The sequence below is a fragment of the Ochotona princeps genome, chromosome 28 (genome assembly GCF_030435755.1).
Source record: "Ochotona princeps isolate mOchPri1 chromosome 28, mOchPri1.hap1, whole genome shotgun sequence".
Classification (NCBI taxonomy): domain Eukaryota; kingdom Metazoa; phylum Chordata; class Mammalia; order Lagomorpha; family Ochotonidae; genus Ochotona; species Ochotona princeps.
Genome location: NC_080859.1, coordinates 2,326,610 through 2,428,259, shown reverse-complemented (window position 1 = coordinate 2,428,259; position 101,650 = coordinate 2,326,610). Strand labels below are relative to the sequence as shown.

The 101,650-nt window shown below is 47.6% G+C and overlaps 4 protein-coding genes across 7 annotated transcripts; 1 reads left to right on the top strand and 3 right to left on the bottom strand.

Annotated features, from left to right (window-relative positions):
* The first annotated feature begins 22,442 nt into the window (after nt 1–22,442).
* ANKRD34B (ankyrin repeat domain 34B) lies at nt 22,443–24,530 on the top strand. Its single transcript, XM_004586234.2, has one exon. It carries the CDS (start codon nt 22,491–22,493, stop codon nt 24,054–24,056), a length of 1,566 nt encoding a protein of 521 aa, XP_004586291.2. The 5' UTR covers nt 22,443–22,490; the 3' UTR covers nt 24,057–24,530.
* Nucleotides 24,531–31,520: 6,990 nt separating this feature from the next.
* FAM151B (family with sequence similarity 151 member B) lies at nt 31,521–74,166 on the bottom strand. The gene is made up of 7 exons (XM_012927276.3): nt 73,857–74,166; nt 42,599–42,688; nt 40,509–40,634; nt 39,060–39,225; nt 35,291–35,508; nt 33,202–33,337; nt 31,521–31,828 (listed from the first exon to the last, which is right to left on the bottom strand). Exons 1-7 carry the CDS (start codon nt 73,885–73,887, stop codon nt 31,672–31,674), a joined length of 924 nt encoding a protein of 307 aa, XP_012782730.2. The 5' UTR covers nt 73,888–74,166; the 3' UTR covers nt 31,521–31,671.
* Nucleotides 48,288–85,070, bottom strand: ZFYVE16 (zinc finger FYVE-type containing 16). 4 transcript variants are annotated; one of them, XM_058656242.1, is made up of 19 exons: nt 84,931–85,070; nt 82,346–82,411; nt 81,602–81,710; nt 78,392–80,637; nt 77,149–77,245; nt 74,276–74,437; nt 71,835–71,977; nt 68,377–68,755; nt 67,424–67,546; nt 65,859–66,014; nt 63,431–63,655; nt 61,923–62,005; nt 60,965–61,069; nt 60,507–60,654; nt 57,642–57,722; nt 52,630–52,792; nt 51,811–51,916; nt 49,868–50,035; nt 48,288–48,664 (listed from the first exon to the last, which is right to left on the bottom strand). In XM_058656242.1, exons 3-19 carry the CDS (start codon nt 81,669–81,671, stop codon nt 48,506–48,508), a joined length of 4,614 nt encoding a protein of 1,537 aa, XP_058512225.1. In that variant the 5' UTR covers nt 81,672–81,710; nt 82,346–82,411; nt 84,931–85,070; the 3' UTR covers nt 48,288–48,505. The 4 variants fall into 4 exon arrangements, with proteins under 4 accessions (XP_058512225.1, XP_058512223.1, XP_058512226.1 ...); XM_058656240.1 differs by lacking the exon at nt 82,346–82,411 and having other exon boundaries at nt 84,931–85,067; XM_058656243.1 differs by lacking the exon at nt 82,346–82,411 and having other exon boundaries at nt 74,285–74,437; nt 84,931–85,067.
* Nucleotides 85,071–96,289: 11,219 nt separating this feature from the next.
* Nucleotides 96,290–97,465, bottom strand: SPZ1 (spermatogenic leucine zipper 1). The gene has a single exon (XM_004586308.2). The coding sequence runs from the start codon at nt 97,460–97,462 to the stop codon at nt 96,347–96,349; it is 1,116 nt and encodes a 371-aa protein (XP_004586365.2). The 5' UTR covers nt 97,463–97,465; the 3' UTR covers nt 96,290–96,346.
* Between the last annotated feature and the right edge of the window lie 4,185 nt (nt 97,466–101,650).

Here is a 101,650-nt window from a genome sequence, read left to right as displayed (position 1 = left end):
GGGTGCTCACGGGGATGAATGCTCAGTTCTTCTCTGACAAGGGGAGAAGGTCAGGGGTGTCCAGGCCGGCTGAGGAGCACACGCAGTATTTTAAGAACGTGCCTTCCTTGTGGGCAGACACGAGGCATGGCCCCTCTCATGTAGACTGTGCTTGGTGCACGGATATAATCTCCTGACCCAGGGCCGTCTTTGCCACATCACGCTTCCGCATCGGCCTTGGGCTTTTTGTCGTTCTGTGCTCACATCGCTTGCTGTCTGCTGAGCAGTGTTCTGCTGTGGCCTGTACCACAGGTCCCAGAAAGCTCACGGCAAGTGCACAGTCCCTTTGTGGTCCACTTGCCCTTGAACTTGTGGAAGTCTCCCTGTGTTCCTGTTTGGCCTTTTCCTTCAAGATTACTGTTGCAAGAGGATGATGATCTCAGCTCTTGTCTCACATGGAAGAATTTTGACATGGGCAGGAGGAATCAATGAGCAAAGCACGAGGCATTAAAAGGAGCAACCTCCTGCCAAGGCAGTCAGGACAGGGGTGGGGGTGGGGCCCCAAGGGAGGAGTTTCCCTTTACATACATGAAGGGACCCTGCATGACCGGCCCCATTCCGGAAATGCAGACCCAGATTTAACCATTCGCATGCAGAACACCAGCCAATCAGAAGCAGAGTTACAATCATGCTAGTTTTAAGAAAGTCTAATGCAGTTTGCTGACCTAACTGACCCTTACGCCATCCCAAACCCTCATCCTTCCACTAGCAAGCAGGTTCTCACCCACCAGACCATGAATGGTGTAGATGTCTCCACAGCCTGCCCTCCAAGCTGAGCTGGAGAAGGTCTTTGTTTCAGCAGGTTGGGGAGAGGGACATGGGCCCCTCGTGGTCCCAGCTGGTCTTCTCGCCACAGGCTCATCCCTGGGCATGGCCCCAGATAGCCTCATGACGCAGTCACCTCCCTCCCGTGCCGGGCCTGCAGCTGATGTGGCCCGTGAGTTGAACCTGGGAAGATGCTGACAGAAAGTTCCCAGAGCAGCCAAGGACCATCCCACCCAGACAGAGGGACCTTGGCTTCCCAGCTCAGCCACCCTGCCGCAAGAAGGTGTTACACCAACCAGTTTCCATGGAAACGGAACAGCAGGATGCGCGCAGTCAGGGATGTATTCGGAACAGGCGGGTAAGATCTGAGGGCTGGCAGGTCTGTAAACTGCCACCTGAAAATTCAGGCTGAAGCTCATATGGCCACGTTCAGAATTCCTTCTGCAGAAAAACCTCAGGTTGTGCCTGAAAGACCTTAGATGGCAGGAGGAAGCCCAGCCACCCTGTGGGGCGTGCCAACTGCTGGCAGATGCCAGCCGAGGTGCCTGTACAGCAGCTCCTGGAGTCGTTGAGGACCGCAGCCTGGCTGAACTGACCAAGTGACCACCAGCATGGTCCCCAGCAGAACTGAACACAGGCTCGTGTGGAGCGTCCCCTGGACTTGCCCAGATGCCATGTCACAGTGCTGCTTGGGAACGTGGCGGTGTGCTGGTGACCCTGAAGTCATACTGACTGACACATCAGGACAGACTGGAAGACAGGAAGAGGTTGGGATGGACAGGACCGACAGGACGTCAGGCAATGGTGGCCACACTGTGGGGTGAGGGGGTTGATTCATGGCTGTGTCCTGCTTGTCCCCCTCCTTCTCTGCAGTTCAGTGATTTCTCAAGCGTAGGTCAAAACTGCAAAGTGACCTCCAAGATCAGGACCCCATACTCCTCAAAGTCCAGCTCAAATCGGGCAATTCTTAGCTGCAGATGTTTGCCATGGGCTGGCGCTGTTGTGTAGTGGGTTAAACCACCACCGGCATCCATCCTATGGACACCAAATCAAACCCAAGTGCTCCACCTCCAATCTCAAATAAAGTGTTTCTCGGGGTCATCGCATCAGGTCCCACTTGAGACTCCCTTTGGGGTCGAGTCCCACATTGGTTGTTATTGCTATTTATTTATTTTTAAGATTTATTCATTTGAAAGGCAGAGTTAGGAAGAAAGAGAGCAAGAGAGAGCGAGAGAGAGCTCTCAAACTGGTCTCTGGCTCTGCAACAGTGGGCTACAATGCTCCCTGAGTGAGTCTGTCACCCTGCAGGTCTCCCTGCTGCGGCCAGGGCTCGCCGGCCACTTCTAGGATGAGCTGGTCTTGTCTTCTCAGAAGACCCCAGCAGGTAACTCTGCAGGGCAGGGAGGGGCCTGCAGGAGTGGCAGTGCTGGGGTCACCCCTACAGGCCAGAGCCTGTGTGAGTCTGTCCGTGGCAAGGGCAGGGCCACTGATGGGCCTGCAGTGGGTCAGCCACATGCTGATGGCACCAGGTCATTGCCTCACTGAGTTCCACACAGCCACTCAGGGGACAGAATGCCCCGTGCCAGGATCTTGAGACCATTGTCCTAGCCACCAGGGAGGACAGGGGGACCAGCAAGACACAGGTGTGAGTATGTCAGAAAGCAGGCCTGCACTAGCACTCCTCCAGGCCCCATCTCTTGGTCTACCTTAAACCGAGAGGAGGCGGGCCTGCTGGGCTGTGCTCACCTGCAGCTTTGCACAGTTCTGAGTTCCACCCACAGCCATGTTGCTGGGCCTGAAAAAGGGAAAAGAGGAGGGAAGATCATCTATGTCTAGGCTTCACCTTAAATTAATTTTGTGTATAGTGTGAGATGCGGATCCAGTCTTTCTCTCCCATGTAAATATGCCATTGCTTGAGGGCCATCTATGGACGAGGTTGCCCCCTCTGGCGTGCCTTACGTCAGCAGCTGTGCATGCCTGCAGCTGTCTGGATGCTGCTCCGTCCCATCGCTCCAGATCACATTGTCTGGATTACGCTGATTCATGCTGGACCTTGACCTTGCCAGTTGGAGTCCTCCAGCACGGCTCTGCTCAGCTCCTCCTGCCTTTCCTCGCCAGGAGTCTTTCAGATCACTTCTGCAGTGTCCACAAAAACACCTGCTGAGATTCTGATGGGAACTGCATTGATGAGCTTTCAGGAGTTCATCTAGCTCCATTAATGTAGTCTCCGTTATTCTCTCTCATCAACGCTCCATAACTTCCAGTGTAGAGAGGTCTTCCACATTTTTGTTAGATGTAGTTGTGTGAATGTGAGCCTCTCACACGACATCATAATTTATAATTTAAATGCTATTTTTTTAAAGATTTATTTATTTTTATTACAAAATCAGATATACAGAGAGGAGGAGAGACAGAGAGGAAGATCTTCCCGTTTACTGATTCACTCCCCAAGCGGCTGCAATGGCCAGAGCTGAGCCAATCCAAAGCCAGGAGCCAGGAGCTTCTTCTGGGTCTCCCACATGGGTGCAGGGTCCCAAGGCTTTGGGCCGTCCTCTACTGCTTTCCCAGGCCACAAGCAGGGAGCTGGATGGGAAGTGGAGCTGCCGGGACTAGAACCGGTGGCCATATGGGATACTGGCGCGTTCAAGGCGAGGACTTTAGCTGCTAGGCCTCACCACTGGGCCCAAATTCTATTTTTCTTTTTGTTGCTAGCATATAGAAATGATTTTGTGTTATTGTCTAATATCAAGAGATCCTGCTAAATGCATTTATTCTGTTAGTTCTAATTTTTTTTTTAAAGGATGTATTTATTTATTTGAAAGGCAGAGTGACAGAGAAGGAGAAATAGAGAGAACTTCCGCTTGCTGGTTCAATCCCCAGATGAGGACAGTGGCTGGGTTGGGAGCCCAGAACTCCACCCAGATCTCCTGCATAGCTGGTGCAGGGACAGGAGCTTGGAACCGCCTTCCGCTGCCTTCCCAGGAACAGGGAGCTGCAGCAGAAGCAGAGCAGCTGGAATTAAGCATACCCTGATACAGGATGCCACATCCCAAATAGAAGTTTAACCCACTGAGCCACAATACTGCCCTATTCCAGTCCATAGGTACTGCCAAACTTTCTTTGTGCACAAACATATCGTCTGTTAACATAGATATGTCTCTCTTGTCCATCGTATGAAGCTAGCTACAACTTCCAATGATGTATGTGGTATGATACACTTCAATTGTTTTTAAACTTAGTGCAAAGCTGAGCTACACGGGGGAAGACTAAAATGACATTTCCAAAAGTAACATACAACACTTGATTGGATTTGGTTTTTGAAAGTTTTTACAAAATGTTTGATTTTATACCTGGCAAAAATCTCAACAAGACTTGAATATTAAATGAAAACAATGACTACGAATTTTCAGAAATATGTTGTTCCTGGGGATGAATGTCTAACTACAGAGAGCCATGACATGTATTTTTTTTTTTTTAAGATTTATTTATTTTATTACAAAGTCAGATATACAGAGAAGAGGAGAGACAGAGAGGAAGATCTTCCGTCCGATGATTCACTCCCCAAGTGAGCATAACGGCCGGTGCTGTGCCAGTCCGAAGCCGGGAACCTGGAACCTCTTCTGCGTCTCCTACGCGGGTGCAGGGTCCCAAGGATTTGGGCCGTCCTCAAATGCTTTCCCAGGCCACAAGCAGGGAGCTGGATGGGAAGTGGAGCTGCCGGGATTAGAACTGGTGCCCATATGGGATACTGGTGCGTTCACGGCGAGGACTTTAGCCGCTAGGCCACGCCGCCGGGCCCCATGACATGTATTTTTAAACAGTTCAGCCAAAACATATGTGTGAGTATGTGTGTATAAAGAGAAAGAGACATTGATAGAGGAAGCAGGGCCCAATGCGGTAGCCTAGTGGCTAGAGTTCTTGCCTTGCATGCACCAAGATACCATATAGACACCAGTTCATGTCCCAGCTGCTCCACTTCCCATCCAGCTCCCTGCCTGTGGCCTGGGAAAGCAGCCGAGGACAGCCCAAAGCTTTGGGACCCTGCACCCACGTGGGAAGTCCGAAAGCTCCTGGCTCCTGGTTTCAGTTTAGCTGAGCTCTGACTACTGCAGCCACTGGGGGAGTAAATCAACAGACAGATGATCTTCCTCTCTGTCTCTCCTTGTCTCTGTAAAGCTGGCTTTCCAATAGAAAAATAAATTGAAAGAAAGAGAGAGATAAGAAGGAAGGAAGGAAAAAAGAAAAGAGAAAGGAAGGAAGGAAGGAAGAAAGCAAGCAAGCAAGCAAGCAAGAAAGATGTTAACTGCTCTTAATGTTAACTGGCGAACTGTGATGCAGGCTGGAGAGGCTCCCGTGATCCTGGCAGGGGTGAAGGGGGCAGGCGCTGGCCTCTTGTGGGTACAGGACCTGGAAGAGGGGCAGGCCAAGGGGCTGCCTTCTAGACCAAGTAATGACGGCAGGACCCACAGGCTCCGTGGGGCTCCATGCTTCCCATTGAGGAAGCAACAGACCACGTGGGGAACCCCACAAGACAGGGCAGGGCAGTTCTTTGACTTGTAGGAGCCCATGTTCTCAGGACAGGAAGCAGTGGGAGAGCTTAGCCGAGGAGCCCTCCCTGGTCCAGAGCAGGTGAGAGCACGTGGCACCTCATGCTGCCTTGTGAGGCCCTAAGAACCAGGCCCAGGAGCCCGGTCCAAGGACATTGGCCATCGTAACTACACGTTTCTTAAGTAGCTGAGTTACAGCAGCAGAAGCCAAGGCAAGACTGGGCTGTTGGACCTCAGGCGACTTGAATCTGTAATGGCGGCCTGGGTGCTGGAGTTTCTGGAAAGAGGTGTGTAGACAGAGTTAAAAGCCAGGATCCAGATGCAGACCAGAGCAGAAGGAAAAGACGGGGCTTCCCCCAAGGGCAGGGCTGCCTTTCTGCTGGTTGCCTTCAGAAGGGAGCCAAATGACAGTCCACTCATCAAATCCACCCATGGGCCCCTGGAGCCCAGCAGTTCTGCCTTTCCGGGGAGCCTGACCTACACGACACCCTGGCCACTGTCCTGCAGCACTCCGTGTGGTTAGAAATACCCAAGGTCAGCACCAGGGGGGTCTCTGGGGAGCCTGCAACGAGAGGCTTGGAGAAAACCCACGGGCGGCCAGCCTTCCTCCTTTTCTCCTCCTCCCTCCCTCCCTTCCCAGAGCCCTCCTGCTTCTCCACTTTGCTGGAAGGCAGCTATCAGAACACCTGGGAACACACAACACCCTGCAGTTAATCAGTTAATCGGCCTCCTTTTGTGCAAACTCTACTCTTTCTCAGCAGCGCTTAGAAGTTCAGCCTTAACCTTTGTTTTGTAAATGTTGCAAAGCTCGTGTAGAGCAGCTAGGTAAAGATAAATGTCAGTCCAAATGAGGGCTCATCCTTAAAGCTCAGCAGCGCCACACAAGGCCCTAATCAGAGACACAAAAGACCGGGGCGTCTGCTTGGTTGAAAACCTCCTCAGGAAGCTCTTGGTGAGTCCCACCACATGACGCAAGCTCTTGACCTTGAGCGAGGTCAGTTAAACAAACTCAGGCGCTGTCCTTTGGGACTTATCAGTCCATCTGATGAAATTATGTAAGAACAGGTTATACACAGTATTAATAGAAGCACTTCTTCACCCTCGAAACCTTGATAATGATTTATGGCCAAATAGCTTCCAGCCCCCGTTGCTGTCTCTGCTGTGACGTGACGGATTATCCCACACGGAAGGTGCAAGGACAGCAGGAGGCAAGCGAGGGAGGAAGGCTGCAGATCCTCCACTGCCTCGGGCTCTTCAGGCATCAGCAGAGTACAAGGGGGTCCTCCACTCAGGCTGCACTGTGGCACTACCCCCTGACTCTCAGCTCCCTTGTTTCCATTCTGACGGCTATGAAGGGTGGCCTGGGCACCAGGGCTGTCAGCTCCCTGGCCATTCCAAAATACAACAAAGGGTTAAGAACTGTGAAATAGAGCTTGGTATCCGGGTATAGCCAGTTAGAAACCTGGCTGCTTGGCTTTGGATCCAACTTCCCACTGATGCACCTGGGAAAGCAGCAGATGGTCCAGCGCTTGCGCCCCTGACCCCATGTTGGAGACCCAGGTGGAAATCCTGGCTCCTGATTTAGGTTGGGGCCATCTTAGAGTGAACCAGCAGATGGAAGATCTTTCCCTCTGCCTTTCAAATAAACCATTTAAAAAGGTGGGAATGATCCCTGGGGCTGGCATTTAGACAGTGGAGTAAGCTGAACCCTAAGACACCAACATCCTAGATGAGCACCAGTTCGAGACCCAGCTGCTCTTCCAATTCAGCCCCCGTTAATGCACCTGGGAAGCAGTGGAGGATAGCCCGAGTGCTTGGCCCCCCACACCCACATGGGAGAACTGCATGAAGTTCCAGGCTGGTCCAGCACCAGTCATTGCAACCATTCTCAGTGAACCAGAGGATGGGGTATCAGTATCTGTCTGTCTCTAACTCTGCCTTTCAAATAAATATCTTTAAAGAAAGAATAACAGTAGTAGAGGCTTTAATGCAAGCAGCAAACATGTTACCTCAACGAATAAGCACAGCATTTACACCTGGAGACCACTTTGAACAGCGTTGGGCGACTCAATGTTCAAAGTACAAAATGACGGCTCATGCGGAGCCAAAGCGTGCAAGCCTGGCAGGGAGAAAGAGAAGGTCCTAGATGGAGAAGGGCGCCGGACAGGTGCAGAGTAGAACAAGCTCTAGCAGGAAGCATGGAGTCTGAGAAGACAGGGCCCCCTCTGTGTCCTGGGGCCACCCGAGCAGAGCCCAGGGCATGGATGGCGGCTGAAGGAAGCTCACCTGCACATGGAGGTAGATTGTGTGGGCCTGCAGAATGAGAAGAGTGGAGGCCACAGGCATTCAGACCTGTGCACTAGGTTGGCACACAGGAAACACCAGGTCAGGTGCTGTGGGCATCATCTACACCCTTTGCTCTTTTCCCCAGAACAGCCTTTTCCCATCACTTCTTGGTCCAGGTCCCCATCTGGCTCTAAAGGGAGGTCCCCTGATCCACTCGCAGTCACCAGAAAACCACAGGCTCCTGACTCAGTGCCTGGCTGCGGGATGAGCAGGTGACTGCATCTGAGCCAATCAGAGCCCCATACAGAACCTGAACCAACATGGGAGTCCCAGAAGAAGCTCCTGGCTCCTGGCTCCTGGCTTCGGATCAGCTCAGCTATGGCTGTTGCGCCCATTTGCGGAGTTAACTAGCAGATGGAAGCTCTTTCTCTGTCTCTCCTTCTCTCTGTGAAATCTGCCTTTGCAAATAATACAAAGACAGGGTCAGTGCTGTGAATCAGGTTAAGCTGCTGTCTGCAGCACCAGCATCCTATATGGGTGCTTCAATTCCAATCCAGCCTCCTGCTGAAAAAGCTGAAGCCAGGAACCAGGAGCCAAGAGCCAAGAGCCATTAGTGCTTGGGTCCAAGCACGCGAGCCATCATCAGCTGCCTTCCCAGACCATTACCAGGCAGCTGGATTGAAAATGGAGCAGCCAGGACCTAAACTTGTGCCCATATGGGACACTGGTACCACTGATGCTGCGTTACCTGCTACGCTACAATGCTGGCTCCTCACATGACATTTTTAAGGGATTTATTTATTTATTTAAAACACGGAGCAATAGAACAAGTGACAGAGGGAAAGAGGCAGGTAGGGACTCTTCCACCTGCTGGTTCACATCCCTGGCTCGACCAGCATGAAGCCAGGAGCCAGGTTCCCTCCTGGTCTCCCCCGGGCTGCCAGAGGCACTCGGCCCATCTCTCACTACCTTCCCAGGCACCTTAGCTGGTCAGCCCGTTAGATGAGGAGTAGCTGACACTCAAAAGGGCACTTCGCTGGGCCCGGCGGCGTGGCCTAGCGGCTAAAGTCCTCGCCTTGAAAGCCCCGGGATCCCATATGGGCGCCGGTTCTAATCCCGGCAGCTCCACTTCCCATCCAGCTCCCTGCTTGTGGCCTGGGAAAGCAGCCGAGGACGGCCCAAAGCTTTGGGACACTGCACCCGCGTGGGAGACCCGGAAGAGGTTCCTGGTTCCCGGCTTCGGATCGGCGCGCGCCCATTGCGGCTCACTTGGGGAGTGAAACATTGGATGGAAGATCTTCCTCTCTGTCTCTCCTCCTCTCTGTATATCTGGCTGTAATAAAATGAATAAATCTTAAAAAAAAAAAAAAGAAGAATCCACAGCAAATTTAAAAAAAAAAAAAAAAGGGCACTTCGCTATGGGACGCAGGTGGCACAAGTGACGGTTTCATCTACTGTGTCATAATGTCAACCTACAAATGATTTTTTAAAAATTAATCTGTAAAATGGCCAACCATAAATCAATCGCAAAATTAAAGTTTTGACGGTGGGTCTGTTTTGATGATTCTTTATTCTCTCGGAATTTTTCTTAATACCATTTCAGTACTTCCACAGTTAAAAATTGAATTCTTTTCTTCTATAACCATTGGCCAGCCCCAAGTACAAAATGACGACTTTAATTCATCTCATCTCCCTGACGTGTTCCAAGATAATATCCCGAAGTCCAAAGTGTTCCTTTCGCTGTGAGGAAGGGGTGAGCTGCTCCAGACTGCCTGTGAGCAGAATGGCGCTTGGATGACAAGCTGTAATTACTGAGCACCCGGGACATGGAACAGAATGTGCCCAGTGCCACCTCTTCATATTTACCTGAGAACACAGCACTTTAGAGATGGGAGATCAATGAAGTACTGAAGGAAATGATAATTCTGGCAGAACCAAATTTCCCCCAGTTTGAGCTCTTAGATCAAAAGGAACTGCTAACTAAAATTAAATCTGCACCAATCACAATGGGCTGGAATCTGTACGACGCGTGTGTCAGTTAGCTGAAATCTGCTTTTTCATTTTCACTTTTGTCGACTTCCCAGAAACCTTTGTCTGAACGTATGCCTTACCCAGCATCTCTCTGTTTTAGTTTGGTTTCCCTTGGAGCACATTCTAGACAAGATCTGGCAACAGACAGCTCATTTGCAATGGGCTCCTGGGAGACAGGCAGTGGTGACAGCAGCCAGAAACACGGCCACTGAGGGGGATAAGGCCACTCTCACAGGAGGGCCAATGAGGGAGACATTCCAAGGACCCTGTCACAGGTGGCCCTCACAACACCAAAACCACCTGGCCTTCTGGTGCTTGGCTCTCCTGAGCCGCTGTGTCCATCTCTGGGTCCCCAAGGCTTCTGCTGCACCCCTGCTGAGTTCTCCCAAGGCCACCAGAAGGAGCGAGGGGCCTGTGCCTTGGACAACCAAGTGTCAGCACCTGTCCCAGGTCATTGGGGCTCCGCTCTGGCGACGGCAGCCACGAGGGACGGAGTCTGTGCTGTCCCTGAGTGAGCCCAGGGCTGAGCCCTGGCTGGGAAGCTGAAGGCCTACCCCTTCTCTGCCTGCTACTTTCTCCTCCAGCAGGATCTGCAGTGGGGGAGCAGCGGGGAAGGGGAGGCCACAGGCAAGGAGTCTGTTGAGCACGCCAGGGGATCTGCTGCCACATCCTGTCCTTCCACCTTCTTTATGCTCGCCCTCTGCTTTGAACTGCATTCCGCTGCAGCGTCCCAGATCACCTTGTGAACACACTCCAAGGCCACACACACAGAACAATCCTGAAGGATACAGCTCGCGCTAACCACCAGGAGAAGGGGAGAGGAGCACAGAAGAGGAACCTGTCCCCAGAAAAGTCCACCTGCACACCAATGACAGCCATATGTAAGGGTGCTGCATGACCGTGCAGCTGGCCGGGCGCCCCAGCCGCTGCTTATAGCCGGACGACGCGAGGTGTGGGTCACGGGACACGGCCCGGCAGTTACCCAAACTGCCCCTCTGCAGCTCGGCCCAATCATAGACACTGGTCCATCCCAGGGGTTCAGAAGCTTGGCCTTCTCTTTGCAAAGCTACAGCCCAGCCGCTATTGTCCCTGGTGTAAGACCATAAGCCGTCTACACCTGGTACACTTTGCCCTGGAGTGGGCAGCTGTCTTCATCAGGGTCAGAGAAGACTGACAGTGGGCAGAACTGGCGCTAATTTAAATTCAGAGGGGCCTTGTTCTCCCACCCTGCCTCCCCTTCAACTGGCCTATCCTCCACCTGCAGGTGCTGGCATCCCATAGGAGTATAATTGAGGTCCCAATTGCTCCAGTTCGGATCCAGCTTCCAGCTAATGGCCTGGGAAACCAGAGAAAGATAAACCAAAGCTTGGGCCCCAGTACCCTCATAGGAGACCCAGAAGAAGCTCCTGGCTTTAGCCTAGCATGGTCCTAGCTATTGCAGACATCTGAAGTAAACTAGCAGATGGAATTCTCTCTCTCTCCTTTCTGCCATTCAAATACATTATATATGCATAAACCTCAAGGACTTCTGAATCGGTAATAACTACCTTTCACTTCTGAACATGAATGTGGCATCGCTGCTTGCCTATCGTTCCCACTTCTACACACTCTGGACTAGCAGTTGCAGCCTCAGCCCGGGAGAGACACAAAAAATCTATTGGCTCTTGTGCAAGACTCGGTCGCAAGTCCCAGACTCTCAGACAACAGCGACTTGTACAAGTTTTTCTCCCCAGGTAAAGTCCCAGTGCTCTCCAAGGACCCTGTGTGTTCTTGTGCACTAGATCTCCCTGGAAACAGCACTTCCTCCAGGAAGCTTTCCCTGTTGCTACCTGGACAAGCTGAGGTGTTCTGCGCTCAGGTATTCTGAGCACCTCGCACCTGCCCTACGGGGGGGGCAACACTCACAGCTGGTGTCTCGGGTCAGAATCAACAACACTGCGAAGCTGTGAGGGTGTCGTCCTTCCCCCATCAGGGGACAGCCCTCCCACTGGGAGTCCAGGGACAGCACTGCAGCAAGTCCTGAAGGGCAGTGGCAATGGGTGCCTGTGCAAACGGCTGCTGCTCAGAAGGCTACCAGACACCCCAGAATGATGAGGGGGACAGCAACCACTGATGCAACTGACCCCGTGGAGGACACCAGAGCAGCTACCCAAAGATGCCAGCTCTTGGGTGAGAGCTCAGCAAAGTTTTTCAAGGGATGAACAGCATACATCCGGGGCCATCGCTCCCTGAGCTGGATGGTTCAGCTCTGCCGCGCAGGTGCCAAGGAGTGGCGGACCACATGAAAACTGAAAAACTTTGTTCATGGACACTGAGATGGAAATATTATATTGTTTGTCAAAATATTACTCTTCTTTTGGTTTTCTTTCAACCATGTAAAACTTACCTTTTACTTCCTGGCCTTGAACAAATAGACGGCTATGGGTGGGCGTTCGGCCCAGCAGTCAAGCTGTCATTTGGGACACCCCCTACCATATTAGCTCTGAGTCCTGCAGTCACTCCCCATCCCCGTTCCAGCTTCCCACTCACACCTGCCTGTGGAAGGCAGCAGGCGCAGGGTCAAGCGGCTGCATTCCTGTCGCTCACATGGAAGACCTGTCTTGAGCTGTCAGACCTGGCCTGACCCTGGCTGTGATAGACATTTGAGCCAGGGTTGGAGAGGGAGGGGGTGGTAGTGGTGGTGGTGGTGGTGGGGTATGTGTGTGTGTGTGTGTGTGTGTGTTTATGTTTCAGGTCAAAGGGCAGCTTGGGGCCAGGCCCTGTGTGAGGGCTCCAGACTTCCTGCAGCTCTGTCATACTCACAAAGCAGCCCGGGTCATGGCTGCCCCTCTCAGGGGAGGTGGCAGAAGGCAAGACGTCAGGGGTCTCACCCCACGCACACTTCATGTCTACTCACCGCAGTGGAATGATGTCACGGCAACCGCAAGGGGAGTCAGGAGACCCAGCCACACTCAACTGTGACCCTGGAACCGCACCCGCTGGTGACCACCCAGGGCTTCTCCAGGATGTGACCACAGGCTCATGCCAGCAGACATCGAGGCAGGCTCCTGAAGGAGAGAGGTTGGCTCAGGCCTCAGCTTGTGGGAGGCTGCCTGTCCACAAGAGCTAGCACAGGTTGCAGCAGAGGCACCAGGGCAGCCTGCCGACCTCACGGAGAAAGGACCTTGCCATGAGCTGAGACTGGGGCCTATAGAACAGCTCCCTGCCTTGGGCCGAGCCTACAGCAACCCAAAGTTCTACTGTCAGGCCTCGCCTTGTAAAGGTTGCACTGGGGTAGGGAATGGGGTGTGGGGGTGAGAGACAGCTCCACCCTGGGATCCAAGCCTTCAGTACACAGCATAGTTGACAGGCATTCAACATTGGAGCTCCAGCCCCTCTCCATAACACCTGCCAGGTGCAGCTGACCGCAGCTTGTGGTGACTGGCAGGCCGCTGGATCAGAAGCAGAGCAGCGGACAGAACCAGGCAGTGGCACATGGACTGCAGACAGGGCAACCAGAGGGTCTTAGGGCAACTCTATCACACAGCTGGTACACCAAGCAGCTTTCCCAGAAGGGAGGAAAAGCGGAGAGGGAGCAGTTCCTTTCCGAGGAGCCTCCAGACAAACGTGGGGAGGTGGGTGGCAAGGCCAAGGCTGCAGATGGGAGCCCAGGGCTCAGTCCTAGGGGTGGCCACCTGTGATCTGTGCAAGGGCTTTATTTACCTGTAGGCACAGAAGGCAGTGCCTTACAGGCGGGGCACTTTCCTAAATAAATGAAGCCTGGGTCCGGGACCCTCCTGTGCCTAGCCGAGGACTCCAAACCACAGGTTAGTTCTGACTGGCGACCTGGAAGAAGCAGACACTTGCCACGGTAGAATTCGGCAAGATGAACGCAGCCGCCTCTACTGCTTCGTCCAGTGCTGCAGGAGTCCTCCAGAGCCACTCGAAGCGTGTGCCAGCGGCTCAACAGCCTGGAGGGAGGCTCTGGGTCTCCCTCAAAGCCGGGACAGGAGCCGGACAGGGCTTAGAGACTCCAGGTCTGACCCTGCACTGGCAGGGTGGGCTGACAGTGGCAGCCATCTGGGTGACCCCTGCCTCTCACTCCTCAGCCGTGGGGAGGCCCTGCAGCCTGGACTCTTGGCTGAGCCCTGAGGAAGGGGGTACCTGTGGGGACAGAAGGCGGGGCCTCAGAGGACAGGCGCCGACCGGTCAGGCAGCCCCACCTGCCGCGCAACTCAGAGCCGGCGTCACGCCTGGCTGGAGCGCCACGCGCCTGGCGTCTAGCGAGGTGCGTGCCTGGCGCGTCCCGACCCCGCGCCTTGCAGTCGCCGCCCTCCGGAGGCCCCGGGACGGCCTCCATCTGGATCCACGCTTCAAAAGTCACTCAGGAGCCTAGGATCACAGCGCAGCCGGGACGGCGCACTAGGGTCCCCGGCACGGAGGGAGGGAGGCAGCCGGGGAGAAGGACGGCACGGCGACCATTCCACAGCGCGTCCCAGGTCGGGGGGCGGCGCGGGTTGTGCGTGCTGCACTTGGGGAAACTTTGGCCGGGGCGGCTGCGGGAGAACCTCATCCAGGGTGTAGGGGTCCGCAGCCGCCCAGGCCTCCGTGCGCCCGCCGGGTTTGCTCGGGCCCTGGGAACCCTCACCACCTGCATCCCCGACACCGCGGCGTCGCGAGCTGGGAGCGAGATCCTGCTGCTCGAGGGGCCTCTTGCAGGGGTCTCTTTGGGGACCTTGCCCGGCCATCCCAGGGCGCGCTCCTGGCGAGCTCGCCCTCGCGCCTCCAGCATTACGCGCCGGCTTTGCCGCAGCTCGGCTGGGTCCCTGCCGGGATGCGGGTTCCGCCTCCTTCAAAGCCTATCAGCGTCGGGCGCAGACAGGGGCCACCTGGGCGCGGGGCACCCCATAGTGGGAGAGGCGTGCGCTGGGCCTCAGGAGAGCATGGTGAGGGTCCGCGGGGCGCGGCTGCGGGTAGTGGCAGGTGAGGACTAGGCGCTGACTGGGGTTGGGCTGCGGGCTGCGTTTGCAGCCGCTGGCTGGAGAAGCAAGAGCCACAGGGGGCGGGCAGCCGGGTCCCCGCGGCTTCCGGTGCGCACAGTCTCGGCGCCGGGTCTCCTACCCTGAGCAGGAGAGCTGGGTTGCGGAGGTGTGCACCTGCCTCGCACGGCGCCGCGGCTACTGCCCTTGGACGCGCCATTTGCTGGGAGAGGGCCGCGTCTTGCAGGCTGCCGCCACCGGGACAGCTCTCCGCAGTAGCTCTGGGCAGCCCCCAGGCGTGGATGACAGCCGCCTCGTCCCGCCAGCTCTACTGCCCTGGCTCGGGGAGTAGGCGCTGAGACGCAGCTTGACCTCACTGGGGACCCCGGCGCGGTCACCCAGGTCACCTTCCTTTGCCCTTCTCCGACAGCGCCCGGGCTTCTCGCTGCCACCCTGGGAGCCGCTGAGGAGACGCGCGGGGGCGCAGCCGGCACCGTCAGCGCCGGGGGTCCCCAGGGCCCTCAACTGCAGGTTGGCCCTCCCTTATGTCCATGCTTGTGCGCGTTGGTTAGGGGGAGGGGAAGCTACTGAAAGGAGCAGGGGTGCAGAGGATCTGGGGGAGCAACCCTAGGGGGCTGGGGGTACATACCAGGTTTTGGTAGCCTGCCCTCCCCTGGGGCCCTTGGATTTCTGACCATCCCAAAGCATTTTTTTCTGGCTGCTGGTTGGGGATGGGGGGGGCGTGCCCTATGCCTTCATTGATAGGGAGGACCCCCTCTTTTGCCTTCTTAACGCAGCGAGGGCGGGGAAGAGGGCTCTGGGACTGCCCACGGGGCTGTGGAGTTCACTGAGGCCTCTCCTCTCCTTGGAGCCTGGGCGGGGTGGCCAACATCGTGTGTCCCTGCCGCTGGGAGCAACCTGGAGGTGCCCTTGGAGGGGCATCCCTGTCTACCCAACGCGAGGCTGAGGCAGGCGCAGGGATGAGGAGTGCACCGCAGTGTACATAGGTGCCTCTTATTGGGAATGGAATCTGGAATCTTTGCTATTTGACAAGTGCCTTGCTTGATCTGGTGAAGGCTGGGGTGGGGCCATTGCAGAGCCTGCTAGCCAGGAGGACTCACCAAAGCATGACCTGTGCTTGGTGACAGGGATGCAGGAACAGGCGTCTACTGAATTCGTAAGCGGCAGGTGGGTTAGGGTCTTTTCAAATCTTAGACCAGGGCTGTAGTGCAGTATGTCAAACCTCCACACAGTGGGCCAACATTCCCTATGAACATGGGTTGGAGTCCACCATGCCCCTCTTGCCCTCCAGCTCCCTGTTAATGCAGCTGGGAAGGTAGAGGGAGCCCTCCAAGTTGGAGACCCTGGTTTGGGGTGGTAGTTTTGGCTATTTGGGGAGTGAACCAGCAGACAGAAGATCTAAGTCTGCCTTATCAAATAAATAAATCTTTAAGTAATTAAACCTTTCACAGTCATCTACAGCAGATATCATCCCCCATTTGAGGAAAGAATAAACCAGGGGCCAGAGGAAGGACTTCTCAAGGGCTGGCAGTGGGAGGGACAGAAGCAGGTGCCTGCAAGCCAGCCCTTTCCTGGGCACACCCTGGCCCCTTGTGGGCAGCGTGAGGGCAGGAATGGGCATGAGGCAGAGTGGCTGCTTCTGAGCCTCAAGCCCTCTCTTCGTTCACCCACAATCCACTGGCCCCTGGCATGGCTGCGCCAGTGGCTGCTACGGGAAGCAACCAGGAAGAGGCACAAAGGAAGGCAACTCTTCTTGCCCTAAAGAAAACAAAAGTGGGGGTGGCAGGGGCAGGAAGTACCATGGGGGAGGCCTGGTCTGTCACTGCTAACCAGCTTTCAAGGCACCTCAGCCCACATGGCTCAGCACACGTGGGCAGGTGCTCTCACGGAACAGACTCTGTGGGGACGAGCCCACAGCGGCGGGTGCTTAGTGCAGCGAGTAAAAGAGATGACTTGGGGAAAGAGCTCTTTCCCCTCCTCCCTCGGCCTCCCCATCTGCACTGGGCATAGCACTGTCGTCCTAGATCTGTCCTGCACACACACACACACAGATACAGAGAGACACATTCACACCTACACATAGACACACACACATAAACACAGACACAGAGACACACACACATAAACACAGACACAGAGGCACACACACACACACACACACGGTCACTGGGAACCTGCGCTATCCTCTGACTGCCCAGCACTCGCTGGTGGGGACTTCTTAAGGCATTCACAAAGCCCAGCACCCTCCTCCGCCACCCCACCCCACCATGCGCAAGGTGCATGTTACCGAGCTACTGGTGTTGAGGGGGTCCTTAGTACTTCACACTTCCTTTTGGTAGGAACTGACAGCTGGTGCCGGGGAACCTGTCAGGGGAGAGGGAGATGGAGTGAGATCCGAGGCTGGGAGTAGGGACTTCTGGGGGGATAGCCTCCACGTGGCGTGGGCGTTTGCCAGGGCCAGCGTGGCTCTGTGTGGCACCACCTCCACTGTGGACAGGGGTTTCCTGGCAGGCTCACAGCTCTCAGGGGCACTGCCCTGGCTTCAGTCTCCTTGTGCTGGAGCAGAGGGCTGGGTGGTGGCATCCCATTCGGCCGGCAGACCACTCCGACAGCTGGACCCCCTTCTTAGTACAGTGTCCAGAAGAGGAGCCCCCTCTGATGTATTTCTAGAGGTGAGGGTTTGTGGCCCTGCCCAGGGCCCTGGGGGTCCTGCCTCTTGAGGGAGGTCCACAGAGCTCCAGCCAGCCTTACTCCTAGCCTGTAGCTTCCTGGGGTCTGCAGGGAAGGGGTTGCCAGGGGCCCCACCTGCGGTGCTCTCTCAGGCTGCTGTGACTCATGGGGGCTGCTCGCAGCTCCTAACTCCCCATTGCAAAGCTCGTGCAAAATTGCCTGGCTGATGGAAGTTCTCCAGTTTTATCTGCTCTGGAACAGATTGTTTTTGGTCTTTGTTTCTCTTCTTTTTTTTGTTAAATATCCACAGAACCCTCATTTTGATGGGGCCTTGAGAACAGAGAGGGGGCAGGAAAGGAGCATGGTGAACAGGCATGATGAACAGCAGGTGGCAGTAAAGACACTGCAATTTCAAAAATAAAAAGCAGCGTACATCCAGCTCTTAAATAATCCCTGTCGTTGAATAATAATGTTGAAAATAGAAGCACGATTCACTGAGAGTGTATGTTCTTGGCATGTTTCAACTAGATTATATTTGTTTATAAAGCATCAGTTACAAGTCATAAAAAATAAACTTCTGATGTTTTGTCTGTTATTTAGCCAGGACGTGTGTCAGAGGGGTGCGGTGAGTAGCAAGGCCCCAGGGACACCATTGGCTTGCACTGTCTGGTGCTGTGACCATGTCCCCTGGGGTGGATGCTGTGTGAAGAGGAGGACCCGCAACACTCCAGGAGGTGGAGCGACCTGACCCGGGAGTGTGGCGAGGTAAGCAGGGGAGTCTGGAGGGAAGGCGGGTGCCCGCGGACCCCGAGTGCTCGGCACACGTGGAAGGCATGACTCCGCATGGGCAATGCTGATGAGTCGGGTGTTAACAGAGCACTCCTTGTCGGCCCTGGATGCTCAGTCAGGAGGTTGGAAGGGGAGAAACAGCAGAGTAAAACAATCTAGAACATTCTAGTCATCCCTCTCTGAAAAACAAACAAATCCAACTCAAATATCAGCTTTTTGAAAAGCTGAAGACAGGTCCAGGGAGTGCTGCCATCTGCTGGTTCTGGCCTCAGATCTGTGTCCCCAGGGCCCAGGCAGGGGCCCAGAGGGCGCTCAGGGTTCTCACGCAGGGGGCAGAAACCCTGTGTTTGCACCAGAAGCTAGAGTCAGGCGCCAAAGCGAGGTGCCAAACTCAGCTACTCCCAAATGGGCAGTGTGTTTTTTAGCCAGCAGACCACATGCCTGCCCCAATATCGGCGTTCTGTATGTATGTGATAAGGCAAGAGAAGTAAGGGGCAAGACGGTGACAGCCTCCAGTTGGGGGACTGCTCCAGGGAGGACGCTGGTTACAAAACAAAACCCGGAAATTCAAATATTGAGAGTGTGAGGGGACGACATGTCTCCCTCTTAATTTTAGACAGTTTTATAACTGTGCTACTCAATGTTAACATGGAAATAAACCAAGTGGCTTTAAAAGGGGTGAAGGAGCCTGGCGCTGTGGCATAGCGGATTAAGCCTCGGCTGGGGAAGGCTGCATCCTGTATCCAAATGCTTGGGATCCACTGCAGTTTCTTGCTAATGTGCCTGGAGGGTAGCAGGTGATGGGCCAAGTTCTCAAGTTCCTGCCTCCCAACTAAAGCTCCTGGCTCCTGGCTCCTGGCCTCGGCCTGGCTTGGATACGATACAGATGATGCAAGATCTCTTTCTATCTCTGTCCCTGTCCCTCTGTTATTCTGCCTTTCAACTAAATAAATAAACAAGTCTTTTACATATGTGCATAATTGTCATTCCTAGTGAATGGCGTTGGGCTTAGAGGACAGGCTGCTGCTGGGGCTGCCGACCTCCTATGCAGAGCGTCAGGGCACAAGTCCTTGCCCATTCCCAACTCCAGCTTCCTGCTCAGGTGCCCACTACAAGCAGCTGGGGAGGGTTCAGGTCGCTGAGTAACCTGCTCCTGGCTTCCCCCTGGCCTGTTCCTGCTGCTGAAAGGAACGGAGGGAGCATACCAGTGGGCGGGGAAGATCTCTCGGTGTCTCTGCCTCTCAAATACAGTCAGTCTATAAAAGAAGATCTCTCTAATAAAGCCATTAGAATGAAGTCATTTAGTGGTTCTTCTAGAAGACCCTCAGCTCCTTGGGGAGGTAGTGGCAGGGGGATGCTCCTCCACAGGGCAGGGTTGTCAGACAGCTCACTGCTGCCTAGGCCAGGGGCCGTAGTACTTGCGCCAACACTTGCTGCCTCCCAAGGTGCATAGTAGCAGGACACCACATCAGAAGTGGAGCCTGGCATTGCAACCCAGGTGCTCTAATCATGGGCTGTGTCTTATTAAAAAAAAGAAGAAGAAGAAGAAGAAAAGAAAGATTGCTCCAATGTGATGATGAATCTAATTTTGGCCACTTGTCCTCACTGAATATTTATTTTTCAAAAGGTACTTTGGATCCTAGGGTATTTTCAAATAATGGATTCTTCTTGCTTCTGGAATCACAGTCACAAAATGGCTTCCACATGTGGCTCCAGGATAGCGCCCACCCCTCAGGTGTCTGGGCCATGTGAGACACCACCGTAGGGGGTTCTTTCGTGGTCCCTGTCTCAGGTGAACTCTTTTCAGGTGCTGTGCCTCCACAACACATCTCGGGTTGAGCCTGAGCTGCCAGAGCACCCAGCGTTCCCTGGTCACAGAGGTGCAGGTATGTGTAACACTGGCCCCGTGTGTGTGCATGCACTGTGACCAGTGGTGGTTCTCTGCCTCACATCCTGATTGATGGTGACTGGAGATGAATAGATGTGCTCTTTTGATCCCTAGCCCTTAAGAATCCCCTGCTAGGGATTCCAGCTCAAAGTCTGGCCACAGCTATGACCCATGACACCAGGATTCTCCTAGCGAATGGTAGTGATGGGGTGTGCATGCTCCGAGGGGTGTCACATGGAGAATGGCAGGCAGCAGTTTGGAGCCCAGGTGCATCCCAGGACCATACACGCCTGGCTTGAGTGTTGGCTGGCTTCAGAGGCTTCCTGGGCCTCTCCAGGGAAGGCAAGAGTGACAGAGAGCACAAGAAGGAGAAAGTTCCCATCCTTGGGTTTACTCCTCCATGTGCTGGCAAAAACTGTAGCTGGGCCTGTACAAAGCCAGGAGCCAGGAGCTCCTCCAGGGTGTCCCATCTGGGTGGGAAGGACCCAAGCATGTGGGCCATTACCCACTGCTTCTCCCCCATTGCCCGTGCCCCACCACCACCCTTGGAAGATAGATTCCACTTGACTTGGTGCTCATCAGTCATTTTTCTTCTCATATTTTCTGCCTCCCAATTGCTTGTGATTCCTAAACTTAATAATCATATATTAAAACCAATAAGAACTGGACTCTGAGCAGAGACTCACTGAAGGAAGGAAGATCAGGTGTGCAGTGTGGAAGGTGACTCTGGGGTCAGAGGAGAGCAAGGCTGACAGTGCAGGTGTGCGTTCAGTGAGGTGGAGCAGCTCGGGGAAGCATGCGGCGGAGGGTGCAGTGCTCAGGGCAGACCCAGGGCCTGTCTCCTGTGAGCTACACCAGTCCCAGCTCCACTTCCAATCCAGCTTGCTGCTAAGGTGCCAGAGAAGCAGTGGGTAATGGCCCACATGCTTGGGTCCTTCCCACCCAGATGGGACACCCTGGAGGAGCTCCTGGCTCCTGGCTTTGTACAGGCCCAGCTACAGTTTTTGCCAGCACATGGAGGAGTAAACCCAAGGATGGGAACTTTCTCCTTCTTGTGCTCTCTGTCACTCTTGCCTTCCAAATAAATAAGTAGAATTTATAAGTAAATAAAAGCCATTCCTGCTGATGGAGAGAGTTAAGTATTATGTCGTGGCCGATGATTAGCCCGGTGGTGAAGACACGCCAGCCAGGGGTCTGCGGCCCAGCTCCAGCTGCCGACTCCAGCTCCCTGCCCGCGTTTACTCTGGGAAGCAGCATTGAGGACTGTGGTGTTGGGGTCCCCACTGCCATATGTAGGAGGCCCAGATGGAGCCCCAACTTCTGGCCAGTACAGGCGGTTGGGGAAGAGAACCAGCAGCTGCAAGCTCTCTCAGCTTGTCTCAAATAAATAAATAAATATTTCAAAAATCAGTAAGTTATATATTGACATGTTTCATTTTTCTCTCCCAGACAGTTCCCTTGAAACACAATCTTTATCACATAATGGGACTTACTATTGAAGGTGTTTCCATCTAAAACTGTGAATAACTTAAACATAAATGCTTTGCATGTCAATAGTAAAAATCAGAATGTTTCCCAAGTCTGTTTGTCCCTTTCAAGTTTCAGGACTAGAAAGCTCACTTCTCCAAACAAATGTTCTGCTGTGAAAGTTGAACCCCATCACCCAGTCAGCCTGTGAGTTCAGTAACAGGCTCAGTGCGGACGCCCGGCCACGTGGTCAGCATTCTCACCTCGTGGTGTACTGCTGACACTGAGTGTCAGTCAGCTCACAGCCCAGTTGTTCACCCTGTGAAAGAAACACAAACATGTCCTCCAATGGAAAATCTAGCTGTCGCTCACTGTATTTAAGTAAAGAGTGTGTCTAGGTAATTTCACACTAAAGTTTCTACAGTAAACCACTAAAAATGTTCTGTATTTTAATTGATTCAGTGACATTACACAGAATTTTAGTTTTACATTTACTGAAGAATAGTTTTGAAAAGCAGAGTGGCAGGGAGAGGGGGAGAGGGAGAGAGAGAGAGAGAGAAAGAGAGAGAGAGAGAGAGAGAATCTTCCATCTGCTGGTTCAGTCCCCATTTGCTCAGCACAGCAGGGACTGGGCCAGGCTGAAGACCAGAGCCAGGAACTTCCTCCTGAGTTGTGGCTTAACCTGCTGCTCCACAATTTCCTGCCCCTTAAATCTACTTCTAACACTATTCATTTAGGATACATTTCACAGCGCATTATTGTTTAATGAGGGACTTAAGGAAGTGGCATGCCATTCAGTGAAAAGACTGAGATTTGTGATTCCCTTAAGGTCATCCCCAGCCCAAAGTTTCCCCAATCAGCAATTTTGTTCTGCCTTCCCTTGTAGTGTGATGCCAATCCATCCCCTTTGTGCTAACATTTCAGAAATGAACGGAGAGGAGTTGTGGGCTGAAAGAGGTGTGGGGCGCCTACTAACCTCCCTGTCCTCATCCTGTCTGACAGCCAGGTGCTGCTTCCAGACCTGGGACGATGGATGAGGACATGGACGTGGCCAGTGAGGGGAATTCCTTGATCAAAGCAGTGCACCAGTGCCGGCTGCGCCTCACCAGGCTTCTGCTGGAGGGCGGCGCCTACATTAACGAGAGCAACGAGCGGGGTGAGACACCCCTCATGGTGGCCTGCAAGAGCCGACGCGTAGATCCCCAGGGTGTCAGCAGGGCCAGGATGGTCAAGTACCTGCTGCAGAACCACGCCGACCCCGACATCCAGGACAAGTCTGGGAGGACGGCCCTCATGCACGCCTGCTTGGGAAGGGCTGGGCCCCAGGTGGTCTCCTTGCTGTTGGAGGGCGGGGCTGACCTCAGCCTGCAGGACCACTCGGGCTCCTCTGCCCTTGTGTACGCCATCAACGCCGACGATAGAGAGACTCTGCAGGTCCTCCTCAGCGCCTGCAAGGCCAAGGGCAAGGAGGTCATCATTATCACCACGGCCAAGTCACCCTGTGGGAGGCTCACTACCAAGCAGTACCTCAACACGCCTCCTGCAGGTGCAGAGCCTGCCCCGGCCACCTGCGCCACTCCTTCAGACATAGACCTCAGCACCGCCTGCTCCCCGCTGCCACACCCTGGTGACGTGGAGCTAGTGCCGCGACCTGGCCTCAAGGACCCGGTGGAGCCCAGTGCTGCCAGCGAGGACAACGACAACGACGACGACGAGGAGGAAGCATGGGATCCCGGATCCCCCGGGGGGAGGCCGGCCCTGCCCTCAGCAGCGCCCAAGCTGGCCCAGGCCAGGTCCTGGAGCAAGAGCCACCCGTCACTGATGCGTCAGCACAGGGTGGCTTCCCTGCAGGAGGAGCTACCGGACATCACCCCAGAGGAAGAACTGTGCCATCGGGCCGGTGGGCTGGCGCTTGGCAGGCGGTTCATCACCAGGCACCAGAGTATTGATGTCAAAGACACTGCCCAGCTGCTGAGAGCCTGGGAGCAGGCCAGCTCCAGGAAGACGTCCTACGAGGAGCCGCACCGCCCGTCCCTGGCTGCGGAGGGACACCCGCCCGGCCCTGAAGCTCTCTGGGACCAGGACCCAGACCCCGCCCAGCCAGGCTTCGTTTCCACCCTAAGGAGCATTGTGCAGAAAAGAAACTCCGGGGCCAACCACTACAGCTCTGATTCTCAGCTCTCGGCTGCCCCCAACCCGCCCCCGGCCTTGGAAGACGGAGGCGGGGGCAAGGCGGTGCCCGGCAAGAAGAAGGTCCTATCCCCCTCCCCTTCTCTGCTGTCCGAGAGCACCCCGCCGGGGGCCCTGGGCAGGAGACACCACCCAGGCTTGGAGAGGCGGGGTTCGGGGGCGGTCTTGTTGGAGCAAGGTGGTCCCCAGCCCAGGCCTGGGTTCCTGCCGCCCCTCCCCGTGACCCCTCACCTTCCCTTTTCAGAGGTCAGCGTCAGCAGCAAGATGTGTGGCCTCCTCTCTTGCGGTCAGAAAGTGCTTGTGCCAACTGCTCCTGGCTTCCCCAAGGAATTCAGAGGCAAAAAGATGTTGCTAAGGAGACAGTCACTGCAGACAGAGCAGATTAAGCAATTAGTAAATTTTTAAGGGATGCTACAACACACCCCTGTGGTGTCTCTATCAGAAAAACTATCTAGGACTGGAGGAGAAGTCTCAGTTGGCTGCCTTGTGAGGCTCCTAGCTGCTCAGCTTACATGGTGAGGTGGGTCCAAACCTGAGAGTGTCTTGTAGCAGGCAGGCACTGTGGACACACACTATGTCCAGCATTCACTAAGGGGATTCTCTGAGTGACAGCTGTTTCTTCAAAACCCAGACCCCCAAGTTTGTGGCCCAAGTTTTATTTAAACAAAGACAAAGGGCCACACATGTTGCCAATACTTTTTCTTTTTTAAATTTCAGCTCAGATACATATTTTACTAGGAAACAGTGTTTTCAAGTCAACAATTTATTTTCTTAGCTTCCCGCTAATAATTAAGATTGCAATTTTTCATGTTGCCAAAAGCATGAAAGAAAAACATGAAAGACCATGAGGTGTTCCAGGCTCAGTCAATCTGAAGTGCCAGGAGAGCCTGAAATCATTCTTTAAAAACCACTGACTGCAGGCAGTGTGTGAAGAGTGAATTCAGAGGCCAACCAGTGGCGTCAGCGTGGGCAGCAGGTGCCGAGGGTACCTGCTGGATAGTGGCTTCCCAGGATACCGGGACTCCACAACACCCAGCTGTGGCTCATGTGCTGCCTTTGGCTTTTGATTTGGTTTTAAACCAACTTACCTATGTTATCATCTTTTGTGATTATTCTTTCTCCCTGTCTTTTCTTTCTTGCTATTAGTTGTAGAAGCCTTTCCATAGGTTTCTAGTAACAGGATCATACAAAAGGCATTTCTCTTCACTTAAATTATTCTTGCCTTTCAACAAGAAACAAACTCTCCCCAACCCCACCAAAAGGAAAAAAAAAAGTTCAGGATTTACCACAAATAGAAATTATGTGCTTGCTTCATTTAAAAAGAATAAAATGCTTAATGTTAGTTGAGGTTAGTTAAATTTAAGGAAGCCAGTAGGAGCTTAATCACAAATTGCATTAAGTCTTCGGTCAATATTAGACTATGTCTTTTAATTTCTGGTCTGTAGTTACTAGACATTTATGTAGTAGGGACATAGAAGGACCATGTCCTTAGTGTGACATTCTAGCCATCTAGGGTCTTAGGACCTGTGTGTGACTTCTAACGAAATAAATGAACAACACGCTACTTTTAGGAAATTCTGTAAAACAGCAGTGTTAGCTACATGACTTCCAAGTACAATGTGGAAGCAAAGAATCTCTGTTTCAATCTAGCAGTTTCACAATAGAGAATAAACCCAGCTAATCAAAACCTGCGTGTATGCATCTGGTGACCGTGATTTGCCAATCGATTTCTTTGCTTTCTGTGAGTTAGAGGAATCTGAGCAATGGGCCTGAACCTTTTCTTGGTGACTTGATGTAATTAATTGTGATGTGCACAGCAACTATTTCATCACGTGCGGCTATTATTTAAGAAGTGAATGAAGGTTATTTGATGTTTTCAAGAACACTAATGTTAACCACAGTAGAGATATTTTTGGAATTCAGAACTTGTAGAATTGTATCTGATGCTTACAGGGAATGAAGCAAGTTTTCTAAGAAGGAGCATATGTAAATAGGTAAGTTCATACAGATCAATAAAGCTTTAGACTACCATCAAGATCACTGGTTGGTCTTCCTCTCTCAAAGACTACAAGGAACTCAACATCATTTCAAGGGAAATTGTGCCACACAAGTTTTCTGCCCTTGGAGATAGGAAATCTTTAATGAAGCTTTCTTACAGTTAGGAGGTGGAGGCGAGAGACCACCAGGACTCTAGAACCCAGGCTCATGTAGCCAAAGAGCAGGAGTACCCCAGCTTCCTCCCAGCCTGGGTCATCAGCTCTACTTGCCTTCATCTGTTCATTCCACCCCAACTCCCTATGCAAAGAATTGTTTTTTAGATTTTATTATTTATTGCAAGACAGATTTACCGAGAAAGGAGAGACCAAGAGAGGTCTTCCACCTGTTGGTCCACTCCCCAGCTGTGATGACCAGGATCAGGTCAGTCCAAAGCCAGGAGTTTCCTCCAGGTCTCCCATGTGGGTGTAGGGTCCCAAGCATTTGGGCCATCTTCTGCTGCTTTCTCAGGCACATTAGCTGGGAGCAGGATCAGAAGTAGAGCAGTCAGGACACGACTCAGTGCCCATACAGAATGCTGGCACCGGCAGGCTGAAGCTTAGCCTATGACCAAATGGTGTCAGCCCCACTTTTGGAATTTTGTGAGCACAAGAACAGTAGGATAGTAGTCCTCAACTTGAACACTACAATTTTCCTTGATTTCATTCATGAGTTTATAGTTACAAATTGAATGTAGGCTCCCATCAGATAGGCTCATATCGTAAATAATATAAAAGGGCATTATATATATATATATATATATATATATATATATATATATATATATATTAGGTATTTTTTAAATTATAGGAACTGCTGCCACAAGACTCAAGCTTCAACAATACACAAATAAACGAACCATTCTGAATTATTTCTAATAATTTCCTTCCAGATGAACGAGTAGGTATCTGGATAGTTAGCATTTCCATCATTTTTTAAAAATTTATTTTATTTTTTCCTACTGGAAAGGCAGATATACAGAGAAAAGGAGAGACAGAGAGGAAGATCTCCCATTCACTGGTTCACTCTTCAAGTGGCTGCAACAGCTAGAACTCAGCTGGTCTGAAGCCAGGGGCTTCTTCTGGGTCTTCCATGAGGGTGTAGGGTTCCAAAGCTTTGAGCCGCCATCCGCTGCTTTCCCAGGCCACAAGCAGGGAGCTGGGTGGGAAGTACAGCAACTAGGTTACAAACTGGCACCCATATGGGATGCTGCTGGATGTAAGGCGAGAATTTAGCCACTTGTCTATCGCTCTGGGCCCACATTTCCATGACTCTTATGGAGTTGTTAAGTATTCTATTTTTTTTTAAAGATGTATTTATTTTTATTGCAAAGTCAGATATACAGAGAGGAGGAGAGACAGAGAGGAAGATCTTCCAGCTGATGATCTCAAGTGCCCACAACGGTCAGAGCTACGCCCATCTGAAGCAAGGAGCTCTTCCGGGTCTCCCACTCAGGTGCAGGGTCCCAGGGCTTTGGGCCATCCTCGACTGCTTTCCCAGGTCACAAGCAGGGAGCTGGATGGGAAGTGCAGCTGCCGGGATTAGAACCTGTGCCCATATGGGATACTGGCGCTTTTAAGGCGAGGACTTGAACCGCCAGGCCACCATGACGGGCCCTGTTCTATTTTTTCAAAAGCTCTGAAGCTTTGAACAACTGGATTTCTTATCCAAATTTCTCCAAGTGTTGGGATGTTCTGCCTCTGCATGCTATGGGATCTCCATGACAATACATCAGCGAGCCTAGAGGGAACAAACAGCTGGCACCTGACTATCCACTAATCTCGTATGCATGAACATCTTCCCCCCAAGTTCCCCTTGCATATAACAGCACCTGGCTTTACCCACAGTGATGCTGCACATGCTGCCATGCAATCTGCAACCACACGCTGTAAGATCTTTCCACATTTATAGTAAGAGTGGATTTTCATTGTCTTCATGACATATAAAGGTGATTTCATATATCAAGGCCTTTAAAAACATCATTGAAGGTAATTACTACACAATAAAACGCACAGTGTACAACTCAGTGACATTCACATAGCTGTCAAAACAGCCATCCTAGGACCACACCCAGAGCACTCCCACGACCCCCAAAAGGCCCCACTCGACCCCGTGGGGGACCGCCAGGAGACATCCAGTTCCTGAGTTCATATGCTGAATCACACAGGCTGTGCTCCTTTGTGCCTGCTCTCTGTTGCACGTATTTTTCATGTTCACCTGCATTCTTGGAGCAGTGGCCCGGGCCTTCTCGGGGTTGGACTGTAACGTGACTGTAGGACATTGCCCCTGGGGTGAGTGTCCTTGTGCAAGTCATTGGGGTGGCTCTGGGAGCTCTTTTCACCTGTGCAGGCGCTCACACGTGGAAAGGCTGGGTTTTGGAGATTCATCAGACTGCCAAACTGCTTTTCTTTCCCTAGAAGGGATGGTGAGGCTCTACACGATCCACCTTCCTGGTAGGTGTATGTGGGCGTTTCTGTGGTTAAAACTTGCCTTTCCTGGGTAATGCCGCTGAACACCTTTCCTTTTTTTTTTTTGCCATTTGATGATCTTCTTTTGCTGCTGTTTTTATTTTATTATTTCTTACTGAAGTATGGTCCTTCATATATTCTGAATATGCACTCTTCACCAGATATTTCAGTAGTGCCTTTTATGGATGTCTTAAATTTTGATAAAGCCCTTTTATCACTTTTTAGAATTTGAAAGGCAGAGTGACAGAAAAAGACAGATCTGCCATCTACTGGTTAGCTTCCCACATGCCCAGAGCAGAGCTCTAGGCAGGGTCGGAGCCAGGATCTCCGTCCAGCTCTCTCTCATGGCTGGCAGCTAGCCAGGAACATCAGCAGGAAACTGGCAGGGAGCATTGGAGCAGCTGGGACTGGAACCAGGCACTCCTCCCAGCAGACGGCTTATCCTGCCACAGCACAACTCCCAGCCCACCGATTGTTTTTCACTATTAAGGCTTCCTGGCTTGTAAGATTTCTCTGCCTACTGAAAAGTCATGAAAAGACTCCCCTTTATTTTTTCTCAAATGTTTTATTGTACTAGTGTTCACAGGTAAGCCTACAATCCATCTCAAATCGTGTGTGCATGATATGGCGAAGGAATCAAGGTTACTGCTTTCATGTGGATACTCATTACAATTTTACTGTGTGACAAAATACATTCCATGGCTCATTTATGTGTTTTCTTGGTACTAAGAACAGTTTAAAGTATATATTTAAATCTAAGTCTAAGTGGCATTCAGCTTATAAATTTCTTCACATGAAAGAATTTCACCACAGTATTACTATTTTTAAAAACATTACTTAGGTTAACATAATCAAGTAGCAAAAATAATATAAACAGAGATTTCACTTCAAATTTCATCAGAACATAGTTCATATTAAAAAAAAAAAAGAAAACCCCTCAAAGCTCCTAGGAAGTATGAAAACTGGAAAATTTGAAAATTTTGTTTTACTAAAAATTAAGACTTACTCTGCAGTTGTTAGAACTTTACAATAAAGCAGCACAATTTTGCATTGTGTCTAACAGCAGCACAGTTTGAAGAAACGCTGTAACTGCCGTACGTGCAGTGCCCGTGCCGGACCTCCTGGTGCCGTCTCTACAATGGGCACAACCACAACAGCAGCTGCTCAGAAAAGGAGCTGCCTTACGCGGCTCAGCAGTCACCGTGTCATGGGCATGCCAGGTCTCCTTTACACGAACCTCATTCCTTGTGTCCCCAAGAGAATTCTCACTTTTTTCACCAATTCACTGATGAGCAAGCCAAGAGGCAATGCCATTAAAAATTTCCCAACTCCATGACTCGTGTGTGTGTGTGTGTAAATGAGACTCCCATACAGGTAGCAGGGGTCCAAGCACTTGGACATACTTCGTTACTTTTCCCAGAACCAATAGGAAGTTGCATCAGAAGTGGATCAGATGAAATAGATAAATTTTTTTTTGTTTTTTGAAAGATTTATTTATTTTATTGGAAAGTCAGATATACAGAGAGGAGGACAGACAGACAGGAAGATCTTCCATCCTATGATCCACTCCCCAAGTGGCCACAATGGCCAGTGCTGTGCCAATCCGAAGCCAGGAGCCAGAAACTTCTTTCCAGGCTTCCCGTGCGGGTGCAGGGTCCCAAGGCTTTGGGCCATCCTTGACTGCTTTCCCAGGCGAGGACTTTAGCCGCTAGGCCACGCCGCCGGGCCCTATGAATCCCTTTAAAAAATTTTTTTCTAGAGTCTGTGTCTAACACTGTAGCATAGCAAGTGAATTTGCTGCCTGCAAGGCCAGCATCCTGTATAGGTACTGGTTCAATTTTCAGCTGATCCGGGCCCGGTGCAATAGCATAATGGTTAAGGTCCTTGCCTTGAATGCGCCAGGGTCCAATATGGGTGCCGGTTCTAATCCTGGCAGTTCCACTTCCCATCCAGCTCCCTGCTTGCAGCCTGGGAAAGCAGTCAAGGATGGCCCAAAGCCTTGGGACCCTGCACCCGCACGGGAAGCCTGGAAAGAAGTTCCTGGCTCCTGGCTTCGGATCGGTGCGCACCGGCCCGTTGCGGCTCACTTGGGGAGTGAATCATCGGATGGAAGATCTTCCTCTCTGTCTCTCCTCCTCTCTGTATATCTGGCTGTAAAAAAATGAATAAATCTTAAAAAAAAAAAAAAAGGATTCATAAACTTATTTAAAAGGCAGAATGACAGGAAGAGAGAAAAAACTTATTTTAGTCACTGGTTTACCCCTCAAATGCCAGCACCATCCTGGGGCTGGGGTGAAACTGCAGAGCCAGGAACCCCACCCAGGTCACCTACAGGCAGGCCAGGGGCCCAGATCCTTGGACCAACACCGGCTGCCCTCAGGTGCATCTGCAGGAAGCTGGATCAGATGCAGAGGTGGGACTCCATCATAAGCACTCAGTACGGGATACGGGTACCCCAGTAAATTACCCTGCTTTGCCACAACACCCATAAATAAAAGCAGCAACATAGCACCCCAAATGCCTTGCCTGTGACTCTGGCAAATACAGGATTCTTCAGGCTTCCCTTGCACCTTGACCATCTCGCTGAGACACAGCACATGTATGACAACTAGTGAACCATTAGTCAATTAGAATGAAGCGTGACAGCATGCTCTGGACACCTCAGAGGAGGAACCTGGGGAAGGAAGAGCTGTATGGAAGCCACAAGGCTTTTAGAACAGGACCAGGTGAAGGGGCTTGAGAGATGGAACCTAAGTCCTAGAGGGTCCTGCCATGACATAAAGGATGCCACTCCAGACATCTACTGTTTGTGTAGCACAGGACTCTAATCATCTTTACAAGCACCATGAAGACTCAATCATGAGGTGGCCACTCGTCAGACTGGAGGACCACAAGAACTTGAACGGGAATGGCAGAGAGAAATGAGAAAAACATGCCTGCTGACACTGGACCCCCAAGTGAAAATTCTGCAGTCCAGGTGTCTTGCCCGCTGGAGGTAAGGCAAGAATAGCAACACAGAAGATGAAAAAGAGGCGTGGCTACTGGCAGGCCTTCTAACAATCCAGGGATTCTAGAAACACCTAATTCAATTCACACTTCAGGAACTGTGGCTTACCTTGCTATGAGAAAGCTGCTCACACTGTGAAAGTTAAAATTACTGTTTAATGCATTCTTACTTTTTTGAAATAGGCAGCTTTCCAGGAAGTAAGGGTCTAAGGTGCCACATGTCTTAGCATCTTCGTGGAACACACTTTTATCTTTGATCCCATCAGGACACTGTGCTTTGTCACAATCACCTGCAGCAGAACTTCTCCCAAAGGTCCCAAGCAGCAGGCTCCTAAGCAAGCATTCATTCCAGTGTCCCTAGGACATGCCCCTTATTTCCATGCAGTGATATGGGGACAGATGCCGGGCATGGAAAGTGCTTCTTCACTGGATGAAGCATCACAATTTGCATGGATGAAAACAGGTGACAATGGAAACAGCAGCAACAGAGGCATCATTCTGGGGAAATCTTCTTAGGAGATTTTAATTCCAATGGCTTGTTTGAATTCACGGTCTTGGGGCTCCAAGAGGTCATAGAAAACTTTGCTTTTATCAAAATATTCTCTAATATAAAGCAAATCTTCCAGGACATAGTTATCATTTTTCCCAGTCCAAATAGTCAGGCTGTACCTGTAATTAAGATGCAACAGAATTGTAAAGTTAAAAATGACAGGTAAGAAACAAACAGGAGCAACTCCAACAAGCCTAAGGAGACTTAGCTGCCACGAAGCAAAGGCACATGGGTGGAAACAATTCATTAGCAGTGACACAACCAAACCTTCCAATCCCATTCCTCCATCAACATCAAAGGGCTTAGAGACAAAAAGCAATTACATAACTGTTCTGTGTGAATTACAGGAGTGCTGAACAGCCTGAGAGACCCAGACTGACAGCCCTGGAAACAGGTCCAATGCTAGGGGAAGAAATGGAAGAGGCTGCAGTGCATGTTGCTGGTGGAGCCTGTTTCCCCAGACCATAAGCACAGCCATGCTCCAGGTCCACACCGGAGCCCTGCCATAGGGAGGACTCACTGGAGGGGGCTGTGAGGAGACGCCATGCCATGTGCGTCCTGTTCATGGACACAGACAGAGGTCCCACTGTCCCTGCTGCAGTCTTCTGTACAAAACACAAGAAACCCAAGAGATGTCACTGGGAGTGGCAAACTGCATGAATTTAGGTCCATTTCAACAGACTGGAAAAAAAAAGGGTAGGCAACTATTTATGGCTGAGAGAATGCACTCAGAAGGTGAGGGCTCTGCACACTGTCCCTGGAATTTCTTCTGGGGACACTATCACCGTGGCATTAGGTCTGGGGAGGCTTTCACAGCTGTGCCCACAGACCTGTTGGGATCGATGGGGACACCTGGACTCAGGATGACAAGGCAATCTCACAGTCAGGGACACAGTTTCACCCCTTTGGGTGGGAACATCACCCCACCAGACAGCATAGGGAAGAAGTGTGGGTTCTATCCCACAGAGCTATTACAGGACAAACTAACAAGAATTTTATACTACAGCTGACAACTCAAGAGAAAGAAAAATGAAAATCAGCGTTGGAAGAGGCACCTTTTGTTAAAAGGGAATTTTTAGGACCAGCCTGTTTTTTTTTTTAAAAAGTACCAAAACAGGTGAGCATCAGTAACTTTCATATTTTCATCTTTTATAGGTGGTTTAATTAATTTTTATCATATATTAATCTCATTAAATAATAGAATGTTGACATAGAGGAAGTTCCTGAAAAAGATGATGGAATTCAAAGATGAGCTATTTCATGCACTGGTCATTTCCCAGGAGTGTAGGTCTTACTGGGCACCCACTGTGAATCAAAGCTCCATGGGCAGCAGGGGTGAGAGGTCTGATGGCCTCGAGTTATAGCCTGGCAGGGAGAGCAGTCACAGCCACGTTCCTTCTCTTCTCCCACACACACGGTGCCTACACACGCCTCCTCACACTGTGACCTACACGCTCACTCGTCCACCGTTTGCTGGTCAACCAACACATACCTGTCGGATTTCCCTAGCAGCCAGCAGAGCTCAGAGCAGGACTGCCTGACGAGGGCCGCACGCACTGGGAAGGTGACGGGCTGCTGGAGCTCCCGGCAAACAAGCTCCATCGCCTCCACCATCGCCCAGCTGTACCCTGAAAAGGAAACCAAGGAACAGAGCTCTCCTCACTGCGACCCTCAGAGGCAGTTAAGGAAGAAATTGAACCATCAAATCCACAGGTGACATATAAAAACTTCCACTGAATGCAGAACAACTTAAGACACTTAACACAATAAAATATTTTGAATGGAAAATGTAGAGGGGGGAAAAAACCACAGTCTAAGTCACCTAAAGCAAATTTTGCAAAATACCAAAACTTCTGATGTTTAGACTTTATAATCTCTCCAGTGCAAAGCAAGTAAGGTTGGGGTGACTTTTACAGACTTTGTGGGTTGAGGCCCCTCCCACAGGTTTGCTTGTGTTGGCAATAATCTTATTTGTCCGTTTGTTTTTAAATATTTAGTGGTTTTTATTGGAAAGGCAGATAAGAAGATCTTCCATCCAGTGATTCACTCCCCAATTGGCCAACACGGCCTGAACTGAGCTGATCCAAAGCCAGGATCCAGGAACTTCTTCCAGTCTCCCATGTGGGTGCAGGGTCCCAAGACTTCATCTGAAGTGAATCCCTTAGTTGAGCAGCTAAATTCTTAGTGAATGTCCTTTAAAATCTGGAAAATCATAGTTTTCATTAGAGAAGACTACTGTTAACAGAAGCTGTCCTTACCTAACTTGAAATGTTCTTTTTAAAACATCTGCCATGTAAGAAGAGAGAAGGAAGTGCCAGACGGAGTGCAGGGACGGATGCGTGGCCTGGGCACCCCATGCAGCCACACCCTACCAGCCCATGCAGAGGACCAAGCAGGCATGGGGTGGGGGCCAGTTTCCTGAGGCGGCACCAGACTGTTTCCAGTTTGGAGCCTGTCATGGTGATGGCAGTCTCAGCCACTCTACTTCCAATCCCCTCTCAGCTAATGGCCTGGGAACAGCAGCACAACACAGCCCTAAGGCGTGGGTCCCAGGCACCCACGTGGGAGACCAGGATGAAGCTCCTGAGTGCATTCCACTTTGGCCGCTCTGGCCATTTGGGAGCAAGCCAGCAGAAGGAAGATCTCTCTTCTCTCTCCCTATAACTGTGCTTTTCAAATAAATACATGTTTTTTTTTAAAAAAATAAGTTTCCAGTTTATCTTCTTCAAAGATTTAAAATTATATTTTTGTTCATTAATGACATGAGTAAAATGATTAGAAAGCCAAAGCAGTGTAAATACTACTACTTTCCTGTTTCTCGGCCTAGAGGCACACAGCCCAACTACCACCCTCCCTAGAGCCGTGGGCAGTGAACGGCACACCTAGAGCGGGCTGCTCTGAGCACCGACTCTTGCACCTCCCACGGCGGTGCCTGGGCATAGCACCTGCGTGGTTCCTGGCTCCCACCCCTGCTCATGTGCCCCTGGAAGGGCGGGCAGCTGTTGATTCCAGAGGCAGATGGGAGCTCTCAGCTGCACTCAGGGACATGTAGGGAGAGAACCAGGCTCTCTGCCTCTCAAATTTAAAAACAAAACGAACCAAAAGCACTCTCCATGTAAAAACAGGAAAAGTAAATGCATAAAAATGAATGCCCAGGACACAGCACAGAAGAGGCCAGCGTCTCCGCAGGCTCCAACATTCTACACAAGTCCTTCAGCACTGGTCTGCCTTTTGGCTCTAGACGGGAACCCACTGCTTAGGGGTGTGTGAAGAAATGGTGGGCAGTGCAGCAGGCAGCAGATGTAGGCAGGGAGTGCGAGGAAGCCCCAGGAATCCAGCCGTCCAATTCAAGGCCCTTTCACGGGCAGGGGCAGCACTCTTCAGCCACTCTCACTTCCAGCTCACATCACTTGACCAGCCTTTATTACCACATCTGCACCCCTCATCTGACAGAAGCAGCCTGCCCCACATTCCCCGTGGGGGCCGGGGGGCTCACTAGCTCTGAGGCTGAGTGGGGCTTGGATTCTCTGTTAAGGAGGCCATGCATGTGAAACAGGGGAATACTGTGTGGGAACCATCACCTTCGTTGGGCTTCTCAGCGTGCCATCCGGTGGTCCAGCCCAGAGACAGGGTCACATCCGGGAAGAAGGACGTCACGGTGTCTATGAACGGCCCTGCCTGCACTGCCGGATGTGCTCCATTGGGCCCTGCGAGCACGTCGGCATTGATCCACACGGGCCGCTGCAGCTGCTCCTCCACCTCCTTCAGGAGCACCATGGATGGGGCCACGGCTGCCAGGCTGAAACACATCCGACGTACAACACAACTGTGCAACACGGTACCTGAACCCAGTCTCGGGGTGTGGCTCTCGGCCATGAGGGTGCAGTTGGTGTTCTGCCCATATGTGAGCGACATCACCGCCAGGGAACCAAGGTGAGGTCTGAAACTGCCTTCACATGAACGAACACTCACATCTCAGGGAATGTCTGATTGACAGCACAGGAAACACACATACTGCTGCGGCCAGCCCACGTTGATCAGTCACTCAAGACCCTGAAGGCACAGACTCTCCCTCTAGAATTCTTGTTTAGTACCCACACGCACCCTTCTGAAACTGCCTGTGAAGTTCACAATTACAATAGTCCCCTAAATCTTTTCACATTCCTACAGGTTCCTTTTCCAAACACTAGAGACAAGCCTGTATCAGTTAACGTGCATCAGCAGCAGCCAACTGCCTGCACTGACCACATTAGCTCTGGCTGACACCACAGACTTGGAAAGAACAAGCAGGAACACCTGGAGCTCACATACTAGTTTCTGGTACCCAACTCCGGTTTTCCAGAAAGGAAAAGCAACAGTTGGAGTCAGAGGAGAAGACTGCTTGGAATTTGACAGGAAGGATGCGGCTGCAGGTCGGGGTGAGAGCTGATCTCCAATGGTGGAGTTGCACAATACCCTTGCTCACTAGTAAACATAATCCAGCAAATGATGTGGTCAGCAAGCAGGGTCTCTACTTGCATGGGGAAGGCCAAAAGGGGTGGAGAGAAGTACTTGGAGGTGAGAGGGTGCTAAATGTTCTCTCTGCAATCTGCCTTGGGGATCTGTGGCTTCCCATCACAGTATTCACTGTGAGCCAACTTTCTCAGAAATGAACACAGGCCTCAATTCAAGCCCAGGAGACAGGCTTGCCGGTGGTCTGCAGACATTTTTAAAAGTCACCATCATAGAGGCTCATGAATGCCTTACTTCTTGGACTGAAGAAATCGGAATCCTTTCTGGAAAACCGGAGTTGGGTTCCAGCAGGCCGAGGGCCTCCACCTTCAACCATGTGATGACCACAAGCAGATCACAAAGGCCTCCTGCTCAGCTGGGCAAAGAGCAAAGGAGCCATGGTGTGTGTCCAGCACTGCCATGCGAGCCAGACGGTTCTCCTACGATGCTTAGAATGGCATCTGACACACTGCAGGGGTTCAGACATTCTCTCCTTTTCAAATATGATTTATGATATTCACACAGGGTGGGCTGTGCAGTGGTACAGCAGGCTAATCCTCCACCCTGTGGTGCCAGTATCCCATACGGGAACTGGTTCACGTGCTGGCTGCTCCACTTTCAACCCAACTCTCTGCTTATGGCTTTGGATGCAGAAAGGATGGTTCAAATACTGGGTCAGTGTACCTGCGTGGGAGACCTGGAAGAAGCACCTGGCTCCCAGCTTTCAGTCAGCTCAGCTCTGGCCATTGTGGACATCTGGGGAGTGAACCAGTGGATGGAAGACTTTGTATTTCCTTCCCTGTAAAATCTGCCTTTCAAATAAATCTTCAAAAAAAGAATGAGCAAAATCTCTTTCAGTGACTTAGCTCTCTTGTGGGAGCTGAAGGGGTTTTCTGACTCTACCACAAAAAATTCCAGGGGTAACACAAACAGTAGAGCACGTGGAAGGGCCAGGAGGCCTAAACCTTTAAATCACCAAGCACCAGAGCTCAAATGTTTTATGTCATGGCATGGGTATGCTGGACTGGCCCCCGAGGCCCAAGACGTGCTTCTGGCTCTGTTGTCAGAGCTCAGCCCCCATCCTCTGGTGCATGATTGAAACAAACTTTACCCGCTGAGCACCAAAATGCTTTCTGATTGTAAGCTATTATTTGCAAATCCTGGTCAACCCAAACCCTAGCACCTCTGGATTCTCCATATTCACTAAACAATGGGGCTTACTGAGCCCTTCAACAAATGGTTACAGTCATCTTAGTAATTGTACAAGATTTCTAAATCCTTACCTATTTCCTTTTTAAATTTTATTAATCATTTATTTGAAAAACTTACAGAAAAAGAGAGAAAGAATTTCCATCTGCTGGTTCACTCCCTAGACACCCTCATGGGAAGAGCTGGGCCAGGTTACAGCCAGAAGCCAGGAGCTTCTTTTCAGGTCTCCTGTGTGAGTGCAGGGGCCCAAGCACTTGGGCCGTCCTCTGCTAGGGGGTGCGCATTTAGCTTGGCAGTTCCCATGCTCACATGGCACCCTGGAGTTCGAGTCCTGGCTCAGGCTCCTGATCCTCACACTTCCTGCTCATCCCGGACCCTGGGAGGCAGGAGTGCTGACTGCATCACCAGGCTCGACTCATCTCCCAGCTTCCAGAGCTAGCCTAGCCCTGGTCACCACAGACAATCAGCACATGGGAAACTTCTCTGTCTTTATGTCTCTCTCTCTCAGAAATAATGTTTAAAACATTTTTTAAGTAGGTCACCCAGGCCTGGTGCAGTAGCCTAGTGGTTAAAGTCCTCGCCTTGAACGAGCCAGAATCCCAGTTCTAATCCTGGCTCCCCACTTCCCATCCAGCTCCCTGCTTGTGGCCTGGGAAAGCAGTCAAGGATGGCCCAAAGCCTTGGGACCCTGCACCCACATAGGAGACCTGGAGGAAGTTCCTGGCTCCCGGCTTCAGATCAGCGCAGCACTGGCCACTATGGTCACTTGGGGAGTGAATCATCAGGTGGAAGATCTTCCTCTCTGTGTATCTGACTTTGCAATAAAAATAAAATAAATCTTTAAAAAAACAAAAAAGTAGGTCACCCAGAGATGAGGCAGGCTTCCTCCCTGTCAGCAGACGCCTTTCTGGGATTGCTATACTCCTTGCATCACCTATCATTTTTACATTTATCAAACCTGCAAAAGATCTGATATTAACTTTGCTCTTCATTATCAATGTCTTTAAAATACTATTATTTTTAACTCTGGTTATTGAAGAATTGCAAGTAACTTCTTTTACGATTATGTACACTGAATCAGATGTGCATCAACTACCTCACAAAATATTCTCAACTCCAAGGCCACATTTTAACAAAAGGAACAAACTAAATTTAACTTAGGGGTGAGCATTGTGGTACAATGAGTGAGGCTGCCACCTGCAACACCAGCATCCCATTTGGGAGCCACTTGCTCCCTCTGACCCAGCTCCCTGATATTAGCCTGGGAAAAGCATCACAAGATGTCCCAAGTTCATGGGGCACCTGGAAAAAGCTCCTAGCGTCAGCCTGGCCGAGTCCTGGCCAACGGGGCCATCTGAGGAATGAATCAGCAGATGAAATATCTCTCTCTCTCTCCCTCTCCTTCTGTAACTCTGACTTTCAAATAAACTAATAAATATTTCTTTTAAAAAAATTAAGTTTCACTTCAAGGTGCCCCCGAAAAACAACAACAGCAAAAGATGCAGTGGGGCTTGGGTCTGTTCCTGACGCATAACACAGTCTGCAACTCCATTTTCGTTTGGACATACTGCAGAGCGAGGCTGTCAGGCGTGGCCAGAGGCACCACTCTCCCCCAGGTTGTTCTGTAAGAACCAGAAAATGCATAGGTACCTCTTGAAATCCAGCTTGATGCCTTTACTGCTTTTCACCACCTCCGCGAGCCACTGCTGGAGGGAAATGTCACTGCTGGTCTCAGGAGGATGGGCCATGACCGGCTGTCCGTGGCTTGGCCCCTCGCTGGCCAAGAGGACATCGGCCTCAAGCATGAGAACAGCACCTGTGCACAGGGAGGGACTTCAGCAAGTGCCCGAGAGCCAGGGCCAGAACTGCAGGCATGCCCTTGCCCACCTCCTTCTGAGGAAGGAGACAGGGCATGCCAACAACCACGGCGAGGCCCTCAGCCAGGGCCTTCTACCTGTCCTTGTTTTCCCCAGGAGAGCACATGGGTATACCCAGAAGCCAAGGACCTCTCCTGAGCTAAACGGTGTTACATTACTGGCAAAGGTGCAGTTATGGGGTGGTGGGGAGGTTCAATAAGCATCTGTTGACATTTCCTGGGAATAAAAAATGGCATTTTTATCTTCTCATGCCTCTAGTTAGAAATGGTGCGCATTTATTGCTCCTGTTTGAATCTTCACGGGAAATCCTTTTCTTGTGTCCTAAGCTCAGCGGCTTTTAAGGACTTCAGATGACAAGGCAGGAAAGCATCCAGGAGGAGCCCGAGGCCCATCTTCCACCTGCTGCAATGTTCAGCCACTGGGTCCCAATGTCACCCCGCCCTCTGCTCAGGGTGGTGGCTTGTCATGGGGACAGCGCTGGGCCCTGATGTTCTCGGGGCTCACTGCACACACTCAGAAGCCCCTCTTGTTCTCCAGCACTCCTGTCCCACACCAGCATCCCTACAGTGAGCTGACACCGGACTCTGCCTTAGGCAGCAGGGACTCACTGTCAGGACAGTGGTCTTTGTTTGCAGCGGCACAGAGCAGCCAGTCACAGCTTTTCCACAACCACAGACCAGGGCATAATGGTGTAGGGTGCCAAGGAGGGACTGTGGGAATCACGTGGGCTAGGCCACTCCTGCCACAGTCCCGCCCCATCCTTAGGCCCTGCACAGGAGACACACTGCCCTCATATCCACCTGGATAGGAAGGACACTGCAGACCCCTGAGGGACCTGAGGCCTTGCTTGGCAGCTCAGGTATAAATCCTGCCCCAGATCATCCACTGTAAACATTAACCACTCAACGGATATTTGCGATGCTACCAACTAAGGCACAAACACATGCAAAACGGGCAACCTTAATTCTAAAATACCTTATTCAAATCATCAGGACAATTTAATTATATGTTAGGGTTTTAGATGAGGCATTAAAGGGCAAACTGCACTGAGAAAATAAGAAATTTCTTCCTTTAATACAACTTTTCACTTTATAAAAGCATTTTAATGTCTGTGCCAGCTCAAGATTTATCCTTGGACTTCCTGTCTTGTACCTGACTATCCAAAAGGGGCTGCCACGAGCCCCTCACCCAGAGCCCAGTGCCAGGGGCCGCCCTGACTTACTGCCCAGTGCCTCCTCCAGCTGTGCCTTGCGGTTAGCTGCATGATACCATGTGACCTCCGCACCATCTTCTGCTGCAATCTCCTTCCTTCGCAGGAAATACTGCAGGATATTTTCACTCCAAGACCCTAAAATAACAGGTTTGTATGAAAAAAAAAAAATACCGTTAAAGAAGTGTAAGCATTTTGTTAAAAAAAAAAAAAAGCCAACTCTGACACTTAGTAACTTAGCCATTCAGCCTGTTCATGGGATACAGTGTGCTGTCTCAGTACCTGAATACAATGTGTAACCATCAGTTTAGGGTAACTGGCCTACTCATCCCTCCATTTCTCAATCCTTTGTTAAAACACGCAAAATGCCTATAGCAGTGACTGAAACACACAGATGCTTGCCAAGCACAGCAGCCCCGAGCTATGAAGCCCAGGAAGTTCATTCTCCTCTCCCACTCCTCCTGTACCATTCAACCATCCTCCTCCCCTTCTTCCCTCAATCCCTGCCCCATACACACTTCCAGGATCCTGGTCTCCCACCCTGTGAGATGGACTTTCTCAGTTTATCACGTGTGGTATCTGATAACGTCCTACAGGTTCATCCCTGTTGCTGCAGGTGGATGAGTAACACTGGATCGTGGCCACAGAGTACATTTGGGTCATCTTTTCATCCATCTGTTGACCTTGGGAATGGTGCAAGGACACATGTCTTTCTGCCACAGACTTCCTTGCTTTCTCAGATCTCCCCAGCAGGGGTCTGCCAGGTGTTTCTGCAGCCCTGTCTCTGGTTTCCTAAGGCACATCCACAATGGTTTCCACATGGCTGTGCTTGAGTTCCTACCAACTGCGCAGGAGGGCTCCCCACCAGCACTTGTGAATTGTTTTTAAAGATTTATTCATTTGAAAGGGTTACAGAGCAAGAAGCAGACAGAGACTCTTCCATCTACTATTTCACTCCCCAAACCCAGCACACAGCCTCCTAAGGGTGTGCCCACTTTCTGGGGATGGGGGATGAATCTTAGACTATCAGCTCAATGCCCACGTGGGCTGTGACTACTAGGCGCCCGGCCCCTTCCTCTGCTCTCCCTCCCTTTAACACCAGCACTTGTGCGCCTGTCTCCTGACGCGAGCAGCCGCCACTGTCACAACTGCTAACAAAAATCCACAACTTACACACGAGAATCCCCTCTGGAGGTTGCACTCCGTGGGTTTTCACACACGTGGATGCCCTATTCCCACCATGGCAGCATCACTCGGACAGGGGGTCTGCAGCCCTGAGCCCCCTCCCCACACAAACCCCGAGGGGCGCAGTGGGGACAGTAACTCCCGGACTCTGGAAGCCCAAATGGCACATTTCGCTCCTTAATCAGACTGACCAGGCTGCCTGGGGAGAACTGAAAACGACCGAAGAGCTTTCAGAGGAGCGAGTGCATCCAGAAAAGGCGGTGTGGACACACACTCTGGTGTTTGCAACAAGGCGGACAAACGTCCCGAGACCCTCGCCCCCGCCCCACCACGTTCAGATCCCAGCAGCGGTGCCCCCTCTCCCACACACACACCACGTGCAGATCCCAGCAGCGGCGCCCAGACCCCAGAAACACACCACTGTGTCCACTCCAAATTAGACTGTCCACGCCTTGGGCAACCACAGACTCCCTGCAGCTTCCCCAAGTGACTACCAACGACGCGCCAAGAAGGACTAGCGGGAGAACTGCAGCCCCAGCCTCACCTCACGCACCCCTTGGCTGGGGACGCGGAAGGACGAGGGCGCGCCCGGCCGGCCTTCCGGGGAGCCCACGGTGGGGCGGAGGGGAGCCTGGCCCTCAGGGAACGGGGTGACGGGGTGGCAAGGAGCCGCCCGCCCGGCCCTCAGGGAGCCCACGGCGGGGCGGCGGGGAGCCCGGTTCTCAGGGGAGCCCGGCCCTCAGGGAGCCCACGGCGGGGTGACAGGGCGGCGGGGAGCCCGGTTCTCAGGGAAGCCCGGCCCTCAGGGGAGCCCACGGCGGGGCGGCGGGGTTGCGGGGAGCCCCTCAGCCAGGGCGGGCCGCCAACCAGGCCCTCGCGGAGACCTGAGAGGATTCCTGACCGGCCCACGCGCTCACCAGAACCTCCGGGTGCTGTCATGACGACGGACGCCGGCCATCTGCGCAGGCGCGCACTGGGCTGGGAGGGCGAGATCACCCGACCTCTCCCTCAGCACCAGGTCCCCGGGAGGAAGCTAGGGAGAAGCCACTCACCTGCGCGTGCGTGCGCAGCGCGGAGCCGGAAGGGGCGGGGCCTGCCACAGCTGACCACGCCCTAGGGGCAGCCTGTCTCGGGAAGGGTGCCTTGGCCAGTCCCGGTTTCCTGGTGTGTATAACAGTTTACAGGGCACCCTTTGGTTGTGCTGTTGTGCTAGATTTTGAAATCCCCAGATAATCATCAAGTCTGAAGTCGGAGCTAAGGCATAAAGGTGGTTTATTCAGGTTAACTAAGGTCTCCCAGCCACCTCCCCCAGCCCAGCATGGCTGAGCGGGGGAGGGGCAGCCGCTGCAGGATCGGCAGGAAAGGCAAACCGCGGGCGCGACCCAGTGAGAGAGCCCAAGCCCCCCAGTTCTTATACATTTCAGGCTATTAATTATACAGTCATGATTTAGCAGGCTTCTATTGGTGGGCTTGAAACAAGCAACTTTCAAAAAGTACAAATCGATGAGGTATAGGGCGGTGGATCTTACCTCCTTCCTGAGGAGTGGTCTGCCTACGTGACCTGCCAGGTGTCCTGCCGGGTGTCACGTAGGCTATCAGGCCTGGAGTTCACACAGCCCCCAGCCAAGCCATTAAGGCGGAATCACAAACGGCAAAAAACATTCAGGTTCTTCAGTGCCATGATGCGTGCTTCTTAGACAGCTCATAATTTAGCTTTTTTTTTTTTTTTTTTTAAATCCAATCTGTGTCGCATTAGGTCATCTGAGATGGCTGGATTTCAGAAGTCTATTGTAATTTTCTTGTCTCTTATAGTTTTGAAGTTTGTTTTCCTGCGGTGACAAGAGCACTGGTGTCTGCTGTCTGCGTGTGCCCTCTGCTTGTAAGGCCGCCAGGGCACAATAGCGAGGGTCGCACCCTAACGGCCTAAGCTTATCCAAAGACCCAATCTCTGTTGCCTTAAAATCTCACATTGTTAAGAGATTTCATCACTTCTGGTTGTTCTTTTAAAGGAACATACATCTCAACAGCCTAGCAAGCAATTTCCAGAAATAATTTCTCCAAGGGTGTCTTTGTGCGTGCAGAGAGGACGACTACTTTTCCTCTTGGCATTCTCTGCACTCAGCATATACTACTTGTGGCAAGGAATCTTTAAGTGTGAAAAAAAAATTATAATTGCTTAGGAGCAGTTGATCAGTTTAACCAATTTTTACCTGAAACTGCTCAAGGACACATGGGTATCTGTATTGATCACTTAGTATTGGTTGCCGCATATAGCACACTAGGCAGCTTTCAGAAGTTAGGAAGCTGGGGCTCTCCAAGCAGGAGGGGTGATTCTCACAAGATCCCCGGAGATCCACCCAGAGAATGGGGGAGCTGCAGCCAGAGGAGCCAGTCTTGCAAGGTGTACTGGGCAGTAACATCCCCCATGTCACCGTCCAGAGTGGAGGCCACAGCCCAGGGGTGAGTGCTGCGGGATGCCTCTCTGCGGGCCACCATTTTGTCTTGCAAACCAACCCACCTGTGTTACATGCAGCGATTCATGAGAAAGAGATTAAATTAGAATCCCTTCGGTCATTTGTAACATCATAAAATGCTATTGTAAGGAGTTATTCCAATATCCCTCCCTGGACCCGGCGCCATTCCTTCTTCCTCACAGCTCATGAAGTTCGCGCCGGTCCAGCCATCCACCAATCAGATGTAACCTGACATTCCACCTGAGAATCCCACCCCAATCTTCCAGCCCCCTCCCCAACTCCACCCACTCGCCAATCATCCCTAGGCATTCACCTGCAGGCGCAAATCCCCTGGGGGCCTGGCCTCAATCCCTCCCAATCCCCACCCCCTATACTTGGCAGACAAAAAGCACCCCCCCGCCCAGGTGCGGCCCGCTCTCTGGTCTCTCCCTTTCTCTCTCCTCTCTCCCCTTCTTTCCTGATCTTCACCACCTCTACCCTGTTCCTGCCCCGTTGGAATAAACCTCCTAAGATGCCTCGTTGCGTCTTGTGTGTTTCAGCTCATGGTAAAGAACCAGGTTGTGGGAATTAGCAGCGCGTAATAATATCGTAATATCCTATGAACTAGAACTCTACCATCTTTTTAAATAACTAACAGCTATAAACGATTTTATCAATGCTTATTGCAGAAAATGCTTCCCAAGAGGGATTAACTTTAACTCATGTGTCTTTACAAACAAAAAAACCAAAACAGAACATTGGAAATGGGGCTGAAAACTACTAAAAATTTGATGCAGGAGAAGTACCAATGTGTCGGGTGATAGAAAACACATCTAGACCAAGGGCTTAATGTATGATGGGAAAATGAAGTTTTAAAATACAGCTCAAGCAAAAATAACCGTATCCAGTATCTTAGTCATAAAACTGTGTCAGACAATAATGCTCCTGGGGGCCGCCACAGTGGCACAGCTCGCTAAGCCTCGGCATGCAGCACCGGTGTCCCATACGGATGCTGGTTCAAGCTCAGTGGAGTGAGTTGGAGAGAGCTACTGCACTGTTAATATACTAATATCACTTCTGTATTTGGAAAAGATGAGGGAAGGAAAGCAGCCTTTTTGTTTTGTTGCTGCACCTAACCCATGGAAAAATTCAGATCTAACTTTTTTTAAAGGATTGCCTGTGGGGATTGAGGAGCATATGGGCAATACACACACGGTGGGAAGCAAAATTCAAATTTTAATACTCATTTTGAGTTTTGAATTCATGTACATATTACACAAAGCATTATTTTAAGTTCACAAAAAAACTAAAACCTAGGCTGGGATGGAAGTTCGTTTTATTTCAAGACAATAAAATGTGAATCACATTAAAGCTATGATTGCCACTGCAAAGTAAAAACTGTTCTTTATATAGGAAATACTATAATTTAGGCAGCTGAAATGTCACAATCACACTATTAAAGGGTGAACTATTCAGAAAACAAAGACAAACTTAAATTTCCTTAAAAAGAAAACTGCCTGGCACAGTGGCCTAGTGGCTAGGGTCCTCATTTTCCATGTGCTGGGATCCTATGTGGGTGCCGGTTCTGGTCCGGTGACCCCGCTTCCTGTCGGCTTCCTGCCTGTGCCCTGGGAAAGCAGTCAAGGACGGCCCAAAGCCTTGGGACCCTGCACCTGCGTGGGAGACCTGAAGAGGCTCCTGGTGCCTGGCTTCAGGTTGACTCACTCCAGCCATTGTGACCATTTAAGGAGTGAACCAGTGGTTGGATGATTTTTCTCTATCTTTCCTTCTCTATGTAAATCTGTCTTTCTGATAAAAATAAATCTTTACAAAAAACTGTCTTTCTACAAGATTATATACTTAACAAAATTTCAAAAAAATTTTAAAGATTTATTCATTTATTTGAAAGGCAGAGTTACAAAGATAAAGAGGGAGGGAGGGGAGAGGGAGGATGGAAGAGGGAGAAAAGAGAAAGATCAATTCTACCTGCTGGATCATTCCTCAAATGGCCACAGTAGCTGGGGCTGGGCCTGTCCAAAGCCAGGAGCCAGGAGTGTCTTCCCGACCATGTGGGTGCAGGGGCCCAGGCATTTGAGCCAATTTCTGCGGCTTTCCCAGGCCATTAACAGGGAGCTGAATCTGAAGTGGGGCAGCCAGGATTTGAACTGGTACCTATATGGGAAGCTGGCATTGCAGATGGCAGATTTACCAACTCTGCCAGCACCAGATTTACAGACCTCTTGCTCAGACAAATGTAATGCCCACTACTATGAATCCTGAGGGCAGGGGTATCCCAGCTCAATACTGTCTGCCCACCAGGTCCCCATGTGTGCGGCAGCCATCACACACTGCTGCTCCACACACTTGGTGTCAAAATACAAAAGACTATTTTATTCATCCTTAACCAGTGAAGCCTAGGGGAGTGCTCTGTATAACAAACACACAGACTGTCAGATAGTTCCCTAAATACTTCATATTTCAAAATTCAGACAAAGAGTAATACTAAAAGCGTAAGATGAAAAACAGATGGGCATAGATTCAGTACCAAGAGCTGTTCTATTCCTTCACCCTTCACTGAACCCTCAGGTAGCAGTGGGAAGGCCAGGACTGCACTAAGTGACAGGTGCGCTCAGAAATGGGCAGCACACCTACTAGGAGGACTCCATCCCCACTGTCTCTGAATTGAAGACTTTCAGGAAACAAATCCCCAAGCTACCTGTTACGGAAGAGCCTTCCATCACCTAGCTGTTCTAAAGTAAGTTCCATGACCTCCACTGTGCATTGCTTCCACTGCCAAATAAACACACACCATATACAGAGAAAGGTTGGTTTGCAATCATTTTTATCTTACACCATTTCAGTAAATTTCATAGGTTATATAACATGTTATCTTTGAACACGCCACGTTTGATCCTGTCTATGATGTAAGGGAGCTGTTTCCGGAAGCCTGATGCTCTCCCTCAGTCTGCATCTTTGGCTGGTTCTTCAGGTGTGGGTCACCCGCGAGCACACGCTCTCACGTCTTTCCCAGCCTGACACAGAGATCCCGCGTTAGAACCCACTCTTTGGGCTGAGATGCTTCTTTAGTATTTTTCTTAAAGCCAGACATTTTAGTGTAGTTTCTTTTTCTTGAGATACACAATGAGTGTTTTTGATACAAAAGCATATTTCATGTAAGAAAAAGCATCAAACTGATTACACTTAAATACCTCAAATGACAGGATATTTGCCCTTTGCCTTGTCTTTCTCCCTTCTGCCCACCCTGTCCCCTGAAGCTTTTTTTTCTTTCTTTTTTTTTTTTTTTTGCTATTTCAAGAAGAAAGCTTTATATGTTTCAAATATATAGAATGTACTTGTGGTAATATAATAGCCTGTTATAAAAATAACCACCATATAAAGAATTTAAAGTATGAAAAAGTTCCTTAAAGTTTATACTTATTAGTGTCAATGAAATTATTCAGGATTATCAGGAAATTTCTAAGGATTAATATGAAAGTTAAAAAAAAAAACAACAAAGAACCTGTTCCAGGCTGCATTTATTGCTACACCATGACTGCATCGAGGGTCGCTCGGCCTGTCATTGGTTCCTCTCAGAAGCAGTATGCTTTGGAAGAAAACAAGGAAAAATAACGTGATACAAAAATATCCACTATTTATAAATTATGAAGGACTTATAAAATATATACCAAACCATATGTCCTTGCTATAAAAACAATATACTTAAATATAGAAGCACAAAATCTCGAAGCACCCACACTTATTTTAAGAATACCCATTTAATCAGGAAAATGATATATTATATATATATATAAAATAATTTGAGGAGAAAAAAGGCAATCTTCTGATTTTCATCTCAACAGTTTTTCTAATCATGGAGGTAGGTCTCCACTACAGTTATACAAATAAGTTACCAGCTTTATTCGGAGAGCTCTGAGCTCTCCCACCTGGTGTGCCCACTGGAGGACACTGACAGACCGTGGAGGGCAGTGCCCACCTGACAGCACACAGCACAGATGCCTCTCACAGGCAACATTTGTACAGCGCCTGTATTCAGATCCTTCCCGGCTGGAGGAGCTACGCCTCAGTGCAGATGCTTTGGCTTAGCGTGGAAATAACAGCAAATGCTACAGATGTCTTGCAGGTAAAACAAAATCTTGTCTTTTTAGTAAAGCTCCAAACTGCGGCTCCCTTAAACGTTCAGATATTTAAATATTGTGCTAATGTTTTAAGATCATGGCTGCCTAAAAAGCAAAGCATGTGTGTTTCAAACAGTGAACGTACTGGCTTTTAGTGTTTGTGGCATTTCCGTTTTAGTGCTACAGTTAGGGTTAACAAATCAGTTAACAGTACATAATCGGACACATCCCCTGACTAAAAGAGGTGCTCTAGAATGAAGAACACCAGTTCCATTTCTAAGGGCACGCTGGAGCTGGCGGTGCCCCCGTGGATGACAGGGATGAGGGCGCTGTCAAGATCATTCAGGTACTGCTGTGGCAGAATCTGGCCTTCAGACCCTGCCTGGAACTCAACCTGGAAAAAAGGGAAGACACCTGTAAGATAACCTCAGCAAGCAAACACAAAGTACAGATATTTTAGAAATCCAGTTTAAGCATGTTCACGAAACATTTGAAATATTTTTTTATTCTTTTTTTTTTTTAAAGATTTTATTTTTATTACAAAGTCAGATATACAGAGAGGAGGAGAGACAGAGAGGAAGATCTTCTGTCCAATGATTCACTTCCCAAGTGACCGCAACGGGCCGGTGCGTGCCGATCCGAAGCCGGGAACCTGGAACCTCTTCCGGGTCTCCCACGTGGGTGCAATGTCCCAATGTACTGGGCCGTCCTCGACTGCTTTCCCAGGCCACAAGCAGGGAGCTGGATGGGAAGTGGAGCTGCCGGGATTAGAACCGGCGCCCATATGGGATCCTGGAGCGTTCAAGGCGAGGACTTTAGCCGCTAGGCCTGATACTTGAAATATTTTTATAAAAACTGATAGATTCTACTTAGGAAAGCAGCAGGGCCCCTGCACCCGAGTGGGAGAGCTAGGAGAAGCTCCTGGCTCCTGGCTTCAGCTTTACCCAGGCCTGACTGATGAGGCTGATGGGAGTGAACCAGAGGATGAAAGACCTCTCTCTCTTTCTGTAACTTTACCTTTCAAATAAATAAATAAATATTGTAAAAACAAAACAACAAAAAAAATCACTACATTTTTATCCCCTGGAAATAAAGAATTCAATGAATTAAAAGTGAAAACAAAAAACAAAAAACACTGTACCTCAGGAGCAGACGAAGGCCAGAAGCAGTAATCAAATTTGAAAATTTCACTTTCATACTTTCTAGAATTTCTATCATGTAAATACAGGGTCTAGTCCCTTGGGCAGGACCGGTATGGAGCAGAGCATGCTGTGAGCAGATCCCACCCTGCTGGGTAGGAGAGCTCACTGCAACACAGCCACGCCATGTGTTCACAGCCCTCAGTGGCCGTTGCCACAGGACAACAGAGCAGGCCAGTCAATGATGCCAGAACTATTGATGGGCCTTTCAGAAAACGCGCTTGCTGACTCTGTGTGCAGTTACCAGGATGGCATGCGTGAAGCATGGGACACACAGCTGATGCTCAATGCACACGCGTTTTCCTCCTACACCCCAAACAAAAGGTCAGGGGGAAAATTCCCATCCTTTTAATGTACGCTACCTTCATTTGAAAACCACATCACACAACATGTCTTACCATGTCAACATCGATGGAAACTCTGAGTCCAATCTTATTTATCCAGTTACTCTTGAGAGTTTTCAAATGTGGGCACAGTGCAGCACTGCACGCCATGGCGATTTCTTTGGCAAACTGGTAATGAGTGGATGAAATAGATGTATCCTGGCCCTTTAGGAAGTAGAATACCTGAAATGTATTTAATTAGGAAACAAGTCATAATTAATATTAAATATAACTTTAAAAAATACAACTGCTACTTAAATTCAACTTTAATAAAATTCTCTTAGTTCCAAGAAAATCATTAGCTGAGAGAATTCTATGTATATATAGCCTGATCTATTAAAAAAAAAACACTTAAAATTAACTTTTTAAAAAGAGATTTATTTATTTTTATTGGAAAGGCCGATTTACAGAGAGAAGGAGATACAGATCTTCCACTCACTGGCTCACTCCCCAAATGTATATAACAGTCAGAGCTGTACCAATCCAAAACCAGAAGCCAGGAGCTTCTTCTGGGTCTCCCACACTGGTACAGGGTCCTGAGGCCTTGGGATGTCCTTGACTGCTTTCTCAGGCCACAAGCAGGGAGCTGGACCAGAAGTGGAGCAGCCAGGACATGAACAGGTGCCCAGACAAAATCCTGCAATTGGAGGTAGACAATTAGTCAGCTGAGCCATCGTGCCAGCACTGGCTCAGCTATTTTTACCGTACAATTAACTTGCAGATTTGAAAGTCTTGGTAATTCAGTTTAGAGAAAGGTATCAGTTCATCTAGTTAGGACATCTGTATAACATTAAGATCTAACAAAATAAGAATGTTCTACAGGGCCTGTGTAATGGCTCCATTGGCTAATCCACCCACTTTAAGTGCCAGGATCCTATATGAGGTCCACTTCCCATCCAGTTCCCTGCTTATAGCTTGCAGAAATGTAAGAGGATGGCCCAAAGCCTTGGGACCCTACACCTGTGTGGGAGACTTGGAAGAAGTTCCCGGCCTGTGGCTTCGGAATGGTTCAGCTCCAGCTGTTGTGACCACTTGGGGAATGAATCAGTGAATGGTTCACTCTGTCTCTCCTTCTCTCTGTAAATCTGCCTTTCAATTAAAAAAAAAAAAAAAAACTTAAAGAAAGAATGTTCTGCATTTTCTGCATTCTCTATGGTTTCTATTTTGCACATGTACAAATTACAAAGCATACACAGAATGTGATGCTGCTGCTTTCTTGACCAGAGAGAAAGAATGAGAAAGTTACACAGTGCAAACTTTAAACTAGGGATCGGGAGTATGCAGAACCACAATTTCAAATCCTCTCTCTTTTTTTAAATGGAACATATACAATTAACTTCCATAGGTAAATTATTATAAATTAATGCCAATAAAATATTTGTTTTTATAAAACACAAAGAAAATGAATATCAGCAAGTAACATAGTACAGGACGACTCCCAGGACAGGTGCGACTCCCAGCAGGCAGACAGCAGCACAACAGCCTGAAATCAGGCTGCGCGAATGCAGCATGAGAACAGTCTGCCATGGAAACGTGAGTGTCTCCAAGTGCACAGAACCCAGCATGGTAAACAGAGCAGGCCTTGTGGTCAGTGGGTTAAGCTGGTGCTTGGGGTATCCAATCCCCTACCTGAGCATGAGTTCAAGTCCCAGCTGCCCTGCTTCTCACCCAGCTCCCCACCAAGGCTTCTGTGCAGCAGACGAGGGCCCAAGGACTTCAGTATCTGTCACCCCTACGGGAAATCTGCTTGAAGTTCCAGGCTCCTGTCTGGACCTAGGGCCAGCTCTGGTCATCGCAGGTACTCGGGGCATGAGCCAGTGGAGGGAAGATCTGTCTCTTCCCAGACCCCTTCACACACTCCCACTGCTCTTTCAAGTGAATAAACCTTTAAAATATCAACACCCATATCCAAACCCAGCATGTAAGGGAGAGGAACACACTCCCCCTCAGATAGATACCTCAGTACACTTGACAATCTTCTCATCAGTGTCAAAATCGGCTTCCAATTTTATTTTTTCACTTGGAAATCCTTGTAATGATATTCCATCCACTGAACTGATAACACTACAGAATAAACATTAATACAACTGTTAGTATCAGGCTGCTTTGTATGAAATGATTTATTGACTTGCACAGATGGAATGAGGAGAAAACAATTACGGAAGTTCCAGTTTAAAACCACAAGATAGCGCAATTTCTAAAAACCAGCACATATTGATTGATTCTATCAGCTATCTCCTTGTTATGAGGCCTTTTTTAGACCTTGTTAAAATACCTTGAAGTGTCTGATGGAAAGGCTGTCTCATGAATTTAAAATTTTCCCTGCAGAATTCAACATTAGCCGTTTTTTCCCCTCCTATGCACCCTTAGCTAATTCCCAAGAAAGAATGCAACAGGGAACTGACAAGGGGACAGGGGCAGTGCTAACCGGCAAGGCCTCTACATACTATAACATGATCCTGTACACCCACAGGGGTGCCATCAAATCACAGCGACTCTTACTCAGCAAAGTCAGGTGTCATAAGGCGCAGTCTCCTGCCTTCCCCTGAGGTGCTTCATCATGGCCCCTTCCCTCGCTGACCGCCCTTTGACAGTGTCTAGCTGCCTGGCCAAGGAGACACTCATGGGGCAGTTTAGGCACAAGCTTCAAGAAATGAGTTGCAGTTAGAGTGCAGGTGTTTACACGAACAAAACAATTCTTATTTCCTTCACAGAGTGGTCTTTGTCATCCTCCCTGCCATCAGTGCATCACGCATTAGTAACAAAGGACTTCCTACCCTTGGTTTCCTCTTTCTTCAGAATCTACCCAGCAGATATCCACATACTCTCTCAGGTCTGAGGCATCAGCTTTCCCACACGTGATCTTAAAGTCCTTCTGCTCCCGCAGAGCTAGCCGCAAGGCATCCATGGTCTCTGGGGTTATCTGTACCATCAAGCCATCTACAAACGAGAGTCACATTTCACATTTACCAAATATCAGTCTGCATGACTAAGCCATAAAATACACTATCAGAATATGTTCTGTTCAAGATAAATCACTTGTTTTTCATCCCCATGGTAATTTTCCATTAGAATATAGGAGAAAGATACCACAAAGCTTTTTTTCCTTTAAAGTTGAACAAGGTGAATATCTGCTTTGACTGTGATCGAACAGCTGGTGGTAAGGGAACCCTTTTGTGATAAGCAAATTCACAGAGGTTCAATAAGTACAATCTCCATGTTGAAAACCTCAACACTACATTCAAACCTCAACAGCTGAACCCACAACTACCCAAGGGCTCTGGCTGGCACTGGCACTCTCCTCAAGGTGACCTGCTAACCCTACAAACCCTTACTGGACTGACAACTCAGAGTTAAAAGGTTAGGAACTTCTCCCCTTATCTTCCCCCATGCCCCAAGATACAGGAGGAAGAAAAAGACAATTTGGAAACAATGTTCTCACCCTCTTTCCCCTAACACTCACACTTCCCACCCTGATCAACTATGTAAACATCAATATAAAAATTTTTAAAAAGGGGGGTTGGGAAAGGGTCAAGGGAGTCCAACACAGAACAAAGTGGCTGCAGTCACATGGAGGCCAGCGGCCACGGTGCGTTAACCCGTGCTGCCACAACACGAGTCCCTCTTCTTCTTTGTCACTCTGCCTTCAAAACAAAACACACCATTAAAAAAAAAAAATCTACAAACAAAACATATTTGGAGACCGAGCCTTGTCAAGTTAAGGGGCCCTTACAGGCCCATCTTTGCAAAATGAAAAGTCGAGTCTACGCAGGCACAATGTAACTGATGATGAACATGCCTAATACAGCATAAACTTTCTTCAGAAAAAAAAAATCTGAAATCCCTAAAGCATATTAACAATGCACACAATCAAGAACTGCCATACGTGCAGAAACATGTGACCAACCCCACAGGCTACTAAACCAATCCCAAAATGGCTGAGTACAAATATTGTACCAAACCTATGTCAAATACGTGCACAGGCCCCAAAGGAACACATTCAGATAATGAAAAAGCAAACATGGATTACATGAGTAGGCACACAATAAATGCTAACGTAGAAACAGAATCTGGAAAACAAACAAAAAGAAATTCTAGAACTGAAAACTGAATCTAACAGAAATTAAAACCTTAATGAATATGCTTAATAGTTTTAAGATGGAAAATAATAAAATCAGAGAAAGCAAATGTAGACCAACAGAAATAACCCAATACTACAGTCGTAAAGAAAAAGACCGAAGAAAAATTATTAAAGCATCAATAACTGATAGAACAATATAAAACAACACCACACATATACATTCCAAGTCCCAAAAGAGAAAAGATATTTGGAGATGGAAAACTGGTGAAACATTTCCCAAGTTCAATGAAAAAATATTAACATAAGATGGCAATTAAAAAATACCCACAGAAAAATCAAAGGATCATTTTATTTTTATGTAAAAATCTTTGCAATCCATGCATAGCTTATTCATAACACTTCTTTTCCATCAGCTTTCTGAAGACCCCTTACACATATTCAAGAAGCTCAACAAATGCAGACAATCACACCTAGGTACACCGCAGATAAAACAAAAGATAATCGGATTTCCTCAAAACAGAATGAGGAAAAAGGTACATTAAACACATGAGAACAAACAGAATTACTGCTAATCTTTCATGAGAAACAGTGAAAGTTCCTTCAAATGTTAATACTATAACTACCATGTGACGTGGAATCCTACTTCTGGGTACTTATCCCAACAATTAACACCAGGCTCTCAGGGGCTAGAGGAACAGGTAACAGGGCCTCACTCAGCATGGGCCATGAGGACACTGGGCTAAGTGGCCCCAAGAACAGCAAGGTGACTCAGGAGCTGGCTTTGATCAAATGCAAAAGGGTGGCTGCCAGGAGCTGGGGGAGGGAGAGTGGGCGCGAACTCATCACGTGCATAACACCCACTGTGAGTTCCAGAGATATCCTGTGCACAACTCGTATCATGCTCTTAAAAAATTTATCTACAGTAGATCTTATGTAAATGTTTTTATCCCCATAACTAAAAAAACAAAATGGAAAAGAAACAAAGGAACTCAACAGACAATAAAAATAGTATCTTTAAATACTGAAACAGGTTCAAAGTAAAATGGTGTGGCTGACAACACTCATTTTCAACCATGAGAAAGGAACAAAGACATGTTCAGCCACGTTAAATCCATCAGAACTGCTTCACAAAAGACTATAGTATGTAAAGAACTTAGAAGTCAACACTCCTATCCTCAAAATGGCAAAAATGCTGAACAAACTGAAAACAAACAACTCTGCTAACACACATCCGAGAAACAAGCAGGTTGGGAAAGCTGCAGCCATGTCAAAACCACCAACAAGGCATCCCAACACCAAGACCTAACCAAAGTGTAAGGATTACAGGTAATGAGTGGGGAATCTCACATGCTCACATCAGAACAGATATGGACACAGAAGTGAATCATGGAGTGCACTGCTTTTTCAAAAAAGGGACTGACAAACATCTATCTGGACAGAAATGTTCATAAGCACTGCTTCTTTTATATAAAAAGCTCCACCCAATCTCCAAGAGAAATAATGAAAAACATAAAAACTGCAATGAGAAAGGCAAAATTATAATTATATAACTAGCTAAACCAAAAATCTAAAGGAATCTATGAATAAATTACTAGAGTTTAGCAATGCTGATAGCTATAAAATAAAATACCCATATTTCTATTTGCCAGCACAGTTAAAAATTCTCAAAAGATACAATTTAACCAGCAATAAAACATACAAGATATAGGAATATGAAAATAAATAACACTTAAATTTTTTAAAGCCTAAAGTGTTATTTAAATACATTAAAAGTGATCTAAACAGAGGGTAAGAATATTTAAGATGGAAAAAAATTGCAATTTTCATAAAATTAAGCCAAAGATTTTATGCAATCTTGAAAACAATTCCCATGGATTTGGTGTAAATCCTGTAAGTTGATCCTAAAATTAATAGGAAAATTTAAGTTTAAAAGAAAAGGCTATAGTTTGAATTCAAGTACAACATTTTTTAAGTGAAACAATGGGAGAAGAATGCATACTATATACACCTCATAAACAGGAATTACTGATAAAATACTTTGGTTGATAATAATATTGGAATTATTTCTGAAATGGTATTCTCAGAGCTACATATTGAAATATTTAGAAATGATGTAATACCATAAAAATAGGCCAATGAGTTGAAAACAGAGGTATAAGGACTGATCACTGTGAAGGCAAATGAAGGCTCCATTATGTTTTTTTAATTGTTTTTATTTTTGTATGTGTTTGATGGTTCCACAATAAAAGCTAAATTCAAAACAAATAAGTAAGATGGTATGGTACCTGTGCGAGGTTAAACATAATGGTCAAAATAATAAAAGCTAAAACACAGAGGCAAGAAGAGATTCCTGTGCAAACAGGATGTAATACGTGACATCAAGGTCACCGGGAGAAAGGGTCTTTTCCACCACTGATGCTAAACGAGCCCCTACTGCAAGACAGAGAAATGTCACTGGGTCCCTACCCATCCAACACACAGAGAAATGTCACTGGGTCCCTACCCATCCAACACACACAGAAATGTCACTGGGTCCCTACCCATCCAACACACAGACACACACTCCAAACAGATTTAGTACTCAAGTGTAAAACGTAAAACTTTTATTCTTCAGGAAAAAACACAGAGGGGGTATTCTTCTAATAGTAGAATAGAAAACTTCTTTAAAAACATTAACCATAAAAAATGAATAAAGTACACTGTATTAAAATTAAGAACTTCAGTTTAAAAGGACACCAGGAAGGGCAGGTGTTGGGTGCAGTGGTTTAAGCGCTGCGTGGCAGGACCACATCGCACATTGCAGTGTTTGGATTCAGATCCTGTCCCTCACCCCACATTCCTGGTGACGCACACCCTGGAAGGCAACAGGTAATGGCTCCAAAAATCCAGTAGCTGCCACCCATGTGGAAGAGCAGACTTGAGCGGCATTTGGGAAGTAAATCTACAAACAGAAGAGATCTCTGTTTCTATCTCTCATGGACTTTGCCATTTCAAATAAATAAAAATGAATATATTTTTAAAAAGACACTGTAAAACTATGAAAGGGTAAGTAAATCTACAGTACATGAAACCATATAACTTAAATCAGTCAGAAAAAGTTATAACCTAATACAAAAATGGGCAAACAACATGAACTCAAATAAGAATGTTACTAGCACCCCTGTCGGTAACAGAAAGTTCACCATCATGAGATAAGCTACAGCTCTACACAACACCACACACACGATTTTAGAAACATGTTACATGAAAAACCAAGCTCCATACGATTATGACTATGTGAGTAAGATCACTTCTACAAATATCCTTAATAATGCACATGTGATGAGGGTGTATCTGTTTACAGAGTCAGAAAAATTAAAGCAAGAGAATGACAAAACAGTAGTCAGTCTATTAGCTAACTCCTGGGGAAAGCAGGAGGTATAAGTAGATTCAAATACCAATCACGTTCCTGTCCATATGAGACTAAAGATTCCTGCAAAAAAGGGACTATCCAGTCACCGAAGTTGGATGAACCCTCACTCAAATGCAGAAAAACATCACTGGATTCCAATCTCATGCAATAAATACACACAAATAATGCCAGTTCTCAGGCTGGGTGGTTATATCATTTGTTTCTGGTGCGGTGCTTTATAACTTAGTAAAGTATCAAAAATTTTGTTGAAATATTACAAGTTTATATTGAAACAATCTTAACAATGAAACTCATACCTTCAACGATGCTGGACTTAGCAAGAAATCCTGAAGATGTTTTCAGTGCTCCATTGAATACCACAAAACTTGCACCTGTCACTGATAATGAAATAAATAATTACTTATGTTGTAATTTTTATGTTGGTCAAATATGGAAAGTGTGGGGGCAGCATTGTATCATAGCTGGCAAAACAACCGCCTGAAACTCCAGCTTCCCACAGGAATGCTGGTTTGAGTCCTGGCTGCTCCACCTCTGCTCCAGTGCCTGGTTGGGTGCTCAGGAAAGCCCTCGGGCCCCTGCCTTCTGGAATGAGCTCTTGGCCTACTGGCTCAGCCCTGGCAATGCAGCCATTACAGGAATGAACTAGTGGATGGAAAATCTGTTTATCATGATTTCTGTAAATCTGCTTTTCCAACAAAAACAGGTAAATTTTAAAAAAAGATTTATTTATCTTTATTGGAAAGGCAGATATACAGAGAGGAGGAGAGACAGAGAGGAAGATCTTCCATCTGCTGACTCACTCCCCAAGTGACTCCAACGGCTGGAGCTGAGCCAGTCTGAAGCCAGGAGCCAGGAGCTTTTTCCGGGTTTCCCACTTGGGTGCAGGATCCCAAAGCTTTGGGCCTTCCTCGACTGCTTTCCCAGGCCACAGACAGGGAGCTGGATGGGAAGCGGAGCTGCCGGGATTAGAATCGGCATCCATATGGGATCCTAGAGCGTTCAAGGCGAGGACTTTAGCCAGTATGCTATCATGCTGGGCCCAAAAATAAGTAAATCTTAAAAAAAAAAAAAAGGGTAGCGGGTAACACAATGGCTTAACTGGCTAATTCTCCAGATCCAAGTACTAGCATCCCATATGGGCACTGGTTCTGGGTCCCGGCTGGTTCATTTCTTAGCTCTCTGCCTGTGGCCTGGGAAAGCAGAGGATGGCTCAAGGCCTTGGGAACCCTGAACCCGCATGGGATACTCAGAAGAAGCTCCTGACTTTGGATTGGTTTGGCTCAGGCCACTTGGGGAGTGAATCAGCAGATGGAAAATCTTTCTGTAAATCTGCCTTCCCAATGAAAATAAATATTTTTTTAAAATGTGGAATGTGTAACAAGTATATTCTGCCCATTTCACTTGCATTAGAAGTTGAATTTAAGGGCCTAGCATAATAGCCTAGTAGCTAAATCTCAATCTTGCATCCGCTGGGATCCTGTACGGATGCTGGTGCATCCCCCCCCGGCCCACTTTCCTTTCAGATCCTTGCTTGTGGCCTGGGAAAGCGGTAGAGGACGGACCAAAGACTTAGGACCCTGCACCCATGAGGGAGACCTAGAGGAGGCTCCTGGGTCCTGGCTTTGGATTGGATTGGCTGTGGCCATTGTGGACACTTGGGGAGTCAACTAGTGGACAGAAGATCTTTCTCTGTATCTTCTTTTCTCTGTATCTGCTTTTCCAATTAAAAAATAAAACAAATCCTTTTTTTAGAAAAAGAAATTGAATTTAAAAAACCAGACTCCCATGTGCCTGGCACAGTAGCCTAGTTGCTAAAGTCCTCACCTTGAACATGCCAGGATCCCATATAGGCACCAGTTCTAATCCCAGTGGCCCTGCTTCCCATCCAACTCCCTGCTTGTGACCTGAGAAAGCAGTAAAGGATGGCCCAAAGCCTTGGGACCCTGCACCCGCATGGGAAACCCAGAAGAGGCTCCTGGCTTTGGACTGGCTCAGCTCTGGGCATTAGGGCTGCTTGGGGAGTGGATCATCAGACAGAAGACCTTTCTCTCTGTCTCTCCTCCTCACTGTGTATCTGACTTTGCAATAAAAATAAATAAATCTTAAAAAAAAAAAAAAAACCCAAACAAAAAACAAACAAAAAAAACCCACACTCCCAAAATTATTGTATAAAACAATTTAATGTTTGTATCTAGTAAGTCATGGACTACTATATCTGACATGTTCATGCCTGTAAAAATGAGAGTGTGAGAAATCAAATATTTACTACTGCTAAGAGATTAAATCACAACAGTCCTGAGGGAGACCTAACGTGACAATGACTATCAAAACTACAAATAAATGTCTCCTCTGATACATCCATTTCACCCCCAAGAGCTTATCCTTTGGAAACATTCAAATATATGCAAAATAGCATGCACACAAGGTTATTTACAACAGCATTTGTAGAAACAGCTGATGTCTGGTGACAACACAGGCTCTCAGCAAGACAGTGAAATGATCTACACACGTGGAATGGACTGTGAAAGCAGTATACACCCAACACAGAGTAATCTCCAAGTGTGTTACTAAAAAACAAAGAAAAAGGTAACATGCCAAAGAGAATAGCTTATCTAGTGGAAGAAAGCGATGGCAAATGTACGTGCACACATGTGTACAGCGGCTAGGCACTCATCAAGCAAGAGTGCTTCTGGAAAGTTCCAGAGGCAAATGGCTAGCAGTGGTTCGGCTGCCTGAGGAAACAGCAGAGGATGGACAGCTGCTGGGCTGGGGAGCAAAGCGGATCTCTCACTTTATACACAGTGATCCCCTCTGCATCTTCCCATACAATTATATATCTACAAACACGCACCAGACACTGCAACATCTTAAGGATCAAAAATCCCAATTGCATGTAAAAGAAGAATACAAACATGCAAATATCCAGGATAAACACGACGAATCCAAACATACAAATTAATGTAAGAAGGCAACAGTACAATGTCCACTGTTGCCACATGCCGTACTCTTTCCTTCTGCTTCCAGAACCCCCTTTCCATGCTTTCCACAAATAAGAAGAGTTGGCTCTGTGGGCAGTACTAAACGGACACTGACTTTTTTGAAGGAAACCCCATTAGTTGAGGCGGTTGCACAAATCAGCACCAGACACTAGGCCCCCGCACCTTTTCTGGGATGGCTAGTGGCGCTGTTGGCCTGGGTTTGATAAACTCCATCTTTCTGTACACAGACCAGATGAGAATCGGCTTCGGTACTGAAACTGGCTCCAATGCTGATGACATGCTCGTTAGAAGAACTGATCACTTTCATTACCTGAAAAAGACAGTAGCAGTAACATCCAATCAGAACCACTTTACTGACAAGCTTCAGGCTTTGATCAGGACAGCTCCCCAGGAATGGGATAGAAACAAATATTTTAAAACAAAATCATCTCAACAGACCAAACAATAAAGGTAGAGATAAAAAAAAATTAGGAATAAACAAACCCCTTACTAGAAAACAAATTGACAAGTTTTACAAAATATTATTTGTTGACATTGAGTCTAATTCAAAACAAAAAAAACTAATTTGAAACAATTTTTAAGAATTACATTTAAAATTTGAATAATACAATGGTACTTACATCACTGTACTTTTTCCGAGGTATTTTAACGCAGCTCTTCCCTACTTCCATATGAATCAACAGCTGATCTATGTTATGCAAGGTATACTGGTAGTTCCGAAGGTCCTACGTAAGATAACCATATTTCCATAATGCTTGCACTGCTCTCCATGAGTATTTAAAGCTTTCAAATGGCATCCCTCATTCTAAGCCTTCTGGAACATAATTATTAAAATGACATCCAAAAAACTAAAATTCACTTAAAGATAATTCTTCCTGCTAGCCCACAGGAGTAATATATCAGGAAGAACTTTGTGATGTGCTGGGGGACATGTCCTCTCTCCCAGTAGCGATCTTCTAAAGTTGAAGCAAAACACATTTTTAAATAAGGATAAAATAATAAAAATGATACTAATGCCACATATTTCATATACAGAGCCTGAAGAGCATGACACTTCCCAGCCTAGCCCTGCTCCTCTGCCTCTTTCATTTTTACAATGACATACTTCCAATTCACCCTGTAATCTCAAGCAGAACGAGAAACTGAGAGGGAATCCTCTGAAATTATTTTCTTTGGTAACAAGTGAATACAAAATTACAAAACCATACATGGAAGAGGACTTCAGACTCCACATACTACAATTCTTCTTAACACAAACGAGAAAGCCAAAAGCATAATCCGTTCAAACATCACAAAACAAATTCACTAAACTAACACTCTGACGAGAGCTTCCCTAACTCCGGAGGCCGCTGTGCAGCTCTCCCACTCCCCAGACGCGCCAGGCTGCAGCACAAGGCCTAAAACAGCAGCTCAGGAAACTCAGAGCCCACCTTGGTAAGCAACTGGGACTTACTATAAACAAGCTTTCATTATGCCAAACATGCCAATCAAAAGAGAAAAATACAACTGTGTGAAACTTGCTACATACAAGTCCCAGGTAACAATGCAAGAAAACCAACATATAGTTCAATTACTTACAACAAGTAAGTTCATAATAGTGTGTCCTATTTCTCCAAAGAGAGGTTTTCGGCCCCGGATACTGGTTAGAGGAGTGGGGTACGCTGCACAAAAGGAAGGAAAATTAGTTAGCATAAAAAACACCACAAAAACCTAGGAATGTATTACCTTTAATTCTCATTTTCAAGTGAACTTATGTAGAAATACAACTAGTCAGTTCTTTTTTTTTTTTTAAGATTTATTTATTTTATTACAAAGTCAGATATACAGAGAGGAGGAGAGACAGTGAGGAAGATCTTCCGTCTGATGACTCACTCCCCAAGTGAGCGCAACAGTCAGCGCTGCCTTGGGCCTTGGGCCTTGGGCCATCCTCTACTGCTTCCCCAGGCCACAAGCAAGGAGTTGGATGGGAAGTGGAGCAGCCAGGAAATGAAGTGGTGCTGATATGGGATGCTGGTGCTTACAGGTAGAGGATTAGCCAAATTGGCCATCACGTCAGTCCATGAGCCTCTTCTTTGTAGGAATGAGCGAGCACTCTTTGTAGTCCAGTAAGGTGAATGTATTTGACACACCATTCTCAACAGGCCTGGCTTAGAGTGACGCAGTTACCTCATCTCACCTGACAGTTTTCTAAAAATGCACTTTTAACATAAAGGGTAGATAATCCCAAACTGAAAATCAATATTTTTGGACTTTAAAAGAACTTTAGCTTTCGCCACTAGCTTTTCTGTTTGTGCTCTGTCTCTGTAACACTCTCACACATGCCTCCAAGTTAATATCTAGTACAACATCAGGATTCAGAACATTCCAGAGGTTAGCCAGCTCTGACGTGTAACCAATGATTTTCCTTTATTACCCCTTAACCAGCCATCACAATTCTGTAATTCCAAAGCCTGTGATCTTCAGAGAAATCTCTTATACTTCTCCATGACTTTCAACCTTCAGTTGGAGAAAAGATCTGCAATCTACAAGTTCTACTGACCAAAACACTGGCCATGTTTACAGATTATATGTTTCATAGTGATTTAAGATTTGATAGCTACTATCTTCTATAAACATAGCATTCAAATATCAGTATCAGAGACAAAATAAAATTGTACTTTAGAATGCTTGTGGGGTACAAAGGAGTTAACAGACACATTCAGGGGGACATTAGGCACAGGGGTTAAGACACTACTTGGGATGCCCATACCCCATATCAGAGGGCCTGGGTTCGAGCTCCATCTCTGCTTCCAAGTCAAGTTCCCTACTAATGGACAGTCTTGAAGGCAGTAGGTAATGGTCACCCTCTTCAGAGACCCGGACTGAATTCCTGGCTCCCAGCTGTGGCTGGGTCCAGCACTGCAGGCATTTGGGGAACAAACAAATGGAGGGGTTCTCTTTCTCTCTACCCACCCCAACATACACTAAAAATACCTCACCATAATACCTCAACAAACAAAAGCAGTTTCATTAGTACATTAGTTTATTTTAATAACTATCTAAGCTTATTTTATATCTGAAAATATGTAACTCGTACTAAAACTTACCTTTATATTCGGCACCCAATCTCAACATTAAGCGCATAGGAAAAACCTTTGCCCAGGGCATCTCCAGCTTCTGGATGAGGATCCCACAGAGGAAAGGCCTCCTTGGCAGTGGGAGGCCGTCGAGGCTCTGGAAAGTGGGCGCAACAAACAGGAACCCGCCGTGATCCTTGTTACCGAGAAAGCTCTCAGTAAACGTAACATTGTCCAAGTCTTCTATGTATTTTCCTGGGAATAAAATCATCAATATAAAAATTTTAAGTTGTTTACTGTGACTGTTTTTAAGTAAGATTCTGAATTCAAATATCTGAGTTCAAATAAGCTTTCTTATAAAAGCAATGCAAAGTCCTTTCATCAACTCTTCAAGAATTCACTTCTGTGCACAAGGTTCCGTTACTCCTGGACACTGGGAGCTGTAACTAAAAATCTGGAAATGTTAGCACCAACAAACGCCCTCAGCTTCCCCTTGCTGCCTAACCCAGTCAAAAAGCATGCCCACCAGTCTTGCAGGGTCAGCAAAGAACACAAAGATCCATCAAAAAGACACTAAGGCAAACATACTTTCATTTTATAATAACAGTTTTAAGTATTCTCACTTATTACATTGGACACCGGATTTAAGGAGACTAAAAGCAATGATCAAGACCTTTTAAGAAATCAACAAATTAGATAGACAGAGACCAATAAGGAAAGCTTAGAACCGGACAAGAAACGGTCAGCTTGGACTCACACATACCTTACTAGGTAGGACATAAAGATTAGTTACTCCTCACTAAGGCATTGAAGATTTCTCTGCACACCCCTCCTAAAACTGCTTTGCTCCTCAATGTTAACATATGCCGAGTTAAGAGTTATAAGCCGGGGCCCGGCGGCGTGGCCTAGCGGCTAAAGTCCTCGCCTTGAAAGCCCCGGGATCCCATATGGGCGCCGGTTCTAATCCCGGCAGCTCCACTTCCCATCCAGCTCCCTGCTTGTGGCCTGGGAAAGCAGTTGAGGACGGCCCAATGCGTTGGGACACTGCACCCGCGTGGGAGACCCGGAAGAGGTTCCTGGTTCCCGGCATCGGATTGGCGCGCACCGGCCCGTTGCGGCTCACTTGGGGAGTGAATCATCGGACGGAAGATCTTCCTCTCTGTCTCTCCTCTGTGTATATCTGGCTGTAATAAAATGAACCAGACTAGACTGCAACACCCATTGGTTCCAGTGCAACTCGGGACTGAAAACAGAACCAACACAGCAATTGCAACCACCAGCTGATCAGGGTGATGGACTGTGCCGGGCCCTGTGCTTGCTAGAACATACAAGAATCTGGTCTGGGAATACCTCAAAGTATCTTTGGAGATCTCCCCACTTGAACTGCTGGACTCAGAATTCTAACCAAGAAAAGACAGAAGACAGAATAGGACAATCATTCATCTCAGCTACATGTTGGCAGCGAAATATGGGACAAATGGAGACTTCATGATGGACCATATCAATCAGTGGACCACCTCATCGAGCGAAACTGGCAGTGACTCATAACTGGAGAACTATTAACTCCACTTGAGCACATATCTCAGAGCATGCCCCACATCCGGGACTAGGGGTGGGCGGGAAACCGGGTGGGGCTTCTCCCTCAATATCCCCTTTTACCTCAGATACATGATGGAAACAATATGGACATAATAGCATTGCCCACCTCCCTATCCCCCTGAACCTTTTTTTTTTTTTTTCTTTTTTTTTTCTTCTCTTTCTTGATTTTCCTTCAACTATAGTTAACTATGTAAAGATTGTCAACAACAATACAATAAAATGGATTATAAAAAAAAAAAAAAAAAAAAAAAAAAGAGTTATAAGCCGGTTGGGACTATCCTAAAATCCGCCAAGTGCAATATAAAGTGTACAGCAGCCGGATGTGTATAAACTAAAATTGAAATGTCAATGAAGTAGTCACAGGATGTGGTTGAGAACTTGCATTTTCTAACATATTTGTCACTCAATACCACTGTCAATTAACTCCAAAACGTTGTAAATTGTTGTTGATGTTATGTTGTGGCTTTTCATTGGATGGGATGATATTCTACCAGCTCTACTTTCAGATCAGAGATGGTCTCCCCAAGAAACTGTTGAATTTATCTGGACAATATGATGCTGGATTCTATGCATGGTACATGCTTGCAATGTAGGAACCATGACTAGATTTGAACTGTACTACTGCAACAATGTGGAGGAATCCATCATGGGAGGAGGGCTTGGGGAGGGGCTGGGGGAATCCCAGAGCCTATGAAATGGTGTCATAAAACAAAATTAAATAATACAAAAAAAAAAAAAAAAAAGAAATCAACAATCTCCTCATAAAATAAATTTTCAGGACATTTAGCTCAGCCCAAAGCAGAAATGGTTTTAATTTCTCCAGCGCTAAGTCTAAAGAGTTCAAAACAAAACGCTGTACCTTTTTGAGCACCCTTGTATATGGTGACAAACAGTTTGAAGATGTCCACAGGAACAGTATCTTCATTTGGCAAACGTGACAACAAAATCATGATTTCTGCCTGTCCCAAGCCATGCAATCCATTGGTTGAGAAGTACCAATATCTGTCTGAGGAATCTTAAAAACCATAAAAGCATACAGTTTAAATGTCAACTCCTATTAAAAAAATTTTTTGAGGAAACACAACTTCTCTAATTCATTATTTAAATCGAATGTTATCAGATCCGTATTTAAAAGGAAAAGTAATCTGTGAAATCAACTAAATGAATAACTTATACAAAATAGACACTCATGTAAAAGTATTACAATAATTTGTGGAAATCTTTTAATTCCATGTTTCTACAAACTTTTTTTTTTAAACACTTTTTTTTTTTAAGATTTATTTTTTTATTTTTATTACAAAGTCAGATATACTGAGAGGAGGAGAGAGAGAGGAAGTGGAGCTGCCGGGATTAGAACCAGCGGCCATATGGGATCAAGGTGAGGGCCTTAGCCACTAGGCCACACCGCCGAGCCGTCTACAAACTTTTAAAAATACTTTCAAATATTTAAATGCAGTAAAGATTAAATTAGCTTCAAAGGGACTGCAAATATGATATATAATTGAGTAGCTGGGATTACTTATTATCAAGGGTTGTTTATCCTCACTTTCAATTATGTCGCTAATATATCACTTACTTTAGAACTATCTTTCTCAAAAAGTCACTAGGCACCCCCGCAACTTGCCCCGGCCAGGGCTGCTCCTGGGAGCTGGGGGTGCAGTCCAGGTCTCCTCCCAGATGGCAGAAACCCTTTTACTTGAGCGACGTGTTTGCCTCCCCACTGCAAGCATCAGCAGGAAGCCAGAGCCAGGGATCCAACACCCCAACAAGGGACACACATGTCTTAACCAGGTTAAACATTCACTGAACCAGGATTCCTGCTTGGACCAATTACCAAATGTCCAAATTATTTAAAAGCTGTGGGAGATGTCAATTGTACCACAGTGGTGAGTCTATGACCTTAGCCTCAGATTGACCAAGTACTGCTAGTAAATATCTGTAAATACATATTTCAAGTCCCACTGAATACACACTATATACTGAATTTACATAAAACCGTATCTGGCTGAAAAACAACTGTACAATGCTACTCAAGATAGAATTCTGGGCTTACCATGGTGGCTCAGTGGCTAAATCCTCGCCCTGCAACCAACTGGGATCCCATCTGGCGCTGGTTTGTATCCTGGCTGCTCTACTTCCCTTCCAGATCCCTGCCTGTGGCCTGGGAAAGCAGCAGGATACGACCCAAAGCCATGGGACCCTGCACCAACATGGATGGAAGAAGCTCCTGGCTCCTGGCTTCAGACTGGCTCTGCTCCAGCCATTGTGGCCACTTGTATTTGAACCAGCAGATGGAAAATCTTTCTATCTCTTCTGTCTGTAAATATGTCTTTGCAATGAAAATAAATCCTTAAAATGAAAAGATATAATCCCTTCATAAATCCTGCTTACAGATTAGATAAAAATAGAGGAATCATTACTTACAAAAAACTAATTTCACATTCACAAGGAGATTAGCATTTAGAACAAATGTGACAGGATGACACCCTTCACCTTCAAGAAGCAAAATGACTTGCTCATGCGATGGGTGCTCTTCAACTACAGGTGCTAAACAATGAAAGTTAGATATTAATTAGGAAAAAGATATTGTTGAATATATCTATAAATCCACCAACTGCCCAGTCAAAAGCAATCAATACCCTGGATAACTGGAACAACTGTGATACATTCATTTTTACTTTTCTCTTTATTTTGCTTTTCTTTTTCAAAGTACATATAAACTTCATTATACAGTATATGTTTCATGCATTCATTACATAGCATATTAGTATAAATTTGAGTGCTCCCAAAGTGTTAACACTTTTGTAATGAGCATGCCAATGTACTAGTTACTCCACTGAAACCTTCTGTAAAATTAGTCTAGACCCAAGTCACACATCCTGTAGTGACAGGCAATATAAAAACAAAACGATCTTAGTAACCCACAGGAAAGTAGATATGGAAACCAAGCATGGAGCTTGGTGTTTCTCCACCACAGTGACCTCAGGGAGGGATCTCGCTCATCTTCAGCTCGTTCCTCACGTCACCACAGAGAACCACCGCTTAACGTTGCACAAGGCAAATGTCCATTCCCAGAGAAGCACTCTGAGCTGGGCAGCACCTACAGAAGCTGCAGCTTAAACAGGACCCTGGAGAGCAACTGGGCTGCACTCTTTCACAATGGAAACCAAGGTCCAAAGCGATTAAATAACATCTTTTGTGTCATACATGAACTAGGTAGCAGAAGGAACTAAAATCCCCAGCTCGTCAGTCTAACACCCCTTCTTTAGGAAGCACACTTATTAGAGAAAAAAAAAACCGCATTTCATATGTCATAAATAAAAGTCACTACTATGTTCTCAAAAATTATTTTTAAATTGAAATAACTGCTATCCTACCTGACCCCTTTTCTCCGGCAGCAGTGAGCAGTGGGGGCAAACCGTCCTCCTCATCAGGCAGAAGGCTAATCTTACTGCAAATGTGTTTCTCAATCCCACAGAGTAACTGATAGTCTGAAATACCAGCAGTCGGCCAGCTCTTGCTTACGGGGACACCAGGGGCACCAGGCAAGTCTTCACTCTCTGTAAAAACATCATCATCTAGAACAAAGGAACCTGCAGCAGGCAACCCCTCAGCGCCTGTGAGGAGAGGCAGCTTTCCCACAGGTGCAACTTGAGAAACAGGACTCTGAATTATTTCATTTCTTGTAGCATCTCCTGATTCACTGATTGGTTTCTCCACAGTAGAAGGATGGACGTGATTCGCTGTGTCCGCCGTCTGCAAAATCCAGAATAACAAAGTCGACATATCAGTTCATGCTCTCTGCTGAACTGTGAATCCTTCCATACACAAACATCTTCTGAGGAAAAAAAAAAAAGCTGAGGAAGGCATTCAGCCAAGCAGTTGCCAGCTAAGACTCCCAAATCCATATGAGAGCACCTGGCTCCATGTTCAAGTCTCAGTGCGTGACCCCAGCTTCCTGTCAATGCAGAGACCAGAAAGATGTAGTGACGGCCCGAGTGGCTGGGTTCCTGGAACTGAGATCCAAACTTCTAGCCATGTCAACATCTGGGGAGTAAACCAGTGGATGGGAGCACATAGTCTCTCTACCACTCCTTGTCTCTCCCCTCTTACATAATGAAAACAACAACTAAGGGGCCCAGCATTGTGGCACAGTGGGTAGTTGCTGCTCCAATTCCGGCACAGCTCCCTGCTGCTGACCTGGGAAAGCAGTGCAGGATGGCCCAAGTATGTGCAACCTTCACCCAGGTGGAGGACCACACGACCTCCTGGCTCCTGACCTCCAGCGGGCCCAGCCCTGGCCATTTCAGCCATCTGGGAGCGAAAAAGCAGATGGGAAATGTCTGTCTATCCCTCTCTATACAGCTTTTAAAATAAACAGATCCTTTAAAAGAGAAGAAAGAAGAGAGAGAGATAAAGAGAGAAGGAGGGAGGATGGAAGGAAAAGTTAATAACAAGTAGAAATCAAAACAGGCTCAGAACTTCTTCTGAAATCACATTTCCCAAGGAACATTTCCACTTCACGTTTTTAAATTCAGGAGCATAAGGCATTAAGAACAAGATTTTGGCTTAAATGCTTGCATAGATGGATATTAAAGTCTCGAAGTCTGGAAAAGCAAGGGTCCTGTACTGTATTACATAAGCAAGCTTACAGCTCAATTCAAGTCCTTCCTCTTTTAAAGATTTATATATATATATGTATGTATTTTTAAGATTTATTTATTTTTATTACAAAGTCTGATACACAGAAAGGAAAGACAGAGAGGAAGATATTCCGTCTGATGATTCACTCCCCAAGCGGCCACAACGGCCGGTGCTGCGCCAATCCGAAGTCAGGAGCCTGGAATTTCTTCTGGGTCTCCCATGCAGGTGCAGGGTCCCAAGGCTTTGGGCCGTCCTCTACTGCTTTCCCAGGCCACAGGCAGGGAGCTGGATGGAAAGTGGAGCCGCTGGGATTAGAACTGGCGCCCATATGGGATCCTAGCATGTACAAGGGAAGGACTTCAGCAACTAGGCTACCTCACCGGGCCCTAAAGATTTATTTATTTTTATTGGAAAGGCAGAGATACAGAGAGAAGGAGGGATAAAGATAAAGATCTTCCATCCACTGGTTCACTCTCCAAGTGACTACAATGGCTGGAGCTGAGCTGTTCCAAAGCCAGAAGCCAGGAAATTCTTTTGGGTCTCCTATTCTGTTGCAGGTTCCCAAGGCTTTGGGCCATCCTCCATGGCCTTCTCAGGCCACAAGCAGGGAGCTGGATGCAAGTACCTCTTCTTCATATGAGATCTTAAAAAGCTGTGTATGAGTAGGGGAAGGAACAGGACTGCAAGAGGTGAGAAGGTGAATGGTCAGGAGGCAAACAGGTAGATATTCCATGAAAATAATGGCCTAGAATAAATCATCAAAACTGCTTAAATAAAGCCTCTTTATTTTTAAAGGTACAGCTTTCATATTTTTAAAACATTTGAAAGACGAGAAACAGGGAGGGACGGAAGGAGGGATGGAAAATGAGAGAGAGAGAGAGAGAATGAATGAACTCCTTCCTCTGGTTCAGTCCCCAAATGCCAACCAGCAGGTAAAGCAGGAACTGGGAATTTTCTTACTTCAGCAGAGGAGCCGTGTACTGAACACAGTGCCCTGATATGGGATGTGGCTGTTTAACCACACAGCCAATGTCTGGCCCTCAGCCCTTTCTCTTTAGACTGACTACGGAACTCAAGTGATACAGTCGTTTAGAACTTTCATTTAAAACACTGATTCAGTAGGAGTTCATGAACTATATTTCCATTACTGTCACTTCTCTATTAATTTTACAATTAATAAATATGTAATTTTTTGAATTTCAATCTTAATGCAAGTAACTGTTAACATAACCTTGTAGCATAACCTCACTTCTTTGGTGTTCTCAACAGGTTTTTGGAGTATAAAGGATCCAGAAACCACTGGTTTCTACTTACATTTAAAAGATAAAATCTAAAAGACATTCATGAGCAAGGGTGTTTGGCCCAGCAGCTGAGCCGCTGCTTGGGCCTCCTGTGTCTCCTCTCCAGAGCGCCTGGGTTTTTGAGTGCTGGCAATGGATTTTTTTTTTTAAACAACACTTTTCTTTAAACATTACATCACTACTGCAGCACAGGCATATCTCAAAGGTATCATGGGTTTGGCTCAAACCACAGCAACAAAACTAATATTTCAATCAAGTGAATCATGCCAGTTGTTTGGCTCCCCAGTACATGTAACAGCAATGTTTACACTATTCTGAAGTATGTTAAGTGTGTGATAGCATTATATCTTTAAAAATAGTCTTTACTTCAAAATACAGTATTGCTAATAATCCTCCGAGCAGTTGGAAAAATAGTATTACAAAGATGTGTTTCAGGAGCCTGTGCTGGGATGCCAGACAGGGCAGGCGCCTAACAGGCTGGAATCCCACATGAACCAGAACACTATTTCGAGGCTTGGATCTCTGCTACCCACACAGGAGCCAGATGGAGCTGCAGGCTCTGGACTTGGGCCTGGTCAGCAACAGCCATTGCAGCCATAGGGGCAGTAAACCAGTAAGTAGATCAACCAACCAATCGATCAATCAATCAATCTCTCTCTCTCTCTCTCTACATATATGTAAAACTGCCTTTCAAATAAATCTTCTTTCAAAAAAAGTGTCCATGCATAGTTGCTATAGTTCTTCCATTTGTAAAAAAATGTTAGTGAAGCACAAAAACATACCCTTATTCATTCTTTATTTTAGCAAACGGTAAGTATTCTAGCAACCATGCCAGAAATTATTGACAAGACAACATCTTCTTAATTAGCAAGGTATTTTTAGATTCTTACCGTGGGCATGTCAAGTGAGGGAGGACTGAAGTCATCAGAACACCTCTTACTTCCGGATGTTAACTTTGTTGTGTCTGCAACTTCACCGTTAGGCAATATGCCATCTGCAAACCACACTCTCTTCTGTTCTTTGGAGCACGGTCCTGCTATCAGTGGAAAAAGCATAGTTTTTCAGTTCAGCAACGCTGCAATTATTCAGTATCAAATGGGTCAGGAAATGTTTTTAGAAGCTTTTTGCTTTCCACTGGCAAGCTCTGCAGTTTCAAGACTTTTTGTGATCCATCTACCCTGAGCAGAGTCTATTTCTATAGAATCCATACAGTGAGAGCTTATCAGATCCGAGTTAGCTCCGGCAATTGTGTTCTCCAGAAACAAGAGGCCTCTACAGACACTCCGGGAAGAGGTAATCCTGGACTACGGGAGCCCAGCCTGTGAGTGTGCACAGGGGAAGGGCAGCAGGTCAGAGCAGACCGGCTAAGCCGGGAAACACATACACAGAGAGAGACAGTCCAGACGGGGATCATCCTGCCTTCTAGGCAGCAACGGAAGGACAACATTCGCTGCTTTGACTTCACTAATACTTATTAACCTTCCTTCCCAGCTATAAAGTAACTAAGCATCAAGCTTTTTATAAAATATCCATTGCAAGAAGTTTATGAAAATTATTACCAGATGATTTACGATATAAAAAAAATCATTATTTACTTCTTAAAACAAAATAGAGATAACATTAAAAACCACAATTTTACCCAAGCATATTTTTGCAACATGTATGGAGATATTAAGTATCTTTCTTACATTTGTAATATTTTTATAATTAACTTGTCAGTTTAACAATATGTAAAACTTTTAAACATGAATTTAGTCATCTTTACAGCTATCACAAATAATATACAACCATTGAGGCTGAATCTCATTTCAGTTAGAACAATAGAGAACAGTGCTGCAGGATGCACTGAAGTCCAGAACAGTTGTCAAAGGGGATGAATTTGCTTTAATACTTAGCCACTATCTAGTATGTCACAAACTAACAGATTATGTTTAGAAACCTAACCCTGGGGTGGCCACTGGATGTGCTGGTACCCGTGCCTCTTGGGACAGCGAGCTGCACCCCCGTCTCCTTATTCCAGCTTCCCACTAGCGCATAGCTGAGGTAGCACGCATTGGCCCAGGCAGGTGAGACCGAGTGGTTGTGCTCTTGCCACCCACCCGGCAGACCCAGGTTGAGTCTCCATTCCCTGGTTGCAGTCTGGCTCAGTGCCAGCTGCTTTGAGCATCTGGGGAGTGAACCAGCAGAGAGAATAATTCTGTCATCAAGTAAATTGTTTTAAAAAGTTATTAAAGATTTAAAAAAATTTTTTGAAACATAACTCGAAGATTCAAAAAAAAATTTTAAGAACATTGTCCCGGCAGCGTGGCCTAGCGGCTAAAGTCCTCACCTTGAACTCCCCGGGATCCCATATGGGTGCCGGTTCTAATCCCGGCAGCTCCACTTCCCATCCAGCTCCATGCTTGTGGCCTGGGAAAGCAGTTGAGGACGGCCCAAGGCTTTGGGACCCTGCACCCGTGTGGGAGACCCGGAAGAGGTTCCAGGTTCCCGGCTTTGATTCGGCACGCACCGGCCGTTGCGGCGCTCACTTGGGGAGTGAATCATCGGTTGGAAGATCTTCCTCTCTGTCTCTCCTCCTCTCTGTATATCTGACTTTGTAATAAAATAAATAAATCTTCAAAAAAAATTAAAAGAACATTGCATTAGTGGGGTAAAACATACAACTGAAGTAGTGGGCTTTGTTTTTAGTTACGTGTACCCATCGTCTTTCGAACCCAAGTGCGCATGTGCACACTGTGCACTGCTGGGAGGCTGTCTGCAAAGTGAGATTCCCTTGCACCGGGGAAGAGCTGAGCCCTAAGGCCTTCTGCTCTAGCTCAGCCGGGAGCTTTGGGGTAGCAGGAGGCACAGCTGTGTGTTCCACGTACTCTGGCATCCAGGGTACACACCCCTTCAGCTTCCTTGGCACCAACCCTCAGGGTTCCCAGCCCTGCTACTTAGCATGTCCCCAGCAGACACAGCTCAGGCCACGTGGTGCTGCAAACCAGGACTGCCAGGTCTGAGAAGCAGCAATGCACTGGCACCCGGGTCCTGGGCTCCAGGCACTGTTGTCTCTACACTTCAGTGCCCCAGCCTAGTGGAGGTGCCTCTCACGGCTCCGAGGCTCTGCAGCATTCAAGCATGTCCCGTTGGCACTAACATACACATAATCCTAACACACATTGACACGTCCTAACATACATGTGCAACCAATCCCACATTACATCCCTCCCAAAACCCACTCTGAGTTCCTTCCTGACTGTACCATGACCACGCTACATCCTTTCTACAATAATTTATCTTTAGCCGAATGATGCATCTTCAGGCTAATATAGCCTTTTCCTCTGGTTACCTTCTATACCTGGTTGTTTAAGCGCTGAGACTGGCAGAGTTGAAGGTGAAGGTGCGCTGGTTGGCTGGGTCCCCTGAGGAGGCTGGGCAGCAGCACGTTCATCAGAATGGTTAGACTTAAGATTAGGACCAGTTGGACTCATCATCCTTTCAAAAGCCTGAGCTATAAAGGGGCAAACAACAGTATTAAAATCTCAGTTGCTTTTGTGCTTCAAAGTAAATTATAGTCAATTTTCTACTTTTCAAATTGTAAGAAATAAAAAATGGCTAATCAAGATAAAGAAGCCGAATGGCAGACACCATTCATTCAATCAGCATCGGTTCCTTATTTAATTGCAAGCCCTTCACTTTGATGAGCTGCTATGAATTATCTCAATATTATATTTGTCATACTATTAATATCTACTGCAGAAAATGATTCTCTTTTAATATGACTGTCTTCTGTTTCTTTATTCTTCTGAAGTCTATTTCCAACATACTTCATTGCTTCTTTCAGACCAATCATGATCTCATTATTGCTATTTAAAATCCCTTACTGGTTTCCTAACTGGAGCCGTAATTTAATGTATCATAGTGGCTCATGAGATCCTATATAATTCACATCCCTACCCCCATAGCTTCTGTAGACCAGCCCTGCCCCATCCCCTCCTTGTTCCTCAACAAGCAGGCATTCCCTTATCTCAAGGTCTCCGTCTCTAGTATCCCCTCTCCCTAGAACATTCTTCCCATGCCTGTTCAGCTTTATCTTCTTGCTTCCTTCAAATCTCTGTTCATATGTGACATTATCATAAAGCCTTACTCCAATCACTTGTGAAAAACACTGCCTCCTGCCACTCATCTCTTACTATCTATTCCTCTTGCACTTGGAATTTCAATTAGGGTACTGCCACCATCTGATATTCTCTCAGTCTAGCATCCATTTCTCCCGCCCTCGCAGGCTCTGTGAGAGCAGAACACGTGTTCTCAGCCGGAGCTCCAGCAGCCAGAACAGTGCCTGAAAACTGCACACTGATGTTCCATTCAAGCAAACCCAACACCACTGCAAGTTCTCCCTTCCACGTTTCCCAAACCAGTCTGCCCTAACCGTCCTGGAATGCCACTCCATGACAGAACCAGAAACGGACTCCACTAAGTGAAATCTAACCATCTTATACTCCGAGCTTCAAAGCGACTTCGGACCCAAATCTACTAGCAACATTATTACGCTTGCTTTACACTTTATACAACTGAAGTACAACATCATCCACAATTCCTGTTCAAGGAAATTTTCTTACATTCCTTCACTCATGGTGTCTCACACTTCCTGAACCGTCTTTCTTCTCTCAGTTAATAACATTATTTTAAATGATCACGCTCTATCAGTTTCAACTTTAAAACAGACGTTAAAGCAACTTGCTTTTTTTTTTGTGGTGTACAAATTAATAACACACAGGGCTTGGCGGTGTGGCCTAGTGGCTAAGGTCTTCGCCTTGATCCCATATGGCTGCTGGTTCTAATCCCAGCAGCTCCAATTCCTCTCTCTCTCTCCTCCTCTCAGTATATCTGACTTTGTAATAAAAATAAAATAACTCTTAAAAAAAAATCTGAAAAAAAATAAATTAATAACACTACAAATAAAACACCAAAATGACTAGAACAGTCACAAAACAACCCACTCCACAGGATGTTCCTTGGTGCAGTGAAGTCTGGTCTGAGCAGCCTGCTGAGTCCCCCCGGCCCTGTGCTCGCCTCTCGTGGGCTCTGACAGACACCTAGGCTGCAGGGGAGATATCTTTGCGGGAGTTTTCTCTAAAATTTCTGAATTCTAACAGACTTCCAAAACCAACGGCACCAACAGTTGCCTGCTAGGCTAAGACAGTATATGAAAAAGTAAAATAACCACAAGCATTTCACCTAGCATCTGTATATACATTGATGATAACATAAAAATAAGAACACATTTTTTTGAAGAACTGTTTTCTTCTTTTTTGAAGAAGAACAGTTTTCTGAAGAACTGCTGAAAAATTATCTTCATTCAAAAGAGAAAACCAAATTATTAGCAGGAATTTATTCTCCTGGCTAATAGGAAACAATTCCTGAGCTAGAGCACAGGTCTGGACAAAAAAGGCCCAAGTCATGTTTGCTGGCAATTAAACTGTCAACAAGTCATGGAAAATGTCAAGAAGGACTCAAAAGGACAAACATGTATTCAGGGAAAAGACACAACATAAAACACCCACACCCCATACACACACACACACACACACACACACACACACACACACACACGTCTGAGAACTCAAAGATCAGCAGGATCGTCACTGCTGACAGAGAGCTAGAGAGCCAGAGGAACACGGCAGGTGCACACAAACAACCCTAACACTGAAAAGGAGACAAAAAGTATGCAAGCAGTGCGGATCCTATAAATTATAAAATGACATGCACGACTACCATGTCTTTTTTATTCCCGTTTTAGATGATATTCTACCAGGTGGGAACTATTATCCTGCTCTATGCCATTAATAAGTGATGTAATATTAGAAGCTATCAAAGTAGGAGGTAGTCTATAAACATTTGGATTTAGATGATGAAAATGGGGATGATGATGATAAAAAGAAAAGCAGGCATATGGAATGAAGCATTTAGGAACTTGGTACCTGTGAAAGTTAATCAACTGCCACTCCATACATAGAATGCTTCCTTTTCAAACTGGCAATATTAATCATGAGAGTGGAAGGAAAAGACCAGAAACCAAGCCTTGGGGAGTTCCACCTAGGTCAGACAAGTCAACACTAGGTTCCTGCCCTAAGAAAACAAAGTTCATCTTTGTCACAATCCAACTCTTTTTCGGATGTATTCAAGAGCTGGAAGAAACTAGGTCACATTGATACTCACCTTTACTGATAGCCTCATAGCAGGTCACACACACTCTCGCTTCTTTTTCTAGATACTGCAGCTTACACTTCCTATTACAACAGACACCACAAAATACCTACAAAGAATCAAACAATAAGTTATTTAATTTCAAGCAAAACACTAGGGCAGGGGAAGAGGAAATTCAAAACTTAATTAATCCACACCTGTTTTCCTTATTATATAAATCACTTTTCTAATCACCATAACCATATGTAGAAAACTTAAATAATTTTTTTAACTTAAACGTACTTACTTATTGTAAGTTAAAACCCCATCTCTGATAAGGAAAAGTCCTTCGTATCAGTTATGCTGATCAGAAGAGGAACAAAGCTTTAAGGAAAACATATATAATTTTAAAGTTTTCTGGGGTTGGTGCTGTGGTATAATGTGTTAAGCCACCACCTACAGTGCTAGCATTCTATCTGATATTCAAGACCTGGTTGTTCCATTTCTGATCTAACTCGCTGATAACATGCCTAGGAAAGCAGCAGAAAATGCTCAAGGTCCTTAGGTTCCTGCACCCACATGGGAAACCTAGATGAAGCTCCTGGCTGCTGGCTTCAACCTGGCTCAGCCTTGGCTGTTTCAGTCATTTGGGGGATGAGACAGCAGGATGATATCTCTCTGTATAAGTCTGCCTTTCAGATAAATAAAATCTTTTTTAAGTTTCCTGTAGTTATACCTACAAAACTGTAACATAGAAAATAAGAACTAAAAAAAATTAGTAGTGGTGTTCTTCATTCCCCAACATGTAATTAATACCCACAAAAATGTGACATTTATTCAACTATCAGGCAATCTGCAAAATGATAATGTCATATATTTCCATGACACTAATTTTAAACTAATCCCAACTGTAGACATCTGTTAGGGAGCTTTTTCTGAAACTAGATTTAATTTAAAATACCTCCAAAGAATAAAACACTTAATACAGGCACCAGTTCGAGTCTCTGTGCTCCACTTCCCACCCAGCTCCCTGCCTGTGGCCTGGGAAGGCAGTGGAGGACGGCCCAAAGCCTTGGGACCCTGCAACCGCGTGGGAGATCGGGAAGAAGCTCCTGGCTTCAGGTTGGCTCTGCTCTAGCTTTAGCAGTCGTCTGGGGAGTGAGCCATGAATGGAAGATCTCTCTCTGTCTTTTCCTGTCTCTGTAAATCCGCCTTTCAAATAAAAATAAATTAAAAAGAAGAAAATAATAAGACGCAAAAGACTTTTACAGCTTACTTTCCCACATGCTCGGCAGTGGTGTCGTCGTTTTGTAAAAGTGAACTTGACTTGGCAATTCATGCAGTTTGGAGCTTCTGCATCAGGGACCCACGTAGGTTGTTTCTGGCCCAAAACCAAGCCTTCTTTGCATGTGTCTTCAGGCACAGCATCTTCATTTGCAGTTTTAAGACTGGGTCCACCTTCAGAATTACTTTCTATATCGATGTAATTGGAGTTGAAGCTGGCCTGAGGCTCTGCAGTAGAAGCTGCAGCACAAGTGGCTGCAGTGTTGGTATTCACGCTGCTGGCTTCATCTTCTGGCATATTTGGATCATCCAGCTGGCTCTGTTCCTTTGAACTCCTTGTCCTGGATGGAGGGCTAAACAACAGCTTTGGTCTGGCCCCACCCACATAAGCAGGCTGACTGCTGGTGTCAGGGACTGGTAGTTCATTCATCGCTTTAGACTGAACGCTAGATAACCCTTGATCAAGTGGACTTGCGCTTTCTTCCACTGAAGGAAACCCACTGGCTTCTGTTATACTGTGCTTGTCAGCTGCTTCACAAACCATACTGACACCCCCACTTTGCCCAGCAGCTCCTGCTTCAGCATTAAAATATATATTTTCCACGTCAGCTTCACCTAAACCCTTCACATTTGTCAGGTTGCTTGAAGATTTTGAGTCATTTAAATTTTCTTCAAAACACTTCAAGCTAGTGGTCTGAAGATACTGTTCTGTCAAGAAGGCATCAAGCTCAGCATCGCTGATTAATGAGCTATTTTTCATTCCCTCATCAATATTAAAGTAATCCAAGTCCTGCCCATCTATATCACTGCATGAGAATGTGAGCCCTTCACAAGGACTGGGAGACTCAGGGGCGTCAGCACCACAGAGCTCCACGTGGGGCCCTGCGGCTGCGGGAGCACTGGTGTGACCGGGGTCACTCAGAGACTCAACCCTGGTGACCACCTGGTTGCGACCGACCTTCCCATCCCTCATCCTTTCAGCCTGAGGCTGAAGGAGTACGTGGCTGTGCCTCTGCTCCTGGAGCAGCAATCTCTCTCTGCACGGTTCCCCATCCAGAACTGACTTCTGCCTGTCACGTACTGCCCCTGCATCCTGCGCAGTGTCCTCATGGGCGCTCGGAGGTGACAAATCACCACAGGCTTTGCGTTCCATGAGTGACCCACACAGAGAGCCAGGCAAGGGAAGACAGGACACAGAGGAAGGAGCGTCTTCTCTGGAATCATGTAAAGCTGGGGAGCACTCGTGGACCACATCGTTATTGTCTTTAGGATCTACATTCCTTAAGTCTTCTTCACCAATTTGTTTTATAAATGTAGGAGTTCTACCTTCCTGAAAGGAAAAATCAGGTAATTTGAAATTTTCATCTTCTGAATGTGAATCATTTAAGAGTAAACCATTTCCAGGCACAGCACTCGTGCTACCTCCTTCTATTAAGTGCTCTGCGGTAGGAACCACAGCCACCTCCAGCTCTTCTTGTACCAAACAGCGAGCTTCCTCCAAGGTTTCACGTGGCTGACTCTTGTCCTGGAGGCTGTCTTTGGCATCAAACAATCCGGCACTCGGCTGAGTCGGAGCCAAGGATGTGTTCAGCTCCACAGCTGGTGCTAACCGACCAGGTGTCTTTTCATCCTTTAAATCTTCTGTTCTGTTATGCTTACCAGAATCTGAAAGTGTTAAGTCTGCTTCTAAACCTGAACCTTTGGTTCCACTGATTCCTTCTGTTTGCCATTCAGAGTTGTTCTCATTCTGTTCTGCGACACTCCCACTACCCCAGTCTGTTGAAGAAACAGCAGGACTCTCCGACACTGAGAAGTCCAATCCAATCAAAGAATCTGTATTGGACTTCAAATCGTCTGGCAGTAACTTTTTAATATCCTCTTCACTGCTGGTGGCATGAACTAGGTCGCTCGTGTGGCTGATCAGATCACAGACCGGCTCACTGCACCGTCCCATGTACGAGGGCGGGGTGTCATCGGACGTGCCGGCGTCCACAGAGGAGAGGAGATCGAGGCCTGTGACGTTCTTTCCAGTCTGTAGAGAAGTCAGTCCTTCAAGTGTTTTTTCATTCAAGGAAATCTCATTCGTTTCACAGCATGTTGCCGATGGGCCACAGTGATGACTGCACTGTTGACCCTTAGGGAGCAGCGATGTTAGCTGTGAGGATGCCAGCTCCGATGAAACCGGACAATAGTTAGAAGCATATGCTTTGTGTGCATCTTGGAGATAATCTTGTTCATCTAATTAAAAATAAGAGACAGTGTTGTTCAGTAGACCCAAATCCCCGTCAAAATTATACAGATATGATTATAAGCCTTCTAAGCCAAACATTTTTCCTTAGACTATAGCTATACTATCCTTTAGCAAAAACGGTAATAATATCCAGAGCTATTTTTATTTCACTTTAAAGTATTTTCTCTTACTTTTGAATGTGATAAAAAGCCCATGAAATTCAACTGTATTATATTATAAAAACCAGAATAATGAACAGCAAAACAATTCAACCTCTTTCTTCTATCCTCCAGTTTCATAGTATTCCTTCTGAGAAAGGAATTATAATATCATTATAATAAAATTCCAAGTAATGCACACATACAAATGGCTTTAGCTTACTAATATATTCATTTGAAAGGTCTTTTTAAAACAGATACATTTATTTCTGGAAAGAAACACTTGTCTCTTTCCTTCTGTTCTACCCAGGGGAAGAATATACTAGTAAGCTGGGTCCAGCACAGGGACTTGGTTGGCTGATCCTCCCCTTACAAACAAGAGGATCCCATATGGGCGCCGGTTCTAATCTCGGCAGCTCCACTTCCCATCCAGCTCCCTGCTGGTGGCCTGGGAAAGCAGTGGAGGACGGCCTAAAGCCTTGGGACCTTGTACCCGCATGGAAGACCTAGAGGAAGCTCCTGGCTCCTTGGGTCGGCTCAGCTCCAGCTGTTATGGCCATTTAGGGAGTGAAGCAGCGGATGGAAGATCCTTTTCTCTGTAAACCCACCTTTCCAACAAAAATAAGTAAATAAAAAACAAAACAAAACAAAACAAGAATATGCTAATAAGCTGCATATGCTGAAACATGACCTTTTTGCAAAAGATAACTGTCTCACCAAAGCTGAAATAAATGTTTATTAAAAACAGACCTGAGTTAACTGTATTATAGGCATTTTAAACTTTCATTAGAGATAATAATGCAAATCAACAAACCTGGGTTCTGTTCAAAATCATCAAGGAGTTTGTCCAGGTCACTGACAGCTGCTTTAAAATAACTGTCCATTTTAGCTGTAGATTTATTACAAATTTAATTATTGTACGCCTAGAAAATACAAAGAATGCTATTTAATTTCTAACATACAAACAGTATGCTAACTATTCCATGCCTGGAAGGCATAAGAATAGATACAGGAATAACCATTAAGAGAACTGCTTTAAACAATCCACAATTTAGTTGGGGAAAATACCTATTTATATGACATGGAGACCAACTCTAACAACACACCACATGCATATGTAACTATCAGACACTTAATAGCATTCAATAATTCTTAAGTCAAAGAAGAATTTATAATACAAAGCTAAAATATGCATTTAAAATACACTACAAATGAAATTAGTGAATATAAAATTTGTGAGATTCATAAAAGTGAAGCTAGAGAGGACACTGGTTATACTAAAAAAGAAAGACTAAAACAAATCACCTCGGAGCAGCAAGTAAAGAACTAGAAAGTAAGCATAAAAGAGAGAAAAGGCAAAAGTTTTATGAGAAAAGGAATAAAGCAGATGAACCCCTAAGTGAAGCAGACACCCCACCACAGAAAGGCTGACAGCAGCTACAAGAATCAGTCAGTGAGCAACGGGATAACAGCACCAAGAAACCAACCTGAGGGGCTCCCGCTGATTTCAGCGGGACGACTGGAGGTAGCTAAAGCTGAACTGTCAAAGACTGGTTACAAAAGAACAGAAAAATCCACAAGATCAGGACTTGCTGGAAAGCTGCTAGGCCACCGACCCAATACTCTGAAAACAAAGGAGCCAAGGATGCACCCTTCTCTTTACTTACCAAACACACTTTAGGACAACAAAACAGTGCTGGGGGTGGAGAGCGGATGGAAGACCATTCTCATTCTTCTTTCCATCGCTCAGCCTTCCAGATTAATAAACCAGAAACAAATGACTTATTCTGTTCTAAAGGTTTTGCATCCATAGGATAACCCGTTTTGAATACTATTACTCACTTGGCCATTCACATACTCTCAGATTTCCAAACAAACTTGTTTCACAATTTTTTTTGTGGGTCTGGTGCAATAGCTCAATTGGCTAATTCTCCACCTGCAAATGATGGCATCCCATTTGGGCACTGGTTCATGTGGTTCATGCCCCTGGTTGTTCCACTTCCCACTTCCCATCTAGTTCTCTGCTTCTCTCTGTAACTCTGCCTTTCTACCAAATAAAAAAAAAAATTTAAAGATTTATTTATTTATTTTTATTGGAAAGTCAAATTTTACAGAGAGAAGCATAGAGGAGGAGAGGAGGATCTTCCATCTACTGGTTCACTTCCCAAGTGGCTGCAACAGCTGGAGCTGAGCCAATCTGAACCCAGGAGCCTGGAGCTTCTTCTGGGTCTCCCAGTGACACAGGGGCATCCAAATGACAGGCCTGCTTCCTCCCAGTGAATCCTCACATTATCTACTATACCAAGGAAAGAAAGAAAAAACTGATCTGAAAAAACCAACACCACCAATGGTTAGTACAACCCTCTTACGGTTAGGATGAGAGAACCTGAGGCAATGCAGAAGATGAAATAGGGAAAGATACATAAGTGGCTCAAAAATGAGAACTTCCAGCCCTTGGAAGCCTAGGTTAAAACTGGCAGGTTCCCATCATGGAAACAGAAGGGGGTACCAACGGCTCGACAGGCCACATCAAGAGCAAAGGCACAAAGCGAAAGCCCAGTTCACTCCTGGACTGCCATGTGAAGAACCCTGAGAAAAAAACAAGACTGCTCCACCTGAGGACGGGACGCAGGAGCGATGTCAGAGTTAGACAAAGATTGGGGAACTGGAGGCATAAGCTGTTGGAGAAGGACAAAAACCTGACATCAGGTGACTACAGAACATAGTTCACATGACCAAAACCACTCTGGATAAAACTGCCCAGTTAGGTGACTTCCGTAGAAAAATAACCAAAGAAAAACTGCAAACTTCCTGCAGACTATAAGCCATTAGAGATGAGCTTAGTAAAAAAATAAAGCAGAAACAAAAATGCACTAGCAAAGGCACAGTAAACATGCAGGGACATTGATCAATAATTCTATAAATCTGGGGCTGGGATTTTGTAAGCATTTCACAGCTACATTATACGTCTCTGTAATATGTTATTTTCTCACAAGCCATACTTTGTAGTCAGGAAAAAAATAATTTTGTTTTTGAAAAATCATATACTATATCTTAATAAAAGGTAAAACTGTACTATAATTGGGCAAATAATATCCACAGAGAACTAGTAAGACGGTACTAAAATGTTCCACACACTAACAAAGTACTGAAACACATACTATTTGTTGGCATCTATCAACAGGCTGTAAAAGATTTCTAATATTTGGCCTACCAGTCCTCTTTTTAAAATGTTAGGGAAATAATCAAAATCAACTGTCCTTGAGGGACTGTACAATGTTTCTATATACGCATACATGGCGGAATGTCCAAGCAGGGAAAATTCATTCATCTCTTCAAACATTCAGCATTCCCTTGGAGTGCTGTTTGTTGTTTTTAAACGAACACATCAAGAACGTTCTGAGTCTTAATTTCCGAATGCACTAACAAACAGTGCTGCTGCACTAACTAACTGCATTAAACACTCTACGCATGGCTGCTGGCAGCGGACTGTGCCACTAGCTACCCTATCACCAACGCCGAGGCCGGCGGCCACAGCTGAGCAGGACTTGGTTCAGTTCCACCTGTCATTTCACTGTTTCCAACCATGTTTTCTTCATGTATTACCTGTACAATCCAAATCCACAGTGATGCTTCCGAGGCTTGCTTACAACCTGAGGGAAATGTCTGGAATGCAATTTTAAGGAAGAAATTAACCAATCCAGTCATTTAAAAAAAAATCTCAGTTATGAGAAAGCACACCGAGGAGGTTAAAGGGAATTAAGTCAGTGAACATGGAAATCCACGCACGGAACTTGGAGCAACTCGAGACACACGCTCAGGCTAATAATGGCAGGAAGCGAATTCCGACAGCAGCTTAACTTGGCACGGCCGAATAAGGTGCGACCGGCTTCCCGGCCCTGGGGCCGGCAGGCCATCCCGGGGTCCAGCGGGAAGGTCAGCCCCGGGGGTGCCGCCCCAGGTCGCGGGGGGACCCGGCAAACGGCCTCCGCCGCGTCCCTCAGCCCCGGCGCGGGGACCCTCGCCGGCACGGGGGTCTCACGGGACGGCCGGGCCGGGTCCACCCCTCAGAGGAAGGGGCGGGCCCCTCAGGGCTGAGGCGATGCCCCGGCCACCGCCTACTGGAGACGGGGGAGCGCTTACCTCCCCACAGCCCCCGCGGACGCCGAGCGGAGCGGCCAGGGCGACCCCGGCCTCGGCAGCCCCTGGAGTGCCAGTCGCCCGCGTAGGGTTCGCCCCCGGCCGACCCGGGCACAGCGGCCCGCGCAGGCGCAGAGCCGGCCCCGCGGCGCCCACGCCCCCCGCCCGGCGCCTGCGCGCTGCCCTCGGTCCGAACCGGAAGCGGCTGACCAAGGCCGGGGAGGGCTGGGATGGGGACAGGATGGTCATTCCGCGGTGCAGGGAGCGTTGGCTAGGCAGGGAGCTGTTGACAGACGGAGTGGGAGTGGGCGCTGCCCCTGGGGGAAGCCCCCCGCGGGGGACAGACGCATCCTGGAGGGAAACGACCTCCTAGGGCAGCGGGAGAACAGGATCTTAAATGGGTGCTTAACCCTGGATGCTCAATTCATTGTCCACACCGTTTAATCACTGTAGTTTAGGCAGATTTTGCTAATGTCACATGAAGACAAAGATGACGAGTGCCATGGGTCCAGGTCAGTCAGTTCCAAGTGTGAATAAACCCCATCAGTGACAGCAGAGTGATGCCAGCACCCTGGGACTTGAGTGAGGAAATGGTTTCCGTTCCTTTCGTTTTAATTTAAGGCAGAATGGCAGGAAGAGAGATCTTCCATCCAATGGTTCACTCCTCAAATGGTTGCAAAAGCCAAGTTGAAGCCAGGAGCCATAATCCCATCCAGGTCTCCAGAGTGTGGGTCACAAGGAGCCATGGCCGCATTAGCAGAGAGCTGCGTGGGAAGTGGAGTGGCCAAGTGCAGCTTCATCCACTACACCACAACATCCCCTTCCCCAGCCCAATTAGGATCTTGACAAGTTATTTGTCAAGTCAGTTCAAGACCCTTCAAGGTGTTCACATGACCTGATCCCAGAACACAAAGATTTACACATATGAAAAGATATGTTGATGTTACTGTTTTACAAATTGACAGCATTCTAGGGCCCATCCTGGTAGCCTAGTGGTTAAAGTCCTCACCTTGCCCATGCTGGGATCTCATATGGGCGCTGGTTTGTGTCCCAGCATCCCTACTTCCCATCCAGTTCCCTGCTTATACTCTGGAAAAGCAGTTGACGATGGCCCAAAGCCTTGGGACCCTGCGCCTGCATGAGAGACCTGGAAGAAACTCCTGGCTCCTGGCTTTGGATCAGCTCAGCCCTGATGGCAAAGTCTCTCATCTTTCTAGTGTTCCATAATTTCCAAGGTTTTCTTTTTTTTTTTTTTTTTTTGTAGTAATGAGGGCAAAACATTTTAATAATAGAGAATGCTTAAAAAACTACTGCTGAATGTATATTTAAGTTAACCATTCAGCACCCAATCAGTGTACCATATCTAAATACAATGTTACTGTGAGTCACAAGATGTGGCCAAGGGTAGATGAGTACTTGTGTCTTGTTGGTGTGTTTTCACATTTATTTGAAAGGCATACACATACTCACACTGGAGTAGGGAGTGTGGAATGCGGAGAAGTGGGAGAGAAAGAGAGATGGGGGCCTGGCGGCGTGGCCTAGCGGCTAAAGTCCTCGCCTTGAACTCCCCGGGATCCCATATGGGCACCGGTTCTAATCCCGGCAGCTCCACTTCCCATCCAGCTCCCTGCTTGTGGCCTGGGAAAGCAGTCGAGGACGGCCCAAAGCCTTGGGACCCTGCACCCGCGTGGGAGACCTGGAAGAAGTTCCTGGCTCCTGGCTTTGGATCGGTGCATACCGGCCTGTTGCGGCTCACTTGGGGAGTGAATCATCGGACAGAATATCTTCCTCTCTGTCTCTCCTCCTCTCTATATATCCGGCTTTCCAATAATAATAAAATCTTTTAAAAAAAAGAGAGAGAGATGGGTCTTCTATTTACTGGCTAACACCCCAAATGGCTGCAATAGCCAGGGCTGGACCAGGCCAAAGCCAGCCCCCAAGAGCTCCATCCCAATCTCTCTCATGGATGACCAGGGTTCAGGCACCTGGGCCATCACTTGCCACCTCCCAGGATGCGCTGGTTGATGTCCCAGAGCCAGAACAAAGGGTGGACATTTCTGGGGTTGCTCTATGAGTTTGCTTCCGGATCATGACACGAGGACTCGATTCTTTGTCAAATGCTCTCAGTTCCCCTTTCTCCTGAGCACATGACAGTGGTGCCCTTCCTGCCTGCCTGTGGTTGAACAGGACTGCATGATCGGCTCAAGACAACCGGCCGTGAGCAGAAGTGGCCTGTGTCATTTTTAGTTGGATTCCTTACTCCTGATGCCTTGTGGTCCCTCAGCTCTTTGGGGGATCACAAGGAACAGAACGCCCCCAGAGCAGGAAAGACTGTTGTCACCTGAGAAGGGGCAGGTAGGGTAGGGGGTCTATCCTGGCAGGTAAGCAGGAAGTCAGTTTCCCCTTGGGATTTGGGTTGGCCCTCTGGGGATGCGGAGCCTGGGCCTCACTGAGTCACCCAGCATGGTTGTCCTGTGTGAGTGAGTCATTCTATGTTTCTGGTGAGCATCTCTTGCCATTTTTGTGCACTTCCTTGTGAAAGCAAGCTTACCTCCACTGTTTCTCAGGGTGATAGTTAAAAATGTCCAGCGCCTGTGAAGAGAGAGCAAAGTCACAGGCACCAAGGTCATACACCAAAGCACCACCCCAGGTGGCAATGCTGTGGCATGAGAGAGATAGCTGGCCCCTCCACCACAGCCTGCACCCAACACCTTGATCTGGGATTCCCCAGGCTCCACAGCTGTGGGAATAACCTTGTCTTGTTTAAAAGCTGCCCACCTTACAGTATCTTTCTGTGGCAGCCAGAACAGACTAGAACCGTGCATAAACTATGGATTCACCTTGTGGTGTCCAATATCACTTATGGCCACTGATTTTATCTACACTTGCATCCACTCTACCCCACAGCTGGACTGTTGTTTTTTTCACAGCCGGACTTTTTAAAGCATAGCTCACATACCTTATCTTCTTGTCTGAACTTTTCTGCGTGTAGGTTAAAAGCACTTCATAAAGTGAGTTAGTCATGTATCCAGTGCCATCACTCAGCTTTAATACAGACAACATTGTTTAATCTTTATTTTTACCCATCCGTATTAGTTTGAAGCAAATTCCATAACCTGCATCCTTTCATCCATAAATATTTCAGCATATATTTCTAAAAGAGCCTAGCCCTTTGCAAAACTGTAATAATGCCATTATTTTACCTGAAAAATCATAGCAAGAATTCTTCAATATTATAAAATGTGTAGGTACTGGTATTCATGTTTCTGTTTTGCAAGTATCATAATTTTTGATAGCTGTGTTAACTGAAATCCGAGTAAGGCCAATATACTGAGGATGAATTAATGCCTAAGAACACTCCCCTTTCGTTTTTGTTTCTTGCAGTTTATTTCTTGGAGCAGCCCTGTAGCTTTCTGTGAGCCCTGGAGTGTCTTCTAGCAAGTTCTTCCCGCTTAGGCGTTCCTTGGTGTAGCTTCGTGTTCTGGCTGAACTGCTCCATCCATGGTGCAGTGCACGCCCCCGCCCGGGATGTGTGTGGCATCTTACTTGCTCCTGTTCAGTAACTCGTGGCACTCTCTGCTTGGATCCATGTTGACCCAAATGTTATCCATGGAAACATCCTAATCAGTCAATTCTTTTTTTACTCATTAGCTGCAATTCTTTTTGTAGAAAAAAAAATCCCTCAGTGAATATTTTTTTCCCGAAATGATGTGCATAGAGGAAGGGGAAGTTTAATTTTAGTGGCAGTGTCCGGAAGAATGAGTGGAATCCCTTACATCTGCTAACGGGGACTGAAGGTTGAGGTGGCAGGGTCAATACAGGCAAATTTAAGCGCAGTGTAAACATGCACACATACCTGTAATTCTAAGCATAAATCTATGTTATGCTGTGAAACCAGTTCTCTCTAGATTTTATGTCGTTTGCAAACAAATTGTAAGCATTTTCATCATTCTTTATCTTAACATGTAATACTGTAATGAACATTTCAAAAGCATTGTCATAATCCTCATTACTAAAATGCATGTAAATGATCAAACAAATCGTAATTAATTTTACTCAGATCAGGACTTAGATATAATTTTAATGTTGCATTTTTACTTTTCTACTGGTCTATCAAATTTCAAAAACAAATTCAAGGAGAAAACTTGTTCAAACTGTGAGTTACTTTTGTGTATCTGTTATCTCAGCTAAATTGCTCTACAACAACTTGAAACATACAGGCATATCAGGGTCTGGCGCGATGGCTCAATTGGCTAATCCTCTACCTACAGGTGCTGGGAACCCATAAGTGGCTGCTCCACTTCCCATCCAGCAGTGGAGGATGGCCCAAAGCCTTGGGATCCTGCACCCACATGGCAGACCCAACTCAACTCAACTCTGGCTGTTGCAGCCATTTGGGGAGTGAATCAGCAGATGGATCTGTCTCTCCTTCTCACTGTAAATCTGCCTTTCCAATAAAAATAAATGATTTTTTTGAAGATACAGCCATTTCAGGTTAGTTCACAGTTGTGGTCACTTAGCATTTAGAAAAGGCACAAGAAGACTCACCAGAGCGCTGCGGGCTGAGCTGAAGTCCTCTGGGGGACGTACTCACTGCTGGCCACCTGACTGCACTCCTCTTGGGCATGTAACTGGGGCCGGAAAGAGAACTGAAATTCAAACCAGGGAAACGAAACTAAATAGCCTATTTGTTGGTCTCTTGGTATTTTATGTGAAGAACCTTAAAACATAATGAACACATCTCTGATTTATAGCAATTTAACATTGTGCATAATTAGGAAGAATTGAGCTGGGATTATCATCTAGCTTCCAAATCTGCACTCAGGAGAAGAGGTCATATTTCCTAACACGGGGAGAAGACTCAGCTTTCCTAGCAGGGAAGAGGATCAAGTGCCCACCCCAGGACAGCAGAGACCAAGCCCTGGGGCATGCAGTGACCCTCTCACAGCCTTAGCTATGACTGTCACAGTCTCAAGGGCTTGGGGACACTGAGAGTGGGTGTCTGAGCCAGCGTGGAGCCCCAGTGCCCAAGAGGCAGGTGCAGGCTGGACAGCAACATCTAGAGCCATCAGAGCAATGGCAAAACAGCAGCGGTGGAGAGAACAAACCACTGGCTTAGTCTGTGGAGTCAGGATTGGTCAGAACTCCACCTAGGGAGGGAGGGAGGGACTGCCTGCTTGGATTTCCCACTCCACCCTTAGAGGGGCTTAAATGGGAGCGAGGAAAATAGGGCATAAGACGTTTCTTGTTTCCTGGCATTGTAGAATAAAGTTCCTGCCAACCCTGTGATCCCTCAGTAAACGTTCTATGAATAGCCTGAGATTCTCTCTCTGTTACAAGCACCCATAAACGAAGCTCCCATCAGCTCTATGTACCACCTTTTCTTTAAGAAATCGTTTTTTTTTTTAAGAAATTTGATAATCAGCTCAAGTGTAAAGAAAGTGATAGCTAGAAGAATCTTCCTGTTTACTTCACTGTTTATCCTCATGTTTTAAAAACCCAGAATCCTGTGGACCATGAGACTTCCGTGCCTCAGAGTGTATCAGCTAAGCAGCTCTGTCCATTTGTCCACCTGTGGAGAGTTGAGTTGAATGGGAAGAGTCATCGCTGCCTTCCCTCTTTGTCCTGAATGAAGACGCTGCGAGAATGCACAGTGTGATTGAACAGTGACTTCTAAGGCAGCTGGGTCAACGTGGGACTGCGCCGTGTGTTTCGTCATGAGGTATTTTTCTATTATGGTCATTTCCCTGCTCATTTCCTTCCTAACATTATGGACTCCTGGACAGGATCTCTGGCCTTAAATGAACACCATTATTTTTCCTAAATTGAATTGTCTTCAACAACTGTAATCTGTTTTCATTTCAAGGCTGGCTTGACATTTCAATTGCAAGCTGGACTTGTCTTGATGCCCTTGTATGCGTTCATTTAGTTTTGATCGGCCTGAGGGCCTCAGGAGATGCCAAAATAGGACTGTTAGGCTAGCCACTTTTTTTTTCTTAGCATCCAGATAAATGTGGTTAAAGTGTCCAGGAATGTGTTCTCTGAAGTCAGCACAGACTACCTCTTTTCAAATGCATTCGAAAGGCAGGTGGAAAGACCAAGAGCGGTGAGGCAGGAGAAAGAGGGAAAGAGGAAGAGGGAAGAACAGAGAAAGAGAAATCTCCCATTTGCTCATTTTGTCCCCAAATGGCTGCAACAGCCAGGAAGAGATGAAAATGAAACCAGGAGGCAGGAACACCTTCGGGTCTGCCACGAGGGTGGCAGGGATCCAAGCACGTGGGCCGTCCTTAGCTGCCTTCCCAGGTACATGAGCAGGGAGATGGGTCAGAAACAGCAGCCAGGACCCAAACCAGCACTCTTACATGTGATGCTTGGGTCTCAGGTAGCACCCTAAACCACTACACCACAAGGTTGGCGCCACTTTTTAATCTCAATTTAAAAAGACTAAGTTTCCTGAGTAGACTCAAGCAGGCTTTAGCCAAGAAGCTGCAATGGCCTACAGGGATAGACAGAGTTCAAAAATTACACTTTTAGGGATACCGCAGAGGGCAGCAGGTGATGGACGAAGCAGCCGGATTCCTGCCAGTCACATGGGAGACGCAGCCTGAGTTGCTGTCTCTGGCTTCAGCCTGGCCCAGCCCCTGCCAGCTCATCTGTGGAGCGAACCAGATGGCACATGGTCTGCAAATGATGGTTAAACTTCAGAATTGAAGCATTACAGCAATGCTATTCCTGCTTGAATATCCTGAAGACATCTCAAATTGAACAAGTGCAAGGCTGAATTATTCCCTCTTATTCAGTTCGTCCATGTCTTCGCGAACAGGAATCATCACCACCCCTCCCCTTGCTCCTGCCGCACCTCCACCCACTGCTGATTCCCTCCACTTGTTTCCTCGCTCGTCCCCGCTCCCCACTGCCCTCCGACTCTCCGCAGTAACCTCTGAGCTGACCTCTGCTTCCCTTCTTGCCTCTCCCTCCCGTGCTCTGCAGAAGCCAGAATATATGAGCAGAGAAATACACCGGGTCATCCTACCTCCCTGACAGAAACTTGACCACTGCGTGATGAGAACGTCTCAGCTGGCCTTCATTTCCCAAGGAGTCAGCCCATCACCTACCACTAGCGTCTGTGCAGTCCTGCCTTGCCCTGCTGTGGCCACGGTTAATGTGTGTTTATTATATGCCTTAGAATATGCTTGTGCTGTCACCCTTGACTTGCCTTTACCGTGGCTGCTGAAACTCGTGAAGATTTGTAGGAGAGTTGGAACATTCAGTTTCTAGTTGGGTTTATTTTCCATAATTCACTGGAGGATTTAATGTGGCATATTTTAAGGGGAATTAAGCTTTTAGTTCTTATTAATACAATTAAATATCTGCTCAGCACAACGATAAAATAAGTAGTTTGCAGGAATTACTGCATTGCCCAAATGCAATCTAAGAAACTTCTGCCAACAATATGTAATGTATATAATTATAATGCTAAATATAACTATATTCCCAAAATATTACAAAAGATTAGTATCCAATTTCCTGTAAATCTGGCACAGAATTAAAATTGCATTGCAGAATATTTAACATCAGAATAATAAATATGACTCAGAAGTGCCTAATTGTACTTAATATTCTATGTAAATCCTAGGTGCTATAATATCCATCATTTTGACAGGAAAAAGAGCTATAAAGTAAAGTATTTTTATGCAATTCTGCCAAGATGTAAACTGGGATAGTTTTTAAGCTGAAGTTTAAAGACCTGTTATTCCTAAATGCTGCATAGCTAATTAGAATACATAAAAAGGAAATTAGAATGCATAAACAGGAAAGGGAAATGAAAGAAATACATTTCATATGTTAGTTGCTTCTACTCAGTAACTAGTGATGAATGCTTACAGGAGCATACTTATAGATTCCATTATCTCCAGCCTTGGCTTTTCCTTTTTATTGTTAATTTTGGTTTCTTTATTTATTTGGTGTCAGAGATCAGGTAACACAGAGTGTGCTCCCACGTACAAGTTGGACCCTCAGTACCCACAGCAGTCAGGGCTGGCCCAGGCCAAACGAGGACCTGGGCACGCAGTCCCCTTGGGTGTCAGGCTTCCCAGTGCTTGAACCCTCACTGCTACTTGGCAGAGTGTGCCACAGCAGCCAGCCAGATTTGGAAGCAGAGACGGGACCCAAGTGCAGCTGTGCCACTGGGTGTTCATATGCCAAATGCCCTCCTCTAAGGTTCCCACTATTTATTTATTTATAAAGGTTTATTTATTTTTATTGGAAAGGTAGATTTACAGAGAGAAGGGGAGACAGAAAGCTCTTCCATCTGCTGATTCACTACTCAATGGCCATACAGCCAGAGCAAGGAAATCTGAAAGCAGAAGCCAGGAGCCTCTGGGTCTCTCACAAGGGTTCGGGACCCGAGGGATTTGAGCCACCCTCCACTGCCTTCCCAGGTCACAAGCAGGGAGCTGGATGGGAAGTGGCACAGCTGGGACACAAGTCAGGATCCATATGGGATCCGGGTACATGCAAGGACTTTAGCCACTAGGCTACTGCACCGGGCCCCCCCAAATTTTTAAAATATGTGAGCTTCTCAGTAGGCCATGAACTATAACCGTATTAAAATAAAATTATAATTTACAATCATAATATTTAGGTTTTTATTCCTTCAGCTGTCAATCAAAATAAAGCAGTATCTATTGTTTCTCAAACTCTCCACTTGTAATTGAGGATTTGAAACTGAAAACAACATCTCTTTCATTGAGATTGTTAAAATATATATATTCATATATATGAATATATGTTTGCAGTGGTGTCTGTATACATCTGTGTGTCTTTACAGCATACACATAATTATGTGAGCGCAAATAGCAGTTTTAAACCCTTGTGGGGATAAGCAGGAGTGGATGCGATGCGTCATTCTGTGTCCTGACTTAGTCACCTGCAAGACAGGGATAACGATACGGACCTCCCAGGATGGCTGCGCAGAGTAAGTGACCGAAATTATGTGGGAGAGTCTCAAAAGCTTCAAGAAGCCAAGCAAACAAGATGTCATAATTATGGGATGAGTAGAAAATGGTGACTTTGAAGAAGAAAAAAAGAAAGATGAGCAGCTGGTTCATCACGAAGGAAGGCCTCTTGGCATCTTTGGGGCTTCCAGTCTGGTTCTTCGGCTGAGAAAGCAGAGAGCATTCAGTGTGGTGGGAGGGGCGCCCAAAGGGGAGCGACCACAGTGGCAAGGCCATGGTCAAGGCACACGGAAGTCAGCTTAGAGAGACAGCAGATGGAGCAGGTGTTCTATCAAGTTCAAAAATACATAACTGTGGTCTCTACCAGGCAAGGGGTGGAGGACATGTTAGCACAGCATCCTGCTTTTCCGTTTTCCCGGAATGGTTTTCAGATCCAAGCCTGCCCACAAATCTCTCTCCCAGTTCTTTGCTGTCCTTGTGGCAGATGTCCCAAAACGACACGTGTGCATCCGACTGACCCAGGACGACGGCCTCTTCCTCCCCTGGAGGCCGCTTCGCCCCAAAACTAATGAAACCGCAGTCCTGACGTCCTGGTAGCACGTCCACATGTATGCACAGCTTTGGAAAGTTCACCAGCTTTTCCTCCTTTAAATAAACATTTATGTTTGGATCCAAATTCTTTTTGTAGTTTTCTATGGTTTCTAAAGAAGACCTTTTAAGTGTCTTGAGCTCCAGGTCTCACATCTGCAACCACCCCTGGAGATCAGAATAAGAATTAAATGAGAGTGGCGCATCACTACGTGGGTGAGGAAATTTTGTTAAAGAAAAAAGCAGTAAGTCGAGGGCAAAGCTTGTCAATGCAAGCCTGTTGACGTGGCAAGCTCCACCCTCCGAGGGGCTAACTGCAAAACAGCAGCATGACAGCCCTCAGACAGAGCCATTCGAGAATGTCAAGGGAGTGACGAGCAACGCTCACCCAAGGTGCTGCCCGGTCTGGGCCCGGGAGGACCACCCAGCTGTGCGTCCACGAGATCAGCCTTGTCTGTAGACAGAGTTAGGTCTTATGGGTCCAGTGTAAGGAAGGTGCCAGCTCGGAAACCATGGACCCCATGGACCCCATGGAAAAGACCTTCGGATACTTGGGGGCCAGTTTCCTGGTGGGGCCCTGGGGTCACCACTTCTGTTGATTTTTAGTGACATCAGAAACCCATGTGCAGTCAGCTGGTTTTTAAATATTGACAGTTCAAGTGAAAACTTGTGAAAATTGTTCCTAATAAATTTGCAAGAAGGTGGTGGGAAGTGTTTGCAATGGTAAAAGTTTTATGTAGATGAATTGTTTCATAGAAATTATCTTTTTTAAATTTGTTTTTTATTATCTGAAAAGTAGAGTGATAGAGAGACAGAGGGACAGACAGCTCTTCCACCTACTGGTTCACTCCCCAGGTGATGACAACAGCCAGAGCTATGTCAGGCTAATCCAGAAGCCTCTTCTGGGCCTCCCTTGTCAGCGCGGGGTCGAAGCCTGTGGACCACCTCCCGCTGCTTTCCCAGGTGCCTTAGCAGGGAGCTGGATCGGAGCTGGATCGGAAGTGGAGCAGCTGGGGCTAGCACCCATATGGGATGCTGGTGAGGCAGGTGGCAGCTTCACTAGCTATGCTCACAATACCAGCCTCTATAAATATGATCTCAGTCGGGGTCTGGCGGCGTGGCCTAGCAGCTAAAGTCCTCGCGTTGCGGTCACTTGGGGAGTGAATCACCGGACGGAAGATCTTCCTCTCTGTCTCTCCTCCTCTCTGTATATCTGACTTTGTAATAAAATAAATAAATCTTAAAAAAAAAAAAAAAAAAAGAAAGAGACTTTTTTTTGAGTTGGTTTGGTTTTGCAGGTAAAGCCGCTGCCTGTGATACGGACACCCCCTGTGGGCACCAGTTTGAGACCTGGCTGTTCCACTGCTGACCCAGCTCCCTGCTATTGGTCGAGAAGAGCAGCAGAAGATGGACCAAATGTCTGAGGCCCTGCACCCCGTGGGAGACTTGGATGAAGCTCCTGGCCCTTGGTTTTGGCCCAGTGTAACTTTAGCTCTTTCAGGCATCCTGTCAAGTTGGCGGAAGGGGGTCTCTCTCTTTGTCCCCTCCCCTTTCAAATGAAGAAGAAATACAACTAATGTGTTGTATACACCTTCCCTTGGCGAGAATTCTCCTCCCCCTCAGAAAATAATCAAAGGAAAAAATTTGTTTTTCTTTTGCAGCCTGGTTTTATTTAGATCTTCACTGAACTGGGCCTGTAGGCTTTCCTCTTGCAGGTGAAAGTCACGGTCGCCGACGGCTGAAGTCAGGTAACTGCCCAGCCACGCCGGGGTCTGCTTGCTCCACACCTCTCTCGGTGGAGCCAGCACGTCCACTCCAGGTGCCACGCTGACCAGGCCTGAGGTCCGACGGAGCGTGCGGTGCCTGCGGGTGTCCTATCTTGAGCTGCTGGGAGTTAGCTTCTTTCCCACCAGAGCCCTGGCGATGCGGTTGTTGAAGCGGTTGTTGCGGGCCTTCTTACTGAGACACACATCCAGGCTCCGGTAGGACCGGGCCTTTCGCTGAAAGGGCCTGGAAGCCGGCAGCCTCTCGGCCTCCGACGACCCGCTGCTCTGCGCCGCCCGGTGCAGGGTGATGAGAAGGGGCCTGTCGGGCAGGGCCCGGTTCTGGGGCAGGTGGAGCTCTCGCAGGAGCTCCACCCTCTGCTCCAAGATGCCGCACTGGTTCTCCAGCAGGGCTGCCACGAGGTACAGCGAGCGGGTGTCGTGGTTCAGCTTGTCCACCTGCTGCTCCAGCTCCCACGTGGCGGCCGCCAGCTTGCAGGCCTGGCTCTGCGCGTCGCCGCCGTCGTTCTCCGCAGCGTCCCTGAGGTCCTTCTGAGCCACCTGGCAGGACCTGATGAGCTGGCTGAGCTCGGTCTGCTGCTGGCTCCAGTGCTCGGCCTCCCGCAGCAGCTGCTCCATGCTGCGCCGGAGCATGGCGGCCTCCTCGGGAGCGGGAGGCGGCCGGTCGCCCCCCTGCTCCGTGTCGCCTGGCGTCTCCCCCACGGAGAGACTTCCTGCTTCCATCTGCCGTGCCGCCTCCGGTTCAGGAACCTGTGCTGTGTCCACCGCGACCTGGGGCTCCACCGGCGTCCGCCGCTGCTTTGCCGCATGGTCCTTCTCTGGGTGCAAAGCGACAACCAAGTTTTTGAGCAGCAGTTTATTCATCTTGTCGAGTCCTCGGATCCTTTCCTTGAGTTCTGACACGTCCTTCGAGATACTGATCTCCTGGGCGTCAGCCACGTGGCCTTCGGGACCCGTCATGTCGTCAACAACATCTTTGATTTCCTTCAAGAGCTCTTCAAACTTCTGCAGGACTTGTGGGTCTGTTACTTGGCAGCCCCTATGGGTCCGGGAAGGGTACAGGCTGCAGGCCAGCCTGGGGACGGAGCCGATTTCAATAAGGGCCACGGTGACTGGGGCGTCCGGAGGCGCCGGCTGGGGACCAGGGGTGGCTTGACGGGCCAGGGAGGGGGAGGGCATCTGAGCGGAGCCATCCCTGCAGGCCATGGGGGCGGAGCCCTGAGCCGGTGCCTGAACTTGGAGAGGCGTGTCTAGGTGGCAGGTGGCATCGTGGGCAGTTAGGGGTGGGGGACGGTGGGGGAGCTAGGAGGCGGGGGGCTGGACCTCCGTCTGTCCCCCACTGGCATTCTGCTCTTTATTCCCTGATCCTAGCAACCGAGTCTTTGTTCTGTCACGGCCAATGTGGCCTAGCCGCAGCTTCTGCCTCCTGTGTCACAATGGAAGCCTCGGAAACTCCTGCCAGCGAGTCAGCCAGTCCTGCATCAGCCTGGGCTGGGGGCTGACCCTGCAGGAGGGCTCCCCCGCCCTCCTAGCCTAGGCTCGGGCTGGCTGTTGCTGAGCGTGCATGCGGGGGGCTGCCTCAGCCCACCCCCACCGTGCCCCTCACCTCAGCCCTCTGGCACTCCGAGAGGGGAGGCAGGTGCCCCAAGCAGCAGAGGGAAAGAGCCCTCTGGGTATTTTGACCAACTCACCTGCAGACTAAAGGTTTCCACTGAAAGTAGAGAGAAGAGGCAGCTGTTTGGTGCCGTAGCTAAAACGCCGCTTGGGGATATTAGCGTGCCACACTCAAGTGCCTGGATTTGAATATGGCTGTGCTGTTATTTCAGCTCCCCGCTATGCACATGCTGGGCGGTGGCTGGTGGTGGGTTCCTGGCACGTGGGAGACCCTGACGGAGGTCCCGGCTCCTGGCTGTGGCTGGCCCAGCCCTGGGTCCGTGCCACCCGCATGGGAGACCCAATGGAGATTCTAGCTCCTGGCTGTGGCCTGGCTCGGCCCTGGGTTCCTGCCACCTACATGGGAGATTCCAGTGGAGGTCCTGGCTCCTGGCTTCAGCCCAGTCCAGCCCTGGCTGTCATGGGCATTTGGGGAAGGTTACATTGTGGCACAGTGAGTTAAGACACCACTTGCAGTATCCTTGCTAATGTGCAAGGGACAGCAGGCCTGGCACCCATGTAACAGATCCAGAAGGAGCTCCTGGCTCCTGGCTGCTCTCTGGCCTGGGTGTCTGGATGGAAGACTCTCTGTAGTTCAGCCTCTCAGTTAAGTCTTTTAAAAGATTTTAATAAAGACAAAAGTGATAATATTATTATATTTTCACCCAGCATCATCAAAAAGCTGTAAATGTGGGACTGCTGTTGTGGCACGACACGTGATGTCGCCGTCTGCAAGGTTAACATCCCATGGTGGAGTGCCAGTTCGAGTCCCAGCTTGCTCTGCCTCCCACTGCTGCCTCGGAAAGCACAGGGATGCAGAAACAAAACTTCCCCTAAGCGGTGTCTGCTAGCCAATCAGTGACGTTGGGGTGTCTGCTAGCCAATCAGTGACCTTGGGGTGGCAGAAAAAGTAGGCGTTTGCTTTAGAGCACAGAGCAAGGAGCCAGGCGGATATGGCTTAATTCCCAGGCTCCCGGAGGAGTTGGAGTGAAGGTTCTTACAGATTAAAGCTGGGGCTGATGATCAGGTCGTGTCCACGTCCCGGGCTGGCCAGCCATGCTCATGACCTTTCATTGGTTGGGTGGTGATGCCGTGCTTATGGAACTGTCTGATGGCCAGGTGGGCTCCAGTCAGCCTGCATTCTCCGTGTCTACTTGTTCATGCAACTCCGTGTTTGTATAAACAAGCATTGGTAGCTATTTATTTCATTCCTTGGATTATAATCCAATATTATCACTAACATTCTTGCTAAGAAACATATGAATAGAGCCTGGTGCGGTGGCCTAGTGGTTAAAGTCCTCATCCTGAACATAGTGGGAGTCCATGTGGGCGCCGGTTCTAATCCCAGCGGCTCTGCTTCCCATCCAGCTCCTTGCCTGTGGCCTGGGAAAGCAGTCGAGGACGGCCCAGATCCTTGAGACCCTGCACCCGTGTGGGAGACCCAGAAGTGGTTCCGGACTCCTGGCTTCAGATCAGCACAGCTCCGGCCATTGCAGTCCGCTTGGGGAGTGAACCAACGGATGGAAGATCTTCCTCTCTGTCTCTCCTCCTCTCTATATATCTGACTTTGCAATAAGAATAAATAAACCTTTTTAAAAATAAACATATGAATAATATTAAATGATGACACGCTTTGGTATGCTGAAATATCTTTACTTCACATAATTATTTAATGCAGATTTTTTGGTACCAAAGAATAGTAACTGATTGCTAGTGGTTAAAGATGAAAGATGTAGAGTAATTATACTCATAAAAGATCCCATGCGGGCTGTAATTTTTTAATTTTTAAAAATTTTGTGACGTGGTGCGTGGGGCCATCCGGGGTTAGCCGCGACTTTTCCGGCACGCATGCCCCCTGTGGGGTGGCCGCAGCTGGTGCCTGTGAGCGCAGGTGCCCACAAAGCCAGCATCTGTAAAACAAAACAAAACCAAAGGCTCAAGAACTAGTCACAGACAGAGGCAGCTCCCACCTGCTGGCTCACTCTCCAAATGTCCATCACGGACAAGTCTGGGCCACGCGGAAGTCAGGAGCCACGGACCCCACATGGGGGGCTGGGAACTGACCCCTCAGCGGTCCACCTGCCCTCTCCCCATCCGTTGGCAGGTGGAACCCAGGCACCCAGAGAGGGGAGGCGGCTTGTTAAACTGTGTCCACTTTGTGCAGGATGTGGTTTTAAGCAGTGTGAATTATCTGAGACCTCCAGGTGTGGCAGGCATTTTTTTTGGAGCTAGTGCAGAGGGGAAATTGTTAATCCAAGGCAAAGTGCAGGGGTCTCTGAGTCAATACTTCCAGAAAGCCTTTTCCCTCCACAGGTGCTCTTCTTCATTATGACCACCAGGTGGAGCTGTGGGCTTGAAAAGTGACTGTGTGGGAGCTACACCCCGAGGCTTAGCACCTGCAACCTCACAGGGCGTGTGCCACGGCTGGCGGCACCCTCACCACAGGGGTGTCAGGAAGGCATCTTCCCTCCCAGCTGTTCATGGTGCGGACTCCTGTGGCAAGTGGATTATATAACGCAAACATTATTATACATCTGCATGGGAAACAGATTTACTTAGTCCCAGATGCTCACGAAAGTTGGTATCAGGCCAGGTTGAACCCGGGATCCAGGAGCAACATGTGGGTATCCGACATGGGTTGCAGGAACCCTTGTGCTTAAGCTATGCCCTCGGCCTCCCAGGATGTGCATCTGCAGCAAAGTAGATTGGAAGCACACAACACCCCCTTTCCCCCCAGGTAAGTCTTCTGGCCAACCTCTCAGTAGCTCCAACTGGTACCTGTTATGTTAAATAATCCTTGCTTGTCATTTGCCTTGGGAGTCTCTGCAAGGGGGGCTTGCGGCCAGCAACCTGATAGGTCAGCTGGGATGGGCTTTCTGGAGCTCCCAAAGGTGGTGTTTTTGTTAGGAGTAATACAACATATTAACCATTTTTAAAGAGCTATTTGTTTTTATTAGAAAGATTTACAGACAGAAGGAGAGACAGAGAAAAAGATTTGTCTGCTGGTTCACTCCCCAAGTGGCCGCAGTGGCTGGAGCTGAGCGGATCCAAAGCCGGGCCACCTCCTACATCAGGTTGTACGAGTCCTATCTGTTCTGCTCTGCATCCTGGGTAGCAGCAGGCCCAAGGGGACCCAGGTGGAGCTCCAGGCTCCTGACTTCAGCTTGGCTCAGCGCTTGTTGTCATAGGCTTCTGAGAAGGAGCCAGCAGATGGAAAGATGCACTTTTTCCCTTTTAGTAACCGCTCCCCACTGCTGCACTCCCCACCAGCTCTTGCGCGTGCACATGGGAAAGCAGTGGAGGACGGATGAGGGGCTTGTGCCCCTGCACCCACATGGGAGACCCAGCAAATACTCCCGATTCCTTGCTTTGGACCAGCCCGGCTCTGGCTCTCGCAGCCATGTGGGGTGAACCAGCAGATGGAAGAGCTCTTTGTCTTTCCTTCGCTCTCTGTAACTCTGCCTTTCAAATTAATAAACTTTTAACAATATCAGTAAAAGAAAAAAAAGTAAACTCATAAACATTGAGATATTTTAGTTTCTGGGCCTGGCGCAGCAGCCTTGCGGCTAAAGTCCTCACCTTGAACACGCCGGGATCCCATATGGGCACCGGTTCTAATCTGGGGGTCCTGTTTCCCATCCAGCTCCCTGCCTGTGGCCTGGCAAAGCAGTCGAGGAAGACCCAAAGCCTTGGGACCCTGCACCCATATGGAAGTCCCAGAAGAAGCTCCTGGCTCCTGGC

What these genes read in the sequence shown, in the direction of transcription:
- ANKRD34B (XM_004586234.2), top strand. Translation starts at nt 22,491, where the DNA reads ATGGATGAGGACATGGACGTGGCCAGTGAGGGGAATTCCTTGATCAAA.
- FAM151B (XM_012927276.3), bottom strand. Translation starts at nt 73,887, where the DNA reads ATGCTAAGTAGCAGGGCTGGGAACCCTGAGG. An exon ending in GCTGGAGGAGGCACTGGGCA is followed by an intron (nt 39,226 to 40,508) that starts GTAAGTCAGGGC and finishes CCCTGTGCACAG; the next exon opens with GTGCTGTTCTCATGCTTGAG. An exon ending in CGCTGAGAAGCCCAACGAAG is followed by an intron (nt 33,338 to 35,290) that starts GTGATGGTTCCC and finishes TTTCCTTTTCAG; the next exon opens with GGTACAGCTGGGCGATGGTG.
- ZFYVE16 (XM_058656242.1), bottom strand. Translation starts at nt 81,671, where the DNA reads ATGGACAGTTATTTTAAAGCAGCTGTCAGTGACCTGGACAAACTCCTT. An exon ending in GAAGAAAGAGGAAACCAAGG is followed by an intron (nt 51,917 to 52,629) that starts GTAGGAAGTCCT and finishes TTTATTCTGTAG; the next exon opens with TGTTATCAGTTCAGTGGATG. An exon ending in TTTCCATCGATGTTGACATG is followed by an intron (nt 48,665 to 49,867) that starts GTAAGACATGTT and finishes CCTTTTTTCCAG; the next exon opens with GTTGAGTTCCAGGCAGGGTC.
- SPZ1 (XM_004586308.2), bottom strand. Translation starts at nt 97,462, where the DNA reads ATGGCCTGCAGGGATGGCTCCGCTCAGATGCCCTCCCCCTCCCTGGCC.